This window comes from Oncorhynchus kisutch, linkage group LG3 (genome assembly GCF_002021735.2).
Source record: "Oncorhynchus kisutch isolate 150728-3 linkage group LG3, Okis_V2, whole genome shotgun sequence".
Taxonomy (NCBI): domain Eukaryota; kingdom Metazoa; phylum Chordata; class Actinopteri; order Salmoniformes; family Salmonidae; genus Oncorhynchus; species Oncorhynchus kisutch.
The window spans coordinates 6,936,641-7,049,454 of NC_034176.2; the positions used below are offsets into that span (position 1 = coordinate 6,936,641).

Sequence of the window (112,814 nt, forward strand, 5' to 3'; positions counted from 1 at the left end):
CAACCACGTCTCCCCCTCTGACTGACATACTCTGAACCTCAACCACGTCTCCCCCTCTGACTGACATACTCTGAACCTCAACCACATCTCCCCTCTGACTGACATACTCTGAACCTCAACCACGTCTCCCCTCTGACTGACATACTCTGAACCTCAACCACGTCTCCCCTCTGACTGACATACTCTGAACCTCGACCACGTCTCCCCTCTGACTGACGTACTCTGAACCTCGACCACGTCTTCCCCTCTGACTGACGTACTCTGAACCTCGACCACGTCTTCCCCTCTGACTGACGTACTCTGAACCTCGACCACGTCTTCCCCTCTGACTGACGTACTCTGAACCTCGACCACGTCTCCCCTCTGACTGACGTACTCTGAACCTCGACCACGTCTTCCCCTCTGACTGACGTACTCTGAACCTTCACCACGTCTTCCCCTCTGACTGACATACTCTGAACCTCAACCACGTCTTCCCTCTGACTGACATACTCTGAACCTCAACCACGTCTTCCCTCTGACTGACATACTCTGAACCTCAACCACGTCTTCCCTCTGACTGACATACTCTGAACCTCAACCACGTCTCCCCTCTGACTGACATATTCTGAACCTCCACCACGTCTCCCCTCTGACTGACGTACTCTGAACCTCGACCACGTCTTCCCCTCTGACTGACGTACTCTGAACCTCAACCACGTCTTCCCTCTGACTGACATACTCTGAACCTCAACCACGTCTTCCCTCTGACTGACATACTCTGAACCTCAACCACGTCTTCCCTCTGACTGACATACTCTGAACCTCAACCACGTCTCCCCTCTGACTGACATATTCTGAACCTCCACCACGTCTCCCCTCTGACTGACGTACTCTACTGAGAACACATCTCCCCTCTGACTGACATACTCTACTGAGAACACATCTCCCCTCTGACTGACGTACTCTACTGAGAACACATCTCCCCTCTGACTGACGTACTCTACTGAGAACACATCTCCCCTCTGACTGACATACTCTACTGAGAACACATCTCCCCTCTGACTGACGTACTCTACTGAGAACACATCTCCCCTCTGACTGACGTACTCTACTGAGAACACATCTCCCCTCTGACTGACATACTCTACTGAGAACACATCTCCCCTCTGACTGACGTACTCTACTGAGAACACATCTCCCCTCTGACTGACGTACTCTACTGAGAACACATCTCCCCTCTAACTGACGTACTCTACTGAGAACACATCTCCCCTCTGACTGACGTACTCTACTGAGAACACTCTGATGACACTGCGGAACTCTTCCTCTTCATTGTCATGAAGCACATGACCCCGTTTTTTTTTTTTTTTACATCACACGATGAGTCACAGAATCATGTGGTTTTGTTAAATGGTTGTTAGGTGATCTAATCGAGATGAATAAATGTTCCACAACTGTTGTTTACAAGGCAAGGAGGGGAAAGGTTTTAAATGAGGTTACCACTGTTGGTTTAATCAAACTCGTTTATTTAACCACTAGTGGTGGTAATTTTCATTTGAATATGTGCGGCTTTTGACCGCGTCCTTGTCATAAGGGCATTGGTGACACTTGATACTCTCGGTTTAAAGGTCGTTTATAGACTATCAATTAGTTAATAGAGCAGTAGTAAATTGTTATAACTGATGGTTAAAATATAACTGATGATTAAAATATAACTGATGATTAAAATATAACTGATGGTTCAAATATAACTGATGGTTAAAATATAACTGATGGTTCAAATATAACTGATGGTTCAAATATAACTGATGGTTCAAATATAACTGATGGTTCAAATATAACTGATGATTAAAATATAACTGATGGTTCAAATATAACTGATGGTTAAAATATAACTGATGGTTAAAATATAACTGATGTTAAAATATAACTGATGGTTAAAATATAACTGATGGTTAAAATATAACTGATGGTTAAAATATAACTGATGGTTAAAATATAACTGATGGTTAAAATATAACTGATGGTTAAAATATAACTGATGGTTAAAATATAACTGATGTTAAAATATAACTGATGGTTAAAATATAACTGATGGTTCAAATATAACTGATGGTTCAAATATAACTGATGATTAAAATACTTAAAATATAACTGATGGTTCAAATATAACTGATGGTTCAAATATAACTGATGGTTCAAATTGTGATTGTCATTTTAATGCTTGACAAATCTGAATCGGAAATGGCTGCCTATCTGATTACGTGTGTGCCTAGTTTAATTAATTTTTTATTTAACCTTCATTTAACCAAGCAAGTCAGTTAAGAACAAATTCTCATTTACAACGACGAACAACCAAAAGGCAAAAGGCCTCCTGCGGGGCCGGGGGCTGGGAATAAAAACATAAATATATATAAATATAGGACAAAACACACATCACGACAAGAGAGACAACACAACACTACATAGAGACAACACAACACTACATAAAGAGAGACAACACAACACTACATAAAGAGAGACAACACTACACTACATAAAGAGAGACAACACAACACTACATAAAGAGAGACAACACAACACTACATAGAGAGAGACAACACTACACTACATAGAGAGAGACAACACAACACTACATAAAGAGAGACAACACAACACTACATAAAGAGAGACAACACTACACTACATAAAGAGAGACAACACAACACTACATAAAGAGAGACAACACAACACTACATAAAGAGAGACAACACAACATAAGAGACAAACTACATACAGAGAGACAACACTACACTACATGAGGAGAGACAACACTACATAGAGACAGCAAAACAGCATGACAACAACATGGTAGCAACACAACATGGTAGCAACAACATGACAACAACATGGTAGCAACAACATGGTAGCAACACAACAAGACAACAACATGGTAGCAACACAACAAGACAACAACATGGTAGCAACACAACATGACAACAACATGGTAGCAACACATGACAACAACATGGTAGCAATACAACATGACAACAACATGGTAGCAACACAACAAGACAACATGGTAGCAACACAACATGACAACAACATGGTAGCAACACAACATGACAACAACATGGTAGCAACACAACATGACAACAGCATGGTAGCACCACAACATGACAACAACATGGTAGCAACACAACAAGACAACAACATGGTAGCAACACAACATGACAACAACATGGTAGCAACACAACATGACGACAACATGGTAGCAACACAACATGACGACAACATGGTAGCAACACAACATGACAACAACATGGTAGCAACACAACAAGACAACAACATGGTAGCAACACAACAAGACAACAACATGGTAGCAACACAACATGACAACAGCATGGTAGCAACACAACATGACAACAACATGGTAGCAACACAACATAACAACAACATGGTAGCAACACAACATGACAACAACATGGTAGCAACACAACATGACGACAACATTGCATGTGTGTCAGAGGTGTGCGAGGTGTTTGCCCAGGTGCTGTCTGACTGTGGGATCTCCTACACGCGTGTTCCTGTGGAGCGTGGGCTACACTCGTGTCCCTGGCTGTCCCCTGTCCTCAGAGACTTCTACATGCAGGTAGAGAAGGATGCGCTGGAGTCTATCCCCGTGTTCAGACGACATGGCATCAGGTAGGAGACGCGCTGAAATCCCTGTAGAATGTCATGAGAATCTCTTCATTGATCCACACTGTTTACAGTAAAGCCCGGTACAGTATTAGAGAGGTGTCATGCTCCTTTTAGACTAGACACTTGGAAGATTACCTTGAGGCACATATGGTGATATTATTTTCCTGTTCGTCTCAGTCGTCCTGGGGACTTCAATCATGCATTCAGAGAATATAGTGTTTTTGTTTCTCTCGGGTACGATTAAAAGTTTATTTCCATGAGCTGAAAATAACCTTCCTCTTCTATCGTCTCTCTCTCTCTCCCAGATGGCCTGATGTCTATCTAGGTTTGACCACCATGGGTCACAACATGTCAGTCCCCAACCTCAGACGAGCCTTCAGCCATGCCCTGGAACGAGACCTGGATGTCTCACTGTCGCCCCCTGGGGGTGAAAGTAAAAACAGGACAAACACCACGGAGCGGCCCGTGCTGACGGCAGAGCTCATGGTGCACCCTGGGTACCCCAGCCACCCCCAGGAGGGCGGGTGTGGGGAGGGGCCTGACGACTTCTCCCAGTCGGCTGACAGGCAGCAGGAGTTGACCACCCTGAAGGACCCAGCCCTATTGGCCTTCTACACCCAGGAGAGAGTCCAACTCTGTGCCTTCAGGGACCTCTGAGGCCCCTACACCCCTCGCCCTCAGGGGTAGGGTTGTTGAATTCCCAAAACTTTTATCTGGTGTTTCATAAATCTCAATTGAAGAATTACAGGTTTGAAGATGGCTGCTTATTCCCAGAATTCTCCAAATGGGATTTTTTTTAAACCCAGAGCATTTTGGGAAAGTTTTGTGATCCTACCCCTGAGTCCCCCACTCAGGGGTCACATTCCAATATCCACACTTACTGCCACACTATCTATCCAATACATAGCTTCCCGAGGCCGGTGGGAGGAGCTATAGGAGGACAGGCTCATTGTAATGGCCGGAATGGAATCAAACCTGGATTCTATATGTTTGATGTGTTGGATACCGTTCCATTATTCCATTCCAACCATTACAATGAGCCTGTCCTCCTATAGCTCCTCCCACCGGCCCCCTCTAATGGCTTTGTTCTGAGTATTTAGAACACATTTCCAATACATTGCTTCATTCTGAGTGATAAGCTTGGGTAGATATTGGAATGGGACTCCTCTGCTGCTCTTTCATTGGTGCAACCTTACCTCCAAACCACCAGGCGGCGCCACTATTTTCTGTGAAGCACAATCCTATTTTTTGACAGTGTTTATTACAGACAAGGCAGTTGTTTTCCAATCATCTCAGGTGAGAGAGACAAGCACAAAAATCACTATGCTCTCTCTCATCCCAAAGCGAACCGCCAAATCAGCTGATCACACAAGAAGGTGTCAACAGAAGAGTAACTGCCAAAAGAGCGCGGCCCAAATAGGCCTATAGCATATTATATTTTAAACATGGGCATCTAGTCTATCTAGGTCTTTAATGTTCTCGTTTTTAAAAGAACAATCCTGTATATATTTCTTTATTTGTGTCACACTATTTATTTAATGATATCACAAGAAGCAGAAATGGTCTGAAATGCCCAACTGACTATAATGGCTGTATGAATAAATGAAAGGTGACAGAAAACCTCATTCTTGCATGAAGTATTTTGGTTTGAAATGAGGGTTTCCTACGTTTGAAGCATTACAGGACTCATCTGCTACCGCGGGGTGGGGGGGGGATAGGGTACTAAAAGGTGAGTCAGGACTCATCTTCTACCGCGGGGTGGGAGGGGGGGGGGAATAGGTTACTAAAAGGCGAGTCAGGACTCATCTGCTACCGCGGGGTGGGTGGGGGGGGGGGGAATAGGTTACTAAAAGGTGAGTCAGGACTCATCTGCTACCGCGGGGTAGGGGGGGAATAGGTTACTAAAAGGTGAGTCAGGACTCATCTTCTACCGTGGGGTGGGGGGGGGATAGGTTGCTAAAAGGTGAGTCAGGACTCATCTGCTACCGCGGGGTAGGGAGGGGGGGGGGAAATAGGTTACTAAAAGGTGAGTCAGGACTCATCTGCTACTGTGGGGGGGAAATAGGTTACTAAAAGGTGAGTCAGGACTCATCTGCTACCGCGGGGTGGGGGGGGGGGGGGAAATAGGTTACTAAAAGGTGAGTCAGGACTCATCTGCTACCGTGGGGGGGGGGGGGGGGGGGAATAGGTTACTAAAAGGTGAGTCAGGACTCATCTGCTACCGCGGGGTGGGGGGGGGGGGAAATAGGTTACTAAAAGGTGAGTCAGGACTCATCTGCTACCGTGGGGGGGGGGGGGGGGGGGGGGAATAGGTTACTAAAAGGTGAGTCAGGACTCATCTGCTACCGGGGGGGGGAATAGGTTACTAAAAGGTGAGTCGGGACTCATCTGCTACCGTGGGGGGGAAAATAGGTTACTAAAAGGTGAGTCAGGACTCATCTTCTACCGGGGGGGGGGGGATAGGTTACTAAAAGGTGAGTCAGGACTCATCTGCTACCGGGGGGTAGGGGGGGGGAATAGGTTACTAAAAGGTGAGTCAGGACTCATCTGCTACCGTGGGGGGGGAATATGTTACTAAAAGGTGAGTCAGGACTCATCTGCTACCGTGGGGGGGGGGGGAAATAGGTTACTAAAAGGTGATTCTCGGTAGTATCATGTCTTACAACGTGTTGTTGTTGTTGTTTACTTGGTTGGTCACGAGTAACCCCTCAATCACTTTGAATCACAGTATATGAAAATCATTTTTTTCAACCAAAAAGCAACGTAAGTAAAGTCAATGCACCCAATATTAATGCACCCAATATTAATGCACCCAATATTAATGCACCCAATATTAATGCACCCAATATTAATGCACCCAAAAATAAATTCAAACTGAGTCATTTAGCTACACACAGGCCCTGTAAGAGACTTTGGAGTTACGCAGAAGCAGCTGGGGGGTGGGGGGGCTATCCTACGAAGCAAGCTGCTGGGGGTGGGGGGATATCCTACGAAGCAAGCTGCTGGGGGGTGGGGGGGCTATCCTACGAAGCAAGCTGCTGGGGGAAGGGGGGCTATCCTACGAAGCAGGGGGGTGGGGGGGCTATCCTACGAAGCAAGCTGCTGGGGGGGCTATCCTACGAAGCAAGCAGCTGGGGGGGCTATCCTACAAAGCAAGCAGCTGGGGGGGTGGGGGGGCTATCCTACGAAGCAAGCTGCTGGGGGGGCTATCCTACGAAGCAAGCTAGAGCTACTCATGTCACCCATGGCCAGTTGAACACCAATGCTGAAACATCAATCCATGGATGAGTCAAGTGCCGCCACATTTTCATTTGTGTCAACATCAAACAAAAGCTATTGTGTAAATTCAGCAGACTGTGGTGTGAAGTGCTTTTTAGGGCCCTCTAATTTAAAAATAAAAAAAATAAACGTATAATTATTGCCGTCTTCGGTTATCACAAGCACCGTTTTTTCCCCGCGGCTATGATTCCAGTCACACGTTCCGAGTCCCAAGTAGAACCCACTGAGGTATTATAATGGAGAACGTGTCCAAGATGTTCGACTATTATTTTAAAGGTAATCTACTCACGTTCGCATACTCTTACTCATGAAAATCAATATCCAGGTTGCATCCGGTTTATACTTAAGCAATAAGCAATTGTGGCATGCATAAGAACAGCCCTTAGCCGTGATATATTGGCCGTATACGACAACCCCCCCCCCCCCAGCAGCTTGCTTCGTAGGATAGCCCCCCCCCCAGCAGCTTGCTTCGTAGGATAGCCCCTCCCAGCAGCTTGCTTCGTAGGATAGCCCCCCCCCCCAGCAGCTTGCTTCGTAGGATAGCCCCCCCCCCCCCAGCAGCTTGCTTCGTAGGATAGCCCCCCCCCCCAGCAGCTTGCTTCGTAGGATAGCCCCCCCCCCCAGCAGCTCAGCTTGCTTCGTAGGATAGCCCCCCCCCCAGCAGCTTGCTTCGTAGGATAGCCCCCCCCCCCCAGCAGCTCAGCTTGCTTCGTAGGATAGCCCCCCCCCCCCCAGCAGCTTGCTTCGTAGGATAGACCCCCCCCCCCCCCAGCAGCTTGCTTCGTAGGATAGCCCCCCCCCCCCAGCAGCTTGCTTCGTAGGATAGCCCCCCCCCCCCAGCAGCTTGCTTCGTAGGATAGCCCCCCCCCCCCAGCAGCTTGCTTCGTTACCAACTAATTAGAACAGTAAAAAGAAATGTTTTGTTATACCCGTGGTATACGGTCTGATATACCACAGCTGTCAACCAATCAGTATTCAGGGCTCGAACCAACCGGCCAGTTTATAAAGACCATTATCACATGCGCACTAGCACTCAGTGTGCACAGGGAGCAGTGTACCACGTCATGGAAAAACATTGCAGACATTGGATGAATATAAATCGTTTCATATCTTTAGCAATTATTTGACTAATTCAATGGATGTTTTGCGCACAAAGGTGATGACTAAAAGAGTCTTATTAGAAATGTTCTAATCTGATTTCCCGAGTGATGCACGGGTTGACTCATAACCCCCAGTCCCTGCAGTTATATCCGTGGGTGGCGGGTTTAGGGTCATGAAATATTATTGTGTGTATGAAGGGCGGATTGAATAAAGAGAGAACAATACCTTTAAGAAATATATTATTGTGCAACTTAAATCTGTTGGCTACATTGAGATTTTTAATTTAATTATTTTTGGCTATAGGCTAGCGCATGGATGCTAGATAACTGTAGGCTCGCCAAATAGCTTTACAGCCAATCGGCAAATGATTTTGGGAACGGGCAGAAAAAATGCATGTTGTTCCATGGAGGAAAAAAGGACAATGTCTTTAGTTTAATTCAATAAGAGATAAACTGTGAAATGGAGAGTTGAAAAGAAAGAGAAAAGGGAGGGTCAGAAAAGTAATATCTGGGAAATATTAGGTGAAGTGGTAAAATAGTATGATGGCAGTGTTACTGTATGTGTGCTGATTGTGAGGCGCTATTATTAAGTGGAAACATCTAGGAGCAACAACGGCTCAGCCACGAGGTGGTAGGCAACACATGCTCACAGAAAGTGTGTAGAGCGTAAAAATTGTCTGTCCTCGATTACAACACTCAATACCAAGTTCCAAATTGCTTCTGGAAGCAACGTCAGCACAAGAGGTGTTCACCGGGAGCTTCATGAAATGGGTTAACATGGCCGAGCAGCCGCACACAAGCCTAAGATCACAATGCCAAGGTTCGGCTGAAGTGGTGTGACGCTCGCTGCCATTGGACTCTGGAGCAGTGGAAACGCGTTCTCTGGAGTGATGAATGATGCTTCACCATCTGGCAGAACGCTGCCTGCCCCAATGCATAGTGCCAACTGTAAAGTTTGGTGGAGTAATTAGTCCGGTTTATACCTAAGCAATAAGCAATTGTGGCATGCATAAGAACAGCCCTTAGCCGTGATATATTGGCCGTATACGACAACCCCCCCCCCCCCAGCAGCTTGCTTTGTAGGATAGCCCCCCCCCCAGCAGCTTGCTTCGTAGGATAGCCCCCCCCCCCAGCAGCTTGCTTCGTAGGATAGCCCCCCCCAGCAGCTTGCTTCGTAGGATAGCCCCCCCCCCCAGCAGCTTGCTTCGTAGGATAGCCCCCCCCCCCCAGCAGCTTGCTTCGTAGGATAGCCCCCCCCCCAGCAGCTTGCTTCGTAGGATAGGCCCCCCCCCCCCCAGCAGCTCAGCTTGCTTCGTAGGATAGCCCCCCCCCCCCCCAGCAGCTTGCTTCGTAGGATAGACCCCCCCCCCCAGCAGCTTGCTTCGTAGGATAGCCCCCCCCCCCAGCAGCTTGCTTCGTAGGATAGCCCCCCCCCCCCCCAGCAGCTTGCTTCGTTACCAACTAATTAGAACAGTAAAAAGAAATGTTTTGTTATACCCGTGGTATACGGTCTGATATACCACAGCTGTCAACCAATCAGCATTCAGGGCTCGAACCAACTGGCCAGTTTATAAAGACCATTATCACATGCGCACTAGCACTCAGTGTGCACAGGGAGCAGTGTACCACGTCATGGAAAAACATTGCAGACATTGGATGAATATAAATCGTTTCATATCTTTAGCAGTGAGTGAAATTTGGCCTCAGCAATTATTTGACTAATTCAATGGATGTTTTGCGCACAAAGGTGATGACTAAAAGAGTCTTATTAGAAATGTTCTAATCTGATTTCCCGAGTGATGCACGGGTTGACTCATAACCCCCAGTCCCTGCAGTTATATCCGTGGGTGGCGGGTTTAGGGTCATGAAATATTATTGTGTGTATGAAGGGCGGATTGAATAAAGAGAGAACAATACCTTTAAGAAATATATTATTGTGCAACTTAAATCTGTTGGCTACATTGAGAATTTTTTATTTAATTATTTTTGGCTATAGGCTAGCGCATGGATGCTAGATAACTGTAGGCTCGCCAAATAGCTTTACAGCCAATCGGCAAATGATTTTGGGAACGGGCAGAAAAAATGCATGTTGTTCCATGGAGGAAAAAAGGACAATGTCTTTAGTTTAATTCAATAAGAGATAAACTGTGAAATGGAGAGTTGAAAAGAAAGAGAAAAGGGAGGGTCAGAAAAGTAATATCTGGGAAATATTAGGTGAAGTGGTAAAATAGTATGATGGCAGTGTTACTGTATGTGTGCTGATTGTGAGGCGCTATTATTAAGTGGAAACATCTAGGAGCAACAACGGCTCAGCCACGAGGTGGTAGGCAACACATGCTCACAGAAAGTGTGTAGAGCGTAAAAATTGTCTGTCCTCGATTACAACACTCAATACCAAGTTCCAAATTGCTTCTGGAAGCAACGTCAGCACAAGAGGTGTTCACCGGGAGCTTCATGAAATGGGTTAACATGGCCGAGCAGCCGCACACAAGCCTAAGATCACAATGCCAAGGTTCGGCTGAAGTGGTGTGACGCTCGCTGCCATTGGACTCTGGAGCAGTGGAAACGCGTTCTCTGGAGTGATGAATGATGCTTCACCATCTGGCAGAACGCTGCCTGCCCCAATGCATAGTGCCAACTGTAAAGTTTGGTGGAGTAATTAGTTCCAGTGAAGTAATAATTAACTGAATAACTAAATAATTAGTTCCAGTGAAGGGAAATCTTAATGCTACAACATACAATGACATTCTAGACATTTCTGTGCTTCCAACTTTGTGGCAACAGTTTGGAGAAGGCCCGCTCCTGTTTCAGCATGACAATGCCCCCGAGCACAAAGCGAGGTTCATACATAAATGGTTTGTCAAGATCAGTGTGGAAGAGCATGACTGGCCTGCACAGAGCCCTGACCTCAACCCTATCAAACACCTTTGGGATGAATTTGGTACGCCAACTGCGAGCCAGGCCTAATGGCCCAACATCAGTGCCCGACCTGACTAATGTTCTTGTGGCTGAATGGAAGAAATGGATGGACATCCACAAATGAATACATACCATATGAAACGTAGCAAATCATACTAATTGGAGAGTCCCGGATTTACGTCTACCCCTGAGTCCAGGTTGCTCCTTAAACCTGCTTTTTACAATACCCCTCAGAGGGAGGTGAGCCTCTGCATCTCAAATGGAACCCCATTTCCTATGGACAACTACTATTGCCTAGTTAGAGCCCATCTGGTCTCAGGGGTAGACATAACATAGTAAATGTAAATCTGGTTAAAAGTTGTTCACTTCATATGGAATTTACTTGGAATGCAAACTTTGTCTGTGGGTATGAAAGTAAGCTGCAGTGATAAGCAGGCAGGGCTCTAGTACAGAATAAATCTCCTAGGTTACGCGATTGTTGCCAATCACACTACAGGTGTTTCAGGAAGTCATCTACCATAAACATTCTTCTTCATCTAACCAATCAATAGCCTTAGACATCACATCACTGCTGAAAAATGTCACCTACTATTTGGCTCAGGTTTGTGTTATTATATATATATTTTTTAAGTTAGATATAGAAGCTAAACTGGGTGGTCCCATGGAGTTGTGAGTATGGCGCCCTCTAGTGGTAGACTGTGTTGCTACACACCACACTTCTTGTTTTGCCTCTTCGGGCCACCGATGTTAATGTAATGTAAGCTCCAACTTTGTGCTATGTCCATTGTTTCTGGATGTGAAATAGACAAGACACTACTATCATGGAGATTTAACTCATAATCTATAGCTGAATACCTTTGCGTGATGTCATTCTTACCAAAAACTTTCTGTTTCACGTCTAGATCCTGAATTCAAACATTCACTCGTTATCTGTTGCTGCGAGTGGTGACACTCGCGCCTTTCCCCCTTCACATCTACAGTATATCCTGGCAAGGACAGCAGTTGAAAAATGAGCCGGCTGGTTAAACCTGGCACTATCCCTGTAAAACGATACGTAAATCACACTCCCAAAGCATCCATTCACCCAGACAATGAGACCAAATGGTTAGCCATCTTTATTATGAAATATTGGACCAAATCACACAGCTGGTACACTGCTCCAGTCCCTGTCCTGTTTTACACCCTACTGGCAGACAGACAATTAGAGAGACAGCCCTCTCCCAGCTCAATATAAAGGCGCCTGTTATAACGGACCACCGTCTCTGTGCATCTCTGTTCAAAACCAGTCTGTGTTTGAATAGCATCTTATTCCATATATAGCGCACTACTGATGACACACATGGTTACAAGTACAGCACTATGCAAGGAATAGGGTGCCATTTTGGACGCAACCCAGTCTTTAGACTCCCACCTGGCATTGCCCCGACCAAGCCCGACAGACAGTTCACTAAGTCCCCTTGTTCCAGTGGATATATCGGCCACTGATTTGATATATTTATGTCAAGTCTCTCGCGATGACATGAGATTTGGTTTGCGGTGCTAAGATTATTTTTATGTAGAGAGCGAGAGAGAGAAAGGAGGTGGGGTTCTGATTTTGCGTGTGACCATGAGCAGACAGGAGAGTAGACTTAAAGCCAATTTATGCTTGATTTCGAAAATGTGGTCGGAGGCGCTGTACGGAGGACGGTGTGATGCAATTGTGGAGCCACGCAGAGGACAAATTATGGAGGGCTCCTTATAGTTCCGCATTGTCATGATTGGTTGATATTAGGTGGGGGGTGGGAGGTCCTGTATAAACACAAACTCACTTCCTTGACAACAGCTCTGCAAAGGAAGTATACATGCCCTGGCTTCAGAGGTTGTATCTCAGTAAATGCTGTGTGGCCACTGCAGAGCTTTTTACAGGAAACAAACTGTACGGTGTCGCGACTATTTCTACTTCCCACTGAGATGGCAAACTGGTATCTCCTATGTGTATAGGAGAAAAGTTAGAACCCAAGACATGCAGCATGGTGGGAACGGTAGAACCAGTGGGTGGGGGTATACAACCACATTATAACACAGAGGGAGATGTTTTAGTCAGAATGGCAATTCTGCCTATAAAGCAACAAAAAAATAAGACCAGAAGGAAGACTAAGACCATCTAATGCAAAGAGGGGCATCTTTCAAAACTGGTGAACGATGATCATCTCCAGTCAATTGCACTTGTAATTCATTACAATATTAGGGTATTATCAGTGGCCATTTTGTGTCTGTCTGCTCAGTGGGCTGGCTTCAAGCTGAGGGGAAGGACAACTGAGAGAGGGCTTGTTCCACAGAATACAGTGCAACTTCAGAAGCAGAGAAGTCAAAGGGAAAACATTTCAGCACACACTTCCAGGGCCTAGCAAGCTATGAGAGAGAGGTTGTTTGTTTCAGTAAGACATGTCATTTAGGGTTGATAGAATGAGATGAGACTAGAGAACAGAACAAAGAAAGTAAAAGGACAACCACAACTTTTCCTTCTGTCAGACAGATCTCCTTCCAGAAGTTCGGAGAAAGGTCTACAATACTCAAGCAGAGATTTCTTGTTTTTCCCCCCAATTTTTTTTAAACATTTTTTTTTACGAACAGCAAAACTAAAAACATTTTTATCTCCCCCCCCCATTTCCTTCTATTAGTTTTCCCTCCTTAGTTCTCCATATTTAACATGGACGTTCTAACCATTTCTTTTTTCTTGTCTTTTTCATATTTTAATTTAAGAAAATAGTATAAAGTTAGTAGCGGCCTCGAGCGATCGGCCAGAAGGAGGAGAAACCGGTCTGATCCCAGAGTCCTGCGAAGATGGTGGGGCTGCAGCCACACGCGGAGGTGAGGCTAGGGCTGCTGCCACACGCGGAGGTGAGGCTAGGGCTGCTCCCGGGCTGCTAGGATGATGTGTGTGTGTGGGGAGATGGGGAGGAGAGAGGGGGAAGGTACAGAGAGGAGGGAGGAGAACAGAGACTTTCAGTTGGGGAAAGGAGAGAGAGAGGGCTACAAACTGGTCAGGTAATCAGTCCATTGGTCTCTTTTCTCCATGTTTCTTTGTAAACTCCTCTGCGTTCTTAAAGAATTTTTTCCGGTCCTTTGAGTATTCTTCTGCTAGGTCTGCCCTCAGGGGGTGCTCTGGCTGGGGGTCGTTCACCAACGCAATCAGGGACTGAATTACTGCAGAATAGACAAACAGTCAGTCACGAATTACTGCAGAATAGATAAGACAAACAGCCAATCATGACATTGCAGAAACTGAATCAGTGCAGAATGAACAGATTATTTTCCTTTTTGACTAAAGAAGCAATTACTACTTCAACAGAAAGTTCAACAATTAAACTGACACACAAAGGAAAATGAGTCATGACATTGAAGTAGAATACTTGACTGATTCATGTTCCCTTTCTCTTTCACTTCATTCATTTGATCAGGTTCTACTGTCCAGTGTCAGGGTATCATGCCATGGTATCACGCCCAGCGTCAGGGTATCATGCCATGGTATCACGCCCAGCGTCAGGGTATCATGCCATGGTATCACGCCCAGCGTTAGGGTATCATGCCATGGTATCACACCCAGCGTCAGGGTATCATGCCATGGTATCACGCCCAGCGTCAGGGTATCATGCCATGGTATCACGCCCAGCGTCAGGGTATCATGCCATGGTATCACGCCCAGCGTCAGGGTATCATGCCATGGTATCACGCCCAGCGTCAGGGTATCATGCCATGGTATCACACCCAGCGTCAGGGTATCATGCCATGGTATCACACCCAGCGTCAGGGTATCATGCCATGGTATCACACCCAGCATCAGGGTATCATGCCATGGTATCACACCCAGCGTCAGGGTATCATGCCATGGTATCACACCCAGCGTCAGGGTATCATGCCATGGTATCACACCCAGCGTCAGGGTATCATGCCATGGTATCACACCCAGCGTCAGGGTATCATGCCATGGTATCACACCCAGCATCAGGGTATCATGCCATGGTATCACGCCCAGCGTCAGGGTATCATGCCATGGTATCACGTCCAGCGTCAGGTTATCATGCCATGGTATCACGCCCAGCGTTAGGGTATCATGCCATGGTATCACACCCAGCGTCAGGGTATCATGCCATGGTATCACGCCCAGCGTCAGGGTATCATGCCATGGTATCACGCCCAGCGTCAGGGTATCATGCCATGGTATCACGCCCAGCGTCAGGGTATCATGCCATGGTATCACGCCCAGCGTTAGGGTATCATGCCATGGTATCACACCCAGTGTCAGGGTATCATGCCATGGTATCACGCCCAGCGTTAGGGTATCATGCCATGGTATCACACCCAGCGTCAGGGTATCATGCCATGGTATCACGCCCAGCGTCAGGGTATCATGCCATGGTATCACACCCAGCGTCAGGGTATCATGCCATGGTATCACGCCCAGCGTCAGGGTATCATGCCATGGTATCACGCCCAGTGTTAGGGTATCATGCCATGGTATCACACCCAGTGTTAGGGTATCATGCCATGGTATCACACCCAGCGTCAGGGTATCATGCCATGGTATCACGCCCAGTGTCAGGGTATCATGCCATGGTATCACGCCCAGCATCAGGGTATCATGCCATGGTATCACGCCCAGCGTCAGGGTACCATGCCATGGTATCACGCCCAGTGTCAGGGTATCATTCCATGGTATCACGCCCAGCGTCAGGGTATCATGCCATGGTATCACGTCCAGCGTCAGGGTATCATGCCATGGTATCACGCCCAGCGTCAGGGTAACATGCCATGGTATCACACCCAGCATCAGGGTATCATACCAGCGCCCAGTGTCAGGGTATCATGCCCAGTGTATCATGCCCAGCGCCAGGTTATCACGCCCAGCGCCAGGGTATCACGCCCAGGGTCAGGGTATCACGCCCAGCGCCAGGGTATCACGCCCAGCGCCAGGGTATCACGCCCAGCGCCAGGGTATCACGCCCAGCGCCAGGGTATCACGCCGGTGTCCAGCGTCAGGCTATCATGCCTGCGTGTCATGCAAGTATCAGGGTATCAATCAGTGGTACGGTATCATGTCAGTGTATCATTTGGGTTGGCAGGTAGCCTAGTGGTTAGAGCATTGGTCCAGTAACCGAAAGGTTGCTGGACCGAATCCCCGAGCTGACAAGGTAAAAAAAAAACAGGCAGTTAACCCACTGTTCCCCGGTAGGCCGTCATTGTAAATAAGAATTTGTTCTTAACTGACTTGCCTATATAAAAAAGGTACAAAAATATAATCATGTAAGTATTGCAGCCAAATTTACATTATATGCAAATTATAGAGTGTGTGTGTGTGTGTGTGTGAGACCCACCTTGGTCAAATTATAGAGTGTGTGTGTGTGTGAGACCCACCTTGGTCAAATTATAGAGTGTGTGTGTGTGTGTGAGACCCACCATGGTCAAATTGTAGAGTGTGTGTGTGTGTGTGTGAGACCCACCATGGTCAAATTATAGAGTGTGTGTGTGTGAGACCCACCTTGGTCAAATTATAGAGTGTGTGTGTGTGTGTGTGAGACCCACCTTGGTCAAATTATAGAGTGTGTGTGTGTGTGTGTGAGACCCACCTTGGTCAAATTATAGAGTGTGTGTGTGTGTGTGTGTGAGACCCACCTTGGTCAAATTATAGAGTGTGTGTGTGTGAGACCCACCTTGGTCAAATTATAGAGTGTGTGTGTGTGTGTGAGACCCACCATGGTCAAATTGTAGAGTGTGTGTGTGTGTGTGTGAGACCCACCATGGTCAAATTATAGAGTGTGTGTGTGTGTGTGAGACCCACCATGGTCAAATTGTAGAGTGTGTGTGTGTGTGTGTGAGACCCACCATGGTCAAATTATAGAGTGTGTGTGTGTGAGACCCACCTTGGTCAAATTATAGAGTGTGTGTGTGTGTGTGTGAGACCCACCTTGGTCAAATTATAGAGTGTGTGTGTGTGTGTGAGACCCACCTTGGTCAAATTATAGAGTGTGTGTGTGTGTGTGTGTGAGACCCACCTTGGTCAAATTATAGAGTGTGTGTGTGTGTGAGACCCACCTTGGTCAAATTATAGAGTGTGTGTGTGTGTGTGAGACCCACCATGGTCAAATTGTAGAGTGTGTGTGTGTGTGTGTGAGACCCACCATGGTCAAATTATAGAGTGTGTGTGTGTGTGTGAGACCCACCTTGGTCAAATTATAGAGTGTGTGTGTGTGTGTGAGACCCACCATGGTCAAATTGTAGAGTGTGTGTGTGTGTGTGTGAGACCCACCATGGTCAAATTATAGAGTGTGTGTGTGTGTGTGAGACCCACCTTGGTCAAATTATAGAGTGTGTGTGTGTGTGAGACCCACCTTGGTCAAATTATAGAGTGTGTGTGTGTGTGTGAGACCCACCTTGGTCAAATTATAGAGTGTGTGTGTGTGTGTGAGACCCACCTTGGTCAAATTATAGTGTGTGTGTGTGTGTGTGAGACCCACCATGGTCAAATTATAGAGTGTGTGTGTGTGTGTGAGACCCACCATGGTCAAATTATAGAGTGTGTGTGTGTGTGTGTGTGTGTGAGACCCACCTTGGTCAAATTATAGAGTGTGTGTGTGTGTGTGAGACCCACCTTGGTCAAATTATAGAGTGTGTGTGTGTGTGAGACCCACCTTGGTCAAATTATAGAGTGTGTGTGTGTGTGTGAGAGACCCACCATGGTCAAATTATAGAGTGTGTGTGTGTGTGTGAGACCTACCTTGGTCAAATTATAGAGTGTGTGTGTGTGTGTGTGAGACCCACCTTGGTCAAATTATAGAGTGTGTGTGTGTGTGTGTGAGACCCACCTTGGTCAAATTATAGAGTGTGTGTGTGTGTGAGACCCACCTTGGTCAAATTATAGAGTGTGTGTGTGTGTGTGTGAGACCCACCTTGGTCAAATTATAGAGTGTGTGTGTGTGTGTGAGACCCACCTTGGTCAAATTATAGAGTGTGTGTGTGTGTGTGTGAGACCCACCTTGGTCAAATTATAGAGTGTGTGTGTGTGTGTGAGACCCACCTTGGTCAAATTATAGAGTGTGTGTGTGTGTGTGTGTGAGACCCACCTTGGTCAAATTATAGAGTGTGTGTGTGTGTGTGTGAGACCCACCTTGGTCAAATTATAGTGTGTGTGTGTGTGAGACCCACCTTGGTCAAATTATAGAGTGTGTGTGTGTGAGACCCACCTTGGTCAAATTATAGTGTGTGTGTGTGAGACCCACCTTGGTCAAATTATAGTGGGTGTGTGTGTGTGTGAGACCCACCTTGGTCAAATTATAGTGTGTGTGTGTGTGTGTGTGAGACCCACCTTGGTCAAATTATAGTGTGTGTGTGTGTGTGTGAGACCTACCTTGGTCAAATTATAGTGTGTGTGTGTGTGTGTGAGACCCACCTTGGTCAGTTTTGGTTGCTGGTTTCCAGTTCTCTGCGCTAATGACAGGCAGACACACCTGTCCCTTCTCGTCGATGTTGGGGTGGTAGATCTTCGTCTTGAACGTGATCTTGGGGGGCTTGAAGGGGTACTCGGCGGGGAAGATTAATTCAATCCTGAAAGCTCCCTTGTCATAAGGTGCGTTGTCCTGGAAGAGTAATGTGTAGAAAATAAACCATGGTTAGTTAGTGTGACAATGACCATATCCAAGGAGCATCTCTTATGACTGTGTTATGACATTTAATACATGTAACAGTGTTATGTAATAGTCCTTCTAGAACCAGAACATAGAGACTTCTGTGATGTAATGGTCCTTCTAGAACCAGAACATAGAGACTTCTGTGATGTAATGGTCCTTCTAGAACCAGAACATAGAGACTTCTGTGATGTAATGGTCCTTCTAGAACCAGAACATAGAGACTTCTGTGATGTAATAGTCCTTCTAGAACCAGAACATAGAGACTTCTGTGATGTAATGGTCCTTCTAGAACCAGAACATAGAGACTTCTGTGATGTAATAGTCCTTCTAGAACCAGAACATAGAGACTTCTGTGATGTAATGGTCCTTCTAGAACCAGAACATAGAGACTTCTGTGATGTAATAGCCTTCATGAGAGAATTGTGAAGCCATGAATCAATGATGAGAATAAGACCACTTACAGGGACAATGAGACCTTGCCAGGTCAGTATGTTGGATTCATCAACTTGAATGTTTCTGAAGTTTTTCATTCCAGACTTGCGAATCTCTTCAAGTTCCTGAAAGAGGAGAGAGAAACATCATGATATGTTAAGGCCCCTCCAACGACTCTGTTGATGGTAATGTACAATCCTTCCAAGGATTGTGGCTGAGTAACCCTCCGAAATCCCTACAACGAGTCTGATGTCAATCAAGTAATAGATAGAGATAAATAGATAAAATAAATAGATAGATAAAATAGAGAGGTGGCTGCTTGTGAGGCATCTATGTCAGTCAATGACAGCTCATCTGGTATTGACATGTCTTGTAATTGTAAACAAAACTGAAACCCAGACAGACAATTGTGTGCTTGTCATGTTACTGTCTGGACAGACAACATACTAATAATGAATGTTTTGTTTGGTCCACAGAATTCATTTAGCTTGCGGCTGATTGTTTATTAGATAAACATTTTTTATATTTTTTATATCTAATAATAGTGTATGAATGTAGGTTTTGTTTCCTGCTGCAAACAAAGATGAGCTCATGAAATAATTGACTCATGTCACGGTGCAGTTTTCTACAATGACGTCGTGTATCTTGTTAGCCAGCTATGGCTCTATCTATCTATCTATACAACTGGAGTGGTACCCAGGCGGTTACAAAACAAAAGATGATTGCATTTTCTTTGGCAGTTGATTAAAATTGTTACTGTTTGCTAGTTAGCTAAGCTCTGGATAAGTCGCATGTATAAACCGGGTAACTTGAATAATTGACTCATGTCATGGTGCAGTTTAGGACGATAATAAGATAGTGTACTGTAGTTGTACTGAATGATGACCGAGCCCTTGAAAACCCTTTAAAACAACGGGACAGTGAGGTTGTGCTTCGTGTGAGTCACAAAATAAGGCGAAACATCATTTCCCCATGTCGGTGAGGCAATTTTGGGTAGCTACTAGCTAACCTAAAGTAGCAAACAGCGTAGACAGATCTGTTACGGAAATAACTCACTACGCGGTATTTCTAGCCATCGCAAGGTTGTGATAAAACATAAATTGATCGGTTTCAATGTTAGTTCTTAACCCTTTAAAACATCGGGACAATGAGGTTGTGCATCGTGTGAGTCACAAATAATGCGAAATATAATTTCCCCATTTAGTTAGTTGGGTAACTACTAGTTATCTAGCTAATCTAAAACCAGGAGCCATAAAATAAAAAAAACAGGACATCTCCGTAAAGGAAGTGGTTAACTAGTCAACTACGACAGTAGCCATCGCACGGTTATTGATACACAGAAATTGATCGGTGTAAATGTTGTTTGTACATTTTCCGGAGATTGGTGTCAATACTAAGCATGAGCAAGCAACGTCGCAGACTAGTTTCCCTGCTGTTCCCGGTCTCTCAATCTTCTCTGGCCCTGCCGGTGCTTTCCTAACCGGTTTTATGCTCGCTGGCCTAGTTTGTGAAAGAGACTGCCTTCTCGCCTTTAGCGGGACTTCCAACACTTCTGGACCAAATACAATTTAGGACAACAATAAGATATAGTGACTGAGTCGTACTGAATAATGACCAAGCCCTTAGATAGACCATTCTGACTTAAAAAAAAATTATGGATAGATGTATGAAAATAGAGTTATCATGATATTTACCTTGTGCAGTCTCCTGCTCGCCGCCATCTTGCATCTACTGTGTGTTCCCAGAATACAACGCGGCGACTTGTCTTGGGGTCGCAGTTCCAAAAAGGCAATAAAAAAAGTATGGGACAAATGACCCCCAAAATGTTGATTCTCTTTATCGTGTGTTATATGACTCATTTTAGAATACTAAAGAGGCCAGTCCACTTTTTTTTTCTGTTGTTGATGGCAAATTTGTAAACATTCAAACCAACAAAGGTTTTAGAAGCTACCAGAAATGTTTCATTTATTGATTAGTCAAAAGCCTTGATTCTGAAAATACCCTTATTGTACACTGCAGTGTAGCCCATATAAACAGCTAAAAACTCTCCCGTTGGCTACGATACCAATTAAGCATATTCATTCCCTGGACTTGTATTTGTAGTATTGTAATGAAACAGGCAGGGAGCAGGTCTCGGACCCTCGACCTTCGAACCCGAGGTCCGGCGCGCTATCGACTGTGCCGCAAAAGCAGAGAGTCGATTTCCGCGCTTAGAAACCCAGAGTCGTTACAGTATCAAATGAAAAAGGTGTGTCCGGTTCAGACATTTTTTAAATGTAACTAGGCAAGTCAGTTAAGAACAAATTCTTAATTACAATGACGGCCTAGGAACAGTGGGTTAACTAACTACTAGCCTACCTGCGGCCCCACATAATTAATTGTGTGTGTGTGTACGTGCGTGCGTGCGCGACTGTGTGTGTGTGCGTGAGTGACATTTGAATGTGACAGATAAATACAGGCATCTCAAATTATGTTTATGGAAATAGGATATATTCAAAGTGATCATTTGTTTGAGATGGCTGTAGTTGTCTGACTGCTCAACCCGTAGCGTACCCAATGGGCCGACCATTGTAAACTAGCCACTAGCGAGTGTTTTGTCAATGAATTAAATATTTCCTTTCTACCCCTCTGAATAGAATAGAACAAGTCAAGTTCTCTTGTAAACAATAACTGTGTTGTGCTATCACAACCACCCGATGTTGCTCTTACTGTTCCCCGAGCGCCGAAGACGTGAATGTCGATTATGGCAGTCCCCCGCACCTCTCTGATTCAGAAGGGTTGGGTTAAATTTCAGTTGAACGCATTCAGTTGTACAACTGACTAGGTATGCCCCTTTCCCTTAGTTCAAAATCAAATCACTCAACAGACACCTCCATCCACTATCTGTCTATATAGCAGAACACAACGAATGACCACTAAATATTGCTGTAGTGTTTTAAAGTACAAGCGACAACTCCCCAAATTTATATAGGAGCTGCTTTTCCAAGCCTGGTAGTATTAACCGCTAGATGGCAGCAGTGGTCCCCATACTACTGCAATAATAATTGTACTGGGGTCGTAGGCTAAATTCATATTCTACACCCCTCTCCAACTGCCTGTCATGGATTTCAAGCATTTTCCTGTTGTAAGCAACAATGGCTGAGGGAGTGCGCCAGTGCATACGTTGGGAGAGGGTTGCGAATTAAGACGCACCTGTAACGGATGTAAAACGGCTAGCTTAGTTAGCGGTGCGCGCTAAATAGCGTTTCAATCGGTGACGTCACTTGCTCTGAGACCTTGAAGTAGTAGTAGTAGCTCTGCAAGGTCCGCGGATTTTGTGCAGCGATGGGTAACGATGCTTCGTGGGTGACTGTTGTTCACGTGTGCAGAGGGTCCTTGGTTCGCGCCCGGGTATGGGCGAGGGGACGGTCTAAAGTTATACTGTTACACACCCAGTGTGTGAAGTAGGAGCTTTTATGTCGCCCCTTTGCAAGCCACAAAAAAATACCCACCTCAATGTTGGTGCAAAGGCGGCAGTGGTAAAAAATACTTTCAAGTACTACTTAAGTTGCCTTTTTGGGGGGGTATCTGAACTTCATTTCTATTTTTGACAACTTTTACTTTTACTCCCCAACATTCCTTAAAGAAAATAGTTAAAATTTTTACTCCATACATTTCCCCTGACACCTAAACGTACTCGTTACATTTTGAATGCTATGCAAGACAGGAAAATTGTATAATTCACACACTTATCAAGAGAACATTCCTGGTCATCCCTACTGCCTCTGATCTGGCGGACTCACTAAACACAAATGCTTTGTATGTAAATCATGTCTGAGTGTTGGAGTGTGCCCCTGGATATCCGTAAATATATATTTTTTTAACAAGAAAATGGTGCCGTCTGTTTTGCTTAATATAAGGAATTTTAAAATACTTTTTACTTTTGATACTTGAGTACATTTAAAAACAAATACCTTTAGACTTTTACTTCAAGTTGTATTTTACTGGGTGACTCACTTTTACTTGAGGAACTTTCTATATTTAAAGGTATCTTTACTTTTACTCAAGTATGACAATTGGGTACTTTCTCCTCCAGTGCTGACTATTGTATGATCACAGGTTTACGCAAGACAAAACAGTCCTCTTCTCCGTTGCCCTGCAGCGATATCATAAACGTGTCATCACTCATCCGATTCATTATACACAGCCTTGCGCAACAAACACAAAACCTTTCTGTTGAGTATAATATAATAATAATATTATACATTTTTTTCAACATGTTTTTTTTCTCTTATCATGACAGTGGCATATAAACAGCCTGTACTGAGGACCACCAATAGGATCGCGATACGATGAACAATAGTAACAAATTGTTTGCTTTGTGATGTGATGACAGTTTGGCTCCAGTTGATACTTTCTCTTTCCCGCCACGTAGCATTCCTCGGTTGGGACTAGCCCGAGCATGATGAGCAGCAGTTTACTGTAAGTGTACCAGTAAAAAAAACAGACATAAACAATGATAGAAAACAAGAGTGATTTCTGCATAAAAACGCCAGAGAGACTTCCCCTCTCTGTCTCCATCTTACTTCATCAGCCATGTCTGCCTCTGAGACTCAATAATTCCATTCAAAATGGCCCGTGTCATTTTACACTGCATAAGAATGGCCCTTCCTGGGACAAAAAAAATCTATTGATTGAGTCACAATTGCTGATTTCCTGATATTCTTCACATTTTGCCATAGGTTGGAGGCAAATGTTTTTAATATGATAAGTGTTGATCTATGGGCCCCATACCGGTCAGTAATTTGACCATGCTTGCTACAAGTTTAGATATCTGGCGCTAGACTAACTTTTCCAAAAAGTTAGTCATGTAGCTGACATGGGCAAATTGAGTGACAGTGATTTTATGCACAACCAAATTTTTAAATGGTATATTTGATTATTCTAACTCAAGGGTAAATTGATACCCCGACTGAGTTCCTAAAAACAAAACAAAAAGGTCCGCCAGTTGCCCACCACTGTCCTAGACAAATTATTTCATCATCAAGCCAATCTCAGAATTCTACAGAAGAGAGAGAGGGAGAGAGTACACTTTCTAGGTCAAAGAGGTTGCAGTGAGAGGCATAGAATCAGAATGACTGCAATGGATTCTAATTCTAGATTTCACATCATGTTTTTAAACCAGGTCTGGTATCTGTGTCTGTTGATGCCAGTAAAGGGTGATAAAAGACTCTCTACTTCCATAAACAGTGGGCAAGTCTGGCATACCGATAAGATAACAAGACACAAGACCAATATGATGCCCTCATTGCCACCGGAGGGGATTTCTGCACAGAGACTGGCTGTGTGTTTGGGACCATGCATGCGTGTGATGTTTGTTTCTTTGGATGTTTATGGTTGTCGTTTTAAATAAAAGAGGACAATGAGAATTTTCCTTGGCCTTGTTTAGAGAATCATTTTAGACTGAAGTAGTTAGCGATTCCCACCATAAAACAGGCAGAGGGGAATTTGAAGTGGCTTGGCTCAGGATTGTGACCTATTAGAATTGAATGTGGTGAATGTGCTGTCAAAAACATTGGCAGACAGACAGACAGACAGACAGACAGACAGACAGACAGACAGACAGACAGACAGACAGACAGACAGACAGACAGACAGACAGACAGACAGACAGACAGACAGACAGACAGACAGACAGACAGACAGACAGACAGATAGATAGATAGATAGATAGATAGATAGATAGATAGATAGATAGATAGATAGATAGATAGATAGATAGATAGATAGATAGATAGATAGATAGATAGATAGATAGATAGACAGACAGACAGACAGACAGACAGACAGACAGACAGACAGACAGACAGACAGACAGACAGACAGACAGACAGACAGACAGACAGACAGACAGACAGACAGACAGACAGACAGACAGACAGACAGGCAGGCAGGCAGGCAGGCAGACAGGCAGGCAGGCTTATAGACAGACAGACAGACACTATCAATGAAAATCTTTATCAAGGATAGGTTTGGTGCACTTCTATTCTACATTTACACCTGTTTCTTGGGAAACAGCTTAAAGTGATATTTAAAAATAAAGAACTATATGCTGTATTCCTATTAAACCTTATCACACAAATACACAATCTAATGGTAGTATATATATATTTCCCCTCTCATCAATCTAAACACAAAACCCCATAATGACAAAGCAAAAACATGTTTCTAGAAATTATTGCAAATTTATGTCTAATCCCCCGCGGAAACATCACATTTATGTAAGTATTCAGACTCTTTACTCAGTACTTTGTTGAAGCACCTTTGGCAGCTGATGTTTAAAGTTAGTGAGGGAAATGTAAGTCTCCAGCTTCAGCGATTTTTGCAATTAATTACAGTCACTGGCAGCAGAGAACTGTAAGGAAAGACGGCCAAAGGAGGTGTTGGCTTTGGGGATGACCAGTGAGATATATCTGCTGGAGCGCGTGCTATGGGTAGGTGTTGTTATCATGACCAGTGAGCTAAGATAAGGCAGAGCTTTACCTAGCATAGACTTATAGATGACCTGGAGCCAGTGGGCCTGGCGACAAATATGTAGCGAGGGCCAGCCGACTAGAGCATACAGGTCGCAGTGGTGGGTGGTATAAGGCGCTTTGGTAACAAAACGGATGGCACTCTGACTCTACATCCAGGATGCTGAGTAGAGTATTGGAAGCTATTTTGTAGATGACGTCGCCGAAGTCAATGATCAGTAGGATAGTCAGTTTTACTAGGGTAAGTTTGGCGGCGTGAGTGAAGGAGGCTTTGTTGCGAAATAGAAAGCCGATTTTAGATTTAATTTCAGATTGGAGATGTTTAATATGAGTCTGAAAGGAGATTTTCCAGTCTAGCCAGACACCTAGGTATTTGTAGTTGTCCACGTTTTCTAGGTCAGAACCGTCCAGAGTAGTGATGCTAGTCGGGCCAGCGAGTGTCGGCAGTGAACGGTTGAAAAGCATGCATTTGGTTTTACTTGCGTTTAAGAGCAGTTGGAGGCCACGGAAGGAGTGTTGTATGGCATTGAAGCTCGTTTGGAGGTTAGTTAACACAGTGTCCAAAGAAGGGCCAGATATATACAGAATGGTGTCGTCTGCGTAGAGGTGGATCAGAGAATCACCAGCAGCAAGAGCGACATCATTGATATATACAGAGATAACAGTCGGCCCGAGAATTGAACCCTGTGGTACCCCCATAGATACTGCCAGAGGTCCGGACAACAGGCTCTCTGATTTTACACACTGAACTCTGTCTCCGAAGTAGTTGGTGAACCAGGCGAGGCAGTCATTTGAGAAACCAAGGCTACTGAGTCTGTCTATAAGAATGCGGTGATTGACAGAGTCGAAAGCCTTGGCCAGGTCGATGAAGACGGCTGCACAGTACTGTCTTTTATCGATGGCGGTTATGATATCGTTTAGTACCTTGAGCGTGACTGAGGTGCACCCGTGACCAGCTCGGAAACCAGATTGCAGAGTGGAGAAGGTACGGTGGGATTCAAAATGGTCAGTGGTCTGTTTGTTAACTTGGCTTTCAAAGACTTTAGAAAGGCAGGGCAGGATGGATATAGGTCTATAACAGTTTGGGTCTAGAGTGTCACCCCCTTTGAAGAGGGGGATGACCGCGGCGGCTTTCCAATCTTTAAGGATCTCGGACGAAACGAAAGAGAGGTTGAACAGACTGGTAATAGGGGTTGCAACAATGGCGGCGGATAATTTTAGGAAGAGAGGGTCCAAATTGTCTAGCCCAGCTGATTTGTACGGGTCAAGGTTTTGCAGCTCTTTCAGAACATCTGCGATCTGGATTTGGGTGAAGGAGAAGCTGGGGGCCGCTCAGGCAAGTAGGGATGCTACCAGGATTCCTCCAGATGTGACGCTTGTCATTCATGCCAAAGAGTTCAATCTTGGTTTCATCAGACCAGAGAATATTGTTTCTTAGAGTCCTGTAGGTGCCTTTTGGCAAAATCCAAACAGGCTGTCATGTGCCTTTTACTGAGGAGTGACTTCCGTCTGGCCACTCTACCATAAAGGCCTGATTGGTGGAATGCTGAGAGGGTTGTCCTTCTGGAAGTTTTTCCCATCTCCACAGAGGAGATGCTCACCTCCCTGACCAAGGCCCTTCTTCCCCGATTGCTCAGTTTGGCCGGGCGGCCAGCTCTAGGAAGAGTCTTGGTGGTTCCAATCTTTTTCCATTTAAGAATGATCAAGGCCACTGTGTTCTTGGGGACCTTCAATACTGCAGAAGTGTTTTGGTACCCTTCCCCAGAGCTGTGCCTCGACACAATCCTGTCTCGGAGCTCTACAGACAATTCTTTCGACCTCATGGCTTGGTTTTTGCTCTGACATGCACTGTCATCTTTAGGACCTTATATAGATAGTTGTGTGCCTTTGCAAATCATGTCCAATCAATTGAATGTTGAAAAAGTAAAGGGGTCTGAATACTTTCCCGAATGCACTGTATACGAGAGAGTGTCAATTCTGCCCAGAGAGGAGCACCACAACAAGAAGCACCGTCAATACCACTGACCTAGAAAAGCCCAGGCTTTTCTGGTTGGAGAGTAACTGTACCTGGTCTCAGGAAGGCAGTATCCTCTACATCTACATCCCCCCTAGGACAGCAGTGTCACAGCCCATCTTCAAAAAGCACCTGAAAACTCTTCAAAGAGTATCTTAAATAATTCCCCCTCGACCGACCCCCCCCCCCCATCCCCCCAAGAACCTCTAATGAAGAACCATGTGAAAGCTGTGACCAATTCTGCTTTGAGTGTTTGTGTTTGTGTGCTTCTGTATTTGTGTTTGTGTGTTTGTGTGTGTGTGTGTGTGTGTATGTGTGTGTGTGTGTTTATTTGTGTGTCTATTTGTGTTTGTGTGTGTGTGTTTGTGTGTGTGTGTGTGTGTGTGTTTGTGTGTGTGTGTGTGTGTGTGTTTGTGTGTGTGTGTACATACAGTAATTAAACCTCACCACCTTCACCACCACACCCAAATGTTTACTTAATGCAATCCCGACTTCCTATCTAAAGTTATGTTCACTATGGTTCATAACCAGCAGATCATTCAGCAACATCACTGTCTGTGTTCTACCATCTCACTTCACGTGTCAAAGCTGTTACAACCTGTCTACAATTTAGGTCAGACATCCCTGCATTCGTTTGTCATTCTCACGTGAAGCTTCAAAAATCCCTGTGGCTATGGGATTATTATTTATCTTGTCCTTTTGTTTAGTCTCTGCCTGTTTTATTTATTTATTTATTTTACCTTTATTTAACCAGGCAAGTCAGTTAAGAACAAATTCTTATTTTCAATGACGGCCTTGGAACAGTGGGTTAACTACCTGCTCAGTGGCAGAACGACAGAGTTGTACCTTGTCAGCTCGGGGATTTGAACTTGCAACCTTTCGGTTACTAGTGCAACGCTTAACATGCCCCATGTTCCTGTGCTGAAGATTGGCCCAGACATGCCCCATGGGGGATGACCGCGGCAGCTTTCCAATCTTTAGTGTCCACTAAAATGACATGTTATGAGTCTTAAGAGATAGTGAAGAGTCTTGGTGGTTCCAATCTTTTTCCATTTAAGAATGATCAAGGCCACTGTGTTCTTGGGGACCTTCAATACTGCAGAAGTGTTTTGGTGCCCTTCCCCAGAGCTGTTCCTTGACACAATCCTGTCTCGGAGCTCTAAGACTCTTCCTATAGTGAGAGAAAGTTATCTTGGTACATTTCTTCATCTTTGGCTGACTATTCCTGTGGACTACAAGGTCTCCCAGCCAATGACCTCCGTGCACTTGACCCTGCGATGAACAGCTGTCATGTTGTAACTTCCTGATACCATGGAGGGGTTTTCCAGTATGTTCAAAGCATGTTGACACTATTACTGTTAAGGCCCTCATAGCTCTCATACGGGCCATTCCACAGTAACAGAATTGTGCTGAGACTCAGATATTTCACTTAAAATGTATGCCAAACAAAGCTACTGACAGGAAGTCCTACTGCAAATTAATTTTGGCCCACACTCTTCGTTGGAATGTTCCCTCTCTGTTCCTCTGTAGTCAACCGACCGGGGAGTTTCAGTAGTAGAAAGACAGACCTCTATCTTCAATGACTGGCATTTGTAGATAGACAGCCTGAGGGCACACACGCGCACACACAACCTTGCATGGATAATTGAACATCTCATTTGATAAGAAAAAAACAGATACCGTAAACTCCAATGATCTGCCACCATTACAGAGGTGGGCGAGATTGATTGACAGACAAGGAAATAGAGATAAAGACCGAGAAGGAAGAATGGAGGGAGACAGAGTGAAATAAGGAAGGAGAGAGAGAAGGAAGGAGGCAGAGAGAGAGAGAGAGAGAGGGAGAGAGGGAGAGAAGGAGGGAGAGAGAGAGAAGGAGGGAGAGAGAGAGAGAAAGAAGGAGGGAGAGAGGGAGAGAAGGAGGGAGAGAGAGCTGGAGGGAGAGAGAGAAAAAGGAGGGGGGAGGGAGAGAGAGAGTAGGAGAGAGGGAGGGAGGGAGGGATAATAATATAAAGATTAAGGTGAATTTACGGGATTAAGGCGGAGTCTTTCACTTTGTTCCAAGTCATAGTGAAAGAGAAAGAGACAGTCAGGTGTATAAATACACCTGTACCTCTCAGCATTCTCCCACTCTCTGTCATCCTCAGACTCTCTCATCCTCAGGCTCTCTCTCTCTGTCACCCTCAGACTCTCTGTCATCCTCAGACTCTCTCTCTCTGTCATCCTCAGACTCTCTCATCCTCAGGCTCTCTCTCTCTGTCATCCTCAGACTCTCTGTCATCCTCAGACTCTCTGTCACCCTCAGACTCTCTGTCATCCTCAGACTCTCTCTCTCTGTCATCCTCAGACTCTCTGTCATCCTCAGACTCTCTGTCATCCTCAGACTCTCTGTCATCCTCAGACTCTCTGAAGCACAGCTCTCAAAGCAGTAATATGGCAGCTCTTCTCTTCATTGCAACAATCTGCTTGGGCTACGCAGCAGGTAAAAGACACACACACACACACACACACACACACACACACACACACACACACACACACACACACACACACACACACACACACACACACACACACACACACACACACACACACACACACACACACACACACACACACACACACACAGGGACAGAAGAGTCCGCAGGAAACATTCCTCTGCAGTGATTGACTTAGAAAGTTGCACCAGCCTGGGGTAGTTACACAAGTAGAGCCTGGATCACCCATATTGGCCTCTCTCTATCTCTCTCTCTCTCTCTCTCTCTAGTTCTCTCTCTCTCTCTCTCTCTCTCTCTCTCTCTCTCGTTCTCTCTCTCGCTCTCTCTCTCTCTCTCTCTCTCTCAGGCCATGTTTTTTTCATCTTCTATCTCTTCTTTGACCATTCTCACCCCCTTCTCTCTCTGTCTCTCTCTCCTGCAGCATTCTCAGAGGTACCCGTGGACTGCTGTCTGTCAACCACTGACATCCGTTTCCCTCGCCACTTTAAGATGGTCTCCTACCTGCTGCAGACTACAGACAGAGGCTGTGACATCGATGCCACTGTGTAAGTATCTTCCTCTCTAAGACAAATTACTTCTCTTCCACTATATGTAGGCTACTTAGCATCTCTTCCACTATATGTAGGCTACTTAGCATCTCATTGTATTTTCAGGCTGAATAGAACTGTTATTAACATGATATGACACATGTTATAAGCATACAAGAGCACGATTCCAAGTGTATTACAATCCCTAGTTTTAGAAACCACATTACTTAAAGGCTAGTTTCAGGTCTTGTCTTACACTCCTAGGCAGTTTGGAGGCCTGCCAGATTCTGCTCCCCATCAGTGGCTCACTGATCTCACTAGGTGGTGCCTGGAGCACTTTTTGGCAATCGCCTGTCTGATACTGTTGTGGATATTGATGATTATCTTTGATACGGATCTATTTGTAAATCGTATCCCTCCAGATTTATCACCAAGACAGGGGCGAGACTGTGCTCGCCCCATCCCGCAGAGAGCAAGTGGGTGTCAGACTACGTCAAACGTCTGGAGCGAACCATCTCCCTCCGGAGAGCTAACTCACCTCAGGAGTAAATGAGGTTAGTTGTTACTCTATGTTCACACACGTAACAAATGAAATAATATCCTACTTTCCTGTGCTTGTCTCTCTTCATTTAGGGCTCATAGTTTGGCTAAACTGCATATATGTATTTCTTTGTGTTTATATATATATATATTTAAAAAATACTGTTTAATTAAAAGGAATCTGCTGCAGTGTTTTTTTTTTACTCACAACTCAACATTTCAAGATTCTCTATTTTAATATCTGTCCTCTCTGGTGTCTGTCTCCCTCACATGATGACCACAGCAGAGTAAGACCAGGAGAGGAGACGTGGAGGAGACATTCATTTCAACCTTTTTTAACTGAACAGTCGTCCTAGATACTGTAGTAGACCAAATCGTTTTTTTTACAAAATACTGTACAAGAAACCCTTGTGAATAGTGCATACTGTAAATTCATATCATAGCAAAACCATTTCCCATCAATATATTTAGAGATGTGTTAGATTGGTTTTGTAAAATGTTATATTCAAGTTGTACAATTTGTTAATATGGTTTGGTGGGTGGATTAGAGAAAATGTTGACGTGAATGTCAGCTGTCATGAAAATGTATATTTCAAATGAATATTTCCAATAAAATATAGTTTTCTGTAAAATGCTTGTTATCTGAGACATGATTCTAACCAAAATGTTTGAATTGTCCAACTTTATTGGGACAATCATAACACATTTTAATAATTTATCACACAGTCCTTCCTGACATATTGTCCAATAAGACCAAACAAACTATTTTTAAAACGTTGTTTAACTTGATATTTGAATCTTCATATGGTTTACTAGAAACATTATAAGCCATTTTAAAAGAGACAAACATGAAAAATGTACTTCTGGGACCGTTTATCCTTTATGTTCCACATCTATAAGGTGTGAAATGCAGGTTTTATATAATACAGGTGTGAAATGCAGGTTTTATATATTTCTGGTGAGAAAACAATCGGAGTACATGAAGCTGCTATGGTACTGTCTGTTATTCAATAATAACTACCCCAGGGGCATCAGAATCAGTAGTATCTGTCCAAAAATGATGCAGAAAAATTAATCCATGCTTTTGTCACTTCTAGGTTAGACTACTGCAATGCTCTATTTTCCAGCTACCCGGATAAAGCACTAAATAAACTTCAGTTAGTGCTAAATACGGCTGCTAGAATCCTGACTAGAACCAAAAAATTTGATCATATTACTCCAGTGCTAGCCTCTCTACACTGGCTTCCTGTCAAAGCAAGGGCTGATTTCAAGGTTTTACTGCTAACCTACAAAGCATTACATGGGCTTGCTCCTACCTATCTCTCTGATTTGGTCCTGCCGTACATACCTACACGTACGCTACGGTCACAAGACGCAGGCCTCCTAATTGTCCCTAGAATTTCTAAGCAAACAGCTGGAGGCAGGGCTTTCTCCTATAGAGCTCCATTTTTATGGAACGGTCTGCCTACCCATGTCAGAGACGCAAACTCGGTCTCAACCTTTAAGTCTTTACTGAAGACTCATCTCTTCAGTGGGTCATATGATTGAGTGTAGTCTGGCCCAGGAGTGGGAAGGTAAACGGAAAGGCTCTGGAGCAACGAACCGCCCTTGCTGTCTCTGCCTGGCCGGTTCCCCTCTTTCCACTGGGATTCTCTGCCTCTAACCCTATTACAGGGGCTGAGTCACTGGCTTGCTGGGGCTCTCTCATGCCGTCCCTGGAGGGGGTGCGTCACCTGAGTGGGTTGATTCACTGTTGTGGTCATCCTGTCTGGGTTGGCGCCCCCCCCTTGGGTTGTGCCGTGGCGGAGATCTTTGTGGGCTATACTCAGCCTTGTCTCAGGATGGTAAGTTGGTGGTTGAAGATATCCCTCTAGTGGTGTGGGGGCTGTGCTTTGGCAAAGTGGGTGGGGTTATATCCTTCCTGTTTGGCCCTGTCCGGGGGTGTCCTCGGATGGGGCCACAGTGTCTCCTGACCCCTCCTGTCTCAGCCTCCAGTATTTATGCTGCAGTAGTTTATGTGTCGGGGGGCTGGGGTCAGTTTGTTATATCTGGAGTACTTCTCCTGTCCTATTCGGTGTCCTGTGTGAATCTAAGTGTGCGTTCTCTAATTCTCTCCTTCTCTCTTTCTTTCTCTCTCTCGGAGGACCTGAGCCCTAGGACCATGCCCCAGGACTACCTGACATGATGACTCCTTGCTGTCCCCAGTCCACCTGGCCATGCTGCTGCTCCAGTTTCAACTTCCACCTGACTGTGCTGCTGCTCCAGTTTCAACTGTTCTGCCTTATTATTATTCGACCATGCTGGTCATTTATGAACATTTGAACATCTTGGCCATGTTCTGTTATAATCTCCACCCGGCACAGCCAGAAGAGGACTGGCCACCCCACATAGCCTGGTTCCTCTCTAGGTTTCTTCCTAGGTATTGGCCTTTCTAGGGAGTTTTTCCTAGCCACCGTGCTTCTACACCTGCATTGCTTGCTGTTTGGGGTTTTAGGCTGGGTTTCTGTACAGCACTTTGAGATATCAGCTGATGTACGAAGGGCTATATAAATAAATTTGATTTGATTTGATTTGATTAGTAATTAGCCCAGGGGCAGCAGAATCAGTAGTATCTGCTATAGTAATTACCCCAGGGGCAGCAGAATCAGTAGTATCTGCTATAGTAATTACCCCAGGGGCAGCAGAATCAGTAGTATCTGCTATAGTAATTACCCCAGGGGCAGCAGAATCAGTAGTATGTGCTATAGTAATTACCCCAGGGTCAGCAGAATCAGTAGTATCTTCTATAGTAATTACCCCAGGGGCAGCAGAATCAGTAGTATCTGCTATAGTAATTACCCCAGGGGCAGCAGAATCAGTAGTATCTGCTATAGTAATTACCCCAGGGGCAGCAGAATCAGTAGTATGTGCTATAGTAATTACCCCAGGGGCAGCTACATGAGGCAGGAGCATGTTGCTGCCCCTAGAACGAACACACGCACACACTTCATTTCAAGTAAATCTAGGGAAATGACCCCAAGAGGCCTAGGTCAAAGGTCCTCCATCCTGTCGTGTTACCCAGGGTGCACTAGGGTGATGCTGGGAGGCGATGAGGGAGATGCTGTGACCCCGACACCATGACTTTCTCAATACATTTTCCTGTGATTACCCACACATCTCCTCGCCTTTCTCTCAACCACATTGGAAGAGAAAGTCCAAGCCCCCCCCCCTCTCTGTGTTTCGAGAAGGACACGAGGAGAGATGATGCAAGGGATTGCAGAAAGATTCATTGATGAAGAGCCAATGACTTAGACAAGGTGCAGTTTCCTTATGTTCAATCCCTCCAACATATGACATACAACATGGACACCTGCAGTCATTTCCCGACACGGTCTGGGAATGTGCCAAACTCTGTTCGCAATGGACGTCCTTCTGCTTCAGCTTATCCTATCACAAGTGTGGAATCCTGGAGTCTGGGGAATTACCCAAATCATTCCAGTAGTAGAGAAACCACTTCCACTTCCAAGAAACTCTGAACTCTGAGGAGAAAATGAAACCTAACTCTGTTAGAGAGTAACCTGCGGTTTTATTGACTCTCATAACACTTAAAGGGACAATTTACAATTCTAAAAATCAACAAAACATTCACCGTGACTCATCATTCGGCACAAACAGCTGAGGGATGGGGCCACTCTCATATTTCTATACAGAGCTCTGGATGGAAAAAAATTATAGTTGTAGCCATGTTTTAAAGTTATGCAGGGTTTGTTTATAATTGAAACAAGAAAAACATTTTGGGGTTCTGATTTTGGGGTACGACAGTTGAACTAAGCTCATGTGGCGTATATAAATGATATATTCTTCAAGAATCAATGGGTATACTATTCATTTAATAGTCAAATAATGGATGACATAATTACAGATTTCCCCTTTAAATCCTGCAATACCCTGCTAAAGAGCAAATATTTGCAGATACTTCATGCGATAAGGTGATTTTCGGATAATTTATTGTTACCGGCATTTTATATGAAAGAGCTAGTTTCACACAGACATTGATGCGTTCCTGTGCAGATGTGGAAATTCCATTCCAACCAGGGTATGAACTCACAACCCTCATTGCCGTAACAAAGCAGAAGAACCCAAGAAGAAGTACCGTCAAGACCGCTGATCCCATGAATCCAGGGCCACAGTACTGTACTTCTAGGTCCCAGGCAGGAAGGCAGCAGCGTTGCACTTAGCCATCGACGACCACAGCGGGTTCAGCGAAGAGCACGACCCCGCGGACTAAGGGGGCCACATTGGAAACAAGTATAATCGTTTTAACATGTTATCCCCTAGGTTGTAATCAGTGTATCTTTTTTTCCAATAAATCAGCGTACAGATTGACTTCCTCACATGATAAGAGAGGTTAACCCACTCTATTATGTTATATTTCTATGTGTTAACCACTGATAAGTAACACAAGTACATTGGAGATTTTGTTGGGCACAGTCAGTGTCACACAAAGATCAAATCAAATCAAAATGTATTGGTCACATACGCATATTTAGCAGATGTTATTGCGGGTGTAGCAAAATGCTCGTGTTCCTAGCTCCAACAGTGCAGTAAAATCTAACAAGACACAACAATACACACAAACCCAAAAGCAAAATAGATCATTTTATAACGAGCAGTGTCGGAGTCCGTAGTATTAATATATATATGGACTTTTACCAAATAGGGATATCTTCTGTATACCATCCATACCTTGTCACCCCACAACTGATTGGCTCAAACGCACTTAAGAAGGAAAGAAATTCCACAAATTTTAAAAGGCACACCTGTTAATTGAAATGCATTCCAGGTGACTACCTCATGAAGCTGGTTGAGAGAATACCAAGAGTGTGCAAAGCTGTCATCGAGGCAAAGGGTGGCTACTTTGAAAAATCTCTAATATTAAATATATTTAGATTTGTTTTACACTTTTTTGGTTACTACTTGATTCCATATGTGTTATATATATATATATACTACCATTCAAAAGTGTGGGGTCTGTCACGGCCGCTGAAAGAAGAGGACCAAGGTGCAGCGTGGTGAGCGTACATATTCCTTTATTTATATGTCGCAGACAAAAACAATAAACAATCCAAAACAACCGTGAAGCTAAAGGTTATAGTGCCAACAAACAAAGACAACTTCCCACAAAGACAAGTGGGATATAGGGATACCTAAGTATGGTTCTCAAACAGAGACAACGATAGACAGCTGTCCCTGATTGAGAACCCCTACCCGGCCAAAACATAGAAATACAACGATAGACAGCTGTCCCTGATTGAGAACCCCTACCCGGCCAAAACATAGAAATACAAATAATAGAACACAGAATACCCACCCCAAATCACACCCCGACCAAACCAAAATAGAGACATAAACAGGATCTCTAAGGTCAGGGCGTGACAGAGTCACTTAGAAATGTACTTGTTTTTAGAAAGAAAAGAAAAAAATGTGTCCATTAAAATAACATCAAATTGATCGGAAATACAGTGTAGACATTGTTAATGTTGTAAATGACTATTGTAGCTGGAAATGGATGTTTTTTATGGAATATCTACATAGGCGTACAGAGGCCTATTATCAGCAATCATCACTCCTGTGTTCCAATGGCACGTTATGTTAGCTAATCCAAGTTTATCATTTTAAAAGGCTAATTGATCATTATAAAATCATTTTGCAATTATGCTAGCACAGCTGAAAACAGTTGTGCTGATTATTGAAGCCTACAACTGGCCTTCTTTAGACTAGTTGAGTATCTGGAGCATCAGCATTTGTGGTTTCGATTACAGGCTCAAAATGGCCAAAAACAAAGACCTTTCTTCTGAAACTTGTCAGTCTATTCTTGTTCTAAGAAATGAAGGTTGTTCCATGCGAGAAATTGCCAAGAAACTGAAGATCTCGTACAGCGCTGTGTTCTACTCCCTTCACAGAACAGCGCAAACGGGCTCTAACCAGAATAGAAAGAGGAGTGGGAGGCATCGGTGCACAACTGAGCAAGAGGACAAGTACATTAGAGTGTCTAGTTTGAGAAACAGACGCCTCACAAGTCCTCAACTGGCAGCTTCATTAAATAGTACCCGCAAAACACCAGTCTCAACGTCAACAGTGAAGAGCGACTCCAGGATACTGGCTTTCTAGGCAGAGTTCCTCTGTCCAGTGTCTGTGTTTTTTTTGCCCATCTTAAACTTTTCTTTTTATTGGACAGTCTGAGATATGTCCTTTTCTTTGCAGCTCTGTCTGGAAGGCCAGCGTCCCGGAGTCGCCTCTTCACTGTTGACGTTGAGACTGTTGTTTTGCAGGAGCAAGACGTCAGTGTCCGTGGCATGGCTGGTTTTGCCTTTGTAACCCGTGATTGTCTGGAGTCCCTGTCACATACGTCTCATGTCTGAGCCAATGAATTGCGACTCCACTTTGTCTCCATACTGACGTTGTGCCTGTTTGATTGCCTTATGGAGGGAATAACTGGACAGTTTGTATACAACCATATTCCCAGTCACCTTGCCATGGTTAAATGAGGTGCTTCTCGCTTTCAGTTTTGTATGAATGCTGCCATCTCCTATACACTTCCTGATGAACTCAGTCACCGTGCGAGTGTATATGTCAATGTTAATCCCAGAGCCAACCCGGAACATATCCCAGTCCGCATGACCAAAACAATCTTGAAGCATGGATTCCGATTGGTCAGACCAGCGTTGAATAGACCTTAGCATGGGTACTTCCTGTTTAAGTTTCTGCCTATAGGAAGGGAGGACTTGAGTTCCTGTACATTACCACAATCACACCATGAGTAGTTAATCATGAAACTGTCATGTCTTGTCATATTATGTCTTGTTCCTGTTCTTTCTCTTCACTCTGTCTCCCTCTGCTGGTCGTATTAGGCTACCTTCTCTTTCTCTCCTCCTCCAGCTGTTCCTCATCTCCTCTAACTACCTCGTTCACCCTTTTCCCACCTGTTCCCTTTTTCCCTCTGATTAGGTCTCTATTTCTCTCTCTGTTCCTGCTTCTTTCTTTGTCAGATTCTCGTTTGAGTTTCTCATGCCAGAACCAAACTATCGTCTTGTTTGCTTCACCCTTGTCCCATCCTGTTGGAATCTGCCTGTTCTTCTGATGCTACGTGTGATCAGGTACCTCTGTCCGCTACGACCCGCGCCTACCCAGAGAGACCAGCAGTCTGTCGCCGCAACCCAGCTATTCTCCTCTGCTGCTAAGAAGGGGACTCTTTAGTAAATATCAGAAGGACTTTCTGTTTCATTTGTCGCCCTCTCTGAGGGTTGTCTATTTTGCCATTTTTCTACATCTGAAGAGGATCTATGTCTTCCCTGTGTTTTTACATTAAAGGACTCTGTTTTTGTTAAATCGCTTTTGGGTCCTCACTCAAGTGCACAACAGAAGAATCTGACCAAGAATGGACCCAGCGATTTCGGATCCTTTCCACTCAGCCGTCGAGATCCAGGGAGCGATGCTAGGCAGACACGAGCAGGAATTGTCTGTTGCTCGACATGCCGTTGAGACCCTGACCGCCCAAGTCTCCGACCTCACAAGACAGGTTCACCATCTCCGCCTCGATCCACCGGCCACTTCCAGGGCTTCCGAATCTCCGGAGCCCAGAATCAATAACCCGCCGTGTTACTCTGGGGAGGCCACTGAATGCCGCTCGTTCCTCACCCAGTGTGATATTGTGTTTTCTCTCCAGCCCAACACTTACTCCAGGAGCACAGCTCGTATCGCCTACGTCATATCTCTCCTTACTGGACGGGCTCGTGAGTGGGGCACGGCTATCTGGGAGGTGAGGGCTGAGTGTACTAACCAGTATCAGGACTTTAAGGAGGAGATGATACGGGTTTTTGATCGTTCTGTTTTTGGGGAGGAAGCTTCCAGGGTCCTTGCTTCCCTATGTCAAGGTAATCGATCCATAACAGATTACTCTATTGAGTTTCGCACTCTTGCTGCCTCCAGTGACTGGAACGAGCCAGCTTTGCTCGCTCGTTTTCTGGAGGGTCTCCGCGCTGAGGTTAAGGATGAGATTCTCTCCCGGGAGGTTCCCTCCAGCGTGGATTCCTTGATTGAACTCGCTATTCGCATAGAGCGACGGGTTGATCTTCGTCACCGAGCTCGGGGAAAGGAGCTCGCGTTCTCCGTTGCCCCCCTCTCCGCATCACTACCATCTTCCTCCGCCGGCTCGGGTGCTGAGCCTATGCAGCTGGGGGGTATCCGCATCTCGACTAAGGAGAGAGAACGGAGAATCACCAACCGCCTCTGTCTCTATTGCGGTTCCGCTGGTCATTTTGTCACTTCATGTCCAGTAAAAGCCAGAGCTCATCAGTAAGAGGAGGGCTACTGGTGAGCGCTACTACTCTGGTCTCTCCTTCAAGATCCTGCACTACCTTGTCGGCCCATCTACGCTGGACCGGTTCGTCAGCTTCCTGCAGCGCCTTGATAGACTCTGGGGCGGAGGGCTGCTTTATGGACGAGACCTGGGCTCGGGAACATGACATTCCTCTCAGACAGTTAAAGGAGCCCACGGCCTTGTTCGCTCTGGATGGGAGTCCTCTCCCCGGGATTCAGCGTGAAACGCTACCTTTAACCCTCACTGTCTCTGGTAATCATAGCGAAACCATTTCTTTTTAAATTTTCCGTTCACCTTTTACACCTGTTGTTTTGGGTCATCCCTGGCTAGTTTGTCATAATCCTTCTATTAATTGGTCTAGTAATTCTATCCTCTCCTGGAACGTCTCTTGTCATGTGAAATGTTTAATGTCTGCTATCCCTCCTGTTTCCTCTGTCTCTTCTTCACAGGAGGAGCCTGGTGATTTGACGAGGGTGCCGGAGGAATATCACGATCTGCGCACGGTGTTCAGTCGGTCCAGGGCCACCTCTCTTCCTCCGCACCGGTCGTATGATTGTAGTATTGATCTCCTTCCAGGAACCACCCCCCCCCCGGGGTAGACTATACTCTCTGTCGGCTCCCGAACGTAAGGCTCTCGAAGATTATTTGTCTGTAGCTCTCGACGCCGGTACCATAGTCCCCTCCTCCTCTCCCGCCGGAGCGGGGTTTTTTTTTGTTAAGAAGAAGGACGGGTCCCTGCGCCCCTGCATAGATTATCGAGGGCTGAATGACATAACAGTTAAGAATCGTTATCCGCTTCCTCTTATGTCTTCAGCCTTCGAGATCCTGCAGGGAGCCAGGTTTTTCACTAAGTTGGACCTTCGTAACGCTTACCATCTCGTGCGCGTCAGGGAGGGGGACGAGTGGAAAATGGCGTTTAACACTCCGTTAGGGCACTTTGAATACCGGGTTCTTCCTTTCGGCCTCGCAAACGCTCCAGCTGTCTTTCAGGCATTAGTAAATGACGTCCTGAGAGACATGCTGAACATCTTTGTTTTCGTCTACCTTGACGATATCCTGATTTTTTTTCACCGTCACTCCAGATTCATGTTCAGCACGTTCGACGTGTCCTCCAGCGCCTTTTAGAGAATTGTCTTTATGTGAAGGCTGAGAAGTGCACTTTTCATGCCTCCTCCGTCACATTTCTCGGTTCTGTTATTTCCGCTGAAGGCATTAAGATGGATCCCGCTAAGGTCCAAGCTGTCATTGATTGGCCCGTTCCTAAGTCACGCGTCGAGCTGCAGCGCTTTCTCGGCTTCGCGAATTTCTATCGTCGTTTCATCCGTAATTTCGGTCAGGTGGCAGCTCCCCTCACAGCCCTTACTTCTGTCAAGACGTGCTTTAAGTGGTCCGATTCCGCCCAGGGAGCTTTTGATCTTCTCAAGAATCGCTTTACATCCGCACCTATCCTTGTTACACCTGACGTCTCTAGACAGTTCGTTGTCGAGGTTGACGCGTCAGAGGTGGGCGTGGGAGCCATTCTTTCTCAGCGCTCCCTCTCTGACGACAAGGTCCACCCTTGCGCGTATTTTTCTCATCGCCTGTCGCCGTCGGAACATAACTATGATGTGGGAAACCGCGAACTGCTCGCCATCCGCTTAGCCCTAGGCGAATGGCGACAGTGGTTGGAGGGGGCGACCGTTCCTTTTGTCGTTTGGACTGACCATAGGAACCTTGAGTACATCCGTTCTGCCAAACGACTTAATGCGCGTCAGGCTCGTTGGGCGCTGTTTTTCGCTCGTTTCGAGTTCGTAATTTCTTATCGTCCGGGCTCTAAGAACACCAAGCCTGATGCTTTATCTCGTCTCTTCAGTTCTTCAGTAGTCTCCACCGACCCCGAGGGGATTCTCCCTGAGGGGCGTGTTGTCGTGTTGACTGTGTGGGGAATTGAGAGGCAGGTAAAGCAAGCACTCACTCACACTCCGTCGCCGCGCGCTTGTCCTAGGAACCTTCTTTTCGTTCCCGTTCCTACTCGTCTGGCCGTTCTTCAGTGGGCTCACTCTGCCAAGTTAGCCGGCCACCCCGGCGTTCGGGGTACGCTTGCTTCCATTCGCCAGCGTTTTTGGTGGCCCACTCGGGAGCGTGACACGCGTCGTTTCGTGGCTGCTTGTTCGGTCTGCGCGCAGACTAAGTTCGGTAACTCCCCTCCTGCCGGCCGTCTCAGACCGCTTCCCATTCCCTCTCGACCGTGGTCTCACATCGCCTTAGATTTTATCACCGGACTGCCTTCGTCAGCGGGGAAGACTGTTATTCTTACGGTTGTCGATAGGTTCTCTAAGGCGGCTCATTTTATTCCCCTCGCTAAGCTCCCTTCTGCTAAAGAAACGGCACAAATCATCATCGAGAATGTTTTCAGAATTCATGGCCTTCCGTCAGACGTCGTTTCGGACAGGGGTCCGCAATTCACGTCTCAATTTTGGAGGGAGTTTTGCCGTTTGATTGGAGCTTCCGTCAGTCTCTCTTCCGGCTTTCACCCTCAGTCTAACGGTCAAGCAGAACGGGCCAATCAGACTATTGGTCGCATCTTACGCAGTCTTTCTTTTCGTAACCCTGCGTCTTGGTCAGAACAGCTCCCCTGGGCAGAATACGCCCACAACTCGCTTCCTTCGTCTGCGACCAGTCTATCTCCTTTTCAGAGTAGCCTCGGGTACCAGCCTCCGCTGTTCTCGTCTCAGCTCGCCGAGTCCTGCGTCCCCTCCGCTCAGGCTTTTGTCCAACGTTGTGAGCGCACTTGGAAGAGGGTCAGGTCTGCACTTTGCCGTTATAGGGCGCAGACTGTGAGAGCCGCTAATAAGCGTAGAACTAAGAGTCCTAGATATTGTCGCGGTCAGAGAGTATGGCTCTCCACTCAAAACCTTCCCCTTAAGACAGCTTCTCGCAAGTTGACCCCGCGGTTCATTGGTCCGTTCCGTATTTCTCAGATCATTAATCCTGTCGCAGTGCGACTTCTTCTCCCGCGATATCTTCGTCGCGTCCACCCGGTCTTCCATGTCTCCTGTGTTAAGCCCGTTCTTCGCGCCCCCGCTCGTCTCCCCCCCCCCTCCATCCTTGTCGAGGGCGCACCTATCTACAGGGTCCGTAAGATTTTGGACATGCGTCCTCGGGGCCGTGGTCATCAGTACCTAGTAGATTGGGAGGGGTACGGTCCTGAGGAAAGGAGTTGGGTTCCCTCTCGGGACGTGCTGGACCGTTCGCTGATCGATGATTTCCTCCGTTGCCGCCAGGTTTCCTCCTCGAGTGCGCCAGGAGGCGCTCGGTGAGTGGGGGGGTACTGTCATGTCTTGTCATATTATGTCTTGTTCCTGTTCTTTCTCTTCACTCTGTCTCCCTCTGCCGGTCGTATTAGGCTACCTTCTCTTTCTCTCCTCCTCCAGCTGTTCCTCATCTCCTCTAACTACCTCGTTCACCCTTTTCCCACCTGTTCCCTTTTTCCCTCTGATTAGGTCTCTATTTCTCTCTCTGTTCCTGCTTCTTTCTTTGTCAGATTCTCGTTTGAGTTTCTCATGCCAGAACCAAACTATCGTCTTGTTTGCTTCACCCTTGTCCCATCCTGTTGGAATCTGCCTGTTCTTCTGATGCTACGTGTGATCAGGTACCTCTGTCCGCTACGACCCGCGCCTACCCAGAGAGACCAGCAGTCTGTCGCCGCAACCCAGCTATTCTCCTCTGCTGCTAAGAAGGGGACTCTTTAGTAAATATCAGAAGGACTTTCTGTTTCATTTGTCGCCCTCTCTGAGGGTTGTCTATTTTGCCATTTTTCTACATCTGAAGAGGATCTATGTCTTCCCTGTGTTTTTACATTAAAGGACTCTGTTTTTGTTAAATCGCTTTTGGGTCCTCACTCAAGTGCACAACAGAAACATACACCTCTGCCTGTTTTCTTCCTGGAGAGTTCTTTATTTCTGTCTGCGTGATGTGTTGTGAATCCAGCTGGCTGTATGGACAGAGACAGTATATTTGGAGAGAGCCAGGATTCCGTGAAATAGAGTATGTTACAGTCCCTGATGTCTCTCTTGAAGGAGATCCTCGCCCTGAGCTCGTCTACGTTATTGTCCAGTGACTGAACATTAGCGAGTAATGTACTTGTAAGTGGTGGATGGTGTGCATGCCTCCTTACTCGGACTAAAAGTCCACTCCGAATACCTCTTCTCGGCAGAGTCTTGGAGCAGCCTCTGGGATAAGTTAAATTGCCTTGGGGGGGTGTACGAACTAAGGATCGAATTCCGGAAAGTTGTATTTCTGGTCGAAATACTGGTGAATTACCACCGCTCTGATATCCAAAAGTTATTTCCGGCTGTATGTAATAATGCAAAAAATGATCTGGGCTGATAATGTAAGAAATAACACACAAAAAAACGAAATACCGCAAAGTTGCTTAGGAGCGGAGCGGCCATGTCTGCTCAGTTAGCGGACCGTTTGAACATCTACAGATCATCTTTAGGACACAGTCTAAAGAAAGTGGTATTCGGTGTTGGAAGAGAAGATATTTAAGGTAGGTCTCAAAACACACACGCATTTTAATTATAAAACAACATACACGCGTGTATAAAACAATATAATTCAGCACAATAAACAACAAAAAATAAACATTTCATAAAAGGAATCACATTCAACCACATAGATGTTCTCAAACACACACACACACACACACACACACACACAATATATATATATATATGGGTTGATGAATGACCAGTAGGAGGGGCAGTCTGAGGACTGCCAAAAGACCAATGGGGAGTTTTTGTGTGACTAAAAGTGAAACTGGATAGAGCCTATAAGGACAGGGAGGTAGTGTAATCACAAAGCAGAGCTAATAGCAGGGTAGGAACCATCACACAACAGGGAAATCCTTACTTACATAGCATCAATAACAGACTAAATCTACACTTCACACACTTCCCTTCTTCAGAAGCCATCCTCACTCACACACACACACATATATATCTTCAGACACACAGCTTGAGTCCAGTCCAGACCCCTCAGTACAGCTCAGGTTATCGGTGACCAGTCATGATGCCTACCGTGGGCATTGCCAAGATCCTCTTCTGTGTTCTGTTCCTCTACAGCTGCTGCCGAGGTAAGTCCTCTCAGTTACTGGATGGCTTGGTTACTTAATCATCATGACGGGATGTAGATATGTCTTTATTAGTGGGTTTATTACTTTACAACAACATAAACAGATACTCACGAGGCACACACTCACATAGACAGACAGGCAGACAGACAGACAGACAGACAGACAGACAGACAGACAGACAGACAGACAGACAGACAGACAGACAGACAGACAGACAGACAGACAGACAGACAGACAGACAGACAGACAGACAGACAGACAGACAGACAGACAGACAGACAGACAGACAGACAGACAGACAGACAGACAGACAGACAGACAGACAGACAGTAAAAATCTAGTTGATTCAATGAATTATTATTTAGCAACTGGTTCCCATCTTTTTTTTGTTTACTTAACTTTTCGGTCAAAGTTTTACCTGAACATAACATTTTTAGTTGGCCCGAACTTTAGTTGGCCTGAACTTTAGTTGGCCCGAGCTCCTATTTGGAAAAGGTAGTTTAGGGACATTCAAAGAGTGCTTTTAACATACAACATTTTCAGATTACATATTTGACACACGTTGACTTTGTGCATGTAACATTAACCTAATAAAAATGAGGTTTGTGCAGTAGGTCTAATACATTATCACATCATATTGGCTATATGTCTGGCCTGCCAATACTGTTTTTCTCTGACCACAAACTTGAGCTTTGATAACAAAATAGATCTGTTGGTGTAGCACTTGCGAGGCACAGCTGAGCATACATTTAAATAATTCGCTTTTTTATTTTGCTGGACTGATGGTACCTACAGTGGGGAGAACAAGTATTTGATACACTGACGATTTTGCAGGTTTTCCTACTTACAAAGCATGTAGAGGTCTGTCATTTTTATCATAGGTACACTTCAACTGTGAGAGACGGAATCTAAAACAAAAATCCAGAAAATCACATTGTATGATTAATTACTTTAAAAAAATACACTGTACATCTGATGGGCATGGTGGGTTCAATGCCGCGTTCAAAACAACTGGGTACTCGGAAATCTTAAGAGCTCCGACTGGGAAAAAAAATTGCTTTTCCAACTCGAAATTGGGCCTCTTTGTAGATCTCTGACTTTTCGACCTGAAGACCAAGGACATCATGACTTGACCTCATATTTCCCAGAGTTCCCAGAGCGCCACAAGACAACTGGGAATTCTGGTTAAAAAAATGTTTGTTTAAATCATGTCAGTGATCTTCAGGTCGTAATGTTGGAGCTCTAACCCGAGTTTCCTACTTGGTATTCTGAGTTGGATTACTTTTTCCCAGTCGAATCTCAATTTTTTTCAGAGTTCCCGATTGTTTTGAACACGGCATTAGTCTCAGTGGAGGAAGGGAGAGAACAGCAGAACGTCCGCCTCTCACGGTCTCTGCTCTCTCCTTCCTTTCCTCCGGTGAGACTGACAAGAGAGAGGGGACAACGACTTCCACCTGATGGCTAAAGTCGAGTCATCTGCTTTCAGACACAAATTCATGTTGTTCCTCTGACAATCTACTGCACACATACACACACACACACACACACACGAAAATATGTGAGCTCCTTGAATCGTCGACTCATGTTATCACCTCTCCACCAGGAAACTAAATGTTGGCACTCATTGAATAGAATTCAGTTAACAGAAAAGGAGTGTGTGTGTGTGTGTGCTCGCGCCTGCAAACGTTTGTGTGTGTGTGTGCGCGCCTGCAAATGTTTGTGTGTGTGTGTGTGTGTGTGTGTGCGCGCGTGCAAACGTTTGTGTGTCTGTGTGTGTGAACGAGCTATTACCTAACACTACCATATAGTTTGACCTTCTAGTGTCTGTAGTGTTGTTAAGTTACAGGGGAATTCCCAGACAGATAAAAGAGATAAACATGCATCATTTAACTATAGTGTCACTATACACTACTGATTTCTCTCGCTCTCGCTCTCTTAAAGTCTCGCTCTCTCCCTCCACTTCCTATCCTTGTCCATGTCTCTCTCCTCTCTCCCTCTCTTTCTCCCTCTCACTCACTTTCTTTCTCCCTCTCACTCACTTTCTTTCTCCCTCTCTGTGTTCGTGTATGCTCAGCTACATCCACAATAGTGTGTTGGACTGAAATAACCATGATAAATCATTGGACATTACCCTGTTTCCCACAACTAAAACGACATCAATCCTGAGAAACTCAAGCCATCCCTAATCAGAGACAGTAAAGGGAGTATTATATTTCAGATCTAGTCTTACACAGCTTAAAACTGTTTTACCATATTTCTGTTTTGAGATACCCCCAAAAAAGGGGACACTCAATCACTACCACAAAGACACACATTGGCAAACACACACCCGCGCACGTGCACGCGCACACACACACACTGATCTCTGTCTGTAAAGGTGTGGCCTGTTCACCTCAGGTCCGCCGTTTCCTACATCTGTTTCTCTCTCTTTCTCACACATCGTTTTTTAACCTCCATCTTTCTATTCCTCCCCTCTCTTTCTGTATTCAATAAAATGCTATCTTGTCTGATTTTCAATGGTTGCACAGTTAAACAATAGTTATTTTCTCACTTTTAGGTGTGATGCATTGTTGCTCTGTCCCAGGAACGGAAATGGTTGAGTTTTCAAAACCAATGGTCAAACTCCCACGATGTGTCAATCGCCCCACGTTTGAAACCGTGACGATGCGTTGGTACACTTGTTTATTGCAGGAATGAAGGCCTCATCTGAAGAGCTCAAGCCATAGTGGTTTGCTAGTTTCGGAGAAATTCCCCAAACTTTGATGAGAGATACCAATCTTTGAAAGCGCTTGATATAAAGGCAACCTGGAACATGCCCCGAATTGTTGTGTTGACACTTACATCATGTCACAGTGCATTGTGAAGAATCAGGATGGATGTGGCTATGATAGGTGTGTAAAGGCCAGAAGGAAGAGATTGCACAAAATAAACATTGCTCACAAGATACAAAATGGTGACAGAGGAGAAAGGGTACATTCTCTATGCAATTTGTCTCACTTTTGGATACAGAAGTTCTACTGCAAAGCTAATGTTTGCTAGCACCTCTGTCCTACCTAGCTAGGAAACGTTAGCTAGATAACTAGCTTTAGGTAAAATCTAAAACATATTTTTGAATGTAGAAATTCTGCTTGATGATTTAGCACGAGATAATCTTTGGCATTATATAGTTAGCTTAGCGAAGTAGATCATGTTTGCTGGCTAGTTTAGATTAGTACGCTAGCTAGCTAGTTATCTAACCTTTGAACTCAGGTATTGTCTTTAGCTAGGTAACGTTAGCTGGTAATTTAGCTAGCTAGCATCCTTTGTCAGCACAGTAGTAGTTCCAATTTTAAGACTAACTTACTATCTAGCTAACTAACAGGCTAGTGTATTAGCAAAAGTTGGGATAACTAGCTAACCCCTTTAATCAGTGGTAGCTGGCTATTAGTGTTAGCAAGTAATGTTAAACACTAGCTAGCTAGCTATTATTATTATTAGCTACCAGTGGATAACATAACTAGATAAGCCTAAATCATGATAGCAGAGATGTCTGTTGCTAGAGTGTCTACGCTAAATTGACATACATTCTACATTTAACCCAACCCCTCTGAATCAGAGAGGTGCAGGGGGGCTGCCTTAATTGACATCCACATCTCCAGTGCCCAGGGAACAGTAAATATATCAACATTTAGCAAGCTGAATGACAGATTTTTAGCTCAAGGATTTGATCTAGCAACCTTTCTGGCCCATCGCTCTAACCACTAGGCTACCTGCCGCCCCTTCTAGGATACCTGCCGCCCCTTCTAGGCTACCTGCCGCCCCTTCTAGGCTACCTGCCGCCCGTTCTAGGCTACCTGCCGCCCCTTCTAGGCTACCTGCCGCCCCTTCTAGGATACCTGCCGCCCCTTCTAGGATACCTGCCGCCCCTTCTAGGATACCTGCCGCCCCTTCTAGGCTACCTGCCGCCCCTTCTAGGCTACCTGCCGCCCCTTCTAGGCTACCTGCCGCCCCTTCTAGGATACCTGCCGCCCCTTCTAGGCTACCTACCGCCCCTTCTAGGCTACCTGCCTCCCCTTGTGAAAACACAGAAGGGGACCATGAGACCCAATGTTGTATTTTAAATAGTTAAGCTGTTGTCAATTTCTATTCTGACTTGTAATGGTAAAAATGAGAAAAAAAGACATCCCCCTGTTTATCTGAATTAGCTAGACTACTCACTATACCAATGAGTCACTGAAATTACAATTATTTTCCCAATGTATCATTATATTAAATTACATTTTGTTCTTACTCTTGTTTTGTATGTTTTAGGAGATGATATGCTGTTTTAAATGTTTGAAACTCATTCATAAACGTCCAGAATATTTCCACATTCTTTTAAGATAGATTTTTAGAAGTTATAAATATTGATAGGCCTAACTCATGAATAAATGGTCAGTAGGTTTCCACTTTCTTTAAAGGTATATTTTCAGCAGTTATAAATGTTGGTAACTCATTTGTTAATGGTCAGTGGATTACCACTTTAGAATAAGGTATATGTTTAGCACTTATAAATGTTGATAACTCAGTTATAAATGTTTATAGGTCTGTCACTTTAGGATAAGGTACACTTTTAGCAGTTATAAATGTTGATAACTCAGTTATAAATGTTTATAGGTCTGTCACTTTAGGATAAGGTACACTTTTAGCAGTTATACATCATTTATAAATGATTTGAGAGTTCACTCAAGACTGTAGACATACTTAAAGGCAGGATTGGGTACTCATCACTACATACAGTACATGACAGAAGATTCAACACTTTGTTACGGTGATCATATTACCATCTAGTGGAAGCCATAGGAACTGCAATCTGGGTCCTATCTATTTGTTTTTCACATGGGCTAGCATTGAAATGGTGTGTGACCTCAAAAATAAATTTTCCAGATGGATTTTCCTCAGGGTTTCGTCTGCCATATATATTATGTTATACTCACAAACATTATTTTAACAGTTGTAGAAACTTCAGAGTGTTTTCTATCCAATGCTACCATTATATGTATATCCTTATTTTTATCCATATTTTTAATACATTTATAAAAATGTATTATGGGGTCTTGTGTGTAGATTGCTAAGGATATATATGTATATTTCTAATCCATTTTAGAATGAGGCTGTAACGTAACAAAATGTGGAAAAATTCAAGGGGTCTGAATACTTTCGAAAAGTGTCACGTTCTGACCATAGTTCTGTTATTTTATTCTTTGTTTTAGTTTGGTCAGGGCGTGAGTTGGGGTGGGCAACCTATGTTTGTTTTTCTATGTTGTTTTTTATGTTTGGCCTAGTATGGTTCTCAATCAGAGGAAGGTGTCATTAGTTGTCTCTGATTGAGAATCATACTTAGGTAGCCTGGGTTTCACTTTTGATTTGTGTGTGCTTGAGCCACACGGTACTGTTTCGGTTTTGTAAATTCAAGTCTTCGTTTATTGTTTTGATTCAGTGTTCAGTGCGTTCTTTAATTAAAATCATCATGAACACTTACCACGCCGCGCTGTGGTCCGATCCTTACTCCTCCTCAGACGAAGAGTAAGAAATCCGTTACAAAAAGGCACTGTGTAAATGCAGGAAGTAGTTTAGTCTCCACTACACTAATATATTGGTCAGCTAATGCAGGACTAGTAAAGGCCCAGGTAACCTCAGCACCCCTACTTCCCATGGCTATGCACAGTAGCATGGGCAGGCATATTATATTTCATTGGACTAAATTGTTTTTGGTATCTTAGTTGTCTTAGCTGTCACTATTAGACTAAGTGTAACAGTATAACTTTAGACCGTCCCCTCGCCCATACCCGGGCGCAAACCAGGGACCCTCTGCACACATCAACAACAGTCACCCACGAAGCATCGTTACTCGTCAGTGGCTTGTAGACTAGATGTTCTAAAGGTTCCTCGTCAGTGGCTTGTAGACTGGGGCGGCAGGGTAGCCTAGTGGTTAGAGTGTTGGTACTAGTAACCGAAAGGTTGCAAGTACAAATCCCCGAGCTAACAAGGTACAAATCTGTCGTTCTGCCCCTGAACAGGCAGTTAACCCACTGTTCCTAGGCCGTCATTGAAAATAAGAATTTGTTCTTAACTGACTTGCCTAGTTAAATAAAGGTTAAAAAAAAAGATGTTCTAAAGGTTCCTCATCAGTGGCTTGTAGACTGTAGATGTTTTAAAGGTTCCTCATCAGTGGCTTGTAGACTGTAGATGTTCTAAAGGTTCCTCGTCAGTGTCTTGTAGACTGTAGATGTTCTAAAGGTTCCTCGTCAGTGGCTTGTAGACTGTAGATGTTCTATAGGTTCCTCGTCAGTGGCTTGTAGATGTTCTAAAGGTTCCTCGTCAGTGTCTTGTAGACTGTAGATGTTCTAAAGGTTCCTCGTCAGTGGCTTGTAGACTGTAGATGTTCTAAAGGTTCCTCGTCCGTGGCTTGTAGATGTTCTAAAGGTTCCTCGTCAGTGGATTGTAGACTGTAGATGTTCTAAAGGTTCCTCATCAGTGGCTTGTAGACTGTAGATGTTCTAAAGGTTCCTCGTCAGTGGCTTGTAGACTGTAGATGTTCTAAAGGTTCCTCATCAGTGGATTGTAGACTGTAGATGTTCTAAAGGTTCCTCATCAGTGGCTTGTAGACTGTAGATGTTCTAAAGGTTCCTCGTCAGTGGCTTGTAGACTGTAGATGTTCTAAAGGTTCCTCGTCAGTGGCTTGTAGACTGCGTGGAAGACAGGAGATGCTAAACATGTTTACGTTAACTAATGATCAATTACAATGAGACCGGCAGTTATTTGCATAAAAATCACAGGCTGACAAAATGTCATGACTGCCACAGCCCTGGGTATCAATAACATGACTGTCACAGCCCTGGGTATCAATAACATGACTGCCACAGCCCTGGGTATCAATAACATGACTGCCACAGCCCTGGGTATCAATAACATGACTGCCACAGCCCTGGGTATCAATAACATGACTGCCACAGCCCTGGATATCAATAACATGACTGCCACAGCCCTAGGTATCAATAACATGACTGCCACAGCCCTGGGTATCAATAACATGACTGCCACAGCCTTGGGTATCAATAACATGACTGCCACAGCCCTGGGTATCAATAACATGACTGCCACAGCCCTGGGTATCAATAACATGACTGCCACAGCCCTGGGTATCAATAACATGACTGCCACAGCCCTGGGTATCAATAACATGACTGCCACAGCCCTGGGTATCAATAACAAGGATGACTCCCCCGTTGTTTTACCATCCAGTGATATTACGGTTGCCATTTCACATCAGAGCGTTCACCATACTTGGACTATCACAGAGAAGTGGTTAAGTGTGTTGATATAATCCGGTAAGGAATTAGGAATGATAATTGAATCGTGTTCTGGATGTAGACGCATCATGAAAACCAACCTCTTCTATTCCTGGGACAGAGCACCAATTACATCACACCTAAAAGGGAGAAAATAACTATTGTTCAACGGTGCAACTATTGAAAATAAGGATGCATGATGATACACGAGGGTTCAATATTATAAGCGTTTGTAAGTTAGAAAATGGTTAGTAACTGGACATAAATATTGGCTTACTATTTGGCAAACACTGACCAGTTATTGAACTATTTTCACCAATGATTTATAACCATTTATTAATGGTTTATAATGCATTTATTAATGGTTTATAATGCATTTATTAATGGTTTATAATGCATTTATTAATGGTTTATAATGCATTTATTAATGGTTTATAATGCATTTACAAATGATCAAATAATCAATTTAAAAATTATAATAACCCCTTTATAAGCCCTTTACAAATGAAATCTTATTGTAAAAAGGGTTACCCATTATTTGTTGTTGAGGCAATTATCTGCTGACTGTTTGATTGTTTTAAACTTTTATTTTGAAGGTTCAATGTTTTTTTTTTACCTTCTCTTTCTCTTCTCTCTCAGTGACTCAGGGCCAGATGGTGATGGACTGCTGTCTGACGGTCAGTCAGAGAGCGATACCTAGACACGTTGTCATAGGTTACCAGCCTCAGGTCAGAGGTCAAGGCTGCTCCATCAACGCTGTGGTGTAAGTGAAAAACTTGTATTTCATTGGTTTGGATTTACAACGACCACCCACTATGGAGTTGAGAGGATTGTATAGGTATTACTGCATTGTCGGAACTAGAAGCACAAGCATTTCGCAAACACTCGCATTAACATCTGCTAACCATGTGTATGTGACAAATGCAATTTGATTTGATTTGGTATAAGAAATATGGTGATAACTCCACATGCCTTATAAGAAAGCAAGGGCTGTTATTATACTTAACAAAAACATAAATGCAACATGGAACAATTTAAAAGATTTTACTTACTTAGAGTTCATAGAAGGAAATCAGTCAATTGAAATAAATGAATGATGCCCTAATCTATGGATGGGCCTAGGAGCCATAGTGGGACTAGGAGGGCATAGGCCCACCCACTTAGGAGCCTGGTCCAACAGGAGTTGCTGGTGCGCGATGAGACAAGGACACCCCTACCGACCAAGCCCTCCCTAACCCAGATGAAGCTAGGCCAATTGTGCATCGTCCCACGGACCTCCTGGTCACGGCCGGTTACGACAGAGCCTGGGCGCGAACCCAGGGACTCTGATGGCACCGCTGGTGCTGCAGTACAGCGCCCTTAACCACTGCACCACCCGGGAGGCTCTGGCAAATGCAAACTATTTCTATGTGAAAACTAAAATGGTCTATTCCTTCCTTTTCCATTTGAGTAGACTCCCTCATATCCAGAGAAACTGCATACATGTTCATACTGGTCCCCCTTTAGGAAGCGAATCGACAATCCTAGCGTTGCAAGCACCCTGCACTCTCTATCAACTGAGCCACATCTCATCTCACATCTCACATCACTCATTAACAACTTGTTGTCTCATTGTCTCATTGTACTCAATTACTGGATTGGTCATTGTTTTATCGTCACGGTGATGGAAAGACTACAGGTACAAACCTAGATGACCAGCCTACAGTTGAAGTTGGAAGTTAACATATACCTTAGCCAAATACATTTAAACTCAGTTTTTCACAATTTCTGACATTTAATCCTAGTAAAAATTCCCTGTCTTAGGTCAGTTAGGATCACCACTTTATTTTAAGAATGTGAAATGTCAGAATAATAGAGAAAATGATTTATTTCAGCTTTTAGTTCTTTCATCACATTTCCAGTGGGTCAGAAGTTTACATACACTCAATTAGTATTTGGTAGCATTGCCTTTAAATTGTTTAACTTGGGTCAAACGTTTCGGGTAGCCTTCCACAAGCTTCCCACAATAAGTTGGGGGAATTTTGGCCCATTCCTCCTGACAGAGCTGGTGTAACTGAGTCAGGTTTGTAGGCCTCCTTGCTCGCACACACTTTTTCAGTTCTGCCCACAAATTTTCAATAGGATTGAGATCAGGGCTTTGTAATGGCCACTCCAATACCTTGACTTTGTTGTCCTTAAGCCATTTTGCCACAACTTTGGAAGTATTCTTGGGGTCATTGACCATTTGGAAGACCCATTTGCGACCAAGCTTTAACTTTCTGACTGATGTCTTGAGATGTTGCTTCAATATATCCATATACATTTCCCTGCCTCATGATGCCAATCTATTTGTGAAGTGCACTAGTTCCTCTTGCAGCAAAGCACCCCCACAACATGATGCTGCCACCCCCGTGCTTCACGGTTGGGATGGTGTTCTTCGGCTTGCAAGCATCCCCCTTTTTCCTCCAAACATAAAGATGGTGATTATGGCCAAACAATTCTATTTTTATTTTATCAGACCAGAGGACATTTCTCCAAAAGTACAATCTTTGTCTCCATGTGCAGTTGCAAACCGTAATCTGGCTTTTTTGTGGCGATTTTGGAGCAGTGGCTTCTTCCTTGCTGAGAGGCCTTTCAAGTTATGTCGATATCGGACTCGTTTTACTGTGGCTATACAGTGCTGTGAAAAAGCATTTGCCCCCTTCCTGATTTCTTTTTTTTTCTTCACATCTGTCACACTTAAATGTTCCAAATCATCAAACAAATTTAAATATTACCCAAGTAAACACAAAATGCAGTTTTTAACCCATTCAGAGGTGGACTTGCTGGTCTGTTTTGGATCATTGTCCTGCTGCAGAACCCAAGTGCGCTTCAGCTTGAGGTCATGAACTGATGGCCGGACAATCTCCTTCAGGATTGTTTTGGTAGAGAGCAGAATTCATGGTTCCATCAATCACAGCAAGTTGTCCAGATCCTGAAGCAGCAAAGCAGCCCCAGACCATCACACCACCACCACCACCATATTTGACTGTTGGTATGATGCTCTTTTTCTGAAATGCTTTTACGCCAGATGTAACGGGACGCACATCTTCCAAAAAGTTCAACGTTTGTCTCGTCAGTCAACAGAATATTTCCCCAAAAGTCTTGGGGATCATCAAGAATTGAACCTTTATTTTACTAGGCAAGTCAGTTAAGAACAAATTCTTATTTTCAATGACAGCCTAGGAACAATGGGTTAACTGCCTTGTTCAGGGGCAGAATGACAGATTTGTACCTTGTCTGCTCGGGGGATTTGAACTTGCAACCTTTCAGTTACTAGTCCAACGCTCTAACCACTAGGCTACCCTGCCACCTCTACACTCTAACCACTAGGCTACCCTGCCACCTCTACACTCTAACCACTAGTCTACCCTGCCACCTCTACACTCTAACCACTAGGCTACCCTGCCACCTCTACACTCTAACCACTAGTCTACCCTGCCGCCTCTACACTCTAACCACTAGTCTACCCTGCCACCTCCACACTCTAACCACTAGGCTACCCTGCCGCCGCTCCAATTTCTTGATGATCTGAAACATTGTATGTGTATGTAAACTTCTGACCCACTGGATTGTGATACAGTGAATTCATTATAAGTGAAATAATGTGTCTGTAAACAATTGTTGGAAAAATTGACTTGTGTCATGCACAAAGTAGATGTCCTAACCGACTTGCCAAAACTATATTTTGTTTTTGTTGACTTCAACCTAAGTGTATGTAAACTTCCGACATCAACTGTATGTACAATATAGTAATGACATTTACATTAAGTGGTTTGTAAGCAGTGGCGGTCAGTGAGGGAGGACAATTATTTTTCCATGAGCATGACCTTATTTCGAATACAGCATATTAGATGACTCTCATTCATTTAATTCTCCTTCATTTTGGAAGATATTAATTTGTTCAAAACTGTTGTCTTTCTCTCTCTTTGAGTCAACTAGCTAGCTGTAGTTTATGCTTTCAGTACTAGATTTGTTTTCTGATCCTTTGATTGGGTGTACAACATGTAAATTCATGCTGCAAGAGCTTTGATAGCTTGGAAGACGTTCTCCGGAGGTTGCCTTAATTACGGTGCAAGTCTATGGATGGGGGTGAAAACCATGAGCCTCCTAGGTTTTGTATTGAAGTCAATGTACCCGGAGGAGGACGGAAGCTAGCTGTCCTCCGGCTACACTATAGTGCTACCCTACAGAGTTCTGTTGATGCTACTGTAGACTTTAATTGCAAAATAGTGTTTTAATCAATTAAATGGTGAAATGTGATTATATTTAGTATCATCTACAAAGGAACACTTTTTAAATGTTTTACTTAAAAAATACAAATTCACTGAGGAGGATGGTCCTCCCCTTCGTCCTCTGAGGAGCCTCCACTGTTTGTATGGATGGTAAATTAATACTGCACAAAAAGTGGTTGTTTTCCATATTATTTGATCAAGAAATATATTTAATTTGAGGTAGATGTCTTGTGTCATTGCCCATAACGACAGGGTTTTGTTCTTTCTGGATTACATTAGAATGACATCACAGAGAAAGGGACAGGGTTTTGTTCTTTCTGGATTACATTAGAATGACATCACAGAGAAAGGGAGAGGGTTTTGTTCTTTCTGGATTACATTAGAATGACATCACAGAGAAAGGGAGAGGGTTTTGTTCTTTCTGGATTACATTAGAATGACATCACAGAGAAAGGGAGAGGGTTTTGTTCTTTCTGGATTACATTAGAATGACATCACAGAGAAAGGGAGAGGGTTTTGTTCTTTCTGGATTCTATTAGAATGACATCACAGAGAAAGGGAGAGGGTTTTGTTCTTTCTGGATTACATTAGAATGACATCACAGAAAAAGGGACAGGGTTTTGTTCTTTCTGGATTACATTAGAATGACATCACAGAGAAAGGGAGAGGGTTTTGTTCTTTCTGGATTCTATTAGAATGACCACAGAGAAAGGGAGAGGGTTTTGTTCTTTCTGGATTACATTAGAATGACATCACAGAGAAAGGGACAGGGTTTTGTTCTTTCTGGATTACATTAGAATGACATCACAGAGAAAGGGAGAGGGTTTTGTTCTTTCTGGATTCTATTAGAATGACATCACAGAGAAAGGGACAGGGTTTTGTTCTTTCTGGATTCTATTAGAATGACATCACAGAGAAAGGGAGAGGGTTTTGTTCTTTCTGGATTACATTAGAATGACATCACAGAGAAAGGGAGAGGGTTTTGTTCTTTCTGGATTACATTAGAATGACATCACAGAGAAAGGGAGAGGGTTTTGTTCTAGGGACAGGGCAACCAACAACTCTTACAATTACAACTATTAAATCTTGCAAGATACTGTTCTTAATTATACAGCTACCTTTTTTTTTGTCGAAGCAGAGATGATGAAAAACAGTTTTTGCCCATGCTACGGACATCTATATCGGTCTGCTAATACTAGTAAAGGCCCAGTGGACTACTTTTGGGAAAATATACATTTTTCTAAAAATACATATTTTTTGTTGAAAATTCAGATTTTTCAGAGGGTGCTGCCGGCACCCTCAGAACCCCTACTTCCCACGGCTATGCCAGTAGCAGGAGTTTGATCCCAGCATATTCCTTACTCTCCATACCTCCCTGTAACCTGTCTCCCCTCTCATTCCTTACTGCAGCTTCACTACCAGGAGGGGACTCAAGCTGTGTGCTCCCACCGACCCCACCTGGGTTACAGACCTGATGAATCTCATGGACCGCCTCATCAAGAAATGCCACGAAACCAACTTCAAGGTAACGTCCTTACAAGCAATGTGTATGTAGATTACAAGCAATGTGTATGTAGATTACATAGATTACAGTGTATAGTAGATATAGTACTGTGCAGATTACATACCGGGAATATCTGCATTGTGCCCCGCCACCCACCACCCACCACCCACCACCCACCACCCACCTCCCGCCACACACCACCCACCACCCACCACTCACCACCCACCACCCGCCACCCACCACCCACCACCCGCCAATCCCCTCCTTTACGCACCTGCTACTTTCTGTTTATCATACATGCATAGTCACGTACATACTACCTCAATTAGCCCGACTAACTGGTGCCTGTATAGAGCCTCTCTACTGTATATAGCCTCTCTACTGTATATAGCCTCTCTACTGTATATAGCCTCTCTACTGTATATAACCTCTCTACTGTATATAGCCTCTCTACTGTATATAACCTCTCTACTGTATATAGCCTCTCTACTGTATATAGCCTCTCTACTGTATATAGCCTCTCTACTGTATATAACCTCTCTACTGTATATAGCCTCTCTACTGTATATAACCTCTCTACTGTGTATAGCCTCTCTACTGTATATAACCTCTCTACTGTATATAGCCTCTCTACTGTATATAGCCTCTCTACTGTGTATAGCCTCTCTACTGTATATAGCCTCTCTACTGTATATAGCCTCTCTACTGTGTATAGCCTCTCTACTGTATATAGCCTCTCTACTGTATATAACCTCTCTACTGTATATAGCCTCTCTACTGTATATAGCCTCTCTACTGTATATAGCCTCTCTACTGTATATAACCTCTCTACTGTATATAGCCTCTCTACTGTATATAACCTCTCTACTGTTATTTTTCACTGTCTTTTTACTGTTGCATTTATTTCTTTATTTATCTATTGTTCACCTAATACCTATGTTTTACTTTAAAATTGCACCGTTGGTTAGAGCCTGTAAGTAAGCATTTCACTGTAAGGTCTACTACACCTGTTGTATTCGGCGCACGTGACAAATAAACTTTGATTTGATTTGATTTTACATAGATTGCAGTATAGAGTAGCCGTCTTCATCGACCTGGCCAAGGCTTTCGACTCTGTCAATCACCACATTCTTATCGGCAGACTCAACAGCCTTGATTTCTCAAATGACTGCCTGGCCTGGTTCACCAACTACTTCTCAGACAGAGTTCAGTGTGTCAAATCGGAGGGCCTGTTGTCCGGACCTCTGGCAGTCTCTATGGGGGTACCACAGGGTTCAATTCCCGGGCCGACTCTTTTCTCTGTATATATCAACAATGTCGCTCTTGCTGCTGGTGATTCCCTGATCCACCTCTACGCATACAACACCATTCTGTATACATCTGGCCCTTCTTTGGACACTGTGTTAACTAACCTCCAAACGAGCTTCAATGCCATACAACACTCCTTCCGTGGCCTCCAACTGCTCCTAAACGCTAGTAAAACCAAATGCATGCTTTTCAACCGTTCGCTGCCCGCACCCGCCCGCCCGACTAGCATCACTACTCTGGACGATTCTGACTTAGAATATGTGGACAACTACAAATACCTAGGTGTCTGGCTAGACTGTAAACTCTCCTTCCAGACTCATATTAAACATCTCCAATCCAAAATCATATCTAGAATCGGCTTCTTATTTCGCAACAAAGCCTCCTTCACTCACGCCGCCAAACATACCCTCGTAAAACTGACTATCCTACCGATCCTCGACTTCGGCCATGTCATTTACAAAATAGCTTCCAATACTCTACTCAGCAAACTGGATGCAGTCTATCACAGTGCCATCCGTTTTGTCACCAAAGCCCCTTATACCACCCACCAATGCGACCTGTATGCTCTCGTTGGCTGGCCCTCGCTACATATTCGTCGCCAGAACCACTGGCTCCAGGTCATCTATAAGTCTATGCTAGGTAAAGCGCCGCCTTATCTCAGCTCACTGGTCACGATAACAACACCCACCCGTAGCACGCGCTCCAGCAGGTATATCTCACTGGTCACCATAACAACACCCACCTGTAGCACGCGCTCCAGCAGGTATGTCTCACTGGTCATCCCCAAAGCCAACACCTACTTTGGCTGCCATTCCTTCCAGTTCTCTGCTGCCAATGACTGGAACAAATTGCAAAAATCGCTGAAGCTGGAGACTTATATTTCCCTCACTAACTTTAAACATCAGCTATCTGAGCAGCTAACCGATCACTGCAGCTGTACATAGCCCATCTGTAAATAGCCCACCCAATGTACCTACCTCATCCCCATATTGTTTTCATTTACTTTTCTGCTCTTTTGCACACCAGCATTACTACTTGCACATCACCATCTGCTCATCTATCACTCCAGTGTTAATTTGCTAAACTGTAATTACTTTGCTACTATGGCCTATTTTATTGCCTACCTCCTCACACCATTTGCACACACTGTATATAGACTTTCTTTCTCTTCTTCTATGGTGTTATTGACTGTACGCTTGTTTATTCCATCTGTAACTCTGTGTTGCTGTTTGTGTTGCACTGCTTTGCTTTATCTTGGCCAGGTCACAGCTGTAAATGAGAACTTGTTCTCAACTAACTTACCTGGTTAAAGGTGAAATAATAAATAAATAAAATATTGTACTGGGTAGATTACATAGATTACAGTATATAGTAGCTATAGTACTGGGTAGATTACAGTATATAGTAGCTATAGTACTGGGTAGATTACATAGATTACAGTATATAGTAGCTATAGTACTGGGTAGATTACAGTATATAGTAGCTATAGTACTGGGTAGATTACAGTATATAGCAGCTATAGTACTGGGTAGATTACATAGATTACAGTATATAGTAGCTATAGTACTAAACTTTGGAATTCAAAATAAACTTACTTTAGCTAGTGACCTAACTCCTAACTCTAAGTGTGTCTGTGTGTTTGCAGGCTAAACACTGCAAGAAGCTGATGCACAAGAGTCCCTAAGGTCCCTGTCCAGAGCCCCTCCTACCACCACCACCACCACCTCCACCCCCATGGTCAAAACAACCATGACAGAGCCTGAGAAGAACCTTCCAAGTGGGTGAAGAACAGGGTGGGAGAAGTAAAACAACGACAAAAAAGACAAATGTGATTCCTCTTACCACTAATGCACTTTTTTATTAAGTTTCCTTCTGTCTTCAGTCTTTTGTTTATCCAGTAGACCATCTTGCTTAAGATACCATGCTGTTTCTCAGTGGCACGTTCACGTAGAAGACGTTTTTTAATGTTATATTTATGTGACAAAATACCGAATGATTATATTCCAAAAAAAGAGTAGACTGGCTTTGACCCTTGACCCCACTTATGAACTGACCCTTAAAGCTACAGTCTGTGATTTGAAAAGCAACAAAATGGCAGAAGTAATTGAAACGACCAGATTCCTAGATCCCAGACTAATTTTGTCAATCAAATACAACTTTATTTGTCACATGCTTCATGAATAGCTGTATTCCAACAGTGAAATTCTTACTAACACGTCATTTTCCAACAACGCAGGATAAAGATAGAACAACATATATAATATAAAATCAGAATCAGAATAAATCAGGGGTTAGAGGTCAGGGGTCAAGGTGCTGGCAGCTGGTTAGAACACCCATCTGCCTGATCTATATGTAAATCTCAGATAATGAAATATACAATGTATATGACAAATTCTTATTTTTTCATGGACCTTTTGTTTTTTCAATAAAGACTTTGCCAAATCAATATTCTGAGTGAACGTATTGCTGTATATTTTGAGGACGATAGTGTATGGGCCGGATTCCCAGACACAGTGTATGGGCCAGATTCCCAGACACAGTGAATGGGCCAGATTCCCAGACACAGTGAATGGGCCAGATTCCCAGACACAGTGTATGGGCCAGATTCCCAGACACAGTGTATGGGCCAGATTCCCAGACACAGTGTATAGGCCGGATTCCCAGACACAGTGAATGGGCCAGATTCCCAGACACATTGAATGGGCCAGATTCCCAGACACAGTGAATGGGCCAGATTCCCAGACACAGTGTATGGGCCAGATTCCCAGACACAGTGAATGGGCCAGATTCCCAGACACAGTGTATGGGCCAGATTCCCAGACACAGTGTATGGGCCAGATTCCCAGACACAGTGTATGGGCCAGATTCCCAGACACAGATTAAGCTCATGGGCCCAAATCTGCAAACAACAAGTAGTATAACTATTCTCCACTAGAGGGGATGACTATTATTTTATTTAACTAGGCAAGTCAGTCAAGAACAAATTCTTATTTACAATGACAGTTTACCAGGAAACAGTGGATTAATTGTCTTGTTCAGGGGCAGAACAATAGATTTTTTACCTTGATCCTGCAACCTTCTGGTTACTGGTCCAACACTCTAACCACTAGGCTACCTGAAGCAACGCAACTGGCTAATTTTAGCCTGCCGCTGCAAAGGTTATGAGATATGCCTGACGAGATCCTAGAGGGGAATCGGAGGAGCTTAAAGCATTACCTAAACCAAATAACCAGAATTAACCTCTCCACCCTGACTGTCTGTGATTCAGTACGTAGTGAGTGTTTCCCCTGACAGGTGGTTGGCTAACGGCTGTAACGGCTGTCGTCAGAAGGATGATGTCGTCAGAAGGATGAGACCAAGGCGCAGCGTTCCTTGAGTTCCACATAATATTTATTGTTGAAGTGAAACTTTTAGGCAAAGAAAAGAAAAGAAAAGAAAGACCGAACAGCTTTGTAGTGCAAACTACCTGGTCACAAAAGAAGAACAAGATCCCACACAGAAGGAGGGGAAAAAGGGCTGCCTACGTATGATTCCCAATCAGAGACAACGATAGACAGCTGTCCCTGATTTAGAACCATACCTGGCCAAACACAAAGAAATAGAAAACATAGAAACATGAACATAGAATGCCCACCACAAATCACACCCTGACCAAACCAAAAATAGAGATATAAAAAGCTCTCTACAGTCATGGCATGACAATAGCCAAGATGTGTGAGTGTTTTAGGAAACAGGAGATCACTGCAGTATTCAGCAAGAGCTTCTCCTGGGCTGGCTGGCAGTCCGTATTTATGGTTCTACCATCCATAGGGAACAGGAAGAGGATCACCGCAGTAGATACGTGTGCTTTTTTTAGGATCAGGCCTCTGATGTAATACATACACGACAACACAAACACGACACATGCTCAACAATGCACGTCATCAATCAATCCAATTGATTAATAAAGCCTCTCAGCCAATGTCTCAAAGTGCTTATAAACAAAAAAAACAGCCTAAAACCTCAAACCGCAAGCAATGCAGATGTAGAAGCACTGTGAGTGCGATGCGTGCTGAACGTGGAATGAGAGAGAGAGCTCGGTTTCTGAAAAATGGTTTACTAACCCACCTGTTTCATTTGGATCCTGTGATGCAGTTATTCTCAGTTGCTGAGACCGCTACTATCTGTCCCGGGGACACTGCTAAACCCTAAAGTCTGAAGAGGTGCTCCTTGGTGAAGCAGCTAGCCTAGCTGCTAGCTATCAAGCTAGCCAGGTTTCCTTCACAGTTTTGAACATAGCCCGCAATGCGATTAGCCCTTGTGTCCCAGGCTTGTGGCTGTTTAAATATACTGCTACACAAACAAGTCCTATAAGCATGGTTGGTTCCTGCATGAGACTGACTGATACCACACCAGGCTTCTTACCTTGAAACTGAGATACTCCTTTTGGTTCGCAGAGCAATGTTCTGGATGTACTGACAAATTGCTTATCAGTGATAGTGTGGATTCCTCCCAGGTACAGTCAATCAATCACTGGAATGAACCCAACCAAGACAGATTGTTAGAAAAGCAGCATTATGCAAAAACACACGATCTGATCTACACACAGAAAACATTTCCACCACGGTAGTTTCCATGGTTTCTAACACAGGAAGGTGGTTTTCTGTTAAAGGCTCATTATACAACAGCATCACATGAAAAGCCTGAATTCTTTGAGCAACCGAAAGGCTGTCATTGGCTATCGTCACCTGTAATTCAGACTCTGACAAAAGATCTGGACCTTAGATGGCCAATCCACAGTTAAAACAATAAACAAGGCAACAGTAAACATGTCTTCCCCTATGAATGATGCAGATATTGTGTGTGACAAACACATTTCAGTTATCAAATTCCAGTTGTCGTGTGTGACCACAGATTATTCCATTGTATTGACCAGATACTCAAGTGACCGTTCTGACAATTAAAATAAATGTCTTCAAAAATGGAAGGCAGTTAACCCGGGTAACAGTCTTTTTAGGTAGTCCATTCCATGTACTCCATGTCATGTTGCCAAAGAAAAAAATACCACAGAATTTACAGCACAGTTTTCCCTCTCGCATCACCTCACAACTTTCAGTTAGTAATGGGCCAATCAGTCAAAACTTTTTAAATGCCGGATCTCTATGGCAAGACGCATCATTTACCCAAGTTTCATCATGTTTCGGGCCAGTGCTGTCTGAGATATCGCGTGTGACTAATGTACAAACAGACAGACGGACGGAGACCGATCCACAGTCCCCTGCCCAATTTCATCGTGGGGGACAAAAAATGGTTACTCGCCTTTGTTTTGGTAAGAAGCTGAGGCGGGACCATGGGAAGATTTCAATTGCATACTCCTTGTGTCCTCTCTCCTCGTTTCCTTCTCAATACCATTGGATGAGAAAACCAGAGGTCTCTGGATGACGTCCCCTCTGACCTCCTCCAATGGGTTTTGAGAAGGAGGGGAGGAGAGAGGATGCGAGGAGTATGCAATTGAGATCTTCCCATTGTCTATGTTCTTTCAGCCCTATGTTCCCTCAACTCCATATTCCCTCAGCCCTGTGTTCCCTCAGCTCTATGTTCCTTCAGCTCTATGTTCCCTCAACTCCATATTCCCTCAGCCCTGTGTTCCCTCAGCTCTATGTTCCCTCAACCCTACGTTCCCTCAGTCAAATGTTCCCTCAGTACTCACTGAAACAATTTCAATCAAAATTGGCAGAAATGCTTATTGTTTTAAAGGGCAATTTCGTCATGTTTGAACCTCATATTCATTATCTCCAGCACAATACCTGTGTCTACCAGCAAAGGCTGGTGGGGGGAGCTATAGGACAGGCTCATTGTAATGTCTGGAATGGCATTTATGGAATGGAGTCAATAGTAATTTAATAATAATAATAATTATTAATAACTTCACCATGCTAAAAGGGATAGTTTATGTCTGCTTTTTTTTTTACCCATCTCCCAATAGGTGCCTTTCTTTGCGAGGCACTGTAAAACATCGCTGGTCTTTTTGGTTTAATTTGTGTTTGAAATTCACTGCTCGACTGAGGGACCTTAAAGATGATTGTATGTTTGGGGTACAGAGATGAGGTAGTCATTCAAAAATCATGTTAAACACTATTATTACACACAGAGTGTGTCCAAACAACTTGTTATGTGACTTGTTAAGCACATTTTTACTCCTGAACTTATTTAGGCTTTTCATAACAAAGGGGTTGAATACTTATTGACTCAAGACATTTCAGCTTTTCATTTTTAATGAATGTGGAATAACGTAATTCCACTTTGACATTATGTGGTATTGCGTGTAGGCCAATGACAACAAATCTCAATTTAATCCATTTTAATTCAGGCTGTAACACAACAAAATGTGGAAAAAGTCAAGCGGTGTGAATTTTTTCTGAAGGCAATTAATATATTATTAATTTATAAGTCCAACAATGATTGTAGAAACCACAGATTTCCCATTTAAGCCAACGAGTCCTGTAACGATGTACACTGAGAGTTGGGAAGCTCAGGGAGTGAGTGTTTTAATAAATAAATGTAACAATGACCACGAAAAACAAACAACACACCGACATGAAAACAGAGTCAATAACTGAGGAAAGAACCAAGGGGAGTGACAGATATAAGGAATATAATCAAGGAGGTGATTGAGTCCAGGTGAGTGTCATGAGACGCTGGTGCGCGAGACGATGGTGATAGTTGTGCGGGATAATCAGCAGCCTGATGACCGAGAGGCCGGAGAGGGAGTATACGTGAAAGTACCCCTTCCCCGACGCGCGGCTCCGTCCGCAGGACGCTGTCAAAGGGGACGAACCTTCTACTTGTGTTCTACTTGTAGCCCTGGTTATCCTGAAAAGAACATGGTAAAAAACTTCATTGTGAGGCTAAATGTTAAATGAAAATCCGATTTTTGCATTTCAAAAATGTATAAAGTCCGAGGCGCTGCGTGCATATGGTTTGTTCGGCTGTCTGTAAATCAATGTGCGGGGATGGTGGTTGTTTCTCCGGAGGGATTGGATAACGTGCACTGCAGCTGTGCTCCAGATGACTTGACTACTGCCAGCCTTGATTAGAATGTGCCAAGAAGCAGTCCCGTGTGGGCACGATTGAAATCTAAACCCAAACCAAGGAAAAATTTGACTTTCTAGTTTCCTAAATCTCCAAATTGAAAGATACTAACTTTATGACCAAAAGTGTTCCTATTTACACTTTGTAGTACATTTTGCCACTAGAATACGATGGACCGTTTTCAACCGGATAATTTTGTTTTGGGGTTCCGCTCTCCTTTAATAAAACAGGTGGTGTGAATAGATACCAGCAGGAATTGCTTCTGGTTAAATCCCTGGTCTGTTGACTACCCGCTCTCCTAGTGTTTTGATGTAGTGTGCCTAATGAACACCACCCTGATTCTGATCCAACAAATTTCATATGACATTATTAAGAGGATTGGGATATTAAAGTTGACTGTTATTCTGACAGTTGGACATAAATTCCTCAGCACATGGCCATGTCCGTGGGATAAATTGCAGGACTATAAAAGGAGAGGCTCCTGTCATCGGGTCTTCAGTCATTCTAGATATACCAACTGCCATAGAGGTCAAAGCTGTTACCATAACAGCAGTTGAACTTGGCAACCTATCAACTCATTCACAGGCAGACAGAAACACATTACATTTTCCCCAGTGCATTCTGAGAATATTCAGATCCCTTGAAATGTTCAACATTTAGTCACCTTACAGCTTTATTCTTAAATGGATTTCATTAATTATTTATCTCCTCAATCTACACATAATAGCCCATAATAACAAATCTAAAAAAGGTACTTGGAAAATTTAGCAAATGTTTTAAAAAACAGAAACACCTTATTTAGATAAGAATTCAGACCCTTTGCTATGAAACTTGAAATTGAGCTCAGGTTCATCCTGTTTCCATGGATCATTCTTGAGATGTTTCTACGACTTGATTGGAGTCCACCTGTGGTAAATTGATTGATTGGACATTATTTGGAAATGCACACACCTGTCTATATAAAGGTCCCACAGTTGACAGTGCATTTCAGAGCAAAAACCAAGCCATGAGGTCGAAGGAATTGTCTGCAGAGCTCAGAGATAGGATTGTGTCGAGGCACAGATCTGGGGAAGGGTACCAAAAAATGTCTGCAGCATTGAAGGTCCCTAAGATCACAGTGGCCTCCATCATTCCACCAAGACTCTTCATAGAGCTGATCCAGAGTTCCTCTGTAGGGAGAACCTTCCAGAAAGAAACTATCTCTGCAGCACTCCACCAATCAGGTCTTTATGGTAGAGTGGCCAGACGAAAGCCACTCCTCAGGAAAAGGCACATGACAGCCGGCTTGGAGTTTGCCAAAAGGCACCTAAAGGACTCTCAGACCATGAGAAACAAGATTGAACTCTTTGGCCTGAAAGCCAAGGGTCAAGTCTTGAGGAAATCTGGCACCATCCCTACGGTGAAGCATAGTGCGGGCAGAATCATGCTGTGGGGATGTTTTTATGCGGCAGGGACTGGGAGACTAGTCAGGATCGAGGGAAAGATGAACGGAGCAAAGTAGAGAGAGATCTTTGATGAAAACCTGCTCCAGAGCACTCAGGACCTCAGACTGGGGCAAAGGTTCACCTTCCAACAGGATAACGACCCGAAGCACACAGCCAAGACAACACAGGAGTGGCTTCGGGACAAGTCTCTGAATGTCCCTGAGTGGCCCAGCTAGAGCTCAGACTTGAACCCGATCGAACATCTTGTAGCGACATTACCCAAGAAGACTCAAGGCTTTAATCATTGCCAAAGGTGCTTCAACAAAGTACTGAGTAATGGGTGTGAATAATTATTTAAATGTAATATATCTGTTTTTTGTTTGTAATACATTTGCAAGAATGTCTTAAAACCTGTTTTGACGTGGTCATTATGGGGTATTGTGTGTAGATGGATGAGAGGAAAACAACAATTTCATCCACTTTAGAATATGGCTGTAATGTACCAAAATGGGGGAAAAAGTCAAGGGGCCTGAATCCTTTCCAAGGGCACTGTATATCAGTCTTCAAATTGCACGACTGATGTGAAGAGTTTCACTCCTAAACATTGATCACTGGCGTCAGGCCATCTAGTGGATTCAGCTGTAACTTGTCCTGACTCTTCCAAAGGCTTCATGTAATGAATAATATAATGTGCCAGTATGTGTTTCCCAGACAGAGTCCCCAACCCTGCTCCCCAAGACACTTGTTCCAACAGCTGCAGCCGAAGGGAGGGTGTGGGATTCACGGTTTATATTTATGTTCTCCGTTATGGACTTTCCTTTTCTTGTCCTTGACTTTGTCTTCCTACAATCTGTGCTGTTTACATTTGTAGTGTGTCAAGTTATTACTATAAATTATCAATCGTGGCGCTTGTCCGTTATTGGACATAATGTGTCATTTAAGAAGAGCTGACTTCTTTTGCTATGACCTTTTGTTTTGTTTGAGAGAGAGAGCGAGAGAGAGAGAGAGAAAGAGAGAGATAAAGAGAGAGAGAGAAAGAGAGAGAAAGAGAGAAAGAGAGAGAGAGATAGAAAGAGAGAGAGAGAAAGAGAGAGAGAGAGAGATAGAAAGAGAGAGAGAAAGAGAGAGAGAGAAAGAGAGAAAGAGAGAGAGAGAGAGAGAGAGAGAGCTTGGAAGAACTCTGTTTAGTCTATAACAGTTCAGTATAATGTTCAACATTTGACATTTAAAACGACGTATTTGAAAGTCTTCAAATGAAGCTGTCCAATAAGAAGCAGGTATTTGACTGGTCCGTCTAATGACCATATCATGTATAAGTCAGTTTCTTATATATCCTCAGGTGCACGTCTCAAGTGGCAGCAGATCTGCCACCAAGCAATAAAGCAATACTGTGTGGAAGCGGATGTATTTCTGGCACACTGGTTTCTGAACATGGCCATATTGGGCGTGTAAAGGATCTGTCGCTTGTTGATCTGTTGCTAAACTCTAGCGGAAAATGGAACTACTTCTTGTAAATCTACCATTTATACCTCTTAGTATGTTTGTCCAAAGATCTGTAATGCACAATACAGTAGCTCCCCGTTTGGTCAAAGTGTTTATCCACGTAAATGTATGAGATTAATATTGAATGTACCCCTCCATTGAATTCACTGTGCTGAAAAGTGAAGACCTCATCAACTATACTCTGGACCACAGAGAGATTCGATACAGGCCAGCACATTATTTTGACCTTATTAGTCGACCACAAGGTCCTTACATTGCTGACATTGGGCACCATAATAGATGTACAGTTCGGGGGAACCCATGCCACAGCATGTGACATTTCACATCCAGATTTAGATTTTTACCGAGTGTGACATTGTAATGGTTTGAATCATGTTACGAATCCCTATGTCAGCTAAGGCATCGGGGGTGTCTCTTGTCTGTGTTGATTAAAAAGGGCTGTTAAACAGAATACATTTGGGGTGTTTAACTTTGGTCGTTAATCAAAACTATTTTGAATAAAATAGAAATTATACTTGTTAAGTGCCAGTAATGTGTCAATAAAGTAAGAGGTGTGATCATTACAGGGTTGAGGTTTTCATCCTAAATCAGCCACGAACCCCCTTGTGACAGGTGGAATGGAAGCCTGCTGTGCGCAACAGGGAGGGGAAATTAAATGCAAGTTTGAAATTGTTTTGAAATTGTTAATACTTTTCTTCTATATCTATCTATGGGTAACAGGGGTTGACGTGTTACGCTCGATGTGCTCAGTTTTCTACCAGAAAACACCAGGAAATGGTCAAAAAGACTAGAACCAGCTCACCTGCTTCTAAACTATGAGTTGACTGTTAAATGTTCAATGTTTCTCTTGAAAACATCATTTCAAAAAATATATATTTTCAACATATTAAAATGACACTTCAGTTCACGTTCACCTAACAATGAGGTACAAACATAAATGAATCACTAATCATATGAAATAAATAATAATATTCAGATATTAATTACCATAACGAGGGCTTTACAATGATGGTAAAAAAACTTGAAGAAATGTTGGGGTTAAACGGGTTCCAATCTTCCCTGAAAGTCAGATAAACACGAGGACTACATTGCGAACGTAGACAGTCGTTTAAAGCACCCGTAAAATGTTTTGGATTAAGAGTTACTGTCTGACTCTCTTTGGTCCTGCCAAAATATGTCAAATATTTACAATGACAGTTTTAATGCTTAATGACATTTGGCAGTTAACAGATGTCTCGTTCTTAATTGTTGTTAGTCATATATCATGTAAGACCTTGGCACATTAAAATAACTTGAATGACAGAAACTCTTAGTCTGCGTGGTGCGAATGTTCTCTTAATCCACAAACGCTCCGAGTAAATAGCGTCTTCTCTAATAACAGTGATATCAGTGGCAGAAATAGGCTGTTGTGGAAACGGTGGGAGATCTACTGAACAATAAACCTTGGCTGCAGTGAAGACGAGCACAGTCCAGAGAAAGGAAAAGATCTCGACGGGGTTCCTCCAGATGATCAGCCTCTTGCTCAACAAGTGCGTCCAGATTCTCCCCTTATGGGGCTTCTTGTACTGATGTGCTGGCCACTGCAGCTGGATAATAAAACAAGATGTATTCAGTGAGGTGAAATGTATTGACTAGAGCTGAAACAATTCTCTATTCTACCTGACAGACAGTCATATCTGTTCTACACAATACATTTCTAAGTTGAACGTTCTGTAAGGTTTCACCCTGTTGAACATTCATTTAGCTGCACCATAATAGACACAAAGAATATTTAAATGCTGAGGTTTGAAAACAGAAAATATTTGATACACGTTGAAGGCTGTGAATGAAATGCATGACTTGGAAGAAAAAAAGATACCCTATTAGTTCTATATCAGTTTTATCGAAACCAGCTCAGCTGCTAAGTGGTTTACTTCAGTGGAATATACAAGTTTATTAAGGTAGCTTTCTTGCTGTCAGCAATATAAAAGTTTAAGGTAGCTTTCTTGCTGTCAGCAATATAAAAGTTTAAGGTAGCTTTCTTGCTGTCAGCAATATAAAAGTTTAAGGTAGCTTTCTTGCTGTCAGTAATATGAGTGGAGAATATGATTGAAATACTGTACTGGTGTCATGTTAGAATCCTAAGAGGTCTTAACTTCTTAAGGTCTCAATCCTACTGGACCGTTTTAGCCAAATGAAATGATTGGCTAATAAAAGCGTCTCTCTCCAGCATCTTCAAAACATCCTAATGTAGATACATCACTACACGTTAGATTTCAACCTTTTACGAGCTGTAATTGAAAGCTTTTGTGTTTCTGTTCTATTGAATATGGGTGAAAAATTAAACCAAGCACAGCACGAGGTCAAGTCCGTCCCAAGCACGAGGTCAAGTCCGTCCCAAGCACGAGGTCAAGTCCGTCCCAAGCACGAGATCAAGTCCGTCCCAAGCACGAGGTCAAGTCCGTCCCAAGCACGAGGTCAAGTCCGTCCCAAGCACGAGATCAAGTCCGTCCCAAGCACGAGGTCAAGTCCGTCCCAAGCACGAGATCAAGTCCGTCCCAAGCACGAGATCAAGTCCGTCCCAAGCACGAGATCAAGTCCGTCCCAAGCACGAGGTCAAGTCCGTCCCAAGCACGAGGTCAAGTCCGTCCCAAGCACGAGATCAAGTCCGTCCCAAGCACGAGATCAAGTCCGTCCCAAGCACGAGGTCAAGTCTGTCCCAAGCACGAGATCAAGTCCGTCCCAAGCACGAGATCAAGTCCGTCCCAAGCACGAGATCAAGTCCGTCCCAAGCACGAGATCAAGTCTGTCCCAAGCACGAGGTCAAGTCCGTCCCAAGCACGAGGTCAAGTCCGTCCCAAGCACGAGGTCAAGTCCGTCCCAAGCACGAGGTCAAGTCCGTCCCAAGCACGAGGTCAAGTCCGTCCCAAGCACGAGGTCAAGTCCGTCCCAAGCACGAGGTCAAGTCCGTCCCAAGCACGAGATCAAGTCCGTCCCAAGCACGAGGTCAAGTCCGTCCCAAGCACGAGGTCAAGTCCGTCCCAAGCACGAGATCAAGTCCGTCCCAAGCACGAGGTCAAGTCCGTCCCAAGCACGAGATCAAGTCCGTCCCAAGCACGAGATCAAGTCCGTCCCAAGCACGAGATCAAGTCCGTCCCAAGCACGAGGTCAAGTCCGTCCCAAGCACGAGGTCAAGTCCGTCCCAAGCACGAGATCAAGTCCGTCCCAAGCACGAGGTCAAGTCCGTCCCAAGCACGAGGTCAAGTCCGTCCCAAGCACGAGGTCAAGTCCGTCCCAAGCACGAGATCAAGTCCGTCCCAAGCACGAGGTCAAGTCCGTCCCAAGCACGAGGTCAAGTCCGTCCCAAGCACGAGATCAAGTCCGTCCCAAGCACGAGGTCAAGTCCGTCCCAAGCACGAGATCAAGTCCGTCCCAAGCACGAGATCAAGTCCGTCCCAAGCACGAGATCAAGTCTGTCCCAAGCACGAGGTCAAGTCCGTCCCAAGCACGAGGTCAAGTCCGTCCCAAGCACGAGATCAAGTCCGTCCCAAGCACGAGATCAAGTCCGTCCCAAGCACGAGGTCAAGTCTGTCCCAAGCACGAGATCAAGTCCGTCCCAAGCACGAGATCAAGTCCGTCCCAAGCACGAGATCAAGTCCGTCCCAAGCACGAGATCAAGTCTGTCCCAAGCACGAGGTCAAGTCCGTCCCAAGCACGAGGTCAAGTCCGTCCCAAGCACGAGATCAAGTCCGTCCCAAGCACGAGATCAAGTCTGTCCCAAGTACGAGGTCAAGTCCGTCCCAAGTACGAGGTCAAGTCCGTCCCAAGCACGAGGTCAAGTCCGTCCCAAGCACGAGGTCAAGAGAGAGCTCCGATGTTTTTATAAGCAAAATAATAACAAAAATAAATATAAATATGTAAGGTGATTGATAAAGATTAGTGCCACTAAAACCTCAGTAAATAAGGTCAGATTAGATTTCATTTAAACTATTTTAGTGGTAGTGGGGCAATACGGACAGTATTTTAGGGACATTGGTAGTAACATTGGAATCAATTTGATGAATCAAACTTTTGATATTGTCCTAACTATTAATAATGACATTTCTCATTTGTGTAAATTCAGTGAAATTCAATTCAAACCGATATTCCATGAAGGAGTCATATATTGGCAGTGTGACGCTCCTGGATGTTTGGTGACGCTGGTGATACACAAGACACATAGGTCCCGGAGGGAGGTCTCTCATCCAATCCTTTTTCCTTCACCAGACTGGTCCATAATTAACTTCTGCTTGGTTGGCACTTCCAACCAGATATAAGGAGGCTGAGGACCCAGTATCTATACGTCAGATACCTTCTTCCTCTGTGGTAAGACTCTCTCCAACCTCTTTAGAGGTTATACATTTGTCACATCTTTACATTCAGAATCTGAGGCAGTAGCTGCACGGTTTGAATTGAGTTCTGCATTTTATTGTTGACTTGTTTTATGGATTATTTAAGAATATGCATTCAAGTGTCATTGATTTAAAATGTTAGTTAAAAAAAAGGTGTTTCATTTCACTTTAAATTAGTTTTACTTAAAATCTTTTATTTGTGGTTAAACATGTTGCTCCTGTGCTTGTTTGTCAGTTAGGGGCTGGTCTAGAATGTTAGTGGGTTTTCAGGCGTATTTATTTGAATTCTTGACAGAATATGTCATAAAGTGAGTTGCCACCTTGAAAATTAAATTGACCAGTTGCACCTGTAGTTGAAATGGACATGGCCGTAATGATTGAGTCGAAGGGTGCCGTTTTCTAGCACTTCGGGGGCTAAATGATAGGACTTTAGACTTGTGCGTATTCACAACACCCTGATGTTTCACAGGTTCCTCCAAGAAGTACACATTCATCTGTAGGAAAAACAAGGTGAGGAATGGAGTCTTCACATTTAAAAGTGATGAAAATATTCTGTGAGATATTCTTTCACCTTACTCTGTTCACGGTGGAGGAAGCACCACAGAATCAATCACGTGTCTTGTTTCGCCTCTTTCCTAGTAATCCGTCACCATGAGTACGGACGCTGAGATGCAAATCTACGGCAAGGCTGCCATATACCTCCGTAAGCCTGAGAAGGAGAGGATGGAGGCACAAGCTGCACCCTTTGACTCGAAGAACGCTTGTTATGTGTCAGACGTCAAAGAGCTGTACCTTAAGGGTTTGGTCACTGACAGGGCCGATGGAAAGTGTACTGTGACAGTCACCAATCCTGACGGCACCAAGCAGGTAAGGCTGATTTGAAAAGTATTCAAGTTCAAATTTGTGCAATTACTTTATTTATTGAAAGAAAAAAAACATCAGCATGAAAAGAAACAATCTGTAACAAAATATAGATTAAAAATCATTGCTTTGTTTTTTGTGTAAACAGAATATAACCTGCAAACACAATTTTTATCGTTGCTATTTAAAACTCGCATAGATTTTTTCCCACAAATATAAGTCAAGAATCACTATGTACTCTGCGTACACCAATCATTAGGAACACCTTACCAATATTGAGTAATAACAGCCTCAATTAGTTGGGGCATGGACTCTACAAGGTGTCGAAAGCGTTCCACGGGGATGCTTGGCCATTTTGACTCCAATGCTTCCCACAAATTTGCTGGATGTCTTTAGGCTGATAAAATATTCTTGATACACAAGGGAAACTGTCGAGTGTGAAAAGAAATCTAGCAGCGTTGTAGTTCTTGACACAAACCGGTGTGCCTGGCACCTACTACCATACCCCGTTCAATTCAACTGAAATATTTAGTCCTTTATCCTCTGGTTCAGTTGGTAGCGCATAGCGTTTTCAACGCCAGGGTTGTGGGTTCAATTCCCACAGGGGACCAGTATGAAAATGTATAAACTCACTACTGTAAATTGCTTTGGATAGGAGTGTCTGGTAAATTAATGGTACAAAATCCATGTGTCAAGGGTTAACAATCCTTCTTTAACCTGTCTCCTCCCCTTCATCAACTCTGATTGAAGTGTATTTAACAAGTTACCTTAATAAGGGATCATAGCTTTCACCTGGTCAGTCTATGTCAAGGATGGGAAGCTGGCAGCCCACACCCCCATCAAAGTTACCCATCCCTGGTCTATATCATGGAAAGAGCAGGTGTTCTTAATGTTTTGTATAGTCAGTGGGTGGAGGTATGTATTTTTTTTAAAGCATTCAGTCAAGTCCTGTTTGATCTGTGTGTAATGTACATTTCTGACTGTTTCAGGAAGGAAAAGAGTTCAAAGAGGCAGACGTCTACCAGATGAATCCCCCTAAGTACGACAAGATTGAGGACATGGCCATGATGACCTACCTGAATGAAGCCTCTGTGTTGTATAACCTCAAAGAGCGTTATGCAGCATGGATGATCTATGTAAGAAACCTGCATAAACATCCACAATTACATGAACATAAAATAATACATACATACAGTACTACACATTAACACATACAGTACTACACATTAACACATACAGTACTACACATTAACACATACAGTACTACACATTAACACATACAGTACTACACATTAACACATACAGTTACTACACATTAACACATTAACACATACAGTTACTACACATTAACACATACAGTTACTACACATTAACACATACAGTACTACACATTAACACATACAGTACTACACATTAACACATACAGTACTACACATTAACACATACAGTACTACACATTAACACATACAGTTACTACACATTAACACATACAGTACTACACATTAACACATACAGTACTACACATTAACACATACAGTACTACACATTAACACATACAGTACTACACATTAACACATACAGTACTACACATTAACACATACAGTACTACACATTAACACATACAGTACTACACATTAACACATACAGTACTACACATTAACACATACAGTTACTACACGTTAACATATACAGTACTACACATTAACACATACAGTACTACACATTAACACATACAGTACTACACATTAACACATACAGTACTACACATTAACACATACAGTACTACACATTAACACATACAGTTACTACACATTAACACATTAACACATACAGTTACTACACATTAACACATACAGTTACTACACATTAACACATACAGTACTACACATTAACACATACAGTACTACACATTAACACATACAGTACTACACATTAACACATACAGTACTACACATTAACACATACAGTACTACACATTAACACATACAGTTACTACACATTAACACATACAGTACTACACATTAACACATACAGTACTACACATTAACACATACAGTACTACACATTAACACATACAGTACTACACATTAACACATACAGTACTACACATTAACACATACAGTACTACACATTAACACATACAGTTACTACACATTAACACATACAGTTACTACACATTAACACATACAGTACTACACATTAACACATACAGTACTACACATTAACACATACAGTACTACACATTAACACATACAGTACTACACATTAACACATACAGTACTACACATTAACACATACAGTACTACACATTAACACATACAGTACTACACATTAACACATACAGTACTACACATTAACACATACAGTACTACACATTAACACATACAGTACTACACATTAACACATACAGTACTACACATTAACACATACAGTACTACACATTAACACATACAGTACTACACATTAACACATACAGTACTACACATTAACACATACAGTACTACACATTAACACATACAGTACTACACATTAACACATACAGTACTACACATTAACACATACAGTACTACACATTAACACATACAGTTACTACACGTTAACATATACAGTACTACACATTAACACATACAGTACTACACATTAACACATACAGTACTACACATTAACACATACAGTTACTACACATTAACACATACAGTACTACACATTAACACATACAGTACTACACATTAACACATACAGTACTACACATTAACACATACAGTACTACACATTAACACATACAGTACTACACATTAACACATACAGTACTACACATTAACACATACAGTACTACACATTAACACATACAGTTACTACACATTAACACATACAGTACTACACATTAACACATACAGTACTACACATTAACACATACAGTACTACACATTAACACATACAGTTACTACACATTAACACATACAGTTACTACACATTAACACATACAGTACTACACATTAACACATACAGTTACTACACATTAACACATTAACACATACAGTTACTACACATTAACACATACAGTACTACACATTAACACATACAGTACTACACATTAACACATTAACACATACAGTACTACACATTAACACATTAACACATACAGTACTACACATTAACACATACAGTACTACACATTAACACATACAGTTACTACACATTAACACATTAACACATACAGTACTACACATTAACACATTAACACATACAGAACTACACATGAACACATACAGTACTACACATTAACACATTAACACATACAGTTACTACACATTAACACATTAACACATACAGTTACTACACATTAACACATTAACACATACAGTACTACACATTAACACATACAGAACTACACATTAACACATACAGTACTACACATTAACACATACAGAACTACACATTAACACATACAGTACTACACATTAACACATACAGTACTACACATTAACACATACAGTACTACACATTAACACATACAGTACTACACATTAACACATACAGTACTACACATTAACACATACAGTACTACACATACCAATACAGTACTACACATACCAATACAGTACTACACATACCAATACTGCACACCCACATAATCAAAGTACACCCACATCCTCACATGAATCCAGGTGAAAGTCAATCAGATTTTGTTAATCCCCTAATTTAATTCATTCATTAATTAACTAATTAATTAATGATCACTGTCATCCAGACCTACTCTGGGCTCTTCTGTGCCACGGTGAACCCCTACAAGTGGCTTCCTGTGTACGACATGGAGGTTGTTAACGCCTACAGAGGGAAGAAGAGGATGGAGGCTCCACCCCATATCTTCTCCGTCTCTGACAACGCCTTTCAGTTCATGCAGATTGGTATGACCTCTAATGGATGGATGGATGGATGGATGGATGGATGGATGGATGGACGGACGGATGGATGGATAGACGGACGGACGGACGGACGGATGGATGGATGGATGGATGGACGGATGGACGGCTGGATGGATGGATGGATGGACGGATGGATGAAAGTAAAACTATGCTTTAGAGAGGTACACACTTAAAACAAATGGTTCTATTCAGGGTTATTTGGCTTGTAACCATAGCGGATCCCTATTTGGTGCTATGTAGAACCCTTTCTTGAGGGTTCTATAAAAAACCATAATCGTACGGTTGTAAATGGAACCTTTGTGGTTCTACAAAGAGAACAGCAAAAAGGGTTCCGCTATCATTACAACCCTTTTTGGTCCCGTATAGAAACCTCCTAAATGGTTCTATATAGAACCTTAATGGAGAACGGTTCTACAAAGAACCTTTTAAACAACGATAAGGATTCTTTTTCTCTGATTAGTCGTAATATGTTACAATTCTGTAGGTTTTATTATTAGTTAATTGACAAGATACATCAGGTGTGTTAACTCTGGAACAAAGTGGGTTCCTATGGAGAGAATTTTAAAAAACACTGATTTTAGTTCTAGACCACACACTAGTCTTTCACAAGACACAAGCACTGGCCATAATAATAATTTGATGAGTTCTTATATTTGCCCATATATATATATATATATATATATATATTATTATTATTGTTATTATATTTTCACATACATCCGTCCAATACAAGTGTATGAAATAGAAAAGTGTTTTTTGCACATCCAAACACCCTCTGAGAGTGGGGTCATGGCCAGCGTCAGCCATTATCAAAGGTAAACCTGGAGCAATTTTAACCTTGTTAGCGCAAAGATTCAAAAGAGCAACCTTTCGGGTTCCTGGATCAACACTCTAACCACTAGGCTCCCTACATTGTGATGGCAGTACACAACAGATTAGATCAACTGGAAGGACAGTCTCACTATTCTAATGAGCCGCCGCCCCTACATTTGAATTATCAGTAAAAAAAGGAAAGAACCTTTTCTCAACTGCAAAGAACCATTGAAGAGCTCAAAGGGTTCTCTCAGTCATTATGGTTCCACATAGAACCATCACGCTTCCCAAAGAACCCTTGAGGAACCCTCTTTTCTAAGTGTGTATCTAGTGTTTTCTAGTCTAGGTCAGAACAGTTTGCTGGAAATATCTGAGCATTCAGTAGCCTTGAATGGAGAATGTTCCATACTGAAATTCATGATGATGCTATGAATGCTATAATGGACCCATAATGCTGCTTGGGTATGATAAGCAATATGTATTTTGGTTCCAGATAACGAGAACCAGTCCGTCCTGATTACGTAAGTTGTTTACTAAAATGTCAATTGACAAATGGTTTCTATTGTAATATGTTTGGTGACTTGGTGTGAAAAACGTACATGACATTATGAATGGATTAGGCTATGTGTAATAATGAGTCGAGGAAATATTTGTTCATTATTTATGTTAGAAAACAGGTCAACAGTGTTATTGTTCAATGCTATTTCTTAGTGAAAGCCAATTTTGCACTCAAACATGTAACTAAAACCCCTCTTTCTCTGTCATATAAACCAGTGGAGAATCCGGGGCAGGAAAGACTGTCAACACCAAGCGTGTCATCCAGTACTTTGCCACCATTGCAGTGTCTGGTGCCAAGAAGGAAGTAGACCCCAGCAAAATGCAGGTAGGTTGTTGTTTCTCTTTTTAACACATTTCAGTTTGGTTGGGTGGCAAAACCTGTTTCAAGGAAAATTAATGTTAAAAGAAAAAAATCTAGAGAAAAAAAGTTTACCACTTTACCAGTTTCTGAGCAACTTGTGTTTGTCTCGATCAGGGGTCTCTTGAAGATCAGATCATTGCTGCTAACCCTCTGCTGGAGGCTTACGGTAATGCCAAGACAGTGAGGAACGACAACTCATCTCGCTTTGTAAGTATAAATGGCACACTGTGGAAGTTATCTTATATTGGAAACATTTATTTCAGTAGTTCTCTAGTTCTTTAGTTTCAGTAGTTCTATAGTTCTTTAGTTTCAGTAGTTCTCTAGTTCTTTAGTTTCAGTAGTTCTCTAGTTCTTTAGTTTCAGTAGTTCTCTAGTTCTTTAGTTTCAGTAGTTCTCTAGTTCTTTAGTTTCAGTAGTTCTCAACAAACTGTAAATCTATTAAGTAAGATGTTACATGTATTTAGTTGACCTCTAACCTCCATGTTCTACTACAGGGTAAATTCATCAGGATTCACTTCCAAGGAGGAAAACTGGCTAAAGCTGACATTGAGACCTGTGAGTTGGTTTTCCTTGTTTCTCAATGCTTTTCTAAATTCAAAGAGATACTTTTTTGGAGATCATATCATCACATTTATTTGTATCTCATGTTCTCTCTGTGTCTGTGTCTGTGTCTGTGTCTGTGTCTGTGTCTGTGTCTGTCTCTCTCTCTCTCTCTCTCTCTCTCTCTCTCTCTCTCTCTCTCTCTCTCCCTCTCTCTCTCTGTCTCTCTCTCTCTCTCTCTCTCTCTCTCTCAGACCTGCTAGAGAAGTCCAGAGTGTCCTTCCAGCTGCCCGATGAGAGAGGCTACCACATCTTCTTCCAGATGATGACCAACCACAAACCTGAGATAGTTGGTATGTCAAAGCAGAGGTTCCACCTCCATCTGTGGAACATGTAAAATAGAAAATACTATTACAATGAGTACATCCAAGGTAACAAGACATCTAGACATGGGTCAGGTCTTTGGGGGAAGATCAATGAAGTAATGCACTGTGCACTGCATCAGTCCAGGAGCCTTTTATAATGCTATTTGTTATACACTACATGTCCCACGTATTGAGTAAAGGAGGGAGAGATACTGTGAAGGTAGGACAGAAGAATTCTGAGCGATTTAACTGACATGCCATTCTCTGTTGTCCACAGAAATGTCACTCATCACCACCAACCCCTACGACTTCCCCATGTGCAGTCAGGGACAGATCACTGTGGCCAGCATCAACGACAAGGAAGAGCTGGATGCCACAGACGTGAGTCAAACAAAGGGTTAACCATATTCTATATATGGAATGGGTAGGACCACCATACACACTGAATACATTGTGCAATTCCAACTAAATGCCTTGTGTTAGTTAGGCATGTGCCTCGAGGCACTCTTCATGCCTTCAGACTTCACCTTGAGGCACATACATGTAAAACATCTACAAGAGAGTGCCACTAAGTGCCCTGTGGAACAATGTTAAACTCCTTTTGTGCTGCCATCTACTAGTGTGTTGGCCAAGCGTAATGATGTGGAGCTGAGAAGCCAGTGAAATCTATCCATCCCATTTGTTCTGGAGTGAGCTGGAACTGAGCAATCGGCTGTTCACTTCATCGCTGTTGTACTTCCTGTCTAATGCCAGGATGCCATTACAATCCTGGGCTTCACTAATGAGGAGAAGGTGGGCATCTACAAGCTGACAGGAGCTGTACTGCACCATGGAAACTTGAAATTCAAGCAGAAGCAGCGTGAGGAGCAGGCCGAGCCAGACGGCACAGAGGGTGAGTCCCACTCATAGATATACAATATGTAGAGTATTAGTCCCATTCCCAGTCCCACTCATAGATATACAATATGTAGAGTATTAGTCCCATTCCGAGTCCCCAACAGAGAAATAGAACATGTTAAACAGACAGTGCCACTTGAAAGTCAGGTAGGAGATCATTTTTGGAGACCAAATTTCAACCTCCAGAAATGATTTGAAATGGATATGGGTGAAAATCAAAACCTAACCCACAAAAGAGTTGACCAAACTGTTTTGTTAGTGTGACATCAGAAACATCTTGTGTGCCTGAGTCTGTTGTTGTTCGTTTTCTCTCCAGTGGCTGATAAAATCGCCTACCTGCTGGGCCTGAACTCAGCGGAGATGTTGAAGGCTCTGTGCTACCCCAGAGTGAAGGTCGGCAACGAGTATGTGACTAAGGGACAGACCGTGCCTCAGGTAAGGCAGTCAAACACAGCATCTACCATTTTCTCACCACCGCAATTATTTGGGGAATGAAGTGCATAGCTTTTGTTGAATAGTGATGTTGTTTTTCCCAAGCTCTCATCACCTTATCACTAGACACAGTCAATATCGCATGTATTCATTTGAGGTATTATCATTGCAGGTTAATAACTCAGTCAGTGCCCTGGCTAAGTCCATCTATGAGAGGATGTTCTTGTGGATGGTCATCCGTATCAACGAGATGTTGGACACCAAGAATCCAAGGCAGTTCTATATTGGCGTGTTGGACATTGCCGGGTTTGAGATCTTTGATGTGAGTATGAGACCAGAACAAGACAATTCGTTGTGATTGAGAAGGGTTACAGCCTTGTATTATGATGAAATGATCCCTTCTGAAATTCCATCAACAGTACAACAGCATGGAGCAGCTGTGCATCAACTTCACCAATGAGAAACTGCAACAGTTTTTCAACCACACCATGTTCGTCCTGGAACAAGAGGAGTACAAGAAGGAGGGAATCGTCTGGGCCTTCATTGACTTCGGCATGGACTTGGCTGCCTGCATTGAGCTTATTGAGAAGGTAAACTGTCTGAGGAATATAATGGACCACAACAGCAAATCTGATAGGGATTGCTGTGAGAGATATTATCACTGGGGTATAACGTATTTGACTGTCGATAACTCAATATGTTTCATTTTATTTGCCCCTAAGTGAATATAATCCTATAATAGCATGTTTTCTAAAGGAACGAATGTGATCCTAAATGTAAATATCACTAATTTGATGTACGTCTCTTTTCGTAAAGCCATTGGGCATCTTCTCCATCCTTGAAGAGGAGTGCATGTTCCCCAAGTCTTCAGACACTACCTTCAAGGACAAGCTGTACTCCCAGCATCTTGGCAAAACCAAGGCGTTTGAGAAGCCCAAGCCTGCCAAAGGCAAGGCAGAGGCCCACTTCTCCCTGGTGCACTACGCCGGCACTGTGGACTACAACATCACTGGCTGGCTGGAGAAGAACAAGGACCCCCTGAACGATTCAGTTATTCAGCTGTACGGGAAGTCATCAGTCAAACTGTTGGTCGCCCTGTATCCCACAGCTCCACCTGAGGGTAAGACGAGCATCACGACAAAATATTTATTTAAGCACTAAAGTTACAAACTCAGACCCACATTTTCTTTAAAGTCTAGGACTGTTCCAAATCACAATTCTCAGGTTCATTCACTGGGTACATTTAATTGGTGTTATCTCTTTGGCACCATTTGCATTAAGATGAGTGTGAAGTTAACCCCCAGATTGTCTCATTTATAATTAGTGTGCTTGCTGAAGACAACACCACACATAGATTTCTTACATACTCATATGATTGTTATTCTATTTATTCCTCCCGCTACAGGAAATGGACTTGTCTAGTTATCTTTGACTTTTTCCATTTGAACAGATAATACCAAGAAGGGAGGCAAGAAGAAGGGTGGCTCCATGCAGACTGTGTCGTCCCAGTTCAGGGTGAGCTTCTGAAATGTGGATATTCAGTCCTTCTAAAAAAGTGCATTGATTATCATGAATGATTTCTGAGAAAATGCTTTGTAACCCTCTTCCAGGAGAACTTACATAAGCTGATGACCAACTTGAGGAGCACTCATCCTCACTTTGTGCGCTGCCTGATCCCCAACGAGTCAAAGACTCCAGGTACTATACATGTTGAGTTAAATATGACATCTTATCAGTTCGGTATCAGTAACCTTAACCAACTCATCTTTAACCTGTTTAAGAGAATTTTAAAGAGACTTGGTTTGTGTTTCCAGGTCTGATGGAGAACTTCCTGGTTATCCACCAGCTCAGGTGTAATGGTGTTCTGGAGGGGATCAGGATCTGCAGGAAGGGCTTCCCCAGCAGAATCATCTACGCTGACTTCAAGCAGAGGTACACAACACACAAACAATAATAAACACATGTAAGCATGGACACGCACACACAGAAAGATCTGCTCCAAGGGTTTTAACAGCATCAGAGTAGTCTTACCTTTTATGTAATATAATTGACCTATTACAACTTAACAGATATTCTTTGAACATTTCTCCTCATTCAGGTACAAAGTACTGAATGCCAGCGTCATCCCCGAGGGCCAGTTCATGGACAACAAGAAGGCTTCTGAGAAGCTGCTTGGGTCCATTGATGTGAATCACGATGATTACAAGTTTGGACACACCAAGGTCAGTCACATACAACCTGCAAAAGTGGACAACAAAACGTCAGTGATCATTTAAACGCTAACCATTCAACATCTCTCCAGTTCATCCTTTTTCCCCGTTATTTTCTTAATTTAAAGTGGCAATCAGCAGTTTCTATGAAGAAAGTATAGTTCTAACCACGTTTTTAGGCTATATAGTGTTTGTTTACACTTACTTAGTTTAAAAACAACAGAGTGAAACAAGCTAATATTTTGGGGTTCTGATGGAGTACGACAGTTGAACTAAGCTCACGAGTCGTTTATCTGTTATATTCTTCAAGAATCAATGGGTACAGCTACTTCATTTATCAGTCCCAAAAAATAGATGTGGAAATTGCAGAGTGCCCCTTTAAGTAGTGGGAAAGGCTGTAAAAACATTGTGTTTTCTTCAAAGTCGTACATCACAAGCACAGAAGAGAAATGTCTACCTTTATACACAGATACAGATAACTGCATCCATCTCTAACACAATGCTTTCTATGGGGCGGCACATTCTTATTTTCAATGACAGCCTAGGAACAGTGGGTTAACTGCCTGTTCAGCGGCAGAATGACAGCTCGGGGTTTGAACTTGCAACCTTCCGGTTACTAGTCCAACACTCTAACCACTAGGCTACCCTGCCACCCCATAGAAAGCATTGTGTTAGAGAGGGATGGATGCAGTTATTTGTATCTGTGTTCACTAACTCTCTACGACTCTACAATAACAACTTGGAAACAACCTATCACGTGGTTTGTTTGTAAGCATCATAATGTTCATGTGGTTCAAATCAATCTAGTGGTGATGTTCCTCTTCCTTTGATTCCTTTTGTTATCTGTCACTGTGGTTTCATAATGGACCATGTTAACCTGTGTCTCAGGTGTTCTTCAAAGCCGGTCTGCTGGGTGTCCTGGAGGAGATGAGAGACGAGAAGCTGGCCTCTCTGGTCGGCATGGTCCAGGCTCTCAGCCGTGGATTCCTCATGAGGAGAGAGTTCACCAAGATGATGGAGAGGAGGTGAGGAAGAGTAGACATGCAAAGCGTTCTGTCAAGCAGCTGTATCTCCATGCATTGTGATTACATAGTGGACATGATGTGAGTTGATCAGAATGAGGAAATACGTCTTATACTGTTCTATTACAGCTGTTGAATTGTCATTTTAAATGTGCGATATTTCCCCATTCATTGTTGAAGAATATAAAATGCCTCATGAGGGGGGGGGGGGGGGGGCATTTTGTGGTTCTTTGAATACCAGAATGTAGCTTCATTAAACATGTCACTCTGTCTTTTCTGTCGACCAGAGATTCCGTCTTCTCCATCCAGTACAACATCCGTTCATTCATGAATGTTAAAACCTGGCCGTGGATGAAGTTGTACTTCAAGATCAAGCCCCTGCTGCAGAGCGCTGAGACGGAGAAGGAGCTGGCCAACATGAAGGAGAACTATGAGAAGATGACGTCGGACTTGGCCAAGGCTCTGGCCAAGAAGAAGGAGTTGGAGGAGAAGATGGTGGCCATGGTGCAGGAGAAGAATGACCTGGCGCTTCAAGTCTCATCTGTGAGTGAGCAACGACCGTCATGACTGCACATTTACACACACATTTACACACACATTTACACACACATGATCACTCACATTTACACACACATTTACACACACATTTACACACACACATGATCACAGGCACGAACAAACACACACACACAATCACACTGTGACATATGTGGCTAAGTCGGGTATTTTTATGTCCTATGTTACCTAGGCTACATATATTTCATGCATTTATATTGATTTGCTCTGACCTCTTTGGCTAAATCTGTTGATACACAAAGTGAAGCCGCAGATGTTTTTCTGTTGTTCTGAAACCAGGATTCAGAGAATCTGAACGATGCTGAGGAAAGGTGTGAGGGGCTCATCAAGAGCAAGATCCAGCTGGAGGCCAAACTCAAAGAGACGACTGAGAGGCTGGAGGACGAGGAGGAGATGAATGCTGAGTTGACTGCTAAGAAGAGGAAGCTGGAGGATGAGTGCTCTGAGCTGAAGAAGGACATTGATGACCTGGAGCTCACCTTGGCCAAAGTGGAGAAGGAGAAGCACGCCACTGAAAACAAGGTCTTGTAGACAGTCCAACCAAACAATAATCCAAAGAATAATCAACTCAAAACAGAAATTGAATCGAAGTTGTTTTGTGGGAAAATCAAGACCCAAAATAATGGAATGTCAGTTTCGGGTTATTCCCCACATCCATTGCATGTTCTGCTCCCCCCTCGTTTATGGCTTCCCCATAGTACACCGGAGTACACTGCCATCTAGTGTTGAATCTATAGTACAGTATTTGTTGGAATTTCTCATCTGAATTAAATGAATTCAATATATATCTAACTCAATCTCTCCTTTATAGTGATATGACCAATGGCTAATTTTGGCTGGTGCTGTTTTCAGGTTAAAAACCTGACAGAGGAGATGGCGTCTATGGATGAGAGTGTTGCCAAGCTGACCAAGGAGAAGAAAGCCCTCCAAGAGGCCCACCAGCAGACACTGGACGACCTGCAGGCAGAGGAGGACAAAGTCAACACTCTGACCAAGTCCAAGACCAAGCTGGAACAGCAAGTGGACGACGTGAGTGGAGTTTGACATTTTAGCCATGATAGTATGCAAGATGATATTATCTACAGTTGTTTAGATTTTGAACAATATGTGTGTGTTTTTTATCTTGTAGCTTGAGGGTTCTCTGGAGCAAGAGAAGAAGCTCCGTATGGACCTTGAGAGAGCCAAGAGAAAGCTGGAGGGAGATCTGAAACTGGCCCAGGAGTCCATAATGGACCTGGAGAATGACAAGCAGCAGTCTGATGAGAAAATCAAGAAGTAAACACAAACAAATGAGAACAGTATCACTGCCATATTGATCATAATGTTTGTTCTTTACATATTCTTGTCATTATCAATTAGCATTTGCACGTGATTCTTAAAAGTAAAGTGAATGGTAGAATATTCTCCCTTTACACTATCAAACCAATTCCGCAATCGACGTGTTTGTGTTTCTTAGGAAGGACTTTGAGACCACTCAGCTCCTCAGCAAGATAGAGGATGAGCAGTCTCTGGGAGCTCAGCTGCAGAAGAAGATCAAGGAACTGCAGGTACAGTACAGGATCTAAGCTCCAGTACAGGAAAGAACACACCTGAATCATTTCCTTAGAAGATGTATTCTGATAGCACACATTCTTCCTTGTGGCTTCCGATGGCTCAGTAGATTGGAAGATGGTGCTTCTTACCATTGTGGTTTTGGTTTGACACATGGGACACTGTCTACTTAATATATTAGTGTAACTGACTCTCTGTTAACACATTTATACAAAATATACTTATTCTTTCGTGTTTCAACTGTATTGTAGTGTTCATCCCTCCCTGCTCCTGTTCCCTGTTCTAGGCCCGAATTGAGGAGCTGGAGGAGGAAATTGAGGCTGAGCGTGCTGCCAGGGCTAAGGTTGAGAAGCAGAGGGCCGATCTCTCCAGGGAACTTGAGGAGATCAGCGAGAGGCTGGAGGAGGCCGGAGGCGCCACTGCTGCTCAGATTGAGATGAACAAGAAGCGCGAGGCTGAGTTCCAGAAGCTGCGTCGTGATCTTGAAGAGTCCACTTTGCAGCATGAGGCCACAGCCGCCGCTCTGCGCAAGAAGCAGGCCGACAGTGTGGCTGAGCTCGGGGAGCAGATCGACAACCTTCAACGTGTCAAGCAGAAGCTGGAGAAAGAGAAGAGTGAGTACAAGATGGAGATTGATGACCTCTCCAGCAACATGGAGGCTGTCGCCAAGGCTAAGGTGAGTGGTGATGTTTTAGTCAAGCAGTGTTGAGGGGGATCAACTTCATTAATATTCAAGTGAACTGAAGTTGACAAGAGTCCCATGTATAAAGTAATGATGGGACTTGTTTCACTAACAGGGCAATCTGGAGAAGATGTGCCGTACTCTTGAGGACCAGCTGAGCGAGCTCAAGACTAAGAATGATGAGAATGTTCGCCAGGTCAACGACATCAGCGGACAGAGGGCCAGACTCCTGACAGAAAATGGTACCGTCAACAATGAACAACAAACCAACGTAGTGTACAATAACGTGTTGGAGGCTGCATCTATATAGTCCAGTCCACATACTGTAGATTCTACAGTCCTATTCACCACCTAACATTGCCCTACGATACCTCAAAATACGTTGTTAATTGTAGTGAACAGAGATCCCATTAACAAGATGTTCCTCTATCCCTGCAGGTGAGTTTGGACGCCAGCTGGAGGAGAAGGAAGCCCTGGTGTCTCAGCTGACAAGAGGCAAACAGGCCTTCACCCAGCAGGTTGAGGAGATGAAGAGACTGATTGAGGAGGAGGTCAAGGTAAGGAATCCAAAATGGACACCACCGACTACAGAGTTTAGAGCCAAATCTTCAAATAGATTGTGACTATGCCACCCTCAGACTTCTACTGCAATTTGTTTTACTCTTCTGGTCTTTATCTTTCTCTCTTTGTCTCTCACAGGCTAAAAACGCTCTGGCCCATGGTGTCCAATCTGCCCGCCATGACTGTGACCTCCTGAGAGAGCAGTTTGAGGAGGAGCAGGAGGCCAAGGCAGAGCTGCAGCGCGGCATGTCCAAGGCCAACAGCGAGGTGGCTCAGTGGAGGACTAAGTATGAAACTGATGCCATCCAACGCACAGAAGAGCTGGAGGAGGCCAAGTGAGTCGCACACAACAGCAAAAACTCAAATATTGGGTGTGGATGGTGAGGGTGGTAGGGGGCTCTGAGAAAATGTTACATCAATATGTGTTGTAGCATTTATTGTAGCATTTGTAGCATTTATTGTAGCATTTGTAGCATTTATTGTAGCATTTGTAGCATTTATTGTAGCATTTGTAGCATTTATTGTAGCATTTGTTTTCAACAAATTGGTCACAATAAAAACCACCCTCTTTATCGTCCAACAGGAAGAAGCTGGCCCAGCGTCTGCAGGAGGCTGAGGAGACCATTGAGGCGACCAACTCCAAGTGCGCCTCCCTGGAGAAGACCAAGCAGAGGCTGCAGGGAGAGGTGGAGGACCTCATGATTGACGTTGAGAGAGCCAACGCCATGGCCGCCAACCTAGACAAGAAGCAGAGGAACTTTGACAAGGTGAACATGCATTTTCTGCCTGCTACATGTGATCAATTGTAGTAAAATGTGACTTTATTTCTGATTCAAAACTCTTCATTATTGACTTCTAATGAAAATCCCATGGATTCTCCCCAGGTTCTGGCAGAGTGGAAGCAGAAGTATGAGGAGGGCCAGGCTGAGCTGGAAGGAGCTCAGAAGGAGGCTCGCTCTATGAGCACGGAACTCTTCAAGATGAAGAACTCCTACGAGGAGGCTCTGGATCATCTGGAGACTCTGAAGAGAGAGAACAAGAACCTGCAACGTGAGATTTTGAAAAACGTTCTATTGGGTTCATCTTTGACGAGTGTTTTGAAAATGGAAGGAACCGTAATCATCAAAATGACTTTTACCCCATCTCTGTATTTTTATGTACACTTTAAAATATTATGATTTAGTAATAACAACTCTTTAATGAACTGTTATTATGATTTAATGTCAACTTGAGAGCATTGGTGATTTCCACTGAAAATCTAAAGTCTAAACTGCTCCTCTGTTTGTGTGTGCAGAGGAGATCTCTGACTTGACTGAGCAGATTGGAGAGACTGGCAAGAGCATCCATGAGCTGGAGAAGGCCAAGAAGACCGTGGAGACAGAGAAATCTGAGATCCAGACCGCTCTGGAGGAGGCTGAGGTACAAACTACAACTGTATGATGGGAAAAGGAGTGTTACACTAGCCCAGGGCTTCTAAAACCTTTTCAGCTCGAGGCTCAAACGAGAAGTTGACCATCCTCCCATGACCCAAATTAAGAGTAAACTGTATATTTACTTCCTTGTGTTATACACATCCAAGTGTAATAAACACAATTGGCTTGACTGTTTCTCTTTGTCCAGGGCACACTGGAGCACGAGGAATCCAAGATTCTCCGTGTGCAGCTGGAGCTGAACCAGATTAAGGGCGAGGTGGACAGGAAGATCGCTGAGAAGGACGAAGAGATGGAGCAGATCAAGAGGAACAGCCAGAGGGTGGTTGACTCCATGCAGAGCACCCTGGACTCTGAGGTCAGGAGTAGGAATGACGCCCTGAGGGTGAAGAAGAAGATGGAGGGAGACCTGAACGAGATGGAGATCCAGCTGAGCCACTCCAACAGGCAGGCCGCTGAGTCCCAGAAACAGCTGAGGAACATCCAGGGACAGTTCAAGGTAAAGGGACTGGGACATCAGGCTCAACAACCTGAACATGGGGAGGGATTTGTTTGTGAATCTGTAGAAAAGAATAGAAGAGTGGATTAATATACTGTAGAAAGGTAGGGAAACTGGTGAAGTTCTTACCAATTGACATTTCTATGAATGATCCCATCGCCCCTACTTTCCAATGAGTCCTGATGAACCTATGTCATTGTGAATCCCAGGATGCCCAAATGCACCTTGATGATGCCGTCCGTGCCTCAGAGGACATGAAGGAGCAGGCAGCCATGGTGGAGCGCAGAAACGGCCTGATGGTGGCTGAAATTGAGGAGCTGAGAGTTGCTCTGGAGCAGACAGAGAGAGGCCGCAAATTGGCTGAGACTGAGCTGGTAGACGCCAGCGAGCGTGTTGGACTGTTGCACTCCCAGGTATGGGTCAAAAGCCATTTGACAATGCTGCCTTTTAGATTCATAATTTCTGCCCTGTGACTTTGTAAGTTCTCTTGAACGTCAAATCAAATCGTCTCGTTTCCTCTTCCAGAACACCAGCCTTCTGAACTCCAAGAAGAAGCTGGAGACTGACCTGGTGCAGGTGCAGGGAGAGGTGGACGACATTGTCCAGGAGGCCAGGAACGCAGAGGAGAAGGCCAAAAAGGCCATCACTGATGTGAGTCCTCATGATCGATTGAATAATGTCAACTTTGATTTGTCCTAAAGGGCCAATGGTAGCTGGGCTGGTTAAGAACCACAACAAGGATCTCAGAGGGAAGTTATGATTGGTGTAGTGTTGGAAATCCCAGATGTAGGGCAACAGCACTTGGTCTAGGAATCGTGTCAGATTTTCTTGGCCAATTTGGGGAAGGTGCTCTTCAGACAGGTAAATCTACCAACAAATCGTGAGTTTGGCCAGGCGGGGCCTAAAAATAATCTCAATGGAACCATGACAAAGGCAGACCCACAATGCGGACACAGATAGCTAGGCTAATAAAAGCTACAGCCAGTCATTATTGTTATTACTATTATCATCATGACACATGCAAACTACTTACATGTACTTGCAAAATACACTAACTGAAAATATGCTTCATATAGCTAGCAACTGTAAATGTTCGGCAGGGTTATGGACAGATTTTTACAGCGCCCCACTACACCCTTTCCTCTCTGCCAAGCTGACAGTTGTTTTAGTGAACCCATGTATGCTGGAACGTTGGTTACCCATCTGTCTGGGAGGCAACACAACTGTCTAGAGAGACTATGATTGGTGCCAGTTGGTGCATAAATTCAACAAATGACCATTCCAGGCGGCCATGATGGCTGAGGAGCTGAAGAAGGAGCAGGACACCAGCTCTCACCTGGAGAGGATGAAGAAGAACCTGGAGATCACAGTCAAGGACCTGCAGCACCGTCTGGATGAGGCTGAGAATCTGGCCATGAAGGGAGGCAAGAAGCAGCTTCAGAAACTGGAGTCCAGGGTGAGTTAACAGCAGGGTGGATTGAAAGACTGAATGATAGACATTTATTTCATTATAAATACACAGGTCCATTGAGTTATGACATTCTGTCAATAATGCACCTAGACAATGAAAAGCTGTTATCATTACAGACCATAATATTCAAAACGGTAAACTACATAGAAACAGACAACAATTGTGCCTCTTTGACTTAGAATAATATACCTGTTTTGAAAAGATTTGTTCCGTCTGATTTCACCACCTCAAATGCCTACGTTAATTTCTTCCATAAAAGGTGCGTGAGCTGGAGACTGAGGTGGAGGCCGAGCAGAGAAGAGGTGTAGATGCGGTCAAGGGAGTCCGCAAGTATGAGCGCAGAGTCAAGGAGCTCACTTACCAGGTAAGAGAAAGTGTCTTCTTCACACACTTGACACTAACACAGACAGGTTTGTGTGTAAAAACTATGTGGCATTGACTCTTTGATCTTCTCCCACAGACTGAGGAGGATAAGAAGAACGTTGGCAGACTTCAGGACCTGGTAGATAAGCTGCAGATGAAAGTCAAGGCCTACAAGAGGCAGGCTGAGGAAGCGGTGAGTCATATGTAACAGTATAACTTTAGACCGTCCCCTCGCCCATACCCGGGCGCGAACCAGGGACCCTCTGCACACATCAACAACAGTTTAACCCCTCAGTAGACATTACAAAACTTAATGTGCCTATAGTTTAGTGCAAGTGCTAATACACATCAGTCCACAATGACTCAACTGAAGAACTTATGTACATTTCTGAGTGCCTCCGAAAACATCTCTATGCCTATGTGTTGTTAGCAACTTAAAGGAGAGGGGGTTGAATATTCATTTGCTGTGCCGGGGGGTCGGGGGCCTATTTGAATGCTGATGTTCTGCTCTCCTATTTCCCCTCACCCAGGAGGAAGCATCCAACCAGCACATGTCTAAGTTCAGGAAGGTTCAGCACGAGCTGGAGGAGGCTGAGGAGCGTGCTGACATCGCTGAGACTCAAGTCAACAAGCTCAGAGCCAAGAGCCGTGACAGTGGAAAGGTACAGAGATGCTGCTGAACCTACAACTGATTCACACCTGATTCACACCTGATTCACACCTGATTCATGTTCAAACATGACCACATCAACACCACCTATGATTCATCCTTCACTGAGGTCCATACTGACCTTTTACACTCAAATGTATTGAACATCTCCAACAAGCACATCAGGGCAACAACAAAAAAAGATTCATTCAAACTAAATTGGTACTTCAAAAATCGAAAATTAAAGCTTAGCATTGAGCCTTAAATGCTTGGTCCATCATGCTTTATAGTGTTATATATTTAGCATGTTTATAATGAATACTGACCCGTTCTTGTCTTTCTTCTTACAGGGCAAAGAAGCTGCTGAATAAACGAAGATCAAACTATTGAAGATTAAAGTCTTTTCGTTTTCCTGTGTTGCATAAAATATGATTTTCATGGTAAAATGTTGAGCATTGATTAAAAACACTTAGGCCTACGTACACTTCCTTTGTGACTGTGGACTTATTGCTCAGATAACAGCTTTTTCATACTAGATATTGTGCTTTAATTAAAGGAGCAATCTGGGATTCCAACAACAATACAGTGGGCACATATTTTGGTAAACAGCCAAAGAATGAGGCTGGAAAAACTCTCACATTCATACAGAGCTATGGCTATTTTTTATTTAACTTGGCAAGTCAGTTAAGAACAAATTCTTATTTTCAATGACAGCCTAGGAACAGTGGGTTAACTGCCTGTTCAGGGGTAGAAGGACAGATTCATACCTTGTCAGCTCGGGGGTTTGAACTTGCAACCTTCCGGTTACTAGTCCAACGCTCTAACCACTAGGCTACCCTGGACTGCCCATTCATAACATAAAGAAAATATTTTCAACCCTTTACCATTGGGAGGAAAAAGAAAACAGTAAACATGTTATCCCCCACATTCGGTGCCAGAAGAGTAGCATCTTAAGTGTTTTTCACAAAATTCTAAATGGTGTAAAATCTATAACGGCGGACCATATGGGGCCCTGAGGCAAATGTATCACTTGTGAGGAGAGGGACCGACAGTATGTACAGAATTTCATAACATTAGGTCAAACGGGGTGAGGGCTGTGAACTGTTCAAAGTTAGCATTTTCAATTTCTTATAGCGCCACCATCTGGCCAAGACTCATCATTCACCCAAATCGTCAAAATCGGGCCACTGCTGTCTGAGACATCGTGTGTGACTAACGTTGTACGAATGTTGGAACGTACTAACGGACAGAGTCAGATTCATAGTCCCCTCCCCGATTTCATCGTGGGGGACAAAAATAAGAGAAACACGTTCATCTCCCGTGGACAGACTACGTAAACAAAAATGGTAATCGAGCATCTGACCAAATGTCGGTGAGATTTTATTTCTGGGTTATTATCAGACATCACACATAATTGGAGAAGGAAATGACGAACACGATATTGAGTGAGTTTTACAGCAGACATACACTTACAGTTGGGCCAGTAGTGTTGGGCCAGTAGTGTTGGGCCAGTAGTGTTGGGCCAGTAACCCAAGGCTGCCAGTTTGAACCCCTGAGCAGATGAAAGAGGACAGGTGAAAAGTATCTGTCGTTCTTCCCTTGAGCAACGCAGATAATGCCACACAACAACACTCCCCGGGTGTTATCCAATGAGGTCGTAGGGTAGGCCCGACGGCTCGGTGGACACAGCAGAGAGATTGAAAAAGCAATGGTGGTGCACATATCTACGCACAATGTATGTAACGTAGTACACCATTTTCAGGGACCTCTTTTGGCTTGTGAGTGATATTTTCAGAACTACTGGCTAAAAAGTATACAAAAGTACTGGATAATCTCTTTAAATAACCAATAACAATTGTTGATGCAGGTTTAGGGTACTTCCTAATTGCCCCATTCTCTACATACTGTAGTGTCCTATTGGGCCTGGTCAATGCATGTTTACAATTATTGATTTATTTAATTTCACCCTTTCCTGTTAAAATAGTGTGCTTCTGTGTGTGTGTGTGTGTGTGTGTGTGTGTACAGCCCTATGGGAACAGATTCCATGGTTTTGATGACCTCTCGACTAAATTGTCTGTTTTCTGTTTTTCTTGTCTATACCTGTGACGAGAGAGAGAGACAGGGAACAGCGAAAGAGAGTGAGAGATTGAGATAGACAGGGAACAGAGAGTGAGAGACCGAGAGACACAGAGAGACAGAGAAATCAGAAATGAAAGCTAAAACCAGAACAGAGAGGCTGCGACAGCCTGACAGTGAAACAAAAGAGAAGGTAAAGAAAACAACTTGAGTACAACTCAGCCTTATGCAGAAACCTGGGATGAGAAACCTTCTGTGAATTTCAGAGGAAACTGAAACAGACACACACACACACACACACAGACACGCACGCCCGCACACACACACACACACACGCACGCACGCACGCACGCACGCACACACACACACACACACACACACACACACACACACACACACACACACACACACACACACACACACACACACACACACACACACACACACACACACACACACACACACACGTGATTAAAGCACACCCTCTTTCTCTGATCCAAACCCAACAGGGCCTGTGGGAGTATGACATCATGCATGAGAGAAACACAAGGGGGGGTGTATGGGAGTATGACATCATGCATGAGAGAAACACAAGTGATGTGTATGGGAGTATGACATCATGCATGAGAGAAACACAAGGGGGGGTGTATGCTACCTATTCACACTACGTTAAAAACACTGTTACCACCTTTAGGAGGAAGAGGAAGAGGGGGGAGCAGATCAGGAAATACACTTCAGATATCAGAGGAAACAGGCATGTCATAGTTTACTGTGGTTTACTTAAGTGATAATGCCCGAGAACCCGGTGTTTGGAGGATATATTGACACGGGTGTTGTTTGGCCCGAGTCGAGGGCCGGCAAACCGTGCCAATATATTCTTCAAAAACCGGCTTCTCGGGCATTATCACTTTTATACAGGTTACCAACCTATTCAAATAATGATTGACATATTTTCATTAAAAAACTTATTTTGATTAATTTAGTCATACCATTTTATCCTTCCACAAGATATAGTCCCGACACAAATCTAGGGTTGCTACCTAAACCAGCTGGGCGTTTATTCCATCGGTTGGGTTGCTAGAGACGCGACTCAGTCGTTTTAAATGTTTCATTGCCATACTGCCTGGCAACGTTCTTATCCCTTGCTTGCTAGCTAGCCAACTACAGCTAACTTACAGTCAAGTCAAAAAGTGCAGCCAGAATTTCAGCAATGTAGCTGCATTTGTTTAATTTATTTGGATACATCCATAACAATGAGCTAATGAGGTGTGATTTCCCCTGGCATAGAACATGTGCTCACTCGTCAGGACACTGTTGTTCAGAGGAGCTAGCCAATAACACATCTAACACAATCACTGTTGTTCAGAGGAGCTAGCCAATAACACATCTAACACAATCACTGTTGTTCAGAGGAGCTAGCCAATAACACATCTAACACAATCACTGTTGTTCAGAGGAGCTAGCCAATAACACATCTAACACAATCACTGTTGTTCAGAGGAGCTAGCCAACAACACATCTAACACAATCACTGTTGTTCAGAGGAGCTAGCCAATAACACATCTAACACAATCACTGTTGTTCAGAGGAGCTAGCCAATAACACATCTAACACAATCACTGTTGTTCAGAGGAGAGGAGCTAGCCAATAACACATCTAACACAATCACTGTTGTTCAGAGGAGCTAGCCAATAACACATCTAACACAATCACTGTTGTTCAGAGGAGCTAGCCAATAACACATCTAACACAATCACTGTTGTTCAGAGGAGCTAGCCAACAACACATCTAACACAATCACTGTTGTTCAGAGGAGCTAGCCAACAACACATCTAATCACTTCAATCTGAAGCTGGACACACCTCAAACTAGCTGCACTTCATGTTGTTTTACATGTCTTTGTATATATCCATAGAAATGATGCCAGCTGATTCATGATTTCGACTGGCTGAGAAACGCTGTCTGCCTGAAGGTTTGTCTCATCCCGACTCTTACTATCAGACAGCTGGAGATAAAGTTTGACTATTGAAATAATGTTGTAAATGTCAGAGAAACAGACAGCAAGGTTTATTAAAAACATATCCGGTGTTGAAAACTAAATCTTAGTCTAAAAGAGATGTGAGATAATGTCTAGATGATTTTTATAGTGGAGATCAAGTTCATAAATTGCCTGGCTGGGCTGATGAGACAGTGGATTGGGCAGTCAGATGGAACAATAGAGTAAATAGACATTTTAACGCCATAGAGTTAGCAGGTGGTAACTTCTGGAATAGACACCGACTGGAATGCGGTTTTAACCAATCAGCATTCAGGATTAGACCCAGCCGTTGTATAATTTGTAGAGTTTTAGGAAATGTAGATTTTCACACGGTCCATTAAATGTTATGAAATGCCCTCAATGAAACACATATGCATTAACGCATCTGAACACACACACACACACGTAGAATCTGATCATCGCACAAGTGCAAATTCTTCTGAATAATCTTACCAATTTTCGCAGTAACACATTCAACATGAATCACAGTTTGAGAGAGAAGAGGAACCGGTTAAAAGGTCTTCCACTTCCCTTCCCTTTAACTTCCATCAACAGTTATGTCTCTCAGACGTCTCCAGCCCATTTGAAACCCCACAACCACATGTTAGTAAAACCTTATGACTTGTCATACCAGTTGTCTCCAAATACAGTGTGGAACAATAGCCCCACCTGGTGGGGAAGGGAGAAAAACTTTTTTTATTTAAGCTCATCTGGAAAAATAGCAGAACATTTATGTAAATAATGAACGTAATTTTTTAAAATTGTGAATAATGAGAAAAGCAGTACTACAGTGTGACGTCATCTATAAATATGTGGATTCTTCTCCAAACGCTGACGAAGACTGCCGGCCAAAACTTGTGCGTTTGTTCTGACCGTCTACTGCTAGAAAAATAGGTTGAAACATAAAACATATTTGCAGGTTTTTGTTCAAGTAAAAAGCGTTTTTGAACCCTAAGACTTTTCGTTACTGCAAACATTTGAGCAGAGCACGTCAATGTCTCTGTCTAGAGACACCAACATATGACAGAAATCATTTTTGTGGAGGAAACAAAAGACAAGGGTGACGTTTGAGGTGTGATCACGTGAACATTTTTGTTATTAACTTCCTTATTATATTATTATCCTGATTGTTATTAACATCCTTATTATTATATTATTATTATCCTGATTGTTATTAACATCCATACAATGTTGATAATGTCATACACGTCATATAGCATCAGACAGTGACTTCAGAAAGTGTTCACACCCATTGGCTTTTTCCAAAATGTTCTGTGTTACAGCCTGAATTTAAAAATGGAGTCACAAAATGGAGTCACTGGCCACACAATGCCCCATAATGTAAAAGTGCAATTTCGTTTTTTTTTAAATGATTACAAATTAATAAAAAATGAAAAGCTTAAAATGTCAGAGTCAGTAAGTATTCAACCCCCCTTTGTTATGAAAAGCCTAATTAAGTTCAGGAGTAAAAATGTGCAAGTCACATAATAAGTTGCATGGACACACTCTGTGTTCATTAATAATGTTTAACATGATGTTTGAATGATTACCTCGTCTCTGCACCTCTGCATACAATTATCTGTGGGGTCCCTCAGTTGAGTAGTGAATTTCAAACACAGATTCAAACACAAAGACCAGGGAGGTTTACCAATGCCTCATAAAGAAGGGCACCGATTGGTAGATGGGTAAAAATGTAAAATGCTGACATTGAATATCCCTTTGAGCATGGTGTTATTCATTACATTTTTGATGGTGTATCAATACACCCAGTTCCTACAAAGATACAGATGTCCTTCCTAACTCAGTTGCCGGAGAGGAAGGAAACCGCTCAGGGATTTTCACCATGAGGCCAATGGTGAATTTAAAACAGTTACAGAGTTTAATTTCTGTGATAGGAGAAAACTGAGGATGGATCAACAATATTGTAGTTATTCCACAATACTAACCTAAATGACAGAGGGAAAAGAAGAAAGCCTGTACAGAATACCACTATATCTATGGGAAAACCCAGATCATACTGCTTTCCAACCGGACACTGGAAGATGAATGTACCTTTCAGCAGGACAATAACCTAAAACACAAGGTCAAATCTACACTGGAGTTGCTTACCACAAATTATCAAGGAACCTACCAGGTACAACCCTAAATCCGTAAACATGGCCACCCCCTTAGATATCATCCTGACCAACTTGCCCTCTAAATACACTGCTGTCTTCAACTAGGATCTCAGCGATCACTGCCTCATTGCCCGTGTCCGTAATGGGTCTGCGGTCAAACGACCACCCCTCATCACTGTCAAACGCTCCCTAAAACACTTCAGCAAGCAGGCCTTTCTAATCGACCTGGCCCAGGTACCCTGGAAGGTTATTGAGCTCATCCCGTCAGTAGAGGATGCCTGGTAGCTCTTTAAAAAGGCTTTCCTCACCATCTTAAATAAGCATGCCCCACTCAAAAAATGTAGAACTAAGAACAGATAAAGCCCTTGGTTCACTCCAGACTTGACTGTCCTTGACCAGCACAAAAACATCCTGTGGCGTACTGCATTAGCATCGAATAGCCCCCACGATATGCAACTTTTCAGGGAAGTTAGGAACCAATATACACAGTCAGTTAGGAAAGCAAAGGCTAGCTTTTTCAAACAGAAATTTGTAGCACTAATTCCAAAACGTTTTCGGACACTGTAAAGTCCATGGAGAGTAAGAGCACCTCCTCCCAGCTGCCCACTGCACTGAGGATAGGAAACACTGCCACCACCGATAATCTACGATAATCGACAATTTCAAAATGCATTTTTCTACGGCTGGCCATAATTTCCACTTGACTACCCCTACCCTGGCCAACAGCTCTGCACCCCCTGCAGCAACCATGCTCAAGATCCTAAACGATGTCACAACCGCCATCTATAAAAGACAGTACTGAGCAGCCGTCTTCATCGAGCTGGCCAAGGCTTTCGACTCTGTGAATCACCGCAGTCTTATCGGGAGACTCAATAGCCTTGGTTTCTCAAATGACTGTCTCGCCTAGTTATCAACTACTTCGCAGACAGTTCAGTGTGTCAAATCTGAGGGCCTGTTGTCTGGACCTCTGACAGTCTCTATGGGGGTGCCACAGGGTTCAATTCTAGGGCCGACTTTTTTCTCTGTATATATCAATGATGCCTCTCTTGCTGCTGGTGATTCTCTGATCCACCTCTACGCAGACGACACCATTCTGTATACATACCCACCACTGCGACCCGTATGCTCTCGATGGCTGGCCCTTCGCTACATATTTGTCACCAAACCCACTGGCTCCAGGTCATCTATAAGTCTCTGCTAGGTAAAGCCCCACCTTATCTCAGCTCACTGGTCACCATAGCAACACCCACTCATAGCACGCCCTCCAGCAGGTATATTTCACTTGCCATCCCCAAAGCCAACACCTACTTTGGACGCCTTTCCTTCCAGGATAGAAAACACTCTGTTTCTAAAACTGTTTGAATCATGTCTGTGAGTATAACAGAACTTATGTAGCAGGCAAAACCCAGAGGACAAACCATTCCGATTTTTTTTTTGAGGTCACTGTCTATTCAATGAGTTTTCATTGGGAAACTAGATTTTTAAAGCACTGGATGTCACCAGTCTTCGGAAATTGGTTGAGGTTCCTTTTTTGTAATGAAGAAGTACGGCCATCTTGAATCAGTGTAACGTTATGTGTACTGTTTGAGAGTTGCGCAAGACGTAAAAAGGAGCATGGTTTGTTTACTTGCTGTATTGAATACAGATTGCCCCGTCTTCAATTTGATCGATTATTAACGTTTAAAAATACCTAAAGTTGTATTACAAAAGTAGTTTGAAATGTTTTGGCAAAGTTTACAGGTAACTTTTGAGATATTTTGTGGTGACGTTGCGCAAAATGAAAGCTGTTTTTTTCTGGATCAAACGCACCAAATAAATTGACATTTTGGATATATATGGACGGAATTAATCAAACAAAAGGACCATTTGTGATGTTTATGGGACATATTGCCAACAGAAGAAGCTCATCAATGCATGATTTATATTTTTATTTCTGTGTTTTGTGTCGCGCCTGCAGGGTTGAAATATGCTACTCTCTCTTTGTTTACTGTTGTGCTATCATCAGATAATAGCATCTTATGCTTTCGCCGAAAAGCCTTTTTGAAATCTGACATGTTGGCTGGATTCACAACGAGTGTAGCTTTAATTTGGTATCTTACATGTGTGATTTAATGAAGGTTTGAATTGTATAGTATTTTATTTGAATTTGGCGCTCTGCATTTACCCTGGCAACTGTCCCGCCGAGAGGTTTAAATAAAGGTGAAATTAAAAATGACAAAAAATAATAATAATAATTGTAAAAAAATACCAAGAACACAGTGAATGTTCCTGAGTGGCCAATTTACAGTTTGACTTAAATCTAGTTGAAAGTCTACGGTAAGACCTGACAATGGTTGTCTAGCAACGATCAACCACAAATTTGACAGAGCTTGAAGAATTTTGAAATGAATAATGGGCAAATGTTGCACAATCCAGGTGTAGAAATTTCCTTAGACACTTACCCATAAATAAAATAAAATAAATTAAATGACTCAGGGGTGTGTTAACGTATATATATTAGATGTGTGTTAACGTATATATATTAGATGTGTGTTAACGTATATATATTAGATGTGTGTTAACGTATATATATTAGATGTGTGTTAACGTATATATATTAGATGTGTGTTAACGTATATATATTAGATGTGTGTTAACGTATATATATTAGATGTGTGTTAACGTATATATATTAGATGTGTGTTAACGTATATATATTAGATGTGTGTTAACGTATATATATTAGATATATTAGATATTTATATTTAATTTTCAATCAATTTGCCAACATATATAAAAACATTTAATACATTTTTAATTCAGGCAGTACATGTTTGGGGGGAATAAATCAAGTCATATTTTTTTTAATTTTTTTTTATTTCACCTTTATTTAACCAGGTAGGCTAGTTGAGAACACCTTTATTTAACCAGGTAGGCTAGTTGAGAACACCTTTATTTAACCAGGTAGGCTAGTTGAGAACACCTTTATTTAACCAGGTAGGCTAGTTGAGAACACCTTTATTTAACCAGGTAGGCTAGTTGAGAACACCTTTATTTAACCAGGTAGGCTAGTTGAGAACACCTTTATTTAACCAGGTAGGCTAGTTGAGAACACCTTTATTTAACCAGGGAGGCTAGTTGAGAACAAGTTCTCATTTGCAACTGCGACCTGGCCAAGATAAAGCATAGCAGTGTGAGCAGACAACAAAGAGTTACACATGGAGTAAACAATTAACAAGTCAATAACACAGTAGAAAACAAAGGGGGAGTCTATATACAATGTGTGCAAAAGGCATGAGGAGGTAGGCAAATAATTACAATTTTGCAGATTAACACTGGAGTGATGAATGATCAGATGGTCATGTACAGGTAGAGATATTGGTGTGCAAAAGAGCAGAAAAGTAAATAAATAACAACAGTATGGGGATGAGGTAGGTGAAGAAGGGTGGGCTATTTACCAATAGACTATGTACAGCTGCAGCGATCGGTTAGCTGCTCAGATAGCTGATGTTTGAAGTTGGTGAGGGAGATAAAAGTCTCCAACTTCAGCGATTTTTGCAATTCGTTCCAGTCACAGGCAGCAGAGTACTGGAACGAAAGGCGGCCAAATGAGGTGTTGGCTTTAGGGATGATCAGTGAATATGAATACTTTATGTATGTTATGAAGTCACTGTATGGGCACGGAGAACAGTAGTAATGCCATGGTTACTTTATGTATGAAGTCACTGTATGCGAGAACACTAGTAACGCCATGGTTACTTTATGTATGAAGTCACTGTATGGGAGAACAGTAGTGAGAGAGAGAGAGAGAGGGAGAGGGAGGGAGAGAGGGAGAGGAAGAGAGAGAGGGAGAGGGAGAGGGAGGGAGAGAGGGAGAGGGAGAGAGAGAGGGAGAGAGAGAGGGATAGGGAGTGAGAGAGGGAGAGAGGGAGAGGAAGAGAGAGAGAGAGAGGGAGAGGGAGAGGGAGAGAGGGAGAGGGAGAGGGAGAGGGAGAGAGAGAGAGAGAGGGAGAGGGAGAGGGAGAGGGAGAGAGGGAGAGTAAGAGTGAGAGTGGAAGAGAGATAATCTTTCAGTTTTTTCTACTCCCAGAAACAGCTAGCTATTATGAAGAAGGGAAAAAGGGGATCTGCACCATTTGACACAGTTATCTGTATCTCCTCACTCTGTTATGTCCCCATTAAAACCTCCAGTTCATGTACATATACTGTCCCCTGTCTGATGGCCCAGCAGCAGCAGCTGAGGAGGATGAAGAGCAAACTGTGCCTGAAAGACTAACAGAAACCTCATCCTGCATATTTGACACACCTTTTCCTGCATCTTTCCTGCATCTTTCCTGCATCTTTCCTGCATCCTTCCTGCATCTTTCCTGCATCTTTCCTGCATATTTTCTGCCCATCTGACAGCTTTCCTGCCACCCATCCATCTTTTCTCGAGTTATGGAGATAGATACAGTGTCCTCAGAAAGATTTCAAGCCCCTTGACTTATTGCAGATTTTGTTGTGTTACAGCCTGAATTCAAAAATGTATTAAATATACAGTATGTTTTTTTACTCACAATACTACACACAATAAATACCCCGTAATGACAACGTGAAAACATGTTTTTAGAAATCTTTGCTAATTTATTGAAAATTAAATACAGAAATATCTAACTTACACAAAATCTTTAAAAACACCAGCAAATCAGCTCCAAGTGATTTTAAGTTATGAAATGTGTTCAAAAGAATTCCCACGCATAACAGAGAGATATAGGGAGCTCTAAAAGTATCGGGACAGTGGCATATTTGTTGTTGTTTTGGCTCTGTACACATCATGAATAATTATGCTAAGACATGCTAACCTCTCATCGTTACAATAACAGGGAGGGGTTAGCATGTTATATCATACCCTCAAGTCATGCTAACCTCTCACCATTACAATAACAGGGAGGGGTTAGCATGTTATATCATACCCTCAAGACATGCTAACCTCTCATCGTTACAATAACAGGGAGGGGTTAGCATGTTATATCATAACCCCAAGACATGCTAACCAATAACAGGGGAGGTTAGAATTTTTTGGGGTGGTATGAGTCATCACAAGTCATTCCCTAATCATGGTAGCATCAACATTAATGTAGAAGTGTTTAGAAATATATTCAATTTTTATTTATAATAAAAGTGATTTCTAAATGGGCACAACATAATTTGAAACAGAACGTACACAAACAGCAAATTAATCCAACAAGTTTGTAGAGTCACAAACTTGATGTAATCATTGAGTGCTATGAATATGGGATCAAATACTTCTGTTTTTCTACTTTAATGCACATAAGGGAATTTGTCCCAAAACCTTTTTTTTTGGTCCCCTAAAATGAGGAGAATATGTCCAAAAAGTGCTGTAATCTCGAAACCGTTCACCCGATATAGATGAAAATACCCTTTAATTAAAGCTGACAGTCTGCAATGTCTTATTTCAAATCAAAAGTGCTGGAGTACTGGAGTACAGAACCAAAACAACAATAACATGTGTCACTGTCCCAACACTTCTGGAGCTCACTGAATATGTATACAAATATAAACAAGGTTTGAAATTATTACATTTTAGTCAAATATGATATATTTTTGGACTTCTTGCAGTCAATTCGCAGTCTACAAATAATTTGTAATTATATTCTGGCCCCCTGACCATCCACTCAAGGAAAAATCAGCCCGTGGCTGAATCTAGTTGATGATCCCTTCTATAGAAATTGTACAGAATCAGCTTGATCCCCTCTGTCGAAGATTCTTGGACCTTCTTTTTTGATATTTTCAGTGGTATTGTTAACAAACACGCCCCCATGAAGAAAATGAGAATTAAAACAGGTGTCAGCCTCTGGTTCGACCGTGATCTTGCAGAGTTACTCCACCTCAAGAATTGCATTTGGTGAAAGGCTCAGCACAGACATTCTGACTGGCTGTCGTTCAGGCAAATGAGAAATAAATGCACTCAGGCAATCCGGAAGGCCAAAGTTAGTTACCTTAAGGAGCACTACTCTCTCTGAGTAATTTCGGTGTTCCTCAAGGTTCCGTTTTAGGACCACTTATTTTCACTATATATTTTACCTCTTGGGGATGTCATTCGAAAACATAATGTTAACTTTTACTGCTATGCGGATGACACACAGCTGTACATTTCAATGAAACATGGTGAAGCCCCAAAATTGCCCTCGCTAGAAGCCTGTGTTTCAGACATAAGGAAGTGGATGGCTGCAAACTTTCTACTTTTAAACTCGGACAAAACAGAAATGCTTGTTCTAGGTCCCAAGAAACAAAGATCTTCTGTTGAATCTGATAATTAATCTTGATGGTTGTACAGTCGTCTCAAATAAAACTGTGAAGGACCTCGGCGTTACTCTGGACCCTGATCTCCCTTTTGACGAACATATCAAGACTGTTTCAAGGACAGCTTTTTTCCATCTGCATAACCTCTCTGAACCACCCATATTGGATCCGGGATAATTGTCATCAGCAACGCTGAATAGCATAGCGCCACAGTCAAATAATATTACTAGAAAATATTAATATTCATGAAATCACAAGTGCAATATTGCAAAACACAGCTTAGCCTTTTGTTAATCCACCTGTCGTCTCAGATTTTGGAAATTATGCTTACAGCAAAAGCAATACATGCGTTTGTGTAAGTTTCTCGATTGCTCGACAAAATAATAAGTACACTTAGAATCCGGCAACTTGGTCACGAAAATCAGAAAAGCAATCAAATTAATAGTTTACCTTTGATGATCTTCGGATGTTTTTACTCACAAGACTCCCAGTTAGACAACAAATGTTCCTTTTGTTTCATAAAGATATTTTTTATATCCAAATACCTCCGTTAGTTTGGTGCGTTATGCCCAGGAATCCACCGGAAAGAGCGGTCATGACAACGCAGACAAAAAATCCAAATTATATCCATAATGTCCACATAAACATGTCAAATGTTTTTTATAATAAATCCTCAGGGTGTTTTTCAAATATCTATTAGATAATATATCAACCGGGACAGTTGGCTTTTCACTAGGACCGGGAGTAACAATGCCCGCCTTTCTCTTTTGCGCACAACTCACTCTGAGAGCCCCCACCTATCCACTTACGCAATGTGGTCGTTCACGCTCATTCTTCAAAATAAATGCCTGAAACAATGTCTGAAGACTGTTGACACCTTGAGGAAGCGATAGGAAAAGGAATCTGGTTGATATCCCTTTAAATGGAGCAATGGGAGGCAATGGAACATGGAGTTTTCAAAATAGAAGCCACCTCCTGGTTTGATTTTTCTCAGGGTTTCACCTGCAATATCAGTTCTGTTATACTCACAGACAATATTTTGACAGTTTTGGAAACTTTAGAGTGTTTTCTATCATAATCTGCAATTACATGCATATTCTGGCATCTGGTCCTGAGAAATAGGCCGTTTAATTTGGGAACGTTATTTTTCCAAACATAAAAATAGTGCCCCCTAGCTTCAAGAGGATAACATTGCAAAAATCAGAAACTTTCTGTCCAAAAATTTGGCAGTAAAAATTAAACAATGCTTTTGTTACTTCTAGGTTAGACTACTGCAATGCTCTACTTTCCGGCTACCCAGATAAAGCACTAAATAAACTTCAGTTAGTGCTAAATACGGCTGCTAGAATCCTGACTAGAACCAAACAATTTGATCATATTACTCCAGTGCTAGCCTCCCTACACTGGCTTCCTGTCAAGGCAAGGGCTGATCTCAAGGTTTTTACTGCTAACCTACAAAGCATTACATGGGCTTGCTATTACCTATCTTTCTGATTTGGTCCTGCCGTACATACCTACACGTACGCTACGGTCACAAGACGCAGGCCTCCTAATTGTCCCTAGAATTTCTAAGCAAACAGCTGGAGGCAGGGCTTTCTACTATAGAGCTCCATTTTTATGGAACGGTCTGCCTACCCATGTGAGAGACGCAAACTCGGTCTCAACCTTTAAGTCTTTACTGAAGACTCATCTCTTCAGTGTGTCATATGACTGAGTGTAGTCTGGCCCAGGAGTGTGAAGGTGAACGGAAAGGCTCTGGAGCAACGAACCGCCCTTGCTGTCTCTGCCTGGCCGGTTCCCCTCTCTCCACTGGGAATCTCTGCCTCTAACCCTATTACAGGGGCTGAGTCACTGGCTTACTGGTGCTCTTTCATGTCGTCTCTAGGAAGGGTGCGTCACTTGAGAGGGTTGAGTCACTGACGTGATCTTCCTGTCTGGGTTGGCGCCCCCCCTTGGGTTGTGCCGTGGCGGAGATCTTTGTGGGCTATACTCGGCCTTGTCTCAGGATGGTAAGTTGGTGGTTTAATAAATCCCTCTAGTGGTGTGGGGGCTGTGCTTTGGCAAAGTGGGTGGGGTTATATCCTTCCTGTTTGACCCTGTCCGGGGGTATCATCGGATGGGGCCACAGTGTCTCCTGACCCCTCCTGTCTCAGCCTCCAGTATTTATGCTGCAGTAGTTTATGTGTCGGGGGGATAGGGTCAGTTTGTTATATCTGGAGTACTTCTCCTGTCTTATCCGGTGTCCTGTGTGAATTTAAGTATGCTCTCTCTAATTCTCTCTTTCTCTCTTTCTTTCTCTCTCTCGGAGGACCTGAGCGCTAGGACCATGCCTCAGGACTACCTGGCATGATGACTCCTTGCTGTCCCCAGGCCACTTGGCCGTGCTGCTGCTCCAGTTTCAACTGTTTTGCCTGCGGCTATGGAATCCTGACCTGTTCACCGGACTTGCTACCTGTCCCAGACCTTCTGTTTTCAACTCTCTAGAGACAACAGGAGTGGTAGATATACTCTTAATGATCGGCTATGAAAAGCCAACTGACATTTACTCCTGAGGTGCTGGCTTGCTGCACCCTCAACAACTACTGCGATTATTATTATTTGACCATGCTGGTCATTTATGAACATTTGAACATCTTGGCCATGTTCTGTTATAATCTCCACCTGGCACAGCCAGAAGAGGACTGGCCACCCCTCATAGCCTGGTTCCTCTCTAGGTTTCTTCCTAGGTTTTAGCCTTTCTAGGGAGTTCTTCCAAGCCACCGTGCTTCTATACCTGCATTGTTTACTGTTTGGGGTTTTAGGCTGGGTTTCTATACAGCACTTTGAGATATCAGCTGATGTACGAAGGGCTATATAAATACATTTGATTTGATTTGAAAAAAGTTAAATACCTGGAGAATAAACCCTCTTCCTCACAGCCATGTCCCTTAATGTTGATGATGCGGTTGTTATTGACAATAAGCACATGGCTGAGCTCTTTCATCACCACTTCAATAAGTCAGGATTCCTATTTGACTCAGCCCTGCCTCCTTGCCCGTCCAACATTTCCTCATCTCCCACCCCTTGTAATGGGACTATCCCTGATGCTCCTCCCACTTTTTAGCCCTGCCCCGCTACAAAGTTTCCCCCTGCAGGCAGTCACTGAGTCCGAGGTGCAAAAGGAGCTCCTGAAACTTGACCCCCCCAAAAAACATCTGGGTCAGATGGTTTAGACCCTTTCTTCTTTAAGGTTGCTGTACCTATCATCGCCAAGCCTTTCTCTAACCTTTAACCCTCTCAGGGGAGGTGCCCATTGCTTGGAAGGCAGCCACGGTTCGTCCTTAATTTAAAAGGGGTAGATCAACCTGATCCAAACTGTTATAGGCTATTTCTACTTTGCCCTGGTTTATCAAAAGTGTTTGAAAAACCTGTCAATAATCAACTGACTGGCTTTCTTGATGTCTATAGTATTCTCTCTGGTATAAAATCTGGTTTCCGCTCAGGTTATGGATGTGTCACTGCAACCTTAAAGGTCCTCAATTATGTCATCATTGCCCTTGATTCTAAGCAATGTTGTGCTGCTATTTGTATTGACTTGGCTAAAGCTAAAGCTTTTGATACGGTAGACCATTCCATTATTGTGGGCCAGCTAAGCAGTATTGGTCTCTCTGAGGGGTCTTTGGCCTGCTTTGCTAACTACCTCTCTCAAAGAGTGCAGTGTATAAATTCAGACAATCTGCTGTCTCAGCCACTGCCTGTCACCAAGGGAGTACCCCAATGCTTGATCCTAGGCCCCATGCTGTTCTCAATTTACATCAACAACATAGCTCAGGCAGCAGGGAGCTCTCGCATGTATTTATATGCAGATGATACAGTCTTATACTCAGCTGGCCGCTCCCCAGAATTTGTGTTAAATGCTCTACAATAAAGCTTTCTTAGTATCCAACAAGCTTTCTCTGCCCTTAACCTTCTTCTGAACACCTCCAAAACAAAGGTAATATGGTTTGGTAAGAAGAATGCCCCTCTCCCCACTGGTGTGATTACTACCTCTGAGGGTTTAGAGCTTGAGGTTGTCACCTCATACAAGTACTTGGGAGTATGGCTAGACGGTACATTGTCCTTCTCTCAGCACATATCAAAGCTGCAGGCTAAAGTTAAATCTAGATGTGGATTCCTCTATCATAATCGCTCCTCTTTCACCCCAGCTGCCAAACTAACCCTGATTCAGATGACCATCCTACGTATGCTAGATTATGGAGACATAATTTATAGATCAGCAGGTAAGGATGCTCTCGAGCAATTTTGTGTTGCTACCATGCTGTGTTGTCATGTGTTGCTACCATGCTATGTTGTGGTCTTAAGTCTCTCTTTATGTATTGTTGTCTCTCTTGTCGTGATGTGTTTTGTCCTATATTTATATATTTGTATTTATTTTTGTTATTATTACTATTTATTATTTATTTTAATTTTATTTTTAAGCCCTTGCAGGAGGCCATCATTGTAAATAAGAATTTGTTCTTAACTGACATGCCTAGTTAAATAAAGGTTAAATAAAATAAAATAAAAATCCCTGTTGTAGAAGGATATTTGGTGGTGATTACTGCTTTGATTAGTCCTGGGTATGTGCTTATCAGCTTTGATTAGTCTTGGGTATGTGCTTATCAGCTTTGATTAGTCCTGGGTATGTGCTTATCAGCTTTGATTAGTCTTGGGTATGTGCTTATCAGCTTTGATTAGTCTTGGGTATGTGCTTATCAGCTTTGATTAGTCCTGGGTATGTGCTTATCAGCTTTGATTAGTCTTGGGTATGTGCTTATCAGCTTTGATTAGTCTTGGGTATGCGCTTATCAGATTTGATTAGTCTTGGGTATGTGCTCATCAGCTTTGATTAGTCTTGGGTATGTGCTTATCAGCTTTGATTAGTCTTGGGTATGTGCTTATCAGCTTTGATTAGTCTTGGGTATGAGCTTATCAGCTTTGATTAGTCTTGGGTATGTGCTTATCAGCTTTGATTAGTCTTGGGTATGTGCTTATCAGCTTTGATTAGTCTTGGGTATGAGCTTATCAGCTTTGATTAGTCTTGGGTATGTGCTTATCAGCTTTGATTAGTCTTGGGTATGAGCTTATCAGCTTTGATTAGTCTTGGGTATGTGCTTATCAGCTTTGATTAGTCTTGGGTATGCGCTTATCAGCTTTGATTAGTCTTGGGTATGTGCTTATCAGCTTTGATTAGTCTTGGGTATGTGCTTATCAGCTTTGATTAGTATTGGGTATGTGCTTATCAGATTTGATTAGTCTTGGGTATGTGCTTATCAGCTTTGATTAGTCTTGGGTATGCGCTTATCAGATTTGATTAGTCTTGGGTATGTGCTCATCAGCTTTGATTAGTCTTGGGTATGTGCTTATCAGCTTTGATTAGTCTTGGGTATGTGCTTATCAGCTTTGATTAGTCTTGGGTATGAGCTTATCAGCTTTGATTAGTCTTGGGTATGTGCTTATCAGCTTTGATTAGTCTTGGGTATGTGCTTATCAGCTTTGATTAGTCTTGGGTATGAGCTTATCAGCTTTGATTAGTCTTGGGTATGTGCTTATCAGCTTTGATTAGTCTTGGGTATGAGCTTATCAGCTTTGATTAGTCTTGGGTATGTGCTTATCAGCTTTGATTAGTCTTGGGTATGTGCTTATCAGCTTTGATTAGTCTTGGGTATGCGCTTATCAGCTTTGATTAGTCTTGGGTATGTGCTTATCAGCTTTGATTAGTCTTGGGTATGTGCTTATCAGCTTTGATTAGTATTGGGTATGTGCTTATCAGATTTGATTAGTCTTGGGTATGTGCTTATCAGCTTTGATTAGTCTTGGGTATGTGCTTATCAGCTTTGATTAGTCTTGGGTATGTGCTTATCAGCTTTTATTAGTCTTGGGTATGTGCTTATCAACTTTGATTAGTCTTGGGTATGTGCTTATCAGATTTGATTAGTCTTGGGTATGTGCTCATCAGCTTTGATTAGTCTTGGGTATGTGCTTATCAGCTTTGATTAGTCTTCGCTATGAGCTTATCAGCTTTGATTAGTCTTGGGTATGTGCTTATCAGCTTTGATTAGTCCTGGGTATGTGCTTATCAGCTTTGATTAGTCTTGGGTATGTGCTTATCAGCTTTGATTAGTCTTGGGTATGTGCTTATCAGCTTTGATTAGTCTTGGGTATGCGCTTATCAGCTTTGATTAGTCTTGGGTATGTGCTTATCAGCTTTGATTAGTCTTGGGTATGCGCTTATCAGCTTTGATTAGTCTTCGCTATGAGCTTATCAGCTTTGATTAGTCTTGGGTATGTGCTTATCAGCTTTGATTAGTCTTGGGTATGTGCTTATCAGCTTTTATTAGTCTTGGGTATGTGCTTATCAACTTTGATTAGTCTTGGGTATGTGCTTATCAGATTTGATTAGTCTTGGGTATGTGCTCATCAGCTTTGATTAGTCTTGGGTATGTGCTTATCAGCTTTGATTAGTCTTCGCTATGAGCTTATCAGCTTTGATTAGTCTTGGGTATGAGCTTATCAGCTTTGATTAGTCTTGGGTATGTGCTTATCAGCTTTGCACATCTGGATTTGGGGATTTTCTCCCATTCTTCCCTGCAGATGTTTAGTTAGATGGGGAGTAGTGGTGAACAGCAATCTTCAAGTCTTTCCACATATTTTCAAATGGGATTCAATTATTGGCTTTGGCTGGGCCACTCAATGACATTCACATTCACATTCTTGTTATTTTATTTGACCTTTATTTAACTAAGAACAATTCTTATTTTCAATGACGGCCTAGGATCAGTTCTGAAGCCATCCCAGCATTGTTTGGCTGTATGCTTGGGGTCATTGTCCTGTTGGAACTTAGATATTCTCTCCCAGTCTAAGCTCGTTTGTACTTTGAAGCAGGTTCTCATCAAGGATTTGCCGGTCTTTGGCTCCTTTCATTGTTCCCTCCATCCTAACCAGTCTCCTAGTCCCTGCCACTGAAATTCATCCCCATAGCATGATGATAACACCACCATGCTTCATGGTAGGGGTGGTGTTAGCCTAGTGATGAGCTGTGCCTGGTTTTCTTTGAATTCAGGCCAAACAGTTGTGTCTTATCAGACTACAGAATATTTTGTCTGGGTAGTTTCATATTTAACATTTCTCAATGATGAAGACCACTCTGCTT

At 43.2% G+C, this 112,814-nt stretch overlaps 5 protein-coding genes across 5 annotated transcripts in view; 4 read left to right on the forward strand and 1 right to left on the reverse strand.

The window, feature by feature from the left end:
* Window positions 1–5,288, forward strand: part of ydjc (YdjC chitooligosaccharide deacetylase homolog) — a 10,686-nt gene extending 5,398 nt beyond the window's left edge. Inside the window, exons 5-6 of the mRNA XM_020470109.2 lie at window positions 3,489–3,666; window positions 3,969–5,288. Of these exons, the coding sequence (XP_020325698.1) occupies window positions 3,489–3,666; window positions 3,969–4,320 (530 nt within the window). The 3' untranslated portion in view covers window positions 4,321–5,288. The remainder of the gene's footprint in view (window positions 1–3,488; window positions 3,667–3,968) is intronic.
* A 6,770-nt stretch (window positions 5,289–12,058) lies between these two features.
* On the reverse strand, window positions 12,059–20,881 carry ube2l3b (ubiquitin-conjugating enzyme E2L 3b). Its single transcript, XM_020470100.2, has 4 exons — window positions 20,752–20,881; window positions 19,087–19,182; window positions 18,388–18,574; window positions 12,059–14,147 (listed from the first exon to the last, which is right to left on the reverse strand). Exons 1-4 carry the CDS (start codon window positions 20,776–20,778, stop codon window positions 13,993–13,995), a joined length of 465 nt encoding a protein of 154 aa, XP_020325689.2. The 5' UTR covers window positions 20,779–20,881; the 3' UTR covers window positions 12,059–13,992.
* An 8,470-nt stretch (window positions 20,882–29,351) lies between these two features.
* Window positions 29,352–31,777, forward strand: ccl19a.2 (chemokine (C-C motif) ligand 19a, tandem duplicate 2). Its single transcript, XM_020470099.2, has 5 exons — window positions 29,352–29,366; window positions 29,621–30,062; window positions 30,500–30,623; window positions 31,028–31,159; window positions 31,429–31,777. Exons 1-4 carry the CDS (start codon window positions 29,352–29,354, stop codon window positions 31,152–31,154), a joined length of 708 nt encoding a protein of 235 aa, XP_020325688.2. The 3' UTR covers window positions 31,155–31,159; window positions 31,429–31,777.
* A 12,531-nt stretch (window positions 31,778–44,308) lies between these two features.
* Window positions 44,309–61,441, forward strand: ccl19a.1 (chemokine (C-C motif) ligand 19a, tandem duplicate 1). Its single transcript, XM_031816931.1, has 4 exons — window positions 44,309–44,620; window positions 52,570–52,693; window positions 57,594–57,708; window positions 60,641–61,441. Exons 1-4 carry the CDS (start codon window positions 44,554–44,556, stop codon window positions 60,677–60,679), a joined length of 345 nt encoding a protein of 114 aa, XP_031672791.1. The 5' UTR covers window positions 44,309–44,553; the 3' UTR covers window positions 60,680–61,441.
* A 12,561-nt stretch (window positions 61,442–74,002) lies between these two features.
* Window positions 74,003–93,614, forward strand: LOC109877870 (myosin heavy chain, fast skeletal muscle-like). The gene is made up of 39 exons (XM_031816932.1): window positions 74,003–74,230; window positions 75,214–75,360; window positions 77,976–78,132; window positions 79,457–79,484; window positions 79,738–79,846; window positions 79,997–80,089; window positions 80,377–80,437; window positions 80,677–80,775; window positions 81,065–81,168; window positions 81,541–81,679; window positions 82,001–82,119; window positions 82,289–82,438; window positions 82,536–82,706; window positions 82,933–83,236; window positions 83,567–83,631; window positions 83,727–83,814; window positions 83,931–84,048; window positions 84,215–84,338; window positions 85,215–85,351; window positions 85,636–85,891; window positions 86,204–86,446; window positions 86,777–86,953; window positions 87,054–87,199; window positions 87,381–87,471; window positions 87,762–88,151; window positions 88,273–88,399; window positions 88,596–88,714; window positions 88,857–89,053; window positions 89,302–89,485; window positions 89,603–89,768; window positions 90,013–90,137; window positions 90,339–90,647; window positions 90,857–91,060; window positions 91,173–91,298; window positions 91,933–92,103; window positions 92,378–92,482; window positions 92,579–92,674; window positions 93,012–93,143; window positions 93,481–93,614. The coding sequence occupies exons 1-39, from the start codon at window positions 74,015–74,017 to the stop codon at window positions 93,499–93,501; spliced, it is 5,814 nt and encodes a 1,937-aa protein (XP_031672792.1). The 5' UTR covers window positions 74,003–74,014; the 3' UTR covers window positions 93,502–93,614.
* Window positions 93,615–112,814: the final 19,200 nt, after the last annotated feature.

Bases quoted from the DNA above. Each gene is read 5' to 3' on its own strand.
- ube2l3b (XM_020470100.2), bottom strand. From the start codon at position 20,778: ATGGCGGCGAGCAGGAGACTGCACAAG. The intron at 18,575-19,086 runs GTAAGTGGTCTT...TTACTCTTCCAG, and splicing joins GGCAAGGTCTCATTGTCCCT to GACAACGCACCTTATGACAA. The intron at 14,148-18,387 runs GTGGGTCTCACA...TCTATTCTGCAG, and splicing joins AGCAACCAAAACTGACCAAG to TAATTCAGTCCCTGATTGCG.
- ccl19a.2 (XM_020470099.2), top strand. The intron at 30,063-30,499 runs GTAAAAGACACA...TCTCTCCTGCAG, and splicing joins CTGCTTGGGCTACGCAGCAG to CATTCTCAGAGGTACCCGTG. The intron at 30,624-31,027 runs GTAAGTATCTTC...GTATCCCTCCAG, and splicing joins TGTGACATCGATGCCACTGT to ATTTATCACCAAGACAGGGG.
- ccl19a.1 (XM_031816931.1), top strand. From the start codon at position 44,554: ATGATGCCTACCGTGGGCATTGCCAAGATCCTCTTCTGTGTTCTGTTC. The intron at 44,621-52,569 runs GTAAGTCCTCTC...CTTCTCTCTCAG, and splicing joins CCTCTACAGCTGCTGCCGAG to TGACTCAGGGCCAGATGGTG. The intron at 57,709-60,640 runs GTAACGTCCTTA...GTGTGTTTGCAG, and splicing joins GCCACGAAACCAACTTCAAG to GCTAAACACTGCAAGAAGCT.
- LOC109877870 (XM_031816932.1), top strand. From the start codon at position 74,015: ATGAGTACGGACGCTGAGATGCAAATCTACGGCAAGGCTGCCATATAC. The intron at 80,090-80,376 runs GTAAGTATAAAT...GTTCTACTACAG, and splicing joins ACGACAACTCATCTCGCTTT to GGTAAATTCATCAGGATTCA. The intron at 88,152-88,272 runs GTGAGTGGTGAT...TTTCACTAACAG, and splicing joins AGGCTGTCGCCAAGGCTAAG to GGCAATCTGGAGAAGATGTG.